At 40.1% G+C, this 144,179-nt stretch overlaps 1 protein-coding gene across 1 annotated transcript; it reads right to left on the reverse strand.

Moving 5' to 3' along the window:
- Positions 1 to 13,937: 13,937 nt before the first annotated feature.
- On the reverse strand, positions 13,938 to 101,509 carry LOC124775604. Its single transcript, XM_047250435.1, has 7 exons — positions 101,431 to 101,509; positions 88,606 to 88,704; positions 68,100 to 68,239; positions 35,894 to 35,945; positions 32,837 to 32,977; positions 14,136 to 14,375; positions 13,938 to 14,047 (listed from the first exon to the last, which is right to left on the reverse strand). Exons 3-7 carry the CDS (start codon positions 68,220 to 68,222, stop codon positions 13,938 to 13,940), a joined length of 666 nt encoding a protein of 221 aa, XP_047106391.1. The 5' UTR covers positions 68,223 to 68,239; positions 88,606 to 88,704; positions 101,431 to 101,509.
- Between the last annotated feature and the right edge of the window lie 42,670 nt (positions 101,510 to 144,179).

Below are 144,179 nucleotides of genomic sequence, written 5' to 3' on the forward strand. Positions count from 1 at the left end.
TATTCTACCCCTCATAACGTCATCAATATGTGTTCTTTGAGCCATTTTCAACACACAGTCACCATTAGCAAGTCTGAAAACGTCTGCACACTTACTCGCTGCACCATACTCTGACATGCACCAATACACCTCTGCGTACGTGGAATGCTGCCAGCGCCACCGTGCGCCGACTGCAAGTCAGATGCACCACATGGTCATATCTCAAGGTGATTTAAACCCGCAAACCACCCACCAGAGCATTGTTTCACCATGTATCAGCATTATCCTTAATTTATGAACATGAGTGTAGATAGTTAATTTTCCTTCACTCTAATTTCAAGTCGAACAGGGAAGGAATGACTATTAGTAGTAGAATGTACTGTTCACCACATACCGTATGGTAGCTTGTAGAGTATGTATGTAAATGTAGATGCAGAAATTATTTTTGCAGGCAGATTTTGAGCCAATCAGCCTCCAGAGCAGAATGTAGGCTCGCTGACAGTTTCCAAAGTTTGTTTCCCAATGGATATTAAGAAACACTGATCAGTGTTTCCTTTGGAAATCACTCAAACATTAAAGCCAGCCATGTAGGCTCTGGCCATGCCCCATTTAGGACTATTAAGGAAAGACTGGCCCATCACTTCCAGGATGGAGAACGTCTCCTTCCCCAAGATACTGACTCTGGTAGACACATATGCCACCTGATGAGCACACAAGCAGAGTCCAAAAATGATATATTACATATTGATTCTACTTCTTTCCCCAGTACTTCTGAATATAAAGTACACTATAGTAAAAAAAATGCTACACAAAATATTAACAAGTGTGAGATGTAGGCTGATTTGTGTGCAGAATTTTTGCTAATGAAAATGAAGTAAATTTGATGTGTTTGACTCAAAAGTGCTACCAAAATTTTGACTCAGACTTATTTAGTAATGAAAATGGTTATTTTACAAATAAGTTTAATAAAAACAATCTTTTTGGGAAACCTGAAGTAACAGAGTGAATTTGTGTAATTTCAAAATAACAGATAGTCTTGCTGGGTGCAATTTTATTGGGAATTGTATAAAAAAAGTCTTTTGTTTGCCAGTTTCATATTTTTGAAAGAGATTTTACAAACAAATACTTGTTAAAAACTTGAATTAGAAGTAGAAGCAGATGATGTTGAAAATAGTGATATTTGAAATGTGCCATAGTTTTTCGGCCCCATGGAGGGCATACCCTCATACAGGGCACAGAGCAATACAGCAATGTTTTTACCTTTCGATTTCTGTGCAGCATCCATTCATGATCTTTTCTGTCCATCTTTCCAAGCTGTCTCTTTCTGAAAATCTATTCTCTATTTATAGGGCACTGGTAATGAATGAGCTATTATGTGATGCATTTCACATTTATATGACTGCACATGTGCTAGGACCTTAATTATATTTACAGTACCCAATGAAAATTTTCACTAGTTCCTGAATTTCATTCCACAGCTTATGTTTTTCTTATAGATCGTGTTTGTACACAAAGTGATAAGCCCACTTAATTTGGATTGGGATTATGCTTTGTTATGGTTGACAGTACGTTATAGTAGTGATTTGAATTTCAGTTGAATATTTGCCATGTTGTGTTTATACAAGATTGCAATTATGTTAAAACTGTGAAATGAAAAAATGAGGAGTAAGGGTCATTTCTTCTTTTCATCTTGTATTTAAATAGTCACAGGGATTACCTTAATGAAGTACTTGAAACTTTCAGCACTGGGCAGGAGCATGTAGAGGACCTTTGGCCCAAGTTTACAAGAATAGTTGACCACATACCCAGTAGAACACTTCATAATGGGAGCAACCCTCCATGGTTTACAGTCACTGTAAAGAAACTTCTAAAGAAACAGAAGTTACTGCATAATAGGTGTAAACAAATCATAGTGCCATAGATAGAGAGCTGCTGAATGAAACACATTTGGCTGTCAAGAGAGCAATGGGTTGTGAATTCATTGACTACTGTAGCAGAATATTGTTAAGTGATCTTTCACAGAACCCAAAGAAATTCTGGTCATATGTAAAGGCTGTTGGTAGCACCAAAGTTAGTGTCCAGTTCCTGATGAATGAAGATAGTAACTGTTTTCGAAAGAACAGATACCATTGATGACTGTGCAGCTTCTCTAGAATAAATGATAATTAATTGAAACCCTCAGCTGCTGACAGGTGTTGTTGATATACCTCGATGGGGACAGCTGAAAATGTGTGCCCCGACCGGCGACTCAAACCCAGGATCTCCTGCTGTCCCCATCGAGGTATATCAACAACACCTGTCAGCAGCTCAGAGTTTCAATTAATTATCATTTATTCTAGAGAAGCTGCATGTTCATCAATGGTATCTGTTCTTTCAAGAACATTTACTATCTTCATATATATAGTTAAAGGCTATCCAGCCATTGATCTTTGTCTGTGCAAATGCACACAGGTTGCCCGAACTCTTACGAGAATCGTCACCTTAGTGTGCACACGTAATGAGTGGCTGGGCAAATATCTATTAGGTACATTATGTACGTAGATTGTGGACAGTTGGGAATGTGGGTCTCACGGGAAGTGTGCAAGGGATATGTCCCTGCAGTTGCACTATTCATCTATGTCCTCGGTGCCCCCTGCCATGTAAGCAGGAGATCCCAGGTTTGAGTCCCAGTTGGGGCACACATTTTCAGCTTTCCCCATCAAGGTATATCAACAACACCTGTCAGCAGCCGAGGGTTTCAATTAATTATCATTTATCCTAATGAAAGAGACAGGAACTGGAACTGAAGGTAGCAAAGCAAAAGCTGATATGGTTAACTCTATTTTCAAATGTTCCTTTGCAAAGGAAAACCCAGGAGAATTACTCCATGGTGTTGCAAAACAGCTGAAATCATTAAAATTGAATTAAGCTCCAGACCCTGATGGAATCCCTGGCATATTCTATACTGAATCTGTGGCTGAGTTAGCCCTGCTTCTAACTGTAATTTATTGTAGATCCCCTGAACAAAACACCATGCCCAGTTCTTGGAAAGAGGCGCAGGCCACACCCACCTGCAAGAAGAGTATTAGGAGTGGTCTACAAAAGTACTGTCCAGTATCTTTGCATCAATGTGTTGTAGAATCTTAGAACATATTTTGAACTGAAATATAATGAGGTATCTTGAAGAGAGTGACCTCCTCCATGCCAACCAGCATGGATTCCAAAAATATTGACCATGTGAAACCCAATTCGCACTTTTCTCACATGACATACTAAAAGCTTTGGGTCAGGGCAATCAAGTAGATGCTGTATTTCTTGATTTTGCTCAGTACCACACCTATGCTTATTGTCAAATATATGATCATATGGGGTATCAAGTGAAATTTGTGACAGAACAGAGAACTTTTTAGCATGGAGGAGACAGCAAGTTATCTTTTATGGAGAGTCATTGTTAGATGTAGAAGCTTCCTTCAGATATGCCTCAGGAAAGTATGTTGGGACACCTGCTGTTCAAGTTGTATATTAATGACCTTGAGAGTAATATTAATAGTAAAATCAGTCTTTTTGCAGATGATGCAGTTATCTACAATGAAGTACTGTGTGAAAGAAGCTGCATAAATATTCAGTCAGATCTTGATAAGATTTCAAAGTAGTGCAGAGATTGGCAGTTTACTTTAAGTGTTCAGAAATGTAAAATGTTGCACTTCACAAAACAAAAAAATGTAGTATCTGATGACCACAATATCAATGAGTCCCTGCTGGAATCAACCAACTCATACAAATACCTGGGTGTAACACTTTGTAGGGATATGGAATGGAATGACCACATACATGCAGTCGTGGGAAAAGCAGGTGGTTGATTTCAATATATTGACAGAATACTGAGTGAGTGCAATCAGTCTGCAAAAGGAAATTGCTTACAAATCACTCATGTGACCCATTGTAGAATATTGTTCAAGTGTGTGGGACTCATACCAGATAGAACTAACAGGGGAAACTGAATGTATACAGAGAAGGGCAGTATGAATAGTCACAGGTTTGTTTAATCCCTGTGAGAGTGCCACAGAGATAATGAAGGAACTGAATTGGAAAACTCTTGAAGATAGACATAAACTACCCTGAGAAAGTCTATTTACAAAATTTCAAGAACCAGCTTTAAATGATTACTCTAGGAATATACTACAACTCCCTATGTATCACTCACATAGGGATTGTGAGGGTAAGATTAGAATAATTACTGCACACATTCAAACAATTATTATTCCCGCACTCCATACAAGATTGGAACAGGAAGAAATCATAATAACTGGGACAATGGGATGTACCCCAGCCATGCACCTCATGGTGATTTGCAGAGTATAGATGTTGATGTGGACATAAAAGAACTTCACCAGATGTCAGATTTGTCCACTGCCACAGTGACCCCATTCCAGAAATCCAACAGGATATCTAGTCTCTCCTCAAATTCCCAGGCCCAGGACCTTTCCCCTGAGGCTGTCTCTCTCCTCACTCCTGCCACTCCCCACACAGCTACATTATAACTGTTTCGTAAAGTCCATAAACCCATCCACCCAGGGCACTCCAAGGTGGCTGGTTATTGTGTCTCCACTGAGAGAAGCTTTGTTCTCATGGACCAAAACCTTCAGCTCATAACTTGTAACCTACCCTCATGTATAAAAGAAATCAGCCATTTCCTCCACTGACTCTCCACAGTCCCTGCACCATCTTGATCCTTCCTACCAACACCAGCTTTTCTGAACTGCACAGGTGGGAAGTCTGCTGTAATCCCCCTGGTCTCAACCTTCACTATTCCCTGTCCTCCACACACCTACCCCATTCCCTGCTTCCACTCCGCACTACACAACCTTCTATTCCACCAAAGCATTCACTAGCCTTTTTCTCGTTCTCTACTTCTCTCCTTTTCCACCCCTGCCCCCCCCCCCCCCCAAAAAAAAGGTCAAACCTCCTGCTGTATCTAGCGACCCTACCCCACCCCCACCACATCCCTGTATGCTCCCAGAAGCAACACTACACCCTCCCTCACCCCGATCCTGTTACCCCTGCTTCTGCCATCAGCCACAGTCACTCCCAGGCCAACCCCGGTGGCCAGAGACAGTATTCATGTGTTTCTATGATATGTGCTTGCATGAAAGTGTGTGTGTTTCCTGCTTAAGAAGAAGACCTTTTTGCCAAAAGCTTAAATGATTTCATTGTAAATGAAACCATTTTGGTGCTTTTCAGATTTGATAAAGTTACATCTGCAGGCATACTTTTTCATTGCTTTCAAATATTATTTATTGTAAATTACAAATAATGTTGATAATGTTATGGTTCACACATTTAATGCCCATGATTAATTCTAAAATACTTTTCAGCTGTAGTTAGGTTGGATGGTTTTTGCACACTTGCCATTTAAGTTATCTATGGAGATGTCATGCATATTGACTCTTGCTGAAAGGGAAGATACGGTTTTATAATTACTGAAGTTATAAAGCAGTTTCTCCTAAAAAAATTGCAAAATTACCAGACAGCTCTTCAGAATGGTTCAGTGCATTTATTTGTTCTTATTTGAATCCTTTATTGCAGTCATGTAGTTAACATCATGTTAACTGAATTGTCCATCAGTTCTTAGTAGAACAACATTATAATGAATGAAAAGCACTAATTTGCATTTGTTCTACATTATCAATTCATTGTGTTAACCAGTTTTCAGCTTACAAGGCCATCATCAGACATTTACATTACATTACATTTATCATCAAAATATCCACGGGTGTGCTGCCGGTCTATAGTGTCCAACGGGCACAATATTTCGGCTATCATACATGTCGCCATCATCAGGTGAACTGACGGACTGAGCTCCTGTGAACGTCCCAGCACGGAGATCCGTACGCTATGGCTGCTCAGAGGGAACTGGGTTCGGTCGCGATGGTGGCAGATTTAAATACCCTCTGCCCGATGCGCGCTCCCTCCGCCGTCCGAGCCCCGCGCCACGGTCGCGCGATGGAACAGATTGCAACGGCGCCTGAGATGACGTCGGTGTGATGGCTCTGTCCGCCGTGGTCGTCACAACTATACGTTTGCTCGATTTACTCTTCATTAACCCGATCGCTGGCCCCCAAGCCTTGCTAAGATTATAGCCACAGTCACGGTTTATGAGGTCATCATTGGTGCGAATTTCGATGGCCTCTCTAACAACGCTGTCCCAGTATCTCAACGTCTGTACCAGAATCCTCGTGCGGTCATACTCCATGGCGTGATTTTCTGACAAACAATGTTCAGCGACCGCCGACTTGCTTGAATACATCAGTCGAGTGTGCCTCTGGTGTTCATGGCATCGATCCTCGACGGTATGCATCGTCTGACCAATATACGACTTGCCACATTGACAAGGAATCTGGTACATGCCGGCCTTCCTCAAACCGAGGTCATCTTCGGCGCTCCCCACCAGTGCACGAGTTTTATTTGGAGGACAAAACACAGTTCCGACCCGGTGTTTCTTCAGAATGCAGGCGATTTTCCCCGAGAGTGCGCCTGTGTATGGAATAAATGCAGTGCCTACCTCCTCCCCCGTGACTTCATCCATCTCAACAGGTTGTGCTGCAGTGGTTGGGTGGAGAGCACGTTGAATCTGCCACTCTGAGTACCCATTTTTTCGAAATACAGTTCTCAGATGTTCCAGTTCCTGGGGTAGACTATCTGTGTCAGAGATAGTGCGCGCCGTATGTCCTAGAGTTTTAAGTACCCCATTCCTCTGTGAAGGGTGGTGGCAGCTGTCTGCGTGTAAATACAGATCAGTGTGCGTAGTCTTCCGATACACCCCATGACCTAGGGTGCCGTCAGCCCTTCTCTTGACCAAGACGTCAAGGAAAGGTAATTTACCCTCCGTTTCAGTCTCCATACACCCCAACATCAAATTCACTATGGAGACTGAAACGGAGGGTAAATTACCTTCCCTTGACGTCTTGGTCAAGAGAAGGGCTGACGGCACCCTAGGTCATGGGGTGTATCGGAAGACTACGCACACTGATCTGTATTTGCACGCAGACAGCTGCCACCACCCTTCACAGAGGAATGGGGTACTTAAAACTCTAGTACATAGGGTGCGCACTATCTCTGACGCAGAGAGTCTACCCCAGGAGTTGGAACATCTGAGAACTGTATTTCGAAAAAATGGGTACTCAGAGTGGCAGATTCAACGTGCTCTCCGCCCAACCACTGCAGCACAACCTGTTGAGATGGATGAAGTCACGAGGGAGGAGGTAGGCACTGCATTTATTCCACACAGGCGCACTCTCAGGGAAAATCGCCTGCATTCTGAAGAAACACCGAGTTGGAACTGTGTTTTGTCCTCCAAATAAAACTCGTGCACTGGTGGGGAGTGCCAAAGATGACCTCGGTTTGAGGAAGGCCGGCGTGTACCAGATTCGTTGTCAATGTGGCAAGTCGTATATTGGTCAGACGATGCGTACCGTCGAGGATCTATGCCGTGAACACCAGAGGCACACTCGACTGATGTATCCAAGCAAGTCAGCGGTCACTGAACATTGTTTGTCAGAAAATCACGCCATGGAGAATGACCGCACGAGGATTCTGGTACAGACGTTGAGATACTGGGACAGCATTGTTAGAGAGGCCATCGAAATTCACACCAATGATGACCTCATAAACCGTGACTGTGGCTATAATCTTAGCAAGGCTTGGGAACCAGCGATCGGGTTAATCAAGAGTAAATTGAGCAAACGTATAGTTGTGACGACCATGGGGGACAGAGCCATCACACCGACGTCATCTCAAACGCCGTCGCAATCTGTTCCACTGCGCGACCGTGGCGTGGGGCGCAGACGGCGGAGGGAGCGCGCCGCAGGCGGAGGGTATTTAAATCTGCCGCCGCAGCGACCGAACCCAGTTCCCTCTGAGCAGCCATAGCGTACGGATCTCCGTGCCGGCACGTTCACAGGAGCTCAGTCCGTCAGTTCACCTGACGATGGTGACATGTATGATAGCCAAAATATTGTGCCCGTTGGACACTATAGACCGACAGCACACCCGTGGATATTTTGATTATCAAATACGCCGGGAGAAACTCAAGGATCGCATTACATTTATTGTTTTCCATGAATCCCTTGGAGAGGAGTCCCAGGGATGTGGAAAGAATCAAAGATAGTTTTCTTCCCCCTTACTCAGATTTATGGATATTGTACAATTCTAATGGAGATCGGGGGCTATGAGCTATAACCCTTGTGAAGATATTCATTGATGGAGCAGAAGGAGTTGGCCAACAGGAAGTTCTTTAATTCACTCTGAAACCGATCTTTATCACTTACAAGACCTTTGATATGCTCTGGTAAGTTATTGAATATATGAGTGCCCATGTATTTGACTCCTTTTTTTACTAATGTTAAGCTTTTATAGTTCTTATACAGATTGTTTTTGGTTCTGGTATTATAATCATGTTTTGCACTATTTTGTGTAAAAAGAGACATATTGGAAATGACAAAGTACATCAATGAGTATATGTACTGAGAAGAAGAAGTTAGAATACCAAGTTTCTTAAAGAGGTCTCTGCATGATGATCTAGGACTGACACCAGATATAATTCTAATGACTTATTTCTGAATTTTGAAAATGTTCTCTTTGTGAGAGGAGTTTCCCCAAAAGAAGATTCCATAACTCAGTGAATGAAAGTAGGCCAAATAAACTAACTTCCTCATTTTTAAATTTTTCTGCTATCATGCATACTGCAAATGTAGCTGAACTAAGGCATTTCATTAAGTCTAGAAAATGAGTTTTCCGATTTAGGTTGTGGTCAGTTTGTAGCCCTAAAAAATTGACAGTATCTACAGCATTAATTTCATTGTGTGAATGCATTATACTTATATGGTCAGGTATTCTTTGTGAGGTACTAAAGTGTATGTACTGGGTCTTGTCAAAATTCAGTGACAATCCATTTGCTGTGAACCACCCATTGACACTTACAAATGTTTCATTAGCTGATTGGTCAGTGAGATCACGCGTACCGTTTTTTATACCAATACTTGTATCATCTGCAAATAAGACAAAATTTGCATTTTGTGACACTGCATATGGAAGGTCATTAATACATAATAAGAACAACAAGGGACATAAAATAGAGCCCTGGGGAACCCCTTGTCTGATGGTTTCATATTTTGAATGACTATTGTTATGTGGTAAGCCTGATACAGACACACAGCCTGCTACTCCTGTTATCCCATAATATTTTAACTTTTGTATAGGGATATCACGCTTAACACAATCAAAAGCTTTAGCCAGATCACAGTATATTCCAAGTGGTAATAACTTCTGATTTATTGATTCTAATATATCATCTGTAAAAGTTAATATAGCTTGATCAGTTGACAATCCTTTCCGAAATCCAAACTGATTGTGAATGAGAATATTTTTCTGTACTAAGTGTTTATAAAGTCTATTATACATAACCCTTTCAAACACTTTTGAAAATATTGCCAATAATGAAATGAGATGGAAGTTTTCCACTGATGATTTGTCTCCTTTTTTGTGTAATGGTTTGACAATAGCATATTTAAGCCTACGTGAAAAAGTACCACTGTGTAGGGATTCACTACATAAATAACTCAGTATGTCACAAAGTTCTGAGGAGCAACATTTAATTATGGTAGTGCTGATTTCATTATAACCACTGGAACATTTGTTTTTAAGAGATCTAATAATATTAAAAATCTCTTTCGGTGAGGTAGGATATAGTTGAATTTTGTCAAACTTCTGCGGAAATATATTTTTAAAATATTTTAAGCTGTCTTTTGAGGAACTATGGAAAACTAAGTAGTCTGCTACTGAAAGGAAAAAGTTGTTGAAAGTGTCTGCAATTTTGGAGGTATCTCTAATCAACTCATTATTTACATTTAACATAATATCCTCATTTGCCTGATTAGTTTTTCCTGTTTCGCTTTTTACTATGTTCCATATAGTTTTTATCTTGTTATTAGAGGCATTTTTTTTTCTTGAAAATAAATACATTTTGAGGTTCTGATTACTTTGTTTAGAATTTTACAATATAATTTGTAATGTGATTTAGCTCTGCAGTCATCGGTTTTCCTTGACATTAAGTACAGTCTTCTTTTTGTTTTGCCAGATACTTTTATTCCATTCGTAATCCAAGGTTTTGAAACATTTACTCTATTTGCGTTGATTACTTTCTTAGGGCAGGAATTTTCAATGTGACCTATGACTGTATTAGAGAAAAAGTTATATTTTTCATTTACTGCAGGCGAACTGTATACATCTTTCCAGTCTGTATTCCTCAAACAGTTTTTTATACCTTCAATAAATGTTTCATTTATTATTCGTATAGTTTCCGCCTTCCTGTTATTAGTTGAATCAGACCCCACTATATTAAATGTAAGAAACTGGGCATCGTGATCTGCTATTAAATATTGGATTTATACTACAATTTGCTAGTGTGGTAGTATCTATGAAAATGTTATCAATAGCAGTGCTGCTGGTACCCATAACCCTGGTTGGAAACTGTACTAAGGGAATGAGATTATAAGAAGTGGTAAGAGACTCTAGTATGGATCTTGAGTAACTATCCTCCAGAAAATTTAAATTAGAATCTCCACTTAGTATGAGTTCATTATTTTTAGAAGTTAAGACATTTAATACTGCATCAAGCTGTTTAGTGAATAGCTGGAAATTACCAGTTGGAGCCCTGTATATTGTGACAATAATTATTTTTACTTTGTGTGTTTCTACTTGTGAGGCACATGTTTCAAAAATGCTGATCACTACAGTATTTAAGAATGTCAATGTTTTTATAATTGTGACCCTTTCTAATGTAAGTGGCAACTCCTCCTTTCTCCATCCCTTTTCTACAATACTTTGGAGCTAAGGTACACCCTTCCATATTAAGCATTTCAATTTCACTACTTAAATGATGTTCAGAAACACAAATAATATCAAAAGGATTTGTAGACTGTAACTCATCTAAACAGATCTGAAATTCATTAATTTTGTTTTTTAAATCTCTGATATTTTGATGGAATAAATTTAATGTTACTTTTTTTGTCTGCACAAGTACTATGCTCAACATTTTCAGATACATCTTGTTTCAATATCAAATGTGCCAAATAGCTTTCCATCCATCCCACTACCCAGTGCAGTTTCTCTTTGTTATTATTCTCTAACATTTTACTTTACTTAATGTCTGTCCTTTCCTTTCTCTTCTTTCCTATGTTTGATTGTCACCTTCCAATCTGCACATGAATTGACTTCCATGCCACCCAGTATAAACAATCTTAACCATGCGCAACACAAGGCTATGTGACCACATCAACTGTTGGTTAGCATCTCATGTCCCACATTCTTTCTGTTGATACAACTATTCCTGGGGCTTCAAATTGATCACGCTACCTCCCTTCACCCTCACAATTTTTGCATGTTTTTCTATACCTTCCTGGGCCACACAAACTTCGTTATATCCCTCATGTAAACACCCCTTCCCCCTGCTCCACCTTCCCTTATTCAAACACACACATCTTCACATAATATAATAGAATTATGCATGCTGCCACTTCTCTTCACACATATCCACCCACAGACCTGCATCCCACTATTATCATTTCTTTTGTTTATTTTTCTCTTTGATCCCTTGTTTTTCACATTGATTTCAGTTTGTTTTCATCTTGTACTAAAAGCCTTACTCCCTCAGGTTTCACCTTTTTCCACTATATGACTGTTTCACCCTTTTTGTGTTTTTTTCCATGTGTTTTTATACTTTTTGTATCCTCCACCATGGATCCTTGCTCCTTTCATTTGTGCTGATATAGAAAAGTTTCCTTGTCCCAGCTGGAAACCAGTTTCAAATACTGTTCCTGTATTGCTGCATAGCTCATGGAATCCACACCAACAAAAGGCCTTATCATCAAATTGTCCATTTCCAGCAGATACCCCTCATTCCACAATAACATCTACCTTTTCAAATTCCATCAGTCCATAGTCCTCACCAACCAAGTCCTGCAAAATCATATAAATGAGGCCCAAACCTCTTTGCAATACATCCTCTTCATCTATTAATTATCCAACTCTGCAATACAAAATTTCTGCATTGCATCTAGCAGACTGAAACAAATGCTTTACAGGAACTAGAGCAGCAAGCACAATGCTACCTCCAAAAACTCTCCAATTTGTTCATCTTAAACTCTCACCTTTGACTACCACTAATCACTACCCCTACTACAAAAGCCTCAATGAAACCTACCATCTTAGCTGCCAAGCCCTGCCTTGCAAACCTACCACACTGTCAGAAAGTTTGTCCAATAAAAAAAAAAAAAATTAAAAAAAAGGCAATCAGGCTCTAGTGCCCTGAGAGTGTGGCATATGTGTATGTTTTCTAATGCAGAAGCAAGGCTTTGTCCTCAGGCTAAAATATTTCAGCAGTCTTTTTCATTATTGTACCTGTCTATGACTCAACGCCTCTTCTATATGGTGAGAAGCGATCTAGCATTTCCATAATGTTCATGTGTTCCCATTTCTCATTCATAAGGAACTGATGGGTCTATATGCAAAACTAATATGTATGCTAGAGATGCTAAATGAAATGTTTAGACTGAGTACCCAATTATGCAAATCATGGTTCCAGAGAGAGAAAGGTAACTAAAACATCTGTCTGGAACATTTTTTTTAGTCTCTCATCACACTCTAGGATGTTTTAATATGCATACTCACATGAGGCATAATTGTTAAGCTTTAATCATCACCTTGAAAAATAGTTTACTTAATTTTTTTGTTTGTTTGTCGGTACATGTCTGTGGTGCTGGTAAACTTCAAGATCATCATGACACAATACCACATCACACTGCTAGAAGAGCCAGAACAAAATGGCACAGCTCACTGATACAGTGGAGTATCAGCCAGTAATTTGTTTTCTATATATAGAAGGGAACAATGCTGCAATGATTCATAATGAGTTTGTACAAGTATACAGCAACAATTCCCTGCCACATAACACAACAGTTGGTGAGGGGAGGGGGGAGGGGGGCAGCAGATGCTTCCAGTGTGGTCAGACAAGTCAACTGATCAAGAACAAAGAATCAGACCATCTCTATGTGAAGAACCAGCAATAGCATTGGAGTGGAGGGCCTTGCACTTGAATACCAGTCCATCACAATTTAGGTAATAGTGGAAAAGGTGAAAATTAGTCATGGATCAGTTTTCCATTTCTTGAACCTGACACTCGTATGTTGACACCAAAGACCACCAAACCAAGGCAGAAGCTGAAATGTTGCAGCTGTGTCAGTCTAAACCAGGTGACGTCTTTAGCTGCCTAATCACATCACATGTTAGTCACCTGCTTCAACAAACAATGCATCTAGCCTATTTTACTAAAATCCTCAACAGTTAAGAATGCAGAGGGCAGTGACTTTTTTCTTAACACAGAAAATGTGTGATACTCAATTGTGTTTCTGAAAATGTTCTGTTTCTGAACTTCTTTTTGTCAACCATGATCTAATTTCTCTCATTTCAGATACTGTTCAGTAGTTTTTTTTTCTTTTTTTTGTGGTGCCTCATTTTTGTGTATACTGTTGAGCGCCCATACCATCCAGAATCATTACCTTATTATTGTGTTCAGCAACCACCACCTTCAATGTGCATGTCTGCCCACATTAGACCACAAAAAATTATTGTATCTAGTGGTTCCAGATTTTTAAAGTAACATATTAAAAAAATTACATAGAGAACACAGATTTCTACAAAAGACCAGAGCACTGAATTTATACCGGCTCTTGGTTTATTTAGATAAAACGTTGATTCATGCACAAACTAATGTAAATAAATGTCACAAAATACTGGTGTGCATGGTATATTGTTGAATAAATGTTCTGATCACTGTGTAAACATTGCTAGAAATTTATCATGTGACAGTGCTATGCTTCAAAGAACAACAAAGCACTTGCTGTTGCAATGTTTAGTGCTCTCCTTCATGGGTATAAATATGAGTTTTTCATGTTGCTGGTAAGCACTTCCATTCTATTTCCTGTTAATACCCATTTAGCAGTGATGCATAGCATTACATCCATTTTAAATACTCCTGTCAAAACCGATTAACTGTCTATGTTTACAGGAGAACCAACCACCATACTTAAAATAAATGAAAAGTAAAATAAAATCATACATACGATTTCCTATCTCATTAAAGTGACACTGTGGAAGAATAAAGTGGAAACTTCCAAATTCCATAGTATCTCTGTTCTGGTCTTTCAGGAAGTAGTCTACTTTCATTTGTTCTCCATAAAGATCATTTTCATGCCATATGCAGTCATAAAACAACATAAAGTTGTCATTTATACTAGCATTATGGATAAATTGTACGCAGGAAACATAATTCTTCCCCTCAATTTTGAATCTAAAGGCAGCTTCTGAAAAGAAACATATGATAAGCGAGCTGAGTTCATTCAAATGTATTTCTCTTATAAAATTCAAAGATTGAAATTATTGGTACTCATCTGTTCACACAATTAAAAAAGTACACAGTCCTCAGCATAGATTTATAATATAGTACTGTTATAATTTTAATTAATAATGTCACTGAACAAAAACTTCAGATTTTGTTTATGAGCTTCAAATTACTGTAATTTGATTGAAAATAGTTATTTTGTTTAAAATTTTGCTAGGACTTCAAAAGTGGGAAGAGTGGCTGCTCAATGTTTTACTTATACGAAGTTATTGCTCATAAAATAATCATTAAATGCTACATCAATTAATCATGGTCTGTATTCAGAAATATATGGGTCAGCTTCATTTCATATTTTGAATTTACATTATAATGTATTGTAGATGTTAACAAAACAAAATAGTAGTTATGATGATATACCTTATGATAACTTATAATTATCAGTTTTATACAAATGCATAAACCATCAAGTGAGACGTTGGTCAATAATAAAGAAGTTAAAAATATACTTTGATGTTACTGAAGGGCTGATTCACTCATGAAACTTACACAGAATTGTTGCAACAGAAAAATCATTCTTAAGAGCAAACCAAAACAAACATCAGTTCAATGGAAAATCAGTCCAAAGTTGCAAATTTCACTTTTTTTATTCATTTGGTGACTGGGTTCGGGTCATACACATTTTCAAATCATCGTAACATAGTCAAAAATGGTATTTCAAAACACACAAAAACCACGTCAAAAATGTTCTTGGCTTTGGTATTTTCAGAAATATCATTTTTGACCATGTTATGGCAATTTGTAAATGGGGCCTGTGATCAAACTAGTCACTGAGTGAAAGTGAAATTTGTAACTTTGGACTGGTTTTTGTTGTACTGATTAACAGAAGTTGTTAACCCATAGCTGTTCCAGTATGCTGGAAGTGTGAATAAATAAACATATCAGAAATTAAAAACAAAACAAAAAATACTCTGTATTGTCAGGTATTTAATAACTGAATGAAAATAACCAATTTTTGAAAATAAATACCAGGTGTTGTAATTGTGACATAAAGTCATGCAGGAACAATGCAGCATTACTGCAAATTAATATGAGTGCTGCAAAATTGCTGAGTTGCTTGCTAAATGAAATGTCACTATAGTCAGATCCATGAATGATGGCAGTTTGCACATGTTGAGGCACGGACGAGGACTGCATTGTTGACAATTCCAAGTGACAATTGTGTTAGGTGCATGTGCTTGCTTTCCACTTGAAAAAACTATATATCCTACAAATTATGTCTCTCCCTTGCTTATGCAGAATGTATCACTTACCATCACCATCAGCAATAATAACTTGCAACAAATGGAATAAAAATTCACTAAACAATTCACTACAATCATGTTTAATGCTCACATTAGCTACAGCATTCAGAACAGAGTGCTCAAAACACTCCTGAATGCTCACTGGCTGTCAGAGAATGCATGACATAGTTGCGCAGAACACGCCGTTCGACAGCCACCTATTGTTGCGAGTTATTATTGCTGATGGTGATGGTAAGTGATACATTCTGCATAAGCAAGTGAGAGACATAATTTGTAGGATATATAGTTTTTTCAAGTGGGAAGCAAGCACATGCACCTAACACAATTGTCACTTGGTATTGTCAACAACCAACTATAGTTAAAAAAACCAGGGTTTGTATATCTTATGCATATTATTTTATAAGTCTATCCTACTGATGGCATTTTATACCAAAGTCAAAATTGTTTTACAGTGTGTTGTTTAACTTTCTTGCTTTGTATACCTTTCTGTGAGTTATAAAATCTACTCACCAAGTGATAGTAGAACGCACACATAAAAGACTGTTGTGGCTGGCAAGTTTTCAGAGCCAGTGGCTCCTCCTTCACACAGAAGGGTTGAAGGGGAAGGAAGAAGGGTGAAGGAAAAGAACTGAAGAAGTCTAGCAAAAGGGGTAGGTTTTGGGAAAATCACCTGGAACCACAGGTCAGGGTGAGAAGGAAGAGACTTCTTGGTATGAAACGGATGGCAGCTGTCAAAGTGGAGGTATTGCTGGTGGTTAGTAGGTTTGATATGGACAGAGATACTGGTATAGCCATCTTTGAGGTAGAGCTTAACATTTAGGAAGGTGGTTTGTTGGGTTGTGTAGGACCAGGTGAAGCAAATGGGGGAGAAATAGTTGAGATTCTGGAAGAAAGTGGATAGGGTGCCCTCACCCTCAATCCAGATGGCAACTAGGGAGGGGGTTGTTGGTTTGGAATCTGTCGGGCATCACCATGTCACCATGACCAACTGTATCCTCAATCTCCTCCCAGTCCCTCACCTCATGGCTCATATCCCTGTAATAGATGTGGACGCAAGACTTGTCCCATACATCCTTGCAACACCACCTACTCCAGTCCGGTCACAAACATCACCTATCCCATCAAAGGCAGGGCCACCTGTGAAATCAGTCATGTAATCTACAAGCTAAGCTGTAATCACTGTGCTGTATTCTATGTGAGCAAGACAACCAACAAGCTGTCTGTCCATATGAATGGCCACCGACAAGCTGTGGCCAAGAAACAACTGGACCACCCTAGTGCAGAGCATGCCACCCAATGCAACATTCTTAATTTCAACAACTGCTTCAAACTCTGTGTCATATGGATACTTCCCACCAACACCAGCTTTTCTGAGTTGTGCAGGTGGGAGCTCTCCCTGCAGTATATCCTACATTCCTGTAACCCTCCTGGCCTCAACCTTCATTAGTCATCACCCATCCAACCCCTTCCTTGTTCCCACTCCAGCACTACACAGCCCTCTATTCCACCAAAGCACCCAGTATTTTTACTTCTCTACTTTCCTGCTATCCCCCCTCACCCCCCACCTCTCCCCAGCCCTCCATCTAACCTCCTGTCTGCACCTAGCTGTCCTTCCCTCTCTCCACCTCATCCCTGCATGCTCCCCGGCAGCACTTCACCATCCCCCACCTCTACCCTGCTATCCCTCCCCCTCTTTGCCCCAGCCTCCTCCTCACCCCCAACCAGTTGCCTCTCCCATCATGCACTGCTGCTGCTGCTCACAGTGTGGCTTCAACTGCCGGAGACTGCAGTCGTGTGTGTGTGTGTGTGTGTGTGTGTGTGTGTGTGTGTGTGTGTGTGTGTCAGCTATTTTTGAGAAAGGTGTTGTTGGCCGAAAGTTTATTTTGTGACAGTCTTTTTGTTGTGCCTATCTGCAACTCAGCATCTCCACTATATGGTGAGTAGCAACTATCCTTTCCATCCTGGATTTTCCACCTTTTGACTTTCATGGTATATCTTCATATCTGCTGAATAGCCTCTTTCGCCTCCTTAAATGGTACATCATGCTTTAGTGTAAGTGCTATGGTTTGTGCTGCATGTTCACAAACATGTACAATGTTATACAATTCTTTGTGAGTGCTGCCAGGTAGACATGACATCAGGTCTGAACAGCAGGTGGAATTTGACAATTCCACACGCTCCCAGCCTCACTGTGTGGGCCTGCTGCACCCATCCTGCATGCCGTCAGTGCAATTCCAAGTGGCCTCTTCAGTACTGTGCATGTAAACCATATGTCACATGTGACCAGTATCAGTTACCTCTACTCTCTCTATAGTACCTCATGTCAGAGGCACCATGTTCCGCAACTGAGTGTTCCAGCGTTCTCTTGGTCACAATCTGGCACTGGATATTTGTACAGACAGACAGTCTTTTAGTTGTTGTAAAATGCAACACAGTGGTTGCAACTTATTTGGTAGATCACATGGCTGCTTTCGCAGATGGCCCTGTCTTGATGGAATAGGAGCCGCCTGTAACAGGACTGGAGTAGGAATATTCCTCTTGTGACACAGTAGCACTCATGAAGCTGAAATCGTTATAGGTACAGAAAGCTGGCTTAAGCCAGAGATAAATTCTGCCGAAATTTTTACAAAGGTACAGATGGTGTTTAGAAAGGATAGATTGCATGCAACCGGTGGTGGAGTGTTCGTCGCTGTTAGTAGTAGTTTATCCTGTAGTGAAGTAGAAGTGGATAGTTCCTGTGAATTATTATGGGTGGAGGTTACACTAAACAACCGAACTAGGTTAATAATTGGCTCCTTTTACCGACCTCCCGACTCAGCAGCATTAGTGGCAGAACAACTGAGAGAAAATTTGGAATACATTTCACATAAATTTTCTCAGCATGTTATAGTCTTAGGTGGAGATTTCAATTTACCAGATATAGACTGGGACACTCAGATGTTTAGGATGGGTGGTAGGGACAGAGCATCGAGTGACATTATACTGAGTGCACTATCCGAAAATTACCTCGAGCAATTAAACAGAGAACCGACTCGTGGAAATAACATCTTGGACCTACTGATAACAAACAGACCCGAACTTTTCGACTCTGTATGTACAGAACAGGGAATCAGTGATCATAAGGCCGTTGCAGCATCCCTGAATATGGAAGTTAATAGGAATATAAAAAAAGGGAGGAAGGTTTATCTGTTTAGCAAGAGTAATAGAAGGCAGATTTCAGACTACCTAACAGATCAAAACGAAAATTTCTGTTCCGACGCTGACAATGTTGAGTGTTTATGGAAAAAGTTCAAGGCAATCGTAAAATGCGTTTTAGACAGGTACGTGCCGAGTAAAACTTTGAGGGACGGGAAAAACCCACCGTGGTACAACAACAAAGTTAGGAAACTACTGCGAAAGCAAAGAGAGTTCCACTCCAAGTTTAAACGCAGCCAAAACCTCTCAGACAAACAGAAGCTAAACGATTTCAAAGTTAGCGTAAGGAGGGCTATGCGTGAAGCGTTCATTGAATTCGAAAGTAAAATTCTATGTACCGACTTGACAGAAAATCCTAGGAAGTTCTGGTCTTACATTAAATCAGTAAGTGGCTCGAAACAGCATATCCAGACACTATGGGATGATGATGGCATTGAAACAGAGGATGACTCGCGTAAAGCCGAAATACTAAACACCTTTTTCCAAAGCTGTTTCACAGAGGAAGACCGCACTGCAGTTCCTTCTCTAAATCCTCGCACAAACGAAAAAATGGCTGACATCGAAATAAGTGTCCAAGGAATAGAAAAGCAACTGGAATCACTCAATAGAGGAAAGTCCACTGGACCTGACGGGATACCAATTCGATTCTACACAGAGTACGCGAAAGAACTTGCCCCCCTTCTAACAGCTGTGTACCGCAAGTCTCTAGAGGAACGGAGGGTTCCAAACGATTGGAAAAGAGCGCAAATAGTCCCAGTCTTCAAGAAGGGTCGTTGAGCAGATGCGCAAAACTATAGACCTATATCTCTTACGTCGATCTCTTGTAGAATTTTAGAACATGTTTTTTGCTCGCGTATCATGTCATTTCTGGAAACCCAGAATCTACTATGTAGGAATCAACATGGATTCCGGAAACAGCGATCGTGTGAGACCCAACTCGCCTTATTTGTTCATGAGACCCAGAAAATATTAGATACAGGCTCCCAGGTAGATGCTATTTTTCTTGACTTCTGGAAGGCGTTCGATACAGTTCCGCACTGTCGCCTGATAAACAAAGTAAGAGCCTACGGAATATCAGACCAGCTGTGTGGCTGGATTGAAGAGTTTTTAGCAAACAGAACACAGCATGTTGTTATCAATGGAGAGACGTCTACAGACGTTAAAGTAACCTCTGGCGTGCCACAGGGGAGTGTTATGGGACCATTGCTTTTCACAATATATGTAAATGACTTAGTAGATAGTGTCGGAAGTTCCATGCGGCTTTTCGCGGATGATGCTGTAGTATACAGAGAAGTTGCAGCATTAGAAAATTGTAGCGAAATGCAGGAAGATCTGCAGTGGATAGGCACTTGGTGCAGGGAGTGGCAACTGACCCTTAACATAGACAAATGTAATGTATTGCGAATACATAGAAAGAAGGATCCTTTATTGTATGATTATATGATAGCGGAACAAACACTGGTAGCAGTTACTTCTGTAAAATATCTGGGAGTATGCGTGCGGAACGATTTGAAGTGGAATGATCATATAAAATTAATTGTTGGTAAGGCGGGTACCAGGTTGAGATTCATTGGGAGAGTGCTTAGAAAATGTAGTCCATCAACAAAGGAGGTGGCTTACAAAACACTCGTTCGACCTATACTTGAGTATTGCTCATCAGTGTGGGATCCGTACCAGATCGGTCTGACGGAGGAGATAGAGAAGATCCAAAGAAGAGCGGCGCGTTTCGTCACAGGGTTATTTGGTAACCGTGATAGCGTTACAGAGATGTTTAATAAACTCAAGTGGCAGACTCTGCAAGAGAGGCGCTCTGCATCGCGGTGTAGCTTGCTCGCCAGGTTTCGAAAGGGTGCGTTTCTGGATGAGGTATCGAATATATTGCTTCCCCCTACTTATACCTCCCGAGGAGATCACGAATGTAAAATTAGAGAGATTAGAGCACGCACGGAGGCTTTCAGACAGTCGTTTTTCCCACGAACCATACGCGACTGGAACAGGAAAGGGAGGTAATGACAGTGGCACGTAAAGTGCCCTCCGCCACACACCGTTGGGTGGCTTGCGGAGTATCAATGTAGATGTAGATGTAGATGATGGAGCAACTGAACCACACTCTTTGGTAGGGCTTTGGCACTCACAAAGGAGTGAGGTAAATGAAAATTGTGATGGATATCTTGCAGTACTGCACTGTTATAGCCAGTATCTAGTAAGATATGTTTTGAAAGTAGATGCACTGTCTTTGTAAGAAAGAGTGAAAGTTAATAATAGTGTTTTCTGCTGAAGCTGTAAGGACAGCTGAAAAGGCACTATGAATTTTGGTTAAATGTGGAAGGAGAATTATTTATTACAATGCCCAACAAGGAGGGGAGGAGGGTATGAAATGAAACTTTATGGTTTGAGCGGGTACATGCTGTTATTTCAGTGATTATGAAATTAAGTCACATTTACAAAGAACCTAGTAGTATGAGCCCACTTATCATTATGATGTTGCACCCCCTCTGGCCTGGCCACATGATCTTATCTTGTTGGGAAGGGAGTCATAAAGCTGTTCTATCCTCACTGCATTCTTAACTGTCATTGATATCCTGGATAATGGCACTAGAACTGTGTTGACATCTGAGGTGGTCCCACGTATGTTATGTCAGGGACAGATCTGGGGTTCTTGCCTGTCACAAGAATGTCTTAACTTTACACAGACAGCTCACATGTCATTATGCATTGTCCTTTTGAAAAATAGTCCCACAATACTGTTGCATAAGCCATCACATCAAAAGTAACACATGATGATGCAAGACATCCATGATGTACTGATTTCTTTGCTGTCTGAGTTCCTTCAATTACTACCAGCTGTGACCTGTCATCATACTTGGCTCTCCACACCATGATGCCTGCAGTAACAACACTGTGCGTCTCCAAAACGTTGGAAGACTGGGAACTATCCTCAGGTCACTGCCATACTTTTTGATGATGGTTATGCAGAACAGTCCAGAACCATGACTTATTGCTGAACATAATGCAATGCCATTCATCAGCAGTTCATGCTTCTTTGTCATGCCACTAAAGTGTTTGAGAATTTCTGCATAAATTCTAGAACCACTCAGCCTTCCACCATCTTGAACACATGATATTTTAGATGTGAGTGTGAGAAAGGAACGCTATCGACTGTGCATCACCTGTCTGTGTGTGCAGGTGTGAAATCAGTTGAGAGCAAAAGGTCAACACAGCAGTTGAATGGCACCAACAAGTACTTGTCAGGCAATCCTTGGGATTCATAGTGAAAGCACACAGAAGAACCAAGGACTTTCTGTGTTATTCGGTGCTGTTTGTAATTGTGACTATTGATAGTGACAAAAAAACAATTTAACTCTGAATTGTGAAAATAACTCGTATCTTGGACTTGCTGGAGGCAAGACATATTTTTACAATATGTTTGTAGTAGAGACATGGTTGTAAAGCCAACTCTTTTCTAAATGGACTTAAATCTGTTTCTAATGTGAGACGATACGAGTTACTTACGAGAAGTTAAATGTTTATGTGCGAAGTGTGAATTTTGATCTTATGAAGCTCAAATATATCAATAGTTATAGAAAAGTATTCTTTGAGTACCAAATTATTTTGCAAGTGGTGAGAGAGTATTTAAGGTTCCTGTAACTAGAGAAGAAGTTTATGAAGATTCCAAAAGCAGAGAAGAAGATCGGCTGTATACACCAAGTAAGCTGACTCGTGTAAGAGAAGTGGGAAGTTTGCACATACACTTCACACACTCTTAGTCATCAAAAATGTTAGAATGTGGCAACCATGACAGGACTTTAAAAACAGGAATTTTAAGACCAAAAACAAGAAAGGTGTATGTTGTATGTTGCCATAACAACCACACCAAATGCGATAAAGATTTTGCTCCCAGACTTCAGAACATGACTGAGTATTCAAAAGAGAAAAAAATCTAAATTGAGAAATAGTGAAGAAGATTCCAGTGTGTTTCTTTAAGAAGATATATGCTGAGGCCACTCTGATTAAGAAGATCCGGTGTAGAGAGTACACAACTGTCACAAGTAACACGGGGACGCAGACACTAAAACCAAAATCCAACGCCACCGGCTCCAGTTGCTGTTCACTGGTGCTGACCTGCTTCCACTTCCGCTCACCAACACCTATGTGGAAACCAACAACTGCCGTCATTGGCACCAGTTGCTGTTCACCAGTACTGATCACACATCCGCTCATTGATGCTGCCCAGATTCTATGCCATGTTAGTGTAAAACACAACTTTATTGTTTTAATACAATGTGGTATAAACCATTTAATGAACTTTATTAATGTAGTTATTATACTTAAAGTTAATTTAAAATGCTCACAAGGTCTAAAGCTTGTACAATTATGGATCACGTTCAGCAAGTTAGAGAGATGTCAGAACCGGCCATGGCTATGAGAATTGCTAAAGAAGGGCCTGACTGGTCTGAGTCAGTAAATCTAATTAAAGCTCAGAATCTTAAGACAGACTCATTACATTCTAACTAAAATGCTCAGAGGGAAGCTTTGAACACCCAGAGTCTTAAGTTCGACTCAGTAAATGCTCAATTAAATGAAGCTTTAAATGTTCAGAGTCTGCAGTTAAATTCTAAACTAGATGCACAGAGTGCGACTTTAAGTAGAGAACTAGACTCGGTGAAGTCCCAACTGAATGTCCAAACAATGGATTTAGGATTGTTAAATGTTAAAGTCGACTCACAGAGCAAAAAATTTGATAATCTATGCGAAGGCATGGATGCTTTAAAGACTGAATTCGACACCTTGAATAGTAAAGTAGAGGATTTGAAATTATAATTAAAGAAAGAATTAACCAATTCATTGGATATTCATGCAAATCAACTGTTCACTGACTTTAGTTAGAAACACAATGATCAATTAAATGTAATAAAGTAGAATCAGAAATCAGTGAAAAATTAGGATCTTTCGAAAATGTGTGTAAAGTTAAATTTGGTGCTGTAAAGTAGGGACTGAGTATTTTAAAAAAAAGTGTAGATAAGCAGAGTGAGTTAATTCCTATCATTCAATCACAAATTACATGTGTAAGTACATGAGTGGATAATGTAGAAAGAAGCTATAAAGAGAAAATAGCAAGCCCTGATATAAATGTAAGTAATTTGGAAGGACAATTTGAAGGGGTCATAGACTGAAAAGTTACCAGGAGAATAACATCTGGGAACGTGTCGCCTATGGCTTCTTCCAAACTTACTGATACCAGAAATGACATAGACAAACTCTGGAGAGAATTCAAACTTATACAGGATCAAGTAGAAAAACGAGTAACTTCACCTAATGTGGTGTTAACTAGTGAAGTAGTGACTGATTTGCAGTGGGGAGACTTTCAAAAGAACTTTAAAGAGAAGTACTGGTCTGCACTTGCTCAAGTGAAGTTAATGTCAGATCCATGGGATCCGGGTGGAGTCATCTAATCCCCCCAGGGATGTTAACATTCTGAGTTAACGGGCGGAGTGACAACTGTCGGATACCGAGTTGTTTTTGGTGTTTCTTCCCATATAGTTTTCCCGCACCAAATTCCTTTAAAATCTTAAACTATTCTGTAGTCTATTCTAAAATCTTAAACTATCCTGTAATCTTTACTGTACTCTATTCTAAAATCTTAAACTATCCTGTAATCTTTACTGTACTCTATTCCAAAATCTTAAACTATCCTGTAATCTTTACTTGGTAAACTGGATATGACAATAAAACAAATACAAATTTAGATGAAATAAATGGAATAAGAATATTATGTTTCTGAAAAATATAACATAATGTGATGAACTGAACAGCTGTTATATTGTAGTGTACAATTTTCTACTTTGTATAGAATTATTTCTACCTTTTAAAAGATGCGATGTAGATGGGAGGGTTTGTATAAAGTTTTAAAGGGGTGGGTAATATAGATGAAAGCATGATTTACCACAAACAGATAAATCATGGCTAACACAAAACACCCATCACACCTTTCAGACAACCCTCACAAATAAGTGTGCCTGATTTTTCACCATTTGCCGTTTCCATAGGGTCGCTAAGATTTCCTTCGGGGACCTCAAGGGTGAAGGTGGGAATGTCCATTCTGTAGGAGATGATTTAACACCAAACCTCCTCTGGTGTCTCACCCAAGTACCTGTGAGGTTGAGGTAGGGATCCTAGGGAAGCGGGGTGGGTAGGGTTTCCTGTCTTTGGAGCTATCTTGTTTCTCTTCATCAATCTTAGCAACCACACCTATATTTTTTTTTTTTTTTTTTTTTTTTACTTCTCATTTGAGGACCTATCTATTTTTCCAAGAACACACATCCGCATACACACAAGAAGACATACGTGCACACACATATATATATGAAAACTATGACAGTTCTACTTCACTTCATCACTTATACATATACATAAGTATCTAAAAAACTAGGACAATTCTAAATCGAGTATATATGAGAAGGAGGCATGAGCGAAGGAAAAGAATGCAAGCAAGAGTGGAATTGGTCATGGTAGTCATGTAAGAAAAGTCAGTATAATAAATACTCTGATAAAGTGACAAATTGTAGCATAGTGGGGCTCTAATAGCCTGAGTAAACATTTTATCTATTGAATAGTGTATACAGACATGGCATCTACTGGAAGAAAAAGTTGATAAGTATAGGAGGACTCTAGGGATTAGATGAAGTATTAAGAAGTATATGCAGAGTGTAGAGAAGATTTGTAACTTTACCAGAAAATACTTAATTTATAGTATGCATAGAAATGTATACTGGGGTAAAGAACCATGAGGCCGACTCAGACAGGATGAGGGAGCATACCTAACATTTGCTAAGTACACGGGGCAGGCATACCTACTTGGAGACAGGATGACCTATGGCCTGAAAAAACAGGAATGTTTGATAAAGGGGCATACTTTCCAGAATAGAAAGAGGAAGTGCTCTCATAAGGTCAACCCACAAGCATGGTATTGCTACTGATCCTAGGGAAAAGGGACAGTATCGTGACAAAAGTCACAAAATTTTGTAGAGATTATTCTGGAAAGTTTGAATTCTAGGCACAACGAGCATTATTACGTTTTATGTAAGTTCGCGAGTGTCAAAAAGAACACTTTCATTTTGCCCAGAGTTCCTCTAAACTACAACTGATAATGAAGCTAGTACATACTAAAGAAAAGGTAGTATAAAGGATAGAAATAATAGAATACTCAAGTGTCATGAACACCTGAAGTTTACAATTGGAAATAAGGAAAGAGTCCTCAAAATTCTTAAATATTATAAAAGATGACTAAAAACACAAAAAATGTTCAGGTCTTGATGTCAAGGTGAAATAAGAACAGAATAAAGGAACGCTCAGTTAAGATTGTTCTAGAGAAAAAAAAAGATTGTTGTTGAAGTGGAAGGTGTATGTAGAAACACGTATGAGAAAAGTATACTGCTATCATACGAAATGTTGTTGTGAGTGATGTTATGTACATAATGATTATGTATAAAATATCGTGTGTCCAATCTGAAGGGGGGGATATGCAGTGTTTCGAGAATTTCTGCATAAATTCTAAAACCACTTGGCCTTCCACCATCTCAAACACATGATATTTTAGACATGAGTGGGAGAAAGAAACCCTATCTACTGTGCATCACCTGTCTGTGTGTGCAAGTGAATCAGTTGTGGGCAAAACGTCGACGCGGTGGTTGAACGGCACCGGCAGGTACTTGGCAGGCGATCCATGGAAGTCGTAGTAAGAGCACACAGAAGAACCAAGGACCTTTTGTGTTATTCAGTGCTGTTTGTACTTGTGACTATTGTTAGTGACAAAAGAACAATTAAGATTCTGAATTTTGAAAATAACTCTTATCTTGGACTTGCTGGAGGCAAGACGTATTTTTACGATATGTTTGTAGTAGAGACATGGTTGTAAAGCCAACTCTTTTCTAAATGGACTTAAATCTGTTTCTAATGTAAGACATACAAGTTACTTACAAGAAGTTAAATGTTTATGTGTAAAGTGTGAACTCTGTTCTTAAGAAGCTCAAATATACCAATAGTTATTGAAAAGTATTCTTCGAGTACCGAATTATTTCACAAGTGGTGAGAGAGCCTTGAAGGTTCCTGTAACCAGCATCATTCTTCGGAGAAGAAGTTTAGAGAGATTCCAGAAGCTGGTTATCCAGAGAAGAAGATCGGCTGTATACACCAAGTAAGTAGACTCATATAAGAGAAGTGAGAAGTTTGCACATAGACTTCACACACTCTTAGTTGTCAAAAACGTTAGACCACCACTCCAAAAGCAGCTATTTTTGTTTTGGTGTCAACAGCAGCCTGCACATGGAATGGTAATTCCACAGTCCAGCTGCTACCACTCTCTAACCAATGGAGGTTGTTACAATGAATTTTGTAGAGAGGCCATTACTTGTTCTCACATAGCAGGTGTAGATGTGAATGTGTTATGATGTTCTTGGTGCACAATATGGCTGTCATCTTTAGTACAGCTCAGACATAGTTGACCAGAATAATAATGACAGGTATCCCTGCACAAGGCAATGTGTCACAGTGGTTAGATTACTGGACTCATTTTGGGGGGACAATACTTCAAATCCCCATCTGTCCATCCAAATTCAGGTTACTCCTGATTTCCCTAAATTGCCCCAGCAAGTGCTCGGATGGTTCCTATGAAAGGGATCAGCTGACTTTTTTTATCCTTCAAACATTCTGAACTTGTGCTCCATCTTTAATGACTTTGATGTTGATAGAACATTAAACCCTAACCTTCCTTTCTTCCTTTTGAGTATACTTGCCCTGATTTTGCCATGCTGACCAACATCAGACCACTGTCACAGCCAAATGCACCAAAAATCTGGAAACTCAGACCACTGTAACAGCCAAATGCACCACAAATTTGGAAGCTACACAATTCAATACTCCAGTCAAACAGAGACCAACACTGAGGCCCCTCTCAAACTATGTCAGGTGCTGAAAACACCTCAAATGCGCACACATTTTCTCCGTGTCCTTCATAGTGATCACTCAGCATCTGATGCTGTTCACGTATCTCACATATCCCACCAGGCATAGTAACAACACTAAACATGAACAGCACTAATACAATGTGAGGCCCATTCTATCTGCCATTGAGAATTGCAACTCTAATCATTTACATACCCACTGAAGTTACATTGACATCTGTACATGGCCTTCGGGTTTCTCACTTTTTTGACAGACAGTGTCATATGAGAACTATCATATCAGAATTAACAAAATAATAATTGAAGAATATGAAGGAATAGTATGTAATTTTTAATGTTAGGGTTCTGTTAGGTACCTTGTCAGTGGACAATCAGAAGATATAAGAATGTGGGGTTGTATTAAGTAAAAGTAAAGTGATATTTTTTAAAGTAATATATACTATGCATCACACAAACTGGTAAAACTAAGTAAACAACGCATGCTGTCACATAAACAAATTAACACACTAGGTCATTGGCACAATAGTCAGATTAGTACCCATTAAAAAAAGAAAAGCCTCAATATGTATGCTCCATCCACATTCACATTTTAGTGACTGTTCAAGTTAAAAATGAACTCCTCACAAAAAAGAATTGGATAAATATGCTAAGAAACATCAGATTGAAGCAAGGACATGGCAGAATGAGAGATCAGTAGATAAATCAAGAGAATAAAATGAATATAATGTATAGAAGTAAATATTTATAATGGCATGATTTTGGTTTGTGACTAATTTTCTTTCATTGAAATTACTAGTATGTATTCTCTTTCAGAATAATAGTACACCATGAACATAATCTTCCTTGTAACTTGGGTGATTTCTTTCTCTCTATGTGTATCTTATAAAGTATTTAAGACTTATTGTTATAAAATCATATGGGAAACTGAACTGAAAGAATGTAGACTGACATTAATATTGAATTTATATAATAGGCATTAAATGACATGAAAAGATTAATTAATTGCATTTTGAAGATAAGTTTTTATATAATATGAACAACTAACAAGCAACAGAAAATAATTAGCATGGTTTATATACAGGGTGATTCAAAAATGCATGTAAATATTTTAAGGGTGTATTTGTGAGGTAAATATAAGACAAAAATGTTCTATAAATGTTTTTCCATAAACGTTTAATTCCAGAGTTATCGTTAAATACGAAAGTCATGTCCGTATCAAAACGACGGCAGTGCAAGCAGCAGGATGCCATATTCTGGTATGTAATTCACATACGTATCTCCCAACAGTTGATTCGAAACTGCATGAATAGTGTTTGTTTTTGTTTGCACGTGATGTTTACTCCTACTGTACGGAAGATGGCGCTGATGTTGTTGGTAACGGAAACGTACGTCCTGTCGTTCATTCATCGTCGGAAGGCTAAAGGTTTCGTGCACATGATGTACTCAAACAGTGAGTATGCTGATATGCACCTTGTGTATGGTGCAGCAGATGGAAATGCACTTGCAGCAAGACGAAGGTACAGTGAGCTGTTTCCAGGAAGACGGTTACCAAGTCATCAGACGTTTGTATCTGTGGACAGACGTATGCGGGAGTATGGCATTCGTCCTGGGCCACATTCAGGTCGACCACTTGAGCATGCAGTGAACGTCGAGGAACATGTTTTGGACCTGGTAGACCAAGATCCATCTATCAGTACGAGACAAATTAGTGCAGCTGTACGACTTCCACAATCTACTGTATGGCGGCTGCTTCGGAGACAACAGTTGCATCCATTTCACCTGCAAAAAGTGCACGAATTGACACCTGAAGACTATCCTCGCCGTCAGCAATTCTGCCAGTGGTTACAAGAGCGTCATTTGAATGATCCAATGTTCATTCGGCGGATATTATTCACAGATGAGGCCATGTTTACTCGTGCGGGTGTAATCAATTCGCATAATATGCACCAGTGGGCTGTCGAGAATCCTGGCGTGAGAATTGTGCGTGGATATCAACATCAATTCTCCATAAACATTTGGTGTGGTATTGCGGGGAATTACTTACTCGGACCTCATGTTCTGCCTCCAAGGCAGAATGGGCACGCGTACTGCGAATTTTTGGAGGGAGAATTGCCTGGATTGTTACAGGATGTCCCTCTTGCAACACGAGCCACCATGTGGTTTATGCACAATGGTGCTCCCGCCCATTACAGCCGCAACGTAAGGGCGTACCTCAATTCTGCGTATCCACATCGATGGATAGGTCGCGGAGGACCAATTGCTTGGCCAGCCAGATCACCTGACCTGAACCCTTTAGACTTTTATTTATGGGGCCGACTAAAGACATTGGTGTATTCTTCTGCAGTACCGAACAGAGAAGTGCTACAACAAAGAATTGAAGGTGGTTGTGAAATTATTCGTGGAGAGTTGAACGGACTGTGTAATGTGCAGAGATCATTGATGCGACGAGCACGGGTCTGTCTGCAAGTTCAGGGACAGCATTTTGAACATGCATTGCATTAAGATTTGTGCAAATACAGTACAGTACAGTACAGTCTGTAAAATGCTTCAATTTTCCTTAGTTATTGTGCATTGCTGTAGTTCAATCAACAGGACCTAAATTAATACAGTGTTCGCGAGGAATTGTTTCAGTTTGTTACGTCACGTTTATTTATCAGTTTGCGTTGTTAGTCCAAATGCACTGTAATTAAACTGTGAACTCTGGGAATTAAATACCTTACGTTGTATTGAATGTATTATCCTATTTTGTTCATAACTCTGTAATACGCCAAGTATGGAAAAAATTGTATAGAACATTTTTGTCTTATATTTACCTCACAAATACACCCTTGAAATATTTACATGCATTTTTGAATCACCCTGTATATTTACAGATGTAGAATTCTTCTCTTTGTTTTTCCATGTCATTGAGGAAGTAGACACTGAATTGTGGTAGCAAAAAGGACTCAATCCAAGGACATATAAATGCTGGGCGACAACCTAAGAAATGGACTCAGAGAAGGAAACTAAACTAAGTATAGTTAGTGACAAGGATAGCAGAAATGGAGAATTAATGAAAAAAATTAAAAAAAGTGGCTTCATATAAAATACCAAGTTTTTGACACTTTTAAAAAAATTGCAGAAGTCCTCAAATGTTCAACACACAGATTATATGGATGCATCAAATTGTAATTGATAATTCTGCACTTTTTAACATTTTTAAAAAAATTTCATTTTGCATGACAATGATTAGCATGCCATATCTTGCAATATCTATGTGTAAACGTATGATATATGTAACGGTCAGTTGTAACCTGGCCAAAATTTCTGTATATTTAATGTTTTGTGACAACCTGTGGTTTGTTATGATTTGACTGAACTAAAAATTTATTGTGATTTTTAAAAAATTGGATTATCCAGTTAGCTATTTATAATGTCCATCTATATAATCCAATGTGTAGTGAGGAGATGCAGCAAACTGAAATAACTCCGTCTTGCTACAGTTCTGCTCCTTAAATACATAATTTTTTGTCCATTGCAAATGCAATACATATACCATGTGTACATATAGCAGCAAAATTTTTATTTATGCTGCTGTGACAGTGTATGTTTAAGTGTATGAATGTGTGTACATTTGCTGGAGAAAGAGCCACAGTTGGAAAGCTAGTAAATGTCATTTACTGTTAAATGTGCTTACACTTCACACAAAAGTCTGCTAAAGGTGAGTGGTTGCTTTTCCTTTATTTTATGTATTGTTCCATCCAAGAATTTCCAGTGTTGTTATTCAGTATTTCATAAGTTATTCATAGTCAACATTTCCATTTTCCAGGCTGTTCCAAACTTAAAATGTAATCACCTCAAAATTCTACTTTAATAGTTTTTTAGCTGCAATTACTCTGATTCCAAATATGAATAATTTCACTAAAATAATTTGTTAGTTAATAAAATATTCAAATTATAGAAATTGCCTTTCTACATTATTCTTTAAAGGCTTTGTAAATCCCAGTAGACATTAAAATTTCTACATCATGGTAAACAACACCTATATGTGATTAAATAGACCTTTCTGTGTAATAACTGATAATACTCTTCTGGAATATGCAGCCAGATAATGTAGTCATCTTGACTCAGTATTTCAATGGACCAACAGGCCACTATCTTCATATGAGTATGCTGATGCATAATCTCGCTGGAACTGTTTTTTACAAGAATTAACAGCAAGACTGTGCATCAGCACACTCACCTGAAGATGGTGGACAGTTTTTCTGTTGAAATATTGTATCAAGATGACTACATTATCCAGCTGCATACCCGAGAAAAGTATCAACAGTGCCTATAACTTTCCCAGTTTCAGATTCTACAGCTAATAGCTAATCAAGATAAATTCACCATCTACATTGTGTTTGTATGTTTTACTTTTGCTGTCTTTTCTGTTTATATCCAAATGTAACAGGTCTGTATTTTCATATTTTTTAATATTTATACCCCACTCATCTGAGATATAGGTATTGCGCACAAACCAACAATCAGTGGTGGGCAAGTATTCAAACAGTTCTGACACTATGTTATTTTTTTTAATCAGCCTGCAGTTAGTATTTAGTAAGTATGGTTCTAAGTCATGACTGAACAGTCAAGATGCATGTTTCTTATGTTAATCTTTCCCACAACTGAATTTGTGTGACCACTCATAATCAATGTAGCTTGCAAGTTTGATCCAGAAAATTGATGTTGATATATTACAATAAAGGTGATCATTGGAACCAAGTTTTGTGTCAATAAATGGGAAACAAAAGGAAATGGAAATTCTACAGTGCCATTTACATTTATTCAATAACTGTTCACCACATCAAATAATCACAGAAGGGGGAGTCAAAAAGAAATTCCTTAGACTTTTGAGGCATCAAAAAGGTCAGTAGCACTTCAGACCCTAATAATAAAAGAATATTAATTTAATGTCATGGTTATGCCCTACATGAGATTGCACAAACCTGTCCAACTTCCAGAGTTTATGGTAGCATTAAGGCCTGTTCGTTGATAAGCACCATTATTGTAGCAGTATGTTTTTAGCTTGAAATGTCTTCCATTGAAGGGTGGACTGTTCCATGAAGGAAAACTCATATCCCAGCATGCTGCAAAAAAACATTAGTTGAACTGATGTTCAGTTCTGTATTTACATTTTATAGAATGAAATATAGTTTTCAATAATTTAGAACAAAATAATGGTTGCACTCACATAAACTTTTAAGTGTTGTGTTGTGATGCAGGCACAGACACACACACACACACACACACACACACACACACACACACACACATACACACACACACAGACACTGAAGAGCCAAACAAACTGGTACACCTGCCTAATATCGTGTAGGACCCCCGTGAGCATGCAGAAGTGCCGCAACACAACGTGGCGTGGACTCAACTAACGTCTGAAGTAGTCATGGAGGGAGGGAATTGACACCATGAATCCTGCAGGGCTGTCCATAAATTCATAAGAGTATGAGGGGGTGGAGATCTATTCTGAAAAGCACGTTACGAGGCATCCCAGATGTAGTCAATAATGTTCATGTCTGGGGAGTTTAGTGGCCATTGGAAGTGTTTAAACTCAGAAGAGTGTCTCTGAAGCTACTCTGCAGCAATTCTTGATGTGTGGGGTGTTGCATTGTCCTGCTGGAATTGCCCAAATCCATCGGCATGCACAAAGGACATGAATGGATGCAGGTGATCATACAGGATGCTTACATATGTGTCACCTGTTAGAGTCATATCTACATGTATCAGGGGTCCCATATCACTCCAACTGCACACATTCCACTCCATTACAGAGCCTCAACCTGCTTGAACAGTCCCCTGCTGACATGCAGGGTCCATGGATTCATGAGGTTATCTCCATACCCATACACATCCGTCCACTCGATACAATTTGAAATGAGACTCGTCCAACCAGGCAACATGTTTCCAGTCATCAACAGTCCACTGCAGGTATTGACGGGCCCAGGCAACACATAAAGCTTTGTGTCATGCAGTCATCAAGGGCACAGCGCTGTCAGAGATTTGATGTTTTACCAGATTCCTGATACTCACGGTACATGGTGAAATGGCCGCATGGGAAAATCCCCACTTCATCACTACCTCAGGGATACTGTGTGCCATCACTCATGCGCTGGCTATAACACCACATTCAGACTCACTTAAATCTTGATAACCTGCCATTGTAGCAGCAGCAACGACTGCGACAGACACTTGTTGTCTAACATGAGCATTGCAGACCACTGCATGGTATTCTGCCTGTTTACTGATCTCTGTATTTGAATGCACATGCCTATACCAGTTTTTTGGCACTTCTGTGTATGTGTGTCTGTTATAGACACACACACACACACACACACACACACACACACACACACACACTGTTGGAGATTTTTAATGGCACGTATACTGTGAGTTCATATACCCTGACAAGCTGAATCAGGCCTCATCTGGAAAAATGAGAAACAGAGGATCCAAAAGTCTTGATTCCACTTCACTCAGAAACCACTTGCATAGTTAAATGGATGGAAGTTCATCTGCAGGGTTTAACTCATGCACAGCAGTAAATTTTTAAGAATAGCAGGTCCTTTTTAATAATATTTTGACAGGAAAATCTCTTAATAAAAGGCATTGGCATTCCATCAGATTTTGTTCCAGTATTTTCTGCACTTGAACAGTGTTATCTTGTGTTCAAATTTTTTTATTCACTACAAAGCCCATTTTACACCATTTTGCCACTAATATTTGTGTTCGAGGTTTTGTCGAAACACTTCCAGTCTTAAACTCTTGCATATACAGTATCATACACATTTCCTGTAACTGTGCTTTGTGTAATACCTGACAATGAACATGTGCTGTTTTATCATGAGTGCCATTTTGTGTTAACTTAACTGGTCAACAAACATGTCTGCTCCTCTCAGTCACTCAAACATAATGACACAGTGAAGTTCTTGGGACAGACTGTGCAGAAAATGCATGTGCAAAGACAAAAGACAGCATCCAATTTCCAGCATTTTCCCTGACAGGCAGTTCTCCTGTTCATTAACATGTATCAATTTCTCACAGTCTTATAAATATTTTCTGGGACAGATTTATTTTGCTCACACAGTATTATTTACAGGTCCATATCTTAAACATGACTTACCAATAAATTCTGGTACGAGCAGCTGGAGTTGGCGATAATGTGTGGGTAAGGTGTGCTTGTTTGTGTGAATGAATGGTGTGTGTTTCTCTTTCTTTTTCTGATGAAGGCTGAAAGCTAATGTGTACATGTCTTTTAATTAGGCCTGTCTACAACTTAAGGTGTCATCTTTATGGTAATAGTACTCTATCTTTTCCTACGTTGTTGATATTTCAACCTGAAATTTCTATTGTTTTATTTTACCAATAAAAATAAATTACTTCAAGTATTTCATTGTCTAATCTAAGGGAGAAATAAAAAGCATGAGGCAGGCAAGATGTTATCAATCATCTTCCAGTCAACCAAACAACCTGCATTTATTTTAAAATATTCAAACACAAAATGAAGGTGCTGAAACTCAAGATTTAAGCCTACATGATGCTGGAAATCCTACATGTATTACAATGCAACAGGTAAAGGTAACCACTAACTACATATCTGAACTGGTGAGCTTCAATAAGCATATAAACAAGGACTGGAAGATTCTAGTTCAGCTTGCATACTTCTGAGCTTCAATAATTGAACAACATAGTTGAGTTTGCATCTGTATCTTTAGGTGTGCTGAACAACTGCAAGCACTTATGAGGTTTTTACTATGTTCCAGCTACTGAGTATGTGACTAAATATCACTCAGTGTCTCCACTACACATACTATGATTATTTTCACTCAACACATTATGCAAACATCTAGATCAAAAGATGACTACCTACAACATGACATTACAAACAATGACAGGTTATCTCCAGTTTTCATTCTATCAGCCTCATCCAGTTTTTTTCTGTTCTGACAATCTCTAGGCTTTTGAAGTACATAGTATTTGTTATTTACCTGTATTGTTTCTTTCAATTACAGCACTGCATCCACCTTGACTTATGCCCATCTGAAATAAAAGACAGACCTCATAATCAAATGACACAGTACACTCAATTATCATAATTATATCTAATAATAATAAGAATAATAATAATAATAACATTCTGTCACATTAAGGCAACACATATATATATATAAACACAGATGATGTGACTTACCGAACGAAAGTGCTGGCAGGTCGATAGACACACAAACAAACACAAACATACACATAAAATTCAAGCTTTCGCAACAAACTGTTGCCTCATCAGGAAAGAGGGAAGGAGAGGGAAAGACGAAAGGATGTAGGTTTTAAGGGAGAGGGTAAGGAGTCATTCCAATCCCTGGGATATATATATATAAATGTCTGCTTGTGTCTGTGTATGTGCGGATGGATATGTGTGTGTGTGTGTGTGTGTGTGTGTGTGTGTGTGTGTGTGTGTGTGTGTGTGCGCGAGTGTATACCTGTCCTTTTTTCCTCCTAAGGTAAACTCTTTGCCTTTACAAATGTCTGCTTGTGTCTGTGTATGTGTGGATGGATATGTGTGTGTGTGCGAGTGTATACCTGTCCTTTTTTCCCCCTAAGGTAAGTCTTTCCGCTCCCGGGATTGGAATGACTCCTTACCCTCTCCCTTAAAACCCATATCCTTTTGTCTTTCCTTCTCCTTCCCTCTTTCCTGACAAGGCAACCATTGGTTGCGAAAGCTAGAATTTTGTGTGTATGTTTGTGTTTGTTAGTGTGTCTATCGACCTGCCAGCGCTTTTGTTTGGTAAGTTTCATCATCTTTCTTTTTAGATATATTTTTCCCACGTGGAATGTTTCCCTCTATTATATTCATATATATATATATATATATATATATATATATATATATATATATATATATATATATATATATATATATATATATATATATATATATATATATAAGGATCTGGCAACTAACAGAGTTAGAGAATACACATTCTTTAGTTACTGTCCTACATTAACATTCACCATTAAAATCTTATGGTTATATCTACCACCAATTATCAGTTTCAATAATTCTTCAAGATTATGAAAATTTATTAATGAACAGGGAAGTGCATCAGACTAATAAGTAATAAATTAAGTATTGCCCACGAACCACAGACTTTACCAAAATGGAGTGGTTGTGCACCTCACTGATACAGTTAGCCATACTGTAGATGCCTTGCTGTGGTGATACTATGAATGACTGAAAACAAGTGCATGTAGCTCTATTGTATGGTTAAATGATGATGGCATCTTCTTGGCAAAATATTCCAGAAGTTAACAGTCCCCCATTTGGGTCTCTGGACAAGAGCTATCAGGTGAATGTCATCATCAGGAGTAACAAAACTATCATTCTACAGATTGGAGCATGGAATTTTAGATCACTTAATCTGGTAAGTAGATTGGAAAATTTAAAAATGGAAGTGGATATGTTGAAGTTTGATATAGTGGGAATTAATGAAGTTTGGTGGTAGGATGAACATGACTTCTGATCAGGTGAGTAAAGTGTTATAAATACAAAATCAGACAGGAGTAATGCAGGAGTAGGTCTAACAAAGAATAAGAAAATAGGAATATGTGTAAGCTACTATGAACAGTATAATGAATTCATTATAACAGCCAAGGCAGAAATCTACACCAGCAATGCAAATTCGTATGCCTACAGGCTCCATGAATGAAGAAAGGATTCGTGGAATGTATGGGATAAAGGAAATTATTCAGATAGGAAAACTCAGTTGTGATGGGGGACTAAAATTCAATAACAGTAAAAGGAAGAGAAGAATATAATATAGAATATTGTGCTGTGGGACTAAAATTCAATAACAGTAAAAGGAAGAGATGAATAGAACATAGAATGTACTTATTGAATTAATGTTACTACAATTATTGTATTTTAGTTGCAGATCTCAACTGAATTTTCCTACCTGAATAATTTCCTTTATCCCATATATTCTTTCAAAAATTGTGGGAGGATACAAGCTTTAGGAAAGGAATGCCAGAGGAGTCCACTTAGTAGAATATTTCACAAAGCATAAGTTACTCAACACAAACATATGGTTTGAGAATCATGGAAGAAGACTGCATATGAGAAGTGACCAGGAGACACTGGATGGTTTATAATGATAACATAGCAATTTTGGAACATGTTTTAACCTGTAAAATATTTACAAGAGCAAATGTAAACTCTGACCATAAATTACAATTAAACTGAAGAAACTGCAAAAAGGTAACGAATTTTGGAGATTAGACCTGGCTAAGTCAAAGGAACCAGAGGTTGTTGAGAGTTTCAAAGGGAGCATTAGCCAAGAATTGACTGATACAGTCAAAAGGAATACAGCAGAAGATAGATGAGCTGCTTTGAAACATGAAGTAGTGAAGGCAGCAGATTATGAAACAGGTAACATGGCAAGACCAAGCATAAATGGCTAGAGGGCAAATGCAAGGCTACAGAAGTATGTATAACTAGGGGAAAATAGATTCACCTATAGGAAAATTAAAGAGACCTCTGGAGAAAGAAAAAGCAGCTGTATATAAATCAAAAGTTCAGATGCAAACAAGTACTAAACAAAGAAGGGGAAGTTGAGAGGTGGAAGAAATATACAAGATGAGTCACCTAAGAATTGCACCGCAGATATTACGGAAATGGAAATCGCTATTACTGTGCAGTTTTCACACAATGGATTGATAGGATCTCATATTGTTAGCCAAAAACAGATTGTAATAATACTTAGAAAGTGTATTTTTGGTGCAAACATACACTTTTTAAATGAAACAACGCCTATTAACATTAACAAAATAAAAGTAGGGTAAATTAGAATGTCAGAGGTGCTCATTGCAGATCCTATTGCGGGTCATTTATGAAATATCACATTTTGAAAAGTTTCCAAGGGACACTTGTTTCTGCCATTCAACCTGTGTAGTTGCTAGGTATGATTTTGTTAGGTTTGCTTACAGTATGCCATGAAATCATCGAGAATTTGGCAACAGCTGTAAGACTCAGTGTTATATATCACTCCAGAAGTATATCACTGTGCATTCTTACCAACAAATGATACTTACAAATGAAAAATTATAAAACGAATTATTATAGAGGACAGCACAACTATTGCACAGTTTTATTCTTTCATTTGCATGTGGAGAACAAAGCCAAGGGACAACATGTTTCTTCAGAGTAGGACAATGACTGCAGTAACTTTGTGAGAGTAAGTACTTGCACAGGTGGAATATCAGAAGTCCCTGAATCTCTGGTCTACATTGCAGAAGCGTATTGTCCACACAATAAGTGTGTGTGTGTGTGTGTGTGTGTGTGTGTGTGTGTGTGTGCGTGCGTAAAAGAATCTATGTTGTTTACAGAGAAATACTGATAAAGACACTAACTTTAGCTCTATAATGCAGCTGTCCACTGCAGTGGACACCTGTCATTGTCACTTCTTTGGCATTCTTCATCAATCCTGAGGCTGCAGATGCATGCAGTCTGCTACAGTGGATACTCTCTACTAGCACTGCACCCTGTGTGTATTTGCAAACACAGGATTGATTAAAAACACCAAAGAAGCAACACTTTCTGCTGCCCACTGAAGTGTGCAAGCTCAGGGCTGATTAAAAATGCCAAAGAAGCAACATTAAGTGCTGTCCACTAAAGTGGACAACTCCACCACATGGCTAAAGTTCTACAACACAATGTACAAAATGCTTTAAAACAACTGGGAGAAAGTGATGTGTTATTACTAACGAAAATACCATGGCTTTTATAATAATAGGCCACAGACTAAAGGAAAACAAAATATTGTCTAAAATACTAAAAAATAGCAAATTATTATACACTCCTGGAAATTGAAATAAGAACACCGTGAATTCATTGTCCCAGGAAGGGGAAACTTTATTGACACATTCATGGGGTCAGATACATCACATGATCACACTGACAGAACCACAGGCACATAGACACAGGCAACAGAGCATGCACAATGTCGGCACTAGTACAATGTATATCCACCTTTCGCAGCAATGCAGGCTGCTATTCTCCCATGGAGACGATCGTAGAGATGCTGGATGTAGTCCTGTGGAACGGCTTGCCATGCCATTTCCACCTGGCGCCTCAGTTGGACCAGCGTTCGTGCTGGACGTGCAGACCGCGTGAGACGACGCTTCATCCAGTCCCAAACATGCTCAATGGGGGACAGATCCGGAGATCTTGCTGGCCAGGGTAGTTGACTTACACCTTCTGGAGCACGTTGGGTGGCACGGGATACATGCGGACGTGCATTGTCCTGTTGGAACAGCAAGTTCCCTTGTCGGTCTAGGAATGGTAGAACGATGGGTTCGATGACGGTTTGGATGTACTGTGCACTATTCAGTGTCCCCTCGACGATCACCAGTGGTGTACAGCCAGTGTAGGAGATCGCTCCCCACACCATGATGCCGGGTGTTGGCCCTGTGTGCCTCGGTCGTATGCAGTCCTGATTGTGGCGCTCACCTGCACGGCGCCAAACACGCATACGACCATCATTGGCACCAAGGCAGAAGCGACTCTCATCGCTGAAGACGACACGTCTCCATTCGTCCCTCCATTCACGCCTGTCGCGACACCACTGGAGGCGGGCTGCACGATGTTGGGGCGTGAGCGGAAGACGGCCTAACGGTGTGCGGGACCGTAGCCCAGCTTCATGGAGACGGTTGCGAATGGTCCTCGCCGATACCCCAGGAGCAACAGTGTCCCTAATTTGCTGGGAAGTGGCGGTGCGGTCCCCTACGGCACTGCGTAGGATCCTACGGTCTTGGCGTGCATCCGTGCGTCGCTGTGGTCCGGTCCCAGGTCGACGGGCACGTGCACCTTCCGCCGACCACTGGCGACAACATCGATGTACTGTGGAGACCTCACGCCCCACGTGTTGAGCAATTCGGCGGTACGTCCACCCGGCCTCCCGCATGCCCACTATACGCCCTCGCTCAAAGTCCGTCAACTGCACATACGGTTCACGTCCACGCTGTCGCGGCATGCTACCAGTGTTAAAGACTGCGATGGAGCTCCGTATGCCACGGCAAACTGGCTGACACTGACGACGGCGGTGCACAAATGCTGCGCAGCTAGCGCCATTCGACGGCCAACACCGCTGTTCCTGGTGTGTCCGCTGTGCCGTGCGTGTGATCATTGCTTGTACAGCCCTCTCGCAGTGTCCGGAGCAAGTATGGTGGGTCTGACACACCGGTGTCAATGTGTTCTTTTTCCATTTTCAGGAGTGTATAAGTGTATGTTGTTGTTGTTGGGGTCTTCAGTCCTGAGACTGGTTGGATGCAGCTCTCCATGCTAATCTATCCTGTGCAAGCTTCTTCATCTCCCAGTACCTACTGCAACCTACATCCTTCTGAATCTGCTTGGTGTATTCATCTCTTGGTCTCCCTCTACGATTTTTACCCTCCACGGTGCCCTCCAACGCTAAATTTGTGATCCCTTGATGCCTCAAAACATGTCCTACCAACCGATCCCTTCTTCTAGTCAAGTTGTGCCATAAACTTCTCTTCTCCCCAATCCTATTCAATACCTCCTCATTAGTTACGTGACCTACCCACCTTATCTTCAACATTCTTCTGTTGCACCACATTTCGAAAGCTTCTATTCTCTTCTTGTCCAAACTAGTTCTCGTCCATGTTTCACTTCCATACATGGCTACACTCCATACAAATACTTTCAGAAACGACTTCCTGACACTTAAATCTATACTTGATGTTAACAAATTTCTCTTCTTGAGAAACGCTTTCCTTGCCATTGCCAGTCTACATTTTATATCCTCTCTACTTCGACCATCATCAGTTATTTTACTCCCTAAATAGCAAAACTCCTTTACTACTTTAAGTGTCTCATTTCCTAATCTAATTCCCTCAGCATCACCTGACTTAATTTTGCTTTTGTTGATGTTCATCTTATATCCTCCTTTCAAGACACTGTCCATTCCGACTTAATTTGACTACATTCCATTATCCTCGTCTTGCTTTTGTTGATGTTCATCTTATATCCTCCTTTCAAGACACTGTCCATTCCGTTCAACTGCTCTTCCAAGTCCTTTGCTGTCTCTGACAGAATTACAATGTCATCGGCGAACCTCAAAGTTTTTACTTCTTCTCCATGAATTTCAATACCTACTCCGAATTTTTCATTTGTTTCCTTTACTGCTTGCTCAATATACAGATTGAATAACATCGGGGAGAGGCTACAACCCTGTCTCACTCCTTTCTCAACCACTGCTTCCCTTTCATGCCCCTCAACTCTTATAACTGCCATCTGGTTTCTGTACAAATTGTAAATAGCCTTTCGCTCCCTGTATTTTACCCCTGCCACCTTCAGAATTTGAAACAGAGTATTCTAGTTAACATTGTCAAAAGCTTTCTCTAAGTCTACAAATGCTAGAAACGTAGGTTTGCCTTTTCTTAATCTTTCTTCTAAGATAAGTCGTAAGGTCAGTATTGCCTCACGTGTTCCAACATTTCTATGGAATCCAAACTGATCTTCCCCGAGGTCGGCTTCTACCAGTTTTTCCATTCGTCTGTAAAGAATTCGCGTTAGTATTTTGCAGCTGTGACTTATTAAACTGATAGTTCGGTAATTTTCACATCTGTCAACACCTGCTTTCTTTGGGATTGGAATTATCATATTCTTCTTGAAGTCTGAGGGTATTTCGCCTGTCTCATACATCGTGCTCACCAGATGGTTGAGTTTTGTCATGACTGGCTCTCCCGAGGCCATCAGTAGTTCTAATGGAATGGGGCCTTGTTTCGACTCAGGTCTTTCAGTGCTCTGTCAAACTCTTCACGCAGTATCTTATCTCCCATTTCGTCTTCATCTACATCCTCTTCCATTTCCATAATATTGTCCTCAAGTACATTGCCCTTGTATAGACCCTCTATATACTCCTTCCACCTTTCTGCCTTCCCTTCTTTGCTTAGAACTGGGTTGCCATCTGAGCTCTTGATATTCATACAAGTGGTTCTCTTTTCTCCAAAGGTCTCTTTAATTTTCCTGTAGGCAGTATCTATCTTACCCCTAGTGAGACAAGCCTCTACATCCTTACATTTGTCCTCTAGACATCCCTGCTTAGCCATTTTGCACTTCCTGTCGATCTCATTTTGGAGACGTTTGTATTCCTTTTTGCCTGCTTCATTTACTGCATTTTTATATTTTCTCCTTTCATCAATTAAATTCAATATACCTTCTGTTATCCAAGGATTTCTATTAGGGCTCATCTTTTTACCTACTTGATCATCTGCTGCCTTCACTACTTCATCCCTCAGAGCTACCCATTCTTCTTCTAATGTATTTCTTTCCCCCATTCCTGCCAATTGTTCCCTTATGCTCTCCCTGAAACTCTCTACAACCTCTGGTTCTTTCAGTTTATCCAGGTCCCATCTCCTTAAATTCCCACCTTTTTGCAGTTTCTTCAGTTTCAATCTGCAGTTCATAACCAATAGATTGTGGTCAGAATCCACATCTGCCCCAGGAAATGTCTTACAATTTAAAACCTGGTTCCTAAATCTCTGTCTTACCATTATATAATCTATCTGATACCTTTTAGTATCTCCAGGATTCTTCCAGGTATATAACCTTCTTTTATGATTCTTGAACCAAGTGTTAGCTATGATTAAGTTATGCTCTGTGCAAAATTCTACAAGGCGGCTTCCTATTTCATTCCTTCCCCCCAATCCATATTCACCTATTATGTTTCCTTCTCTCCCTTTTCCTACTACCGAATTCCAGTCACCCATGGCTATTAAATTTTCGTCTCCCTTCACTACCTGAATAATTTCTTTTATCTCGTCATACATTTCATCTATTTCTTCATCATCTGCAGAGCTAGTTGGCATATAAACTTGTACTACTGTAGTAGGCATGGGCTTTGTGTCTACCTTGACCACAATAATGCGTTCACTATGCTGTTTGTAGTAGCTAACCCGCACTCCTATTTTTTTATTCATTATTAAACCTACTCCTGCATTACCCCTATTTGATTTTGTATTTATAACCCTGTAATCACCTGACCAAAAGTCTTGTTCCTCCTGCCACCGAACTTCACTAATTCCCACTATATCTAACTTTAACCTATCCATTTCCCTTTTTAAATTTTCTAACCTACCTGCCCGATTAAGGGATCTGACATTCCACGCTCCGATCCGTAGAACGCCAGTTTTCTTTCTCCTGATAACGACGTCCTCCTGAGTAGTCCCCGCCCGGAGATATATAAGCGTATATAAAAAGATAATGCTCAGTTTCTTTAATAGATGTAGTGTTATCTTCTAAGACTTGTTTTCCTGGCTATCTTTCAACAACATTTCACATAGATTTCATTTCGTTGTCTGATCTCACACATGCTTTAATACCTATAGAAATTACTCTCTTCAGAAAAATGCTTTCAAAAATGGTTGCAAACTTATTTTTAAAAAAGGTTGAATTTATAATTGGCATTAGGTACACTTTACAATTCACCCTAGTGAACATTTTTAAGCCTACCTTAAAACTTTCCACTGTTTTGTCGTTAATCATTCTCATTGTTTACATTAAGTGTTTCTAGGCTGTACTTGTAATGAAGTTATGTAATGTGATTAACAATGTATTGTGATCTGTCATTCTATTTATAACTAGGTAAGCATGTTATTGTTTAACTTTGCTTTTTGTACAAATACATTATCTTCCAATGTATAATGGCCATTCAATAAGTAATGCAACACATTTTTCTTCTCAGCCAATTTCAGTTGAAAAAACGCAGAATTTGTTGTGAGACATGATGCAATATTCCCACTTCAGCTCCTACAGTCTCATGAAGCTCTAATAGGTGACAGTGCTATATGTAGCCTCCAAAATGGAGTCTATAACAAAGGTTCATTCAAAGCAGAGAGCTGTCATTGAGTTTCTTTTGGAGGAAAACCAGAGCATTACAGATATTCATAGGTGCTTGCAGAAAGTCTACAGAGCCTGTCAGTGAACAAAACCATGGTGAGTCATTGAGTGAGGTGTCTGTCATCATTGCAACCAGGTTGAGCAAACCTGTCTGATCTCCCAGATGCTGGCCAGCTGTGCACAGCTGTGACTTCTGCAATGTTGGAATGTGTGGACAGTCTCATTTAAGGTGATCGACTGATTACGATTAAACATTTCATTGCTCATCTGAACATCTCTGTTGGTGGTGCTTATGTACTTGTCCACCAGCTGGGTATTCAAAGGTGTGTATCCACTACATTCCTTGCTGCCTAGCAGAAGACCATAAAATGCAAGAAAGGACCGTCTGTGCAGAATTGCTTGTGCATTACAAGGCTGACTGTGACAATTTTTTGTCACACATCATCACAGGTTATGAAAATGGGTTCACCATTTCGAACCGGAAGGAAAATGGTAATCCATAGGGTGGTGTCACACTACCTCTCCTCCAAAGAAAAAGTTCAAAGCTGCAACCTCAGCCAGTAAAGTCATGGTGATGGTCTTCTAGGAATCTGAAGGGGTTATTTTGTTTGATGTCCTCCCTCATGGTGCAGTGATAAACTTTGAAAGGCATTGTGCTACCCTCAAGAAATTGAAGAAATGACTTCAACATGTCTGTCATCACAAAAATGCAAATGAAGTTCTCCTTCTCCCTGACAATGCAAGACCCCACACAAGTCTGCACACTGAAGAGGAACTTACAAAACTTCATAGGACTGTTCTTCCTCATCCACCCTACAGCTCATACCTTGCACCTTCAGACTTTCATCTGTTTGCCCCAATGAAGGATGCACTCCATGGGAAGCAGAACATGGATGATGGGGACATTAGTGGTGCAGCAAGGTGTTGGCACCAGCATTGACCATTAGAGGGGTATCAAGCAGACATAGAGACCCTCCCAGTAAGTTGGTCTAAGGCCATCACATTGAATAGAGATTTGTTGAAAAATAGGGTTTTGTGGCCAAAAGAACAAGGAATAGCAGATGCCACAGCACCCCAAATAAAATCAACCAGCTTTCATACTACTTCCTTGATTTTTCATGAAAGGAAATTTATAGTTGACACTAAACCACATGTGCCCAGGAACCTATCTAAAGTACATTTTCTGTGAGATTATTTTAATAAATTTACAACGAAGTTGCCACAAACAAATAATCTGTTTTTTCATTCTGAAAGACAGCACAATAAAACATCAAATGCCATCATGAAAATTTCCCAATTACCCAGTGAAGATTTAGAACAACAAAAACGATTACACTGCCCATTATTATCCCATAGAAAATTTACTGATTTCTGTATTTTTGAATTTATATTCACTTTTCATGAAAGTGAAACTCCTACTTTATCAATCAATGCAGTTAATTTGTAACCATTTATTACAAGATTGAACCCCCATTGGTTATATGATGTTCAGACAGACAAGTGACATCAGTTTCTTTCCAACTACTATCTTTCAAACAAACTAACAACTCATTTACTTTATTTTTTATACACCTAATATTCTGATGAAACAATTTCATTCCCTCTGCTCTTATGTGATGAAATGAGAGTCACTGTAACTTTAATTTCCTTTAATACTTTTTGTGTGAATCTTTAATTTAACCGAAAATGTTCATCTCACCTGGCCCCAATCACCACAGGGATTTGCCTTTGTATGCTCTTAGACCCCCTCATGCTTTTTTATGATAGATCTTATAACTTGTCATTACCTTTTGTATTCTGGTGTGGGCCATGATGAGTTATCCCAATCTCCTCACAGCACCCACAGGAACAGCACCTACATGAGGTCTCATATCCGCTCTAAGGAGAATTCCCACATATGTTTTTACTCACTTCACATGAGAGTTAATCTAAGATTGGTCATGGCATGACCTAACCTTTTAAAAAACTTACATTTGCGTGAACAGTAGCTGCTCAATTTTTTCAGGGCAGCCCTAGTACTGTAAGATTCAACAAAGATTATGTGAAAGAACTTTGCTCCTCTTGTAGTAGCAGTTTACCATAGTTCACTGGAGAAATAAAATGTACCTGGCAACTGGGAAAAAGCACATGTCATTCCCATTTCCGAGAAGAGTCTTAGGACTGATGCACATAATTGTAGGATTATATCATTGACATAAGAAAGATCATAGAACAGATGCACATAATTATGGGCCTATATCATTGACATCAATCTGTTGTAGTTATGGAACATGTTTCATGCTCAAGAATTGGATGACAAAAATCTCCTCTATAAAAATCAACATGGATTTTGCATACAGAGCTTTGTGAAACTCAACTTGCTCCGCACTCAGATTCATGCCATGTTCCTTCACTTCAGGAAGGAATCTGACACCATTCCACACAGCCATCTAATGAAGAAAATGAGCTGACAAAGTACCAGACCAGTTTGTGACTGGGTCACTCCACACAGCTCACAAAGTATCAGACCAATTTGTGACTGGGTTCAGGACTTCCTTGCAGACAGAACTCAGCATGTCACTCTTAACGGAACAAAGTCTACAGATGTAAAGGGAATTTCTGGGATACCAAAGGGAAGTGTGATAATACTGTTACTAATTACAAAGTATATAAATGATCAAGTAGAAAGTGTTGGAAGCTCTTTAAGATTCTTTGCAGATGATACAGTTTTCCATAAGAAAGTAGCAATCCCAGTAGACAGTATTGATTTGAAAAATGACCTACAGAAGACTGATGAATGTTGCAGTTTCTGGCAGTTGACGCTCTACATAAATAAATGTAAGATATTGTGGACATATAGTAAAGGAAATCCACTACTGCACAATTACACTACTGATGATAAATTGCTGGAAACCATATATGAAGTAAAATGTCTAGGAGTAACCATCCAAAGTGATCTTAAGTGGAATGACCACATAAAACAAATAGTAGGAAAAGCAGGTGACAGCCTGAGATGCATAGGAAGAATCTTAAGCAAATTTAACTCAACCACTAAAGAAGTGGCTTATAAGGCACTTTTTCAACTGACTCTTGAGTACTGTTTAGAAATCTGAGATTCTTACCAGGTACGAATGTTAGAAAATATAGAGAAGATCCAACAAAAAGCAGTGCATTTCAACATGGGATTATTAAGTCACTGCAAGAGCCTTACAGAAATGCACAACAGACTTCAGTGGCAGATGCTACAAGAGAGGCATTGTGCATCACAGAGAGGATTACTACTGAAATTTTGAATGAGCAGTTTCCAGGAAGACTCATACAACACATTACTTCCTCCCACATACATCTCATGAAATGAACGTGAGAAAACAATTCAGGAAACTAGAGATAATACAGACACTTACAGACAATCATTCAATCCATGTGGCATTCATGAGTGGACCAGGGAAGGAAGGATCAATTAATGGTACCAGAAGACCCTCCACCACACACCATCAGGTGGGTTGCAGATTATGGAAGTGGATATAGAGGTTTCCAGCCTGAGTGTTTCTGGCTCCCCCACATATCAATACCAAATTATCTTTGGTTAAACCTCTACAGATTTTTTTCTATGTTTCCTGTACCTAGGATTAGCACTAGGTTTCACAATACTCACCACCTGGTATCCTGAACCTAATGTTTCCTGTAGCTGCCAGACTACATCTCTCAAATGGCCACCAAAACAGAACTCTTCTTTTCCTAATTTCTCTCTCTTTACCCCAACTCTTCTGAAAGATTCCCAGTACTGTTTTTCAGCACCATGCACCATACATTCATCTTTATCTGTATAAGGTTTACTAAATTCTAAATTTGCTAACAAAGTTTCCATTCCCCCACCCTTCTAATTCTTTGTGAAAGGTATAAATGTTTTCCTTCTCTCCTGTGTTTTTCTGATCTTTCTGACATAATCTACAGTCCCATGGAAGATACTTATTGAGTATTTCATTATCCTCCCCATTGCATGCCCAGTGAAACCACAATTTAAAACATTCTGAAAACACTCCTAGTTTAATTAACCTGTAACAACATCCACATCTGTCACACCTGGCTGATAGTTTTTATAAAACTTTAACATAAGATTTCATCGCATGAAAAGAGTAGATTTAGTGAAATAAAAAATTATATGACAGTTTACAAACATTTCTCATGAGTCATACTGGGTCCAGAAATCTATATGCTGACATGAGAAGAAATGTGCACTTTTTGCACCATTTCACTTTATTTAAACAAATGCTTACACATTAAATAATGCAACTACACTTAAATTATATTTATGCCAATAAGAAATGTCTGAAGGTAGTAAATCCCTTACTTATCACAGCAACCTAATTTCCCTTCAAAGGAAACACAAATTAAAATCTGTTAACTACTACTGCAACCCCAAACTTGTGTTTCCTCTTTATTAATACTCTGATGCACATTCAACTATACTTGTTCTTCTACATGAAGATTAAGACTTTTTCCCCATGCATCTTATTTTGCTCCTCCCAGAATACAATAGATTGCTCTTTACTACACTATTCATTGCAGCAGTATTAATACCTTCCAGTTGAAACCATTGTATCCAGCCTAGCAATAGTTCTTCTATTATCTGCCAACAAATTACTTCAAATGGCACTGTCCTTGTGATGAAATGAGGTACTGTAAGTCATTTAAAATTAGCTCAAACTCTTGGACCATTTGCACAGACTTAAAATGGTTATTCACACAGTGTGTATGGTATAGCCAATCAAGTTCCTTCATTCCGTACTCTGGTAGTTTCATCTGAAGATAGGATCTTGATATTAAAATGTAGCTTACGTGTCACAAAAGTAAAAAATCTTGGCAATTACCCAGAGTATATTGTTGTCTAGTTTTATATTTCCCAGTATGTAAATCAATGGAAAGACAACCACTCACCAGAACAGATCGATGTGTGGAGCATAGTAACATATAACATAAAGCAGCATTCACACTAGTTTTCCAGCAGCAGCTTGTCTCCAGCAACAGCACATACATTCAGATACACAACCACACAGACATTCAAATGTACATTCCCATAGCCACAGCAACATTAATTATTGATACTTGATTACTAAAAGCAGTTTTCTGATCTGAGGAAGGAGGGGGGGGGGGGGAGGGGATGGTAGAGAAGGATGGAAGGAGGGGCTGGTGGGAAAGAGGCAGGTCTTTGGACAGATGATATTGCAGTTATATAACAATATAAAAAAAAGTACAGAGGGTACAACAAAAAGAGATGAGGGAAGAGGGAGAGGGGGGAAACAGGGGAAAAGATGGGAGGGCAGGGTGAAAGAAGACAGATGGGTAAAGATGAGAAGGGAGAAAGGGAGGAGAGAGAAGGGAGAGGGGTTGAAAAAGGGGGCAGGAGAGAGGGAGGGGGGAGAAAGGAAGGGAGACAGAGGGAGAATGCCCACAAGGGGGAAGGGAGAGAAGGAGGAGTGGTGGGAGAGAGCAGAGCATGACATGGGCAGAGAAGGTGTGGTACAGATAAAAGAGGGGAAGGAAAAGGCAAGGTAAGGCAGTGGGAACATGTTAGCAGAGATTTAGCCTAAGGGGATTGTGACAGTGTAGGATTTGTTGGAGAAACAATAGCCATCTGCATAGTTCAGAGAAATTTGTGCTGGAAGGGAGTATCCAAATGGCATACTTAGTGATGCAGCTGTTGAAGTATTTTGCACTGTGGTGTACAGCATGTTCGGCAACTGGATGGTTAAGTTTGCAATTTGACACAGTTTGGTGGTGGACGTTCATTGCAAGTACATGTGTGCATAGGATGCTGTAGAGTAATTGCAGTTACATAACATGTGATCCTGCCTTTTATTGGGTAGGAAATGCCTGTAACTTGACAGCAGCAGGAGGTGTTGGCTGGGTGTATGGGACAGGTCTTGCACCTTGGCAAGCCACAAGGGAATGACCCATCTGGTGCAGGATTGGGAATACAATTGGAATAGGGATGGGCAACGATATTCTGTAGGTTGGATAGGTGGCAGAACACTACTCTGGGAGATCTTGGTAGGATTTTGAGTAGGATAATCTCATCTCAGAGCACAAAGTGAGGTAGTCAAAGTCCTGATGGCAGATGTGGTTGAGATTTTCAAGGTCATGGTGATTCTCAGTGATCAGAAGAGTGCTAGCTGGTAGTTGATTAACAGATTTACTGGTATCAATTCCTGATTTCCGCTGAAGATGGGGGAATCAGGGATTGTGAGGCTGTAAGGAAGATACTTTCTGACATGGAATGAGTGACAGCTGTCAAAGAGGAAGCTCTGTTGGTGGTTAGTGCACATCATATGGATCAGTTTTGGCAAACTAGTCACTTCATAAAAATCCAATTATAGCAAGTGTTGTAGTCTTATGCAAGGCATATAAATAAAATAAAATTAAATCATTAATTCTGACAACAAAAGTATTTAAAATAGCACCTCTGCTACTATGGAGAAGCCCACAGAAATCTTCAGCTACAATGTCTCATAGTACATATGGTAAAATATTAAACAATTTGAGATGCTGAGCAATCAAACAAACATTGACAACTTATTTAGTTCAAGCGTATGATTGAATAAAATTATCTATTGGTAAGAATACACATTTTAGCTCTACAGCATGCTAATCTGAAAGAATATAGCATAAAGTTGTGTCTAATTATTCTTGTAAATAAGTACTGGCATCCATATTCCTCTATCCTGCACTTTTAAAAAGAAAATTATCTCTTGACAATGGCTCCTTTGAAGCCTTTTGATTTCAAGCTCATGATAATTTCATCTTTCCCTTATGTGGCCTCTTATACACTCCTGGAAATGGAAAAAAGAACACATTGACACCGGTGTGTCAGACCCACAATACTTGCTCCGGACACTGCGAGAGGGCTGTACAAGCAATGATCACACGCACGGCACAGCGGACACACCAGGAACAGCGGTGTTGGCCGTCGAATGGCGCTAGCTGCGCAGCATTTGTGCACCGCCGCCGTCAGTGTCAGCCAGTTTGCCGTGGCATACGGAGCTCCATCGCAGTCTTTAACACTGGTAGCATGCCGCGACAGCGTGGACGTGAACCGTATGTGCAGTTGACGGACTTTGAGCGAGGGCGTATAGTGGGCATGCGGGAGGCCGGGTGGACGTACCGCCGAATTGCTCAACACGTGGGGCGTGAGGTCTCCACAGTACATCGATGTTGTCGCCAGTGGTCGGCGGAAGGTGCACGTGCCCGTCGACCTGGGACCGGACCGCAGCGATGCACAGATGCACGCCAAGACCGTAGGATCCTACACAGTGCCGTAGGGGACCGCACCGCCACTTCCCAGCAAATTAGGGACACTGTTGCTCCTGGGGTATCGGCGAGGACCATTCGCAACCGTCTCCATGAAGCTGGGCTACGGTCCCGCACACCGTTAGGCCGTCTTCCGCTCACGCCCCAACATTGTGCAGCCCGCCTCCAGTGGTGTCGCGACAGGCGTGAATGGAGGGACGAATGGAGACGTGTCGTCTTCGGCGATGAGAGTCGCTTCTGCCTTGGTGCCAATGATGGTCGTATGCGTGTTTGGCACCGTGCAGGTGAGCGCCACAATCAGGACTGCATACGACCGAGGCACAAAGGGCCAACACCCGGCATCATGGTGTGGGGAGCGATCTCCTACACTGGCCGTACACCACTGGTGATCGTCGAGGGGACACTGAATAGTGCACGGTACATCCAAACCGTCATCGAACCCCTCGTTCTACCATTCCTAGACCGGCAAGGGAACTTGCTGTTCCAACAGGACAATGCACGTCCGCATGTATCCCGTGCCACCCAACGTGCTCTAGAAGGTGTAAGTCAACTACCCTGGCCACCAAGATCTCCGGATCTGTCCCCCATTGAGCATGTTTGGGACTGGATGAAGCGTCGTCTCACGCGGTCTGCACGTCCAGCACGAACGCTGGTCCAACTGAGGCGCCAGGTGGAAATGGCATGGCAAGCCATTCCACAGGACTACATCCAGCATCTCTACGATCGTCTCCATGGGAGAATAGCAGCCTGCATTGCTGCGAAAGGTGGATATACACTGTACTAGTGCCGACATTGTGCATGCTCTGTTGCCTGTGTCTATGTGCCTGTGGTTCTGTCAGTGTGATCATGTGATGTATCTGACCCCAGGAATGTGTCAATAAAGTTTCCCCTTCCTGGGACAATGAATTCATGGTGTTCTTATTTCAATTTCCAGGAGTGTAGAAAATGTGTATGAACTTGGGTATTTGCTTCTAACTCAAAATCTTTCTAGCTAATTCCCACAGACAGCTTAGAGACAACAACAGATGAATGTTTTGGTCTCCCTAGAGAGCACTGATTTCACAATCTCTTGGAGAAATATGGCCCATACTATTTAGTATCTTACTCTACACCAAAAAAGTAAAAGCCTTCAAACAAAAACTTGAATTTCTTAAATGCCCGCATTACAAATAAAGATTTAATCAGCAATTGGAAAGATCACAGTATCACAGTATTTTCAGTAAACATCACAGAACAATTTTAGTTTATGTATGGTAGCACTGAACTTTACTCTAGCAGTAGACATTAGAGAAAATAGACTTGCTTAATATTGCTTTTAGTCAGTGATTACAAAAATTACACTGTGCTCTCCATACACTGAACATCCAAGGAAAACTTATTTAAGTTTCAAAAGTATAGAATATTTGTATGCTTTTGGGTGAGCATAAGCTTTATTGAACTAAAGACTAAGCTGTGTGTCTGTGGAAGATTATATAAACATGCACAGAAACACTCAGTACTAAGTTAATTTATATCTTATCATCTTGGATGTAGTTCAATTTGAACAAAGGGTATACTGTAGGGATGTGTTATCAATCGTGGATTAATGATGAGCTAATATTGGCTGCTTGTTGCCCCATCAGCTGATGGATAAATGAAGAACTGGCTATCACTACAACTTCATTATTAAAGATGCAGCACTCTAAAGACAGTCTGTCTCCTGCCCACTTTGGCCTATCATGTGATGCAGGTCCCAGAACTATTTATTTTTAATTGCTTTCTCGAAATCTTTTAGTTTCTTATCATCTTCCAGCACACCTTACGGGACAACTGTACAATTTAAATGATTCATTGTAAACTGAATTATCCAATCATCCTATTATGTCACTGAAGCTTATTGGAATGGTTTTATAAATTTTGTTGGAAATAAACTACAAAAATATTTAAACATTTAAATATTTAACCAACCTCCTCTCTTCCTGAATTTAAATTCCAGCCATTTTCCATAGGGCTTTTCATTTATTTTTATGGCCTATAAAGCATTCCTATTCAGATAATATTTGAACCACCTCTCTCCAGGGCTTATCAAATTGTCTGATCTTTCATCATGTGCTATGTCACAAACAATTTTACAGGATTTCTTATCACACTATCACTGATTACACTATCGTAATTTTAGGGTTTCTGATTTACTGCCATCTGACATCACAAAAATTTGGTCATATGTTAATTACTAAGCACAATGAAAGTTTTCTTGTTACAGGCCAAAAGGCCCTTCACCTGAGCTATGGCTCTTCCACGGACACTTGTGGCTATTCCACTTTCCTGTTATGCCATGTATATGCTACTAATTAAAACACTTCTCTCTGAATGAAAGATATTTACTTATGGACATCAGAAAGTAAGTTACACATGGTATCCCATGCAAAGAACATTGTGCAACAAGAATGACACATAGCCAGAAGAGAGTATATGTCTTGGTTTCCTGTGGATATTGTTCTGCTATGGTATGGACAATATGTTCATCACAGTGGGGCAGCGGAAAAAAAAAAAAAAAAAAAAAAAAAAAAAAAAAAAAAAAAAAAAAAAAAAAAAAAAAAAAAAAAAACAACAAAGAGAAAACACTCCAAGCTGAAGTATGTGAAAGAGTAAAATTCTTGTGGGCAAAATGCCTAAATTGTAGCGAGCAAGTGACAGCTTTACTGGACCTGTTGCATTAAGAGATGGACAGTGTACAGTACACAGATGTGCTGAAGGACGCTGGGAGAGTCGGAACAGATGACAGAACTGAAAAGCCTGTGTCTCCAGATGTACTGTGTGGCCTGATACAGAGCAAAGAGCTCCGCAGTAAATACTGAGCAGTGTTTGGCCTGATACAGAGCAAAGAGCTCCGCAGTAAATACTGAGCAGTGTTCTGGAAGTTGGTACCAAAAAATGTTGGTGGCAGTGATGAAGGCACACCCAGCACCATGGTCAGTCCGAGAGCCATTAGTGTGGATAAAGGTACTACCATGAAGTTCTATGTGAAGGTCGAGAAAATTATGGGGATAGACCAAGGCTCAGAAAGTATTGTTACAAAGAGAATGAAGGCCAAGATGGACACAGGCTGCCGCATGAAGCCAAGATGGTGAAGGGTTCACACCCACTGGGAAAGTGGCAGGCAGCATGAAGTTAAGCTGTTGGAGCAATAGCTGAAAGCAAACTCCAGGAGGTAATAGAGAAGAGGGATGTGTCCCTTACTGGCAATCATAAGAGTCATCAAAGAAGAAGGTGTAGAATGGGTGGCTAGGCAAAAGTATTGGCTGATGAGAAAATCACGGTGGTATGACAGTGGTTCGAGAGCTTCTGCATACACTCTCAACTGGGCTAGTGTAAAAGACACCAGTGGCCAAATGGATGCCACAATGGTGGATAGTATTGAGACAGCATAAGAAGGACAGATGTGCAGATGCATAAACGAAACACCTTTAGACTAGTTTCAAACAGACAAGTGACCAGTGCAAGTGGAGGAGGGTAGTCCAATCCGCCCTCCAGGAAGTACTACTGAGGACACATAGGGCATTGAGGAACCAGGCACAGTGGGCAGCCAGGTAAGACACCTGGGAGGACCAAGAAAGTTTCCTATTGAGCATGAGCCCCAGAAAGTTACTAGTTTCAACTAGCAGAAGACAACAGGTCCAAGATGTAAAGAAGAAACTAATTGTGCCACCAGAAATTCATGCAAAAGGTTTTGTCAGTGGAAAAGTGAAAGTGATTGTTGATACTTCATGAGTAAAGACAACTGAGACAATGCTGAAGACACCACTCATGGAGAAAAGTCTGTGGAGAACTCAATAAATGGCAAAATCATCAACGAGAAGGGAGCCGGAGATGCCAGGCAGGAGACAGGCAATTATAGGGTTAATGGTGATAGCAAAGAAGACGATACTCAGGACGGAACCCTGAGGCACACTGTTTTCCTGGATAAAGGTGTCCAACAAGGCAGAATCTACACATACCTTTAAAACTTGGTCTTTTAAAAATTACTGAAGGAAATGGGGCACACAGCTACAGAAGCGCCATGTCCAGAGAGTACAGAGGATACCAGTCCTCCATCAGGTGTTGTAGGCTTTCTCTGAATTGAAAAATATGGCCACACTCTGGGATTTCTGCAGAAAACGATTCATGACTTGGATTGAAAAAGTGGCAAGATGGTCAACTGCATAACGGCATGCTCAAAATCCACACTGTGCAATGGTTAGTAAACTGCAAGACTCAAGCCACCGTACCTACTAGACATGAATCATATGTTGCATCACTTTGCAAACACAGCTGGTGAGAGAAACAAGGTGATAATTAGAAGGAAGGTGTTTGTCCATACCAGGCTTATGTATGGGTATGACAGTGGCTTCACGCCAATGTCTAGGAAATGTGCCATCTGGCCACATGCGATTGTACATATGAAGCAGAAAGTGCTTGCCCGAAAGAGAAAGGTATCTGAACGTGAACATTGTCTGGCCCTGAGGCAAGGGATTAGGATGAAGTAAGAGCATGATCCAGCTCCCTCATAGTAAAGGCTGTATTGTAGCACTCATAATTCTGACAAGAAAAGGGTATTGCCTGAGCCTGCTCCACTCGTTTCTGGTGGAGGAAGGCAGAGTGATAGTGCATGGAGCTCAAAATCTCCACAAAATAGTGGCCCAAGGTGTTGGAGGTAGCAATAGGGTTCCTATGTCATCATCTGCAATGGTCAGATGGGGTATGGACCTTAGTCCCAGAGAGCTGTCAGAGGTTGGCCCACATGACAGAACAGGGAGTGGACCTATTAAAAGAAGTAGTAAATGAAATACAGCTAGCTTTTTTGCTATCGTGAAGAATGCAACAACACTGTGCACACAACTGCTAATAACGAATGCAGTCTGCCATTGTAAGGTGATTGTTAAAAATGCAGAGAGCATGTCCCCATGTGCAAACTGCATTGTGGCATGCTTCAGTTCACCACAGGATCAGAACATGGTGCAGCAAAGACAAAGTGCGAGGAATGGAAAATTCTGCAGCAGTAAGGATAACATTAGTAAGATATTCTACCTTGTCATCCAACTGGAGAAGTGTTGTTCATCGAAGGTCATCTTGGGGGAGTAAAGCCTTCAGTCGGCCTTGGAAGGCTGCCATTTGCATGTGCACATAGGTGGGGTAGGAGTCAGCAAACAGATAGCAAACAGGAAATGGTCACTTGAGTATGTGACAGAGAGAATGGAGCTCTTGAGATGATGGGCAAGTTGGACAGTGCAGAAGGAGAAGTTCCAATGGGAATAGGTATGCATGGAGTCTGAAAAGAAAGTGGGTGCACCCATGTTAAGTCAGATGAGGTTAAGGTGATTCAGAAGGTCAAACAAGAGGGCACTTCTCTGATGGGATCTGGGTGAACCCCAAAGGGGATGGTATGCATTAAAGTCAGCGAGCAACAGAAAGAGGTGAGGGAGTTGCCCAATCAGCTGGAGGACACCTGTCCTGGTGACACCGAATGACAGAGGGATGTAAACAGTACAAAGTGAAAAGGTGAAGAGAGGAAGGAAAATGTGGACTACAACAGCTTGAAGATGGGTAGTCAAGGAGATGGTTTGACTATGAATGTCATCCCGGGTGAGCAGTGTGGCTCCCCCATGAGATGGAATGCAGTCCTCAGGGGGGAAGGTCAAAGCTGACTGGAAAGATATGTGAGAGCTTTAAGGGGTCATGAGGATGCAATTTTGTTTCCTGGAGGCAGAGAACAAGAGCAATTCCAATAGCAGCCATAAGTCCCCTTTGTTGGATCAAAGGCTGTGAACATTCCATTGGAGGAGAATCATGACAAAGAAAGGTGAGGAGAGAAAAAATGAAGGGGTGTCACCTCAGCAGTTGCTGAGTGCCAGCCTTCAAAGACTGACTGCTACAGGCTGCAGAGGTTGAAGGATCCTGCTCCATGAGATCTGCAGTTTGGGAAGGTAGCAGCTCAGGCAATCACTTCTCCCTGAGCCTGGCTTGTACCAAGGGGTACGTGCAAACCCTACCTGTCAACCTGGAGCTGGGAATTACATGTTACCCAGTCACCTGTTATGCATCAGACACATGGGCCAGCCTTCAGGAGTGGACAGGGAGGAAAAAGAGAAAGAAGAACCTCAAAAACCAAAGCAGAGGAAGGATAAGAAAAGGGGTAGAAAGAAAGAAAAAAGGAACAAAAAACAATGGAGAGACTGTTCTGATGTTGGCTACTGCGAACGCAGAACACATTCTCAGAAACATCCCAGATATGTAGCCCAAGGGAGGGGAAAAAGAATAGCAAGAGGATAGACATGCAGCACAGGAGGGGAAAGATGCTGCAAAGTTTGGGGCTCTGTGGTAGCCAAGCACAAACATGCCAAAGAGCAGCGAGCCCCCTGGGAGGATAAGATAATGTGGGAAATCAAATGCATCGAAACTGGAGACAAGATAATAGGGGATATAGAGATGAAAACTTAAGATTGCCTCAATGAGGGTCCACAGTTTTGGGGCAAACAGATCAAGTAATTAAAGGACTCTTAATTTTAACTGGAGTAAAAGAGGGAAGTTGAATAACAGCAAATGGGACAGAACAACCAATCAACCTGCCATATGAATAAATTAAAGTTTGACAAAATGTTTTGGTTGATTATTTAAAAAATAAATGTGATCATATAAATGTAAGAGAAAGAAAGATTGACACTGAGACTATGTCTTAATTTTATACATGGGCAAAAAGTGAGTACAAAATATACAAGAAGGAATTAATGAACATAATAGTTCTGAACTGGGGAGATTATTTGAAGAGAAGGAAGGTGACTAGATGAATGTCAGTACTGGGCTGCAACAACCTGTTGATATGATGCTAAGGGAGAACAAATTGAGAATGATGATGCTCAGAGCAGTTATGACTAAATTAATGAAGATAATTTTAATGGTGATGAGGAAAATAATGTTGAAGACTGTGAAGTCAAAGATAAAGATTATACTGAAGTTAATGTGTATGAGCTATGGAAGTTAAGTGATAGTGAGGTTTCTGTTAATGTAGTAGTGGGGATTGAGATTGGTAGTGAGGAAGTACTGGGTGGTTATAAGTAAAGTGCAGCTACTCCCAGAGGTCCAGTGTGGGCTGTAATTATTGTATAGCATTAAAACATGGTAGATATTGTAATGTGTCAATGCAGAACCAATTTATGCTGGGAAAAGATTTGTTTCAATTTTAGCCACAACATATAAATCTGGCACTATGAATGCAAGAAAAATGTATAGAAATGTTAGTATACGTGATGGATTAGGACTTGGGCATGAGCAGAAAAGGTCAAGCAACAGAGAAAGGCATAATATTGAATTTATTATTAACCACAGCTTACACAATTTGTTCAATAAGAGCACCGGAGATGTTGATAAAATGTTGCATCCATAAAACAATGTGATCAACAGTTGCTCACAGCAGTTCAGGTGAAATTTTAGCAATGTGTTACTGTATCTTGCCTCCGGATCAAGTAGACACTGGACATGACCCTAGTAAATGCATTCTTTTAGATATCCCCAGAGCTAAAAGTTGCATGGGTTCAGATCAGGTGACCTTGCAGGCCATACATATGGAAAACCTCTGGAGACAAAATGTTCATGGAAGATTGCATTAAACAGATCTTTCACTGTGTGAGTGACATGAATTGTTAACCGCTCTTGCGGTAAAAACAGTGGTATTCACACAGTTGCACTCGTCCACAGCAAGGATCACATGCTGTTACAAGGAGGTTGTGATAACATGCAGACATCATGGCATACTTGATAGACCCTCTTGGTTTATTCTCTTCAAAGAAAAATGGACTGAGGATAAAGATTTTTGTCAGTCCACAACACAAAGTCACATACAGTGTGTGCAATGGCTTTTCATGCACAATATGCAGTTTAACAGTACCCCAAATTGAGCAAGTTTGTGTTAACTGCTGAATGCAGCAATGTAAAATGTACCTCATCATTCCTTGGAATATTGCCCAGCCACAGGTCATCAATTTCAGTCCATGCCAGAAACTGAAGAGCAAATTAAGAAAATTGCTACAGATCATGTTTCAGTTGTTGTGCTATCTGGATATTGTAATATCACTGTAAAACAGACCACACAACTTTCCATACTGTTGACCATGGGATGGACAATTGTCATGACACTGCACCAGCACTAACATTACGTGGGGCATGTGCTGCATGGTCCATCACAACAATAGAAACCATGTCAATAACTTAAATTGGGATAGAATGCCTTCTTCCTCCAGAAACCACACAAAGCCCACTCGTGTTTTTGAATTTCATTAGCATCTTCTTTAAACCATTTAATGACATCAGGTCTCTGCTCAGATCTTTCAGTCAGTGATACTCTCTCAGTGCAACACTATAACTGTTGTTGTTAATATAACACTGTTTCATTAACAGCACATGGTCTCTCTCTTCTTGATACCCATTCTGTTCTCTAATGTTATGGCTTGTCAAATTATGGTATGAATGTCATACCATCATACAGACAATATAAAGTTCCAGATTTGCACCTAGTGACCACAACTGGAACCAATTTGTTTTCCAGCACACAATGGTACCGCATTAATGCAGTAGCATGTCTACCAAGTATCAGTGCCATACAATAATTACATCACACAATGGGCCTCTGTGAATAGCTGCACTTTAATTATAAGCACTCAGTATCAGAGAAACAGCTGTTGTCTACCACTACTTGTCAACCATTAGTCATTGAAGGATTGGGAAAAGAAAATAGGGCAAATTTGGATCAGGTAAATTTAAGCATCAATTTAGAAGGGAAAGGAGAAAATTTTTTAAGATTAATGTGAAATGATTATGGGAACAGCAGTGATAAAGAAAAATTCTGGGAAATGCCTATTCTTCAAACTAGTGCAAGAAACAGAAAAACTGATTAAATAAAAAGTTGGAAACAGGCAGTAGATGTTATAATTGCAAAGGCTTCCATGGGCAGAGTCAGTTGACATAAAAGTTTCCTGAGAATCTCATTGCATCGTAATATAATAAACTTTTGTTGTTCATATTATGAATTAATTACCTATCAGATAATATTACTAGTAGCCTCTGAATAACTTGACAAGCTTTCAAATTAGTACAAAGATTAGCAACATATTAGAAATGGATAGATAAAAAAATCTACTCATGAAGTGGTGGCACGGGGACACAAACACAAAAAGATTTTAACTTTTACAAGCTTTCAGAGCAAGTGGCACCTTCTGGCAGAAGTTTTGAAGGGGAAAGAAGAGGGGTAAAGTAAAAGGAGTGGCGAGGTGTGGGGAAAGGAGTACAGTTCAGAAAATTCACCCAGGAGCCCGGGTTAGGGGAGACTTATCAAATGGGATGAGAAGGAAATTCTGATTATTGGGGACTGCACCAGATGAGATTTGAAAATCTGAGAGCTTAAAGGTGGAAGACAAGGTAATATCCAAAACAGAGATTACTACCAAAACATTGTGCATGACTTATTAAGAATGAAAAGCGAAGTGCATTGTATGTAACAGAGGTGGGAGGCATGGGGATGAAAAATAAACAAGTCAGAAAAGGAAAGATGTAGAAAACTAAAACGGAGTGAAGAAAGGAGTAGTTCCAGTGAATAAATGCTAAAATGGAACGAATTAATGTAAATTAGGGCCAGGTGGGCGGCAAGAACCAAGGACATGTTGTAGTGCTAGTTCCCACCTGCAGAGTTCTGAGAAACTGGTGTCTGGGGAAAGAATCCAGATGGCATGTGTAGTGAAACAGGCACTGATGTCATGACTGCCATGCAACAGGATATTGTGTGTTGCTGTATACAGCCACTTCCTATGTCCATTCTTCCTGACTGAAACCATTGTTAGTAAATGTCTCCTAAGCACTGGAACATATTGACTTACTTGAATCAGCAATGGAACTTGTGGATGTATGCTCAATTGCCAACATGACATTAAATCCATATGTCCTTATTACAGCTTTACTCGCAATAACATTAGTATATTTACAGTTCATGGAATTCAAAATACCTTAACTAGCTCTAGACTTTATACCTTCAATCTGCTTAACTTTTACAAGCTTTCAGAGCAAGTGGCACCTTCTGGCAGAAGTGTTGAAGGGGAAAGAAGAGGGGTAAAGTAAAAGGAGTGGCGAGGTGTGGGGAAAGGAGTACAGTTCAGAAAATTCACCCAGGAGCCCGGGTTAGGGGAGACTTATCAAATGGGATGAGAAGGAAATTCTGATTATTGGGGACTGCACCAGACGAGATTTGAAAATCTGAGAGCTTAAAGGTGGAAGACAAGGTAATATCCAAAACAGAGATTACTACCAAAACATTGTGCTAATTCCCATCTGTGGAGTTCCAAGAAACTGGTGTCTGGGTGAAGAATCCATATGGCGCGTGTGGTGAAAGAGGCACCACAGTCATGACTGCCATGTTGAACAGCATGCTCTGTAACAGGATGTTGTGTGTTACCTATATACACCCTCTGCCTAAGCTGATTCATCCGCACGTCTCATGTGTTGAGATTTCGTCATTGTCTGAAGATATAACCATAGCCATTTGGCGAGCCGTATCTGTCGACATTCTCATTGCCTTGTTCATATGATCAATTATGGTCCTATTAAGCCAAAGAGTGTTGCAAAAATTTAGATTTGAACTTAATGTATCTCTTGAATTTGAATATGGTCATAGTGCAGAGGATAATAATTTTAAGTAGATTGAAGGTATAAAGTCTAGAGCTAGTTAAGGTATTTTGAATTCCATGAACTGTAAATATACTAATGTTATTGCGAGTAAAGCTGTAATAAGGACATATGGATTTAATGTCATGTTGGCAATTGAGCATACATCCACAAGTTCCATTGCTGATTCAAGTAAGTCAATATGTTCCAGTGCTTAGGAGACATTTACTAACAATGGTTTCAGTCAGGAAGAATGGACATAGGAAGTGGCTGTATACAGCAACACACAATATCCTGTTGCCTGGCAGTCATGACATCAGTGCCTGTTTCACTACACATGCCATCTGGATTCTTTCCCCAGACACCAGTTTCTCAGAATTCTGCAGGTGGGAACTAGCACTACAACATATCGTTGGTTCTTGCCACCCACCTGCCCTTAATTTACATTAATTCCTTCCAACCCAGCATTTATTCACAGGAACTACTCCTTTCTTCACTCCATTTTAGTTTTCTACTTCTTTCACTTTCTGCCTTGTCTATTTTTCACTATCCACCCTCCCACCTCTGTTACGAACAATGCATTTAGCTTTTCACTCTTATTAAGTCATGCACAATGTTTTAGTAGTAATCTCTGTCTTGGGTATTACCTTGTCTTCCACCTTTAAGCTCTCAGATTTTCCAATCTTGTCTGGTCAAGTCCCCAACAATCAGTGTTTCCTTCTCATCCCATCCAATAAGCCTTCCCTAACCTGGGGTTCTGGGTGAATTTTCTGAACTTTACACCTTTCTCTAAGCCTCTCCAGTCCTTTTCATTCATGTTCTTAATATATATTAATGACTTGCCATTCTATATTCACGAAGATGCAAAGCTGGTACTTTTTGCCGATGATACAAGTATAGCTATCACACTCAACAGTCAAGAATTAACTGGTGAAATTGTAAATGATTTTCAGAAAATCAATAAGTGGTTCTCTGCAAATGGGCTCTCATTAAACTTTGACAAAACGCAGTATATACAGTTCCACACAGTAAATGGAATGACACCATTAATAAATATAGACTTTGATCAGAAATTGGTAGCTAAGGTAGAATATTCAAAATTTCTAGGTGTATGCATTGATGAAGGGTTGAACTGGAAAAAACACACTGAGAATCTGCTGAAACATTTGAGTTCATCTACTTATGCTATTAGGGTCATTGAAAGTTTTGGTGATATACATCTGAGTAAATTAGCTTACCACACCTATTTTCATTCTCTGCTTTCGCATGGCATCATATTCTGTGGTAACTCATCATAGAGTAAAACAGTGTTCATTGCACAAAAGCGTGTAATCAGAATAATTGCTGGAGCTCATCCAAGATCATCCTGCAGACACTTATTTAAAGAGCTAGAAATCTTCACTGTAGCCTCACAATACATATATTCCCTTACGAAATCTGTTGTTAACAGTCCGAACGAATTCAAAAGTAATAGCAGTGTACATGGCTACAACACTGGGAGAAAGGATGATCTTCACTACTCAAGGTTAAATCTAACTTTAGCTCAGAAGGGGGTAAATTATGCTGCCACAAAAGTCTTTGGTCACTTACCTAATAGCATCAAAAGTCTGACAAATAGCCATATAGCATTTAAAAGGAAATTAAAAGAATTTCTTAATGGCAACTCCTTCTACTCATTAGATGAATTTTTGAATATAGTAAGTGGGTAATTTCCCAACCTCCACAAAAAAATTAAAAATATTGAGTGTCATGTAATATTTTGTGTAATGTAATGTCTTGTATAGACACCTTTTATTAACCTGACATGTTCCACATCATTACAAAGTGTCGTATTCATGATCTATGGCACAAGTACTAATCTAATATAATCTAATCTCTAACCCCTCTCCTTTCCCCTTCAATGCTTCTGCCAGAAGGAGCCACTTGCTCTGAAAGCTTGTAAAAATTAACTCTTTTGTGTGTGGGTTCCCCTCCAGCTGCTTGGTGAGTAGATTTTTTTATCCATCCATTTACATTATATTGTCAATAACTGATTATTTTTATTGTTATTTTATCAATCAACAGTTAGAGCAAAACTCTATTTGTTCAAAAAATCATAATTTTTCTTTAAATCTCCTTAATGTTTCAAGCAAAATTGGTATTTCAATGACAAATATTTCCACTCACATTACATTATCACAATGAAATGGTTTTCCATATTCAAATCCCATCCAGAAAGTTCACAAATAGATAAGTTGTTTTTTAAAAAGAACTAGTTTTCATGCCTATTCACAAAGTCACACATCTTGTACAGATTTTATGTGCAACATTGTGTGAGGGGGATTTTGTGATAAATAGAAACTTGATGTATTTACTTTTAATTATGGAAATCTATGATACTACTTGACTATTTTTGGATCACAAATTTAGCATTGGAGGGCAGCATGGAGGGTAAAAATCGTAGTGGGAGACCAAGAGATGAATACACTAAGCAGATTCAGAAGGATGTAGGTTGCAGTAAGTACTGGGAGATGAAGAAGCTTGCACAGGATAGAGTAGCATGGAGAGCTGCATCAAACCAGTCTCAGGACTGAAGACGACAACAACATCTTGACTATTAGCTATGTCTGAACTTATTTTTATTTATAAAGTAACTAATTCATGATTTTTACATGTTTATGAAGTTTGATAGTACTTGGGCGAAACTTTGATTCATATACATTTGAAATTTTGCAAGTTTGCATTTATGTTGTCAAAAATCTGTATAATCAGGTGATAGTAAAGTAGAAACGAATGTAAACAACTGCAACATGCATAATAGTAGACAAAAATGTTCTTTTATACACACATTCCGACAACTGGTTCAAAATGGCTCTGAGCACTATGGGACTTAACTTCTAAGGCCATTAGTCCCCTAGAACGTCAAACTACTTAAACCTAACTAACCTACGGACATCACACACATCCATGCTTGAGGCAGAATTTGAACCTGCGACTGTAGCGGTATTCCGACAACTGATAATGCCCTCAGTATGGGGTGTGGACACCTCTGGCAGCAATACAGACCCAACAAACCACAGAGCATGCTGTGAATGATGTCATCAATCCCCATGTTCAGGAAATAATACCCATTCTACCTGCAGCACTACTCGCAAGTATTGGAGAGTGGTTGGTGCGTGCTGACATGATGCAGACGTGCTCTATGGGATTCAAATTAGGAGAGTGAGCAAGCCAGGTCATTTGTGCAATATCTTCCATTTCCAAGAACATATCTATCACGCATGCTCTATGAAGTCGAGCATTATTGTCCACCAATACAAAGTCTGGGCCCGCAGCATCTCACAATAATTGCACATGAGGTCGCAAGATCTCATCATGATACCTGACAGCAGTTAAACCTTGCTGATTTAACTGTGTAATTTTATAACACCATAAGGGATCATCCTCAATACAAGTCTCTTTTCACAATGGTTGGGTCCCAAAATCATGTTCCATATTCCCTCCAGATGTGAATCAGTTGAGAATCACTGTCCAGACCAAATCCGGACTCATCTCTGAAAGGAACATTGGCCCATTGTTCGACCGTCCAGGTGGCATATTGACGGCTCCACCCTAGACATTCCCTTCTCTGAAGACGCTTCAGAGGTACTCATACAGCAGGTCTCCTACAATAAAGGCCACTCTGCCAAAGCCTTCTGTACACTGTTTACCTTGCTACAACACATCCAGTGGATGTAGCGAGGTCAGATGCCAGTTTTTGTGCAGTACTAACACAGTACCATCGTGCCCTTACAGCCAATTAACAGTTCTCTCTTTCTGATGTTACATGTGGTGAGTCCTGCCCTGGTCTTTGGAATACAGTTTCAATCTCTATAAACTGTCACAGCATCCAAAAACAACAGAACAATTCACATTAAGCCTTTGGGTCACATCAGTTTGCATCTGTCCTGCTTACATTCTCCCCATGGCCCTCCACCACAGAGAGCCTGGTAGGCATCTTCTCTGTACCAAACTGCACTGTCTGTGACTGTGGAAACAGTGACTTTGGATGTGAAACTACCCGAGATCACTGCCATGTTTGTCCGCTGACCAGAATGCCATCTTCCACACAGGACATGATTGTACAGACATCTGTTAACAGCTTGTACAATTACATCGTGAATTAGACACAGGAAGGGGGAAATAGTGGTTTGTTGCTTTAATTTTTGACACCAGTGTATTTCCGTCTTCATGTCAATAGTCACACATGCTACAATTTTATATTATGAAACACACTTAAAATATGAGCTCATAATTTATTTTTACTTTGTAAAGTCATTCGATGCTGTCCAAGACAAATGTATGTATTTATATGTTTTTGATTTAACAATCAATATCAAATCAAATTAAGAATGTAAAATAAAGTCAGTCACTTTAAAGATACTTACTTTATTTTGATGTCTCTGTCAATGTTTGTCATATTCACAATTACTGAAAATAATCTGCATGTGTGAATTATATCCACCTAATTTCAAACTATGTTAAAAATAAAAAAGCAAAACATTCTAGTTAATAATTTGATTTATCAAACTGTCTGGAAGCTTCTAGAGCAAAATGCAATCCATATACTATCTGTTTTTTGGCGACATGAGCATCACTCTCATTTTGTGCCTCTCACCAATAACAGTGTGTTAGGGTCTTTGGCATGTATCACTATGCAGTACATTTGTTCGCAAAATGTTTTGTGGTATATTATGAAAATGAATAGTGCTTTTGACTTTGTGGCATGTGACATTAATATGAAATAATTTACCAGTGGAAACAAGTTACAAAATTTCAGCCTTGTCTGTTCAACAAATATGGTTCTGATAATTTTTATTAAGACTATGCAGCCATCACAACCCCTACATGCTGACACAATTTGCAAGTTCAGCACACGATTAAAAGTATGTGTAAAGATTCTTTTTTAAACATTGTCTACCTTTATTGCATGTATTGTGGTTAACACTTCAAAACAATGCTATTTAAAACTGAAATTTGCAATACTGAAAATTAAGAGAGGATTTTTATAGGGAAGAAAGAGATTTTCCAACAATGAGGACACTCATACAACAGTTCTTAAATGGCTCCAAGACCAAGGAGCAGATTTCTATTTTTGAGGAACTGAATGACTGGTAGGCCACTGTGACCATTGTCTACAGAGAATTGGTGAATATGTTGAAAAATAATGTCATGCATATGTGTCATTCTAAAGTGTAGTGCAGCATTCAGTAAAATTTACTTGGCCTGCCATAGTAATTTGTAGGTTACTTTATAAAGTTCCACTGTATTTATAATAAACAGATAATCAAATCAAAATATAAATATCACTGTACCTGATGAGCACAGTCTAAAGTATAAGAGCGTCGAGGTCTACATAAATTGCTTCTACTCTCAAGACTGTTCGTCTTACCCATCCATATTACAAAGAAACAGGCTCCTACGAATTTCCATTCCATCTTTCCAATGGGAATACCTGGAACATATGTATAAGAGAAGTCAATGAATGTTAAACACAGTAATAAATTTTCTTGTTACAGTAAAAACAGAAAAAGTTATCTCAATCTAGGCTGTGTCAAACCCAGTTCTCCACATTAGCTTTCTGAGAAAGACTAGGTTCATGTTTGATTCCTGGTTGAGTACACAGTTTTAATCTGCCTGAAAGTTTCAAAACGGTCCACACTTGCTCTGGAGTGATAAATTCATTCTGATCCGGAATTGCACACTCCTAAAATCAAACGAAGTACTAAAAATTATACTTTATTTTTAATCATTCATCCGCATTCTCACCTTCCTTTTTATCATTCTCATTGTTTCAGTGTAATAAACTAGGTTTGATGACTCTCTGTATCTGTAAAACAACATATGCAGCTTAATGATGTGTGGGTATTCTGTTTTGCTGATCTTGCGCTGATAGTCTATGAAACACAAAAGCTCTCTGTATTTTCCTGCTCTGGTGGATGTGATGGCCAGTGAGATTTTAATAAATTGTGCCGGACCCCAAGCACCATTTAAATTGAAAACTATGTCCCTATTCACTACGTTTACTGACATCTTTATTTCAATTGATTCATTAACTATACTATACCAGAAAATTGGCATTTGCACCACGATACTGGTCTCATCATATTTCGTTTCATGATTACATTCAAGACAGTGCTTGCCAACAACTTATTTGCTTGGTTGTTTTAGTCAAGTGTGTCATTGATGTTTCTTGCATCTCTCCTAAATTGTCCTGATAGAGTGCCCAACACAAGACATGCCATATTTGCATGAATGTGATACACACCCAGTTTTCAGAGACACGGATCACCTTTACTATTGCAAAGAATACTTTTTATCTTAGCTGAAAAGAGTGAAATACACTGGATGCTGTATTTCCATAGGAGACTGCTGGCATTTTCAGAAATTGGGGCAGCAGAAGATAGATAAGCAATTTTTACCTTCTCTTCCTCTGTCTCAATCTCAGGTTCTCTCTCAGACATTCTTGATTTTGATTTCATCATCCATTCAGTTTGATGATCTGAGTACCCATTCCTTCAGAACTCTATTTGTAGGTGTTGTTATTCTTTGTCAAGGCTATCCTTGTCTGAAAGTGTTCAAGCTCTACAGCCTAGAGTTTTCCGCACTGAATTTCTTTGTGATGTGTAGTGATGCCTCAATGCATGGAGACAGAGATTTTTATGCATAGGTTTTCTATATACATTTTGTGACACAGGGATCTGTCTGCTGCTCTATTAAGTAACACATTATGGAAAGGTAGTTGGTTCTGTTTTTCAAGTTCCCTTGTGATGGATAGAGTTTAAATGTTCCAGGAACACTCCCTGTGGCCACACCACAACCATGCTGTCCACATAGCAATAGAAACATTGGCTTCAATTTGGCAGGTTCTAATACCTTTGCTTCAAAGTGTATCATGTATAGTTTTTCCACAAAAGGTGATAACGGAACACCTATTGACACACAATCAGTTTGTTAATAATATTTTCTGTTGAATAGGAAATAAGTTGATGTCAGAACATGCCTATCATCAAACTAAATGGGTAATGAAATCAAAATCAAAACACCTGAGAAAGAAGTTGAGACTGTGAGTGAGGAAGAAAAGCTACAAAACCACTTTTCTACTATCTGCTGGCCCTACATCCAGGAAGATAGGCAGACTCCTACAGAAACATAGCATCCAGTGTATTTCACTCCCTTTGACTAAGGCAAAAATATTCTTTGTAATCTTAAAGATGATCTAGGTCTCCAAAATCAGGTTGTTTATTGCATTCCCTGTGAATGTGGTATGTCTTTATGTGAGGCAGTCCTTTGGAACAGTCAAGGAGAGATGCAAGGAACATCAGTGATACATGTGACTAAAACAGTCAGATAAATCATCTGGCATTGAGCACTGCTATCAATATAATTATGAAATTAAATACGATGAGATCAGTATCATGATGCAAATGACAAGTTTCTGGGACAGCATAATTAGGAGTCTATCAAAATAAAGACATCAGTGAATTAGTAAACAGGGACAGAAGTTTCTACTTAAATGACATTTAGGGTCCAGCACTCAATTTACTAAACTTTCACCAGCCATCAGATCCACCACAGCAGAAAACACTGTGAGGATTATTGTTTCACATATTATCAGTCTGAGCTCTGAAAAACAAAGAGCATCAAAACACACAGAGAGTGTGGGAAATCAAACATGGCTATAAACAGTGGCACAAGACCAACAATAATTCACAGTCTCTCTAGAGATCTGGCAGCAGTTAGACATAACAGCAGAACTTGCAGCATTTGAAGAAGATGTCTGGGTGAGTCATAAAAATATTGTGTACAGAATGGAAAAAATAAATTGTCAAAATACATGGAAGCACACAGTTAATCTGTCATGCTAAGGAAACCTGAGAGATTACATAAGCAACTGCTTGCAGCATCTGAAGTTCGGTGAACTAGTCCGGATGCATTACAGCAGAACACACAGCACAGGCAAGGCTGGTGCTGTGTTTGGTACTGAATTTGATTAAATAATGACAGACTTCAATAGGCAGAAGTTAATTAATCCAGTGAACAATATTAAGTTGCCACAAAAGAAAGGTAAATTAACTTTATACACTGGTCAATGAAAACACTGGTTAATGAAAATATAGTAGGAGTGAAATATGGACCATTTGCAAGCATATTACACGATAACATCATGCAAAAATACTATGATGACTTAACAGAAATACATACTGACACATCTGAGAGGAATAATGACTGACACTGGACAAGAAATAGCACTTTGATGTGTATATAGAGTTTCAAAATTCCAAAATGCCATATACAACAAGTGAAGAAACTACAAGTCATGAATATAGGACTTCAACTTCAAAGCAAGTGTGCTACAGAATATAGATGATCAAACATTGTGACAATCCATTGTTTGATTATCTATATTTGCCAGAAAAAATGTTAGTATACCTGGACAGATGACATTGATTTTGAACTGATGACAGCATAAGCCATCAAGGGTACAGTAGTGTTCTGACAGTGGTTTCAACAGCACCCACCAACAGAAGGCACAGTGGCATAGCTACCACAGTGCCATCTGTGTGTACCCTGTAATACTGAACACTCACAGACAGAAGACTCAGTATGATGCAAACATGTTAAGCAAGCAGGCAACCATGCCACAGAGATGTATTCATGCATCCTACAGCCAAATGAGGAGGTTTGAAAGGCATCAAATTGTGGCCTTCAGGGATTTGTCAAACAAGTTGGATCTAGAATGAGATTTTCACTCTGCAGCGGAGTGTGTGCTGATATGAAACTTCCTGACAGATTAAAACTGTGTGCCGGGCCAAGACATGACCTCAGGATCTTCGCCTTTCGTGGGCAAGTGCTCTACCATCTGAGCTACCCAAGCACAATTCACGACCCGCCTTCAAAGCTTCAATTCCGCCAGTATTTCATCTCCTACCTTCCAAATCTCACAGAAGCTCTTCTGTGAGGTTTGGAAGGTAGGAAACGAGGTACTGGCAGAATTGAAGCTGTGAAAGTGGGTCATGAGTCGTGCTTGGATAGCTCAGTTGGTAGGGCACTTGCTCGCGAAAGGCAAAGTCCTGAGTTCGAGTCTCGGTCCGGTACAAAGTTTTAATCTGTCAGGAAGTTTCAAGTTGGATCTGTTGCATCAGTTGTGCAATGATGCTGGTGTCAGTGGTCATGTTGTAATAAAACTGGTTATAGTGAGATAAATGTACTAACCAATCTTGGATCGTATGAAATTACCAATTCCCAAGTTGAAGACTCAAAACCTAGAAATCCACTACTGTATAGATATACAAAAGTGTATAAACGTCAACATGTATTGAATTTATGGTGATGTAGCTATGTGGGGAGAAATAGAACTAGAGATACAGGGGAGATTAGATGAACGAGTAAGAGTACCAGCTGACAATAAGCAAAAGCAAAACTATAGCAATGATTATGAGCAAGACACCAGCCCAGATGGAGAGAGAACTGAATGTGAGGAAGCTTCCAATTACCTGGGAAGTACAATACCAAGGAATGGAGCTGCCAAACTATAAGTACAGATCAGACTAATAAAGGGATCTAAATTCTTTTATCTAGTGCAGACATCTTGTGTGTGGCAGGGGAGTTCTGGTGAGAACCAAACAGTCCACATTTAAGCACATTTCCTGCTGGTTACAACATATAGCTTGGAGTGCAGTGTGATTAACATGACTGGTTTGAGCAAGTTGCAAACATGTAAAGTGAAATTTCTGTGATCAGCCTTGCAAAGGACTAGATGAGATTAAATTAGGAATGAAGACATCACAGGAAATATACAAGTGGATCTTTCAATACGAGAGGGACTGAGTACTGCACAGCTCAAGTCGTTTGGATATTTGAAGGTGATGAAGGATAACTGCCTACCAAAGCAATACTTGGATAGAAATATGCAGGAAAAATATCAATAGGACAAATCAGAAAAATATGGCTGGATCAGATGAAGGAAGATCTGAAGACTAGAGGTGAAAACTAGGAAACAATATTAAACGAGAAATATATCAAGACAGAGGAAAATGGAGGCAAACAGTTTGTAAACACCCTAGCTGGCTCGTGGAAAGGGTATGAAGATACAACAAAGGGTGGCATGAATGGTCACTGGTTTGTTCGACTCACTGGAAAGCATCACAAAAACCCAAATCTTGAATTGCCAGTCATCCCTGTAAGACAACTTACCAAAGGTGAAGAACAAATATTTGAGATATCTTTCAGCCCCCTATATATAGTTCTTCAAAAGATTTAAGAAACCTGAACTTTCCACAAGACCAATGCTTACTTCAGGGAACAAAGGCACTACTATATGTTTTCCTGGCAGGCAACACTTTGTCATTACAGGAAAACATTATAAAGCAATACCAAGGAAGACATCCTCAAGGATCAAAAGAAAGATTTTTTAATTACTCATTGTTAAGAACATAAAAAATTGTGTTCATTTATATGTAATTTCATTGTTATTTTTTGTCAATTTAATGTTTATTTTTTCAGATCTATTGTTATGTCTGGCAGTTTTCATTTTAGTTTCTGAGGCCTAATTTTAAAGTGCAGTATTTTCTTTATTTTTGTACTTTTTACATTGTTTTAGAGTCATGCCATTCTGAATGGGGAATGGGATATTATGAGAAACCATTCATCTTAGACCATAGATAACTATAGTCAACGTGCCTGTTGTACAAACATGTGGAATATATGGTACTACAGACTGAGGGGGGTGAATGCATCTCCACAGAAATTACTAAAGGAGCTAGCAGTTACAGTGGAGTAATAATGACCAAGCCAAGTTTTATAAGAGGTATTCTTAAAGAAATTACCACTGCTAATTCTAGGTACTATTGTAAATTTTCTACACTGTTGAGAGGTAGAAGAATAGGAAAAGTGTTGTTCAAATGTTTTAAAACATTTAACAATGAAAAAACTGGGATGGAATAATGACAATATTATGAAAAGGATAGTTACCATTCACTATATAATGGAGATGCTGAATAGCAGATAGGGCCAACAAAAAGACTGACAAATAAAGCTTTTGGCCAAATAAGCCTTCATCAGAATAGTCTACATAGTCAACACACACACACACACACACACACACACACACACACACACACACATTCTCTCTCTCTCTCTCTCTCTCTCTCTCTCTCTCTCTCTCTCTCCCACACAAATAACAAGTCTCACCTTGGCAGCCAGAGACTGTGGTCATTTGTGTGTGAGTTTTGTTTGCATATGTGTGTGTGTGTGTGTGTGTGTGTGTGTGTGTGTGTGTGTGTGTGTATGTGTTGTCTATTCTGATGAAGGCCTATTTGGCCAAAAGCTTTGTTTGACAGTCTTTTTGTTCTGCCTATCTGCAAATCAGCATCTCCTTTTAAACATTAACATTTATTTGCTCAAGAAAGTATGTACATCATACAAATGCATCAACAATATTTAGTAGGAAGTACACCACACTGTTTTACTTTATACTTCGCCTTCTGTTTTCGTGTACAAAATAAATGTAGCATACAGCTGCAGCATATTTGAGGAGCCTGGCTACCAGAGGCAATAACAGGTGTCTTGTTGTTACAGTGACATGAACCTACAATGTGGTATGTGGTAGCGATGTTCTGTTTTTCTACAGATGCACTGCCTAATCCCGAAGTATCTGTCCCATAGTAATCATATGTTCTAGAGTGTGTTCTAGAACGTGTTTATTATTGATTGTGTATCCACAAACAGAACACAATTCAATTTTATTTATTTATTTATTTATTTATTTACGGCCTGAATCTTTGAGGTACATATACCATACCTTAGATGTTGGACAAAATGACATTACATTAATATACTGTTACATTGATTGTATACTTTACATTTATAAATTGTTACATTTTTATATTGCTATACTGTTACATTACATTTTTATATTGTTACAACCGAAATTAACTTATTTTTCAAGATACTGTGTTACTGAGTAATGTTATAACCTTTAATCACCAATAATTGCATGGATATTCAAACACACACTCTTAGAAACAATAGCTGGTCACATGATAACAACTCAGCATCTCTTATTCGACTGCTGTGCCGTGACATGCGGCCAGTGCCGTTCATAGCTATGTGGCGCTCCCGCGCTCAGCCGAGTTGCGGAGCGCCTCTATCGCCGTTTGCGCGTACTGTCGTGGCGGCACTGTTAAATGTCGTAGCACTGTCACAACGCTTTCCCCCCCTTGAAAAAAAAACACTCACTTCCTTGGAGACATGGACAGTGCGGAGACATCCATGTCCTCTTGTGAGGCCCCGAGAAGATCCCGCGGAGAGACACGAGAGTATGGTCGAAAATGTCCAGGACGGAAACTCGTGCGTGGAACGTGCCTCCTGGACGAGATGATGGGTGAAAACTCTGGAGCAGCATCCATAGGTGTCGTGGACCTGGGGGTGTGCTCCAGCGAGATAGGTCCCGGAGCAGGTGGCATCGCGACTGGGGCCGGTTCCGGCATACTCGGAAGCGGTAGCGACGTCGGTTGCATCAACACATACGGTAGATCGACAACAGCGACAGGACTGGCTTCTCGGGCTGGTGGAGGCGAAGGAAGGGGCGGTGGCACTGGCGTGGCCACCACTCATGGGTGCATCTGGTCGTAATGGCGAACAACCATGCCGTCGTCCGTACGTATTTCACAAAGCCGGCGGCCGCGAAGAGCCTTGACCAGCCCTGGAATCCATTTAGGGCAAGATCCATACCCTCGTGCCCACACATCGGCGCCCACCGAGTATTTTCCTGCACTAGGGGACACAGCACAAGGCCTGACAGGGTGAAGCAGGTGCAGTAGAGTGCGCGGTTGGTGGCCATGCAAGAGTTCAGCAGAGTTGCGATTACCCAGAGGCGTGAAGCGATAAGAACTCAGAAATTGCAGCAGAGCATCATCTGTGGAAAAATCACTAAGGAATTTTTTCATCTGGCTTTTGAAAGTGCGGACAAGACGCTCAACCTCCCCATCAGATTGCGGATGGAAGGGCGGTGCTGTAACATGATGAATCCCTTGTCCAGTACAAAAATCACGGAAGGCCTGCGAAGAGAACTGAGGGCCATTGTCCGTAACGATCGTGGATGGAAGACCTTCTAGCGCAAAGATTTTGGACAAAGCCAGCGTCATCGCCGCAGTGATGGGTGACAGACATGGAACAACAAACGGAAACTTCGAGAAGGCGTCAATCAACAGTAGCCAATAAGTACCGAGGAAGGGGCCGGCAAAGTCAGCGTGCACCCGTTCCCATGGCTACACCGGATCAGGCCACGGAGAGAGCATTGTATGAGGTGCAGCCAGTTGTTGAACACACTGACCACACGCAGCAACCATGTGGGCGATGTACGAATCAATACCGGGCCAATAAACGTGCCTGCGGGCCAGGGACTTAGTCCGAGAAATACCCCAATGGCCTTCATGCAACAGTTTGAGTACATCTTTGCGAAGAGAGGCTGGCACCACGACCCGTGGAGATGCGCTATCCATGGCCAGAAGAACAACACCATCACGAACAGACAGACGAAGGCACAAGGCATGGTAGTTGTGAAGGGGATCCGATGCACGGCCCTTGGTCCTGTCCGGCCAACCCCGTTGAACAAAACCGATCACCTGACGCGGGACCGGGTCCCGCGCAGTAGCTGACGCGACCTGCGAACCTGTAAGTGGAAAACCCTCGACCGCACGACGTTCTTCCTCATCAATGTGGAAACAGAGTAGTTGATCACGACTGAAAACCGGATCGGGGCCCATCGGCAATCGCGACAATGCATCAGCGTTGGCGTGCTGGGCCGTGGGGCGATAGCGAATCTCATAGTGAAAACGAGACAAGTATAAGGGCCAATGTTTGCAGGCGGTGAGCTACCTTATCCAGAAGCGACGCCGATGGGCTGAACAGAGAGACCAGTGGCTTGTGGTCGGTGATGAGGTGAAACTTAGAACCATACAAAAAACGCTGAACTTATTTAGAGCATAAATGATAACGAGCGCCTCCTTTTCGATTTGAGAGTAATGCCGTTGCGCATCGTTGAGGGTCTTGGAAGCATAGGCGATGGGTCGTTCCGACCCATCCTCATACCGATGGCGAGAACAGCCCCTAGGACATACTGTGGAGAGTCAGTCGCCAGAACCAAGTGCTGACCTGGACGGAATGTGGCAAGACAAGGTGCCGACTGCAAATGAGCCTTCAGGCAGACAAAAGCCTGCTCACACTCGTCGAACCAACAGAAAGGGACGTTTTTGCATAACAGCTGATGCAGAGGATGAGCTACCTCCGCCACGGATGGAATGAATTTGTGATAATAAGCAATCTTGCCTAGAAACGCCTGAAGATCTTTGACCATAGACGGCCGGGGTAGAGCGTTAATGGCCACAACGTGCTGACGTAGAGGACTTATACCCTCATGGGACAAGTGGAAACCAAGATACACAATGGAGGGTTGGGAGAACTGTGACTTGTCCAGATTGCACCTCAACCCAGCCGAATGCAAAACCCGAAACAGAACACAAATTGCAAAGGTGCTCCTCAGTGGAGGCCGCTGTGACAACAATGTCATCCAGATAGTTTATGCAGCCAGGAACGGAAGCTGTTCCAAAAACCACTGAAAAATGGCCGGCGCGTTAGCGACGCCAAATGGTAACCGCTGGTACTGATACAACCCACAAGGAGTGTTGATGACGAGAAATTCCTTGGAAGAAGCATCCAACGGCAACTGATGGTATGCCTCCGATAAGTCAAGTTTGGAAAAGAACTGGCCCCCAGCGAGCTTGGTAAATAACTCCTCAGGACGGGGAAGAGGATAAGTGTCAATGAGGCTCTGAGCGTTGACAGTGGCTTTAAAATCACCACACAATCGCAGATTCCCGTTTGGTTTAGAAACCACCACGATTGGCGATGCCCATTCGCTGGAGGTAACAGGAAGGAGAATCCCTGAAGCTGTTAACCTGTCTATCTCAGCCTTGACAGGTGCATGCAACGCCACCGGAATAGGGCATGCCCGGAAAAACTTAGGGCGAGTTGTAGGTTTAAGAGTAATGTGGGCTTCAAAATCCTTGGCACAACCCAGACCAGCAGAGAACACAGACGAAAATTCAGAACACAATCCATCCAGCTTTTGATACAGAATATCCTCAGATATGAGGTGCACATCATCATCAATGGAGAACCCAAACAACTGGAAAGCATCATAACCGAACAGGTTTTTAGTGCACGCATGATCCACCACATAAAACGTAAGGGGCCTAACAACAGACTTGTAGGCAGTGGAAGCATCAAACAGGCCAATGATAGGAATTTTCTGTTTATTATAAGTTCTCAGAGTTCGCGTAACTGGAGACAAGGGAGGGGAGCCCAACTCCAAATACGTGCAAGAATTAGTGAGAGTTACTGCAGAGCCAATGTCCACTTGCATGCGAATGTCTTTATCCAGAACACGAACAGTAACAAACAACCTATTTGGTTGAGAAAGCACACAGTTAACATCCATGTCCGATGCCTCGTCCTCGTCGACAGGAACTTTAGGGGACTGACACACAGAAGCATTGTGGCCTTTTTTCCTACATGAATTACAAGTGGCCCAACGTTTTGGACATGCGACCCTGTCATGCTGTACGAAACAACGTGGACACAAAGGAAGTGTGGAACGAACCTGCTTTGCTGGTTGCTGTTTTCGCTGCGAGCATTGTGGCCCAATGCGACGTTGTTTACGCGAGTGAACGGCCACCACATCTTCGTTCTCCTGTGAAACAGGCAAATCGTCCGAGTCGAAAGTTGACTGTACAGCGCCTACATCACACCACGCGTCTATTTGCACGCCAGCAGCATGAGACACTTCAAAGGATTGAGCGATGCTTAGAACTTCCGACAATGATGGGTTTGGCAGTTGTAGGGCACGTTACCAAACTTCTTTATCAGGAGCAAGCCGTAGAATAGCATCACTAACCATTGAATCAGCATAAGACTCATGATGAGTGTCCGTGATGAACTGACATTTCTTACTCAGACCGTGTAGTTCCGCTGCCCAAGCCCGGTAAGATTGATGGGGCTGTTTACGACACCGGTAGAAAGCCACGCGGGCGGCAACGACGTGGGTGTTTTTTCGGTAATAGTTAGACAATAAGTCACACATTTCTTGGAAGGACAGAGAGGCAGGTTCCCGCAGAGGGGCTAACTGAGATAGCAGCTGATAGATCCGTGGGGAAATCCAAGACAGAAATAACGACTTACACATAGGAGCGTTGACAACGCCAAAAGCCAAGAAGTGTTGCTGCAAACGCTTCTCGTAATCCTCCCAGTCTTCAGCGGCCTTGTCATAAGGAGGGAATGGAGGCAGAGAAGAGGAAGACAGACAGTGAGTAAGCAACGTCAACAACGCCTGAATAGCAGCCGTCAGCTGTGTTTGTTGTTCAATGAGCGCTTGCATAAGCTGTTCCATGTCTGCCCCATCACTAACACACAAATCCACAACGCAGTGAAAATATCCGACCTCGTCGCCAAAAAGTGTTATAACCTTTAATCACCAATAATTGCGTGGATATTCAAACACACTCACTTAGAAACAATAGCTGCTCACATGATAACAACTCAGTATCTCTTATTCGACTGCCATGCCGTGACATGCGGCCGGTGCCATTCGTAGCTAGGTGGCGCTCCCGTGCTCAGCCGAGTTGCGGAGTGCCTCTATCACCGTTTGCGCGTACTGTCGTGGCGGCACTGTTAAATGTCGTGGCACTGTCAACAAGTAAAAACAGTTTTCCAAGAGATATGATGTTACAGATTTTTTAAAGCTGTGGATTTTGTTTATAGCCTTTAGGTTACTTGGCAGCTTATTAAAAAAAAGTGAACCTGAGTGATATACACCTTTCTTGCACAGTGTGGTATAACAATGATGTCTGTGTATGTCACTATTTGCCCTTGTATGGTGTTCATGTACAGATTTATTTTGAATAAATACATTTCCATTTTTTAGCATGCTTTTTTTTAGGAACATTACAACTTCTAGTATATAGATACATGGTAGGGGTAGAATCCCCAGTTCTTTAAAGAATGGTTTGCATGATTTTTGGCTGCTAGCATTTTTCATTATCCTCACAATCTTTTTTTGTTTCTGGAATGTGGTTATGCTATGAGGCGAATTTCCCCAGAATATGATGCCATATCTCAATAGGAAGTGTATGCAAGCGTAATACACCGCTCTAACTGTTTCAGGACTTGTGTTGTTCCAAATAATCCTCATTGCATAAGTCATTTTGGATAGTTTAGAATTTAATGAAGTGATGTGGGAATTCCATTTAAGATTGTCTGGTAAGTAGATGCCAAGAAATTTTGTTTCAGTGACACTGTTAATTCTTTGGTTTTCCATGGACATGTTTGGTTTTAATGGGTTTTTATTTTGTCGTGTATGGAAGTGTAAGAGGACTGTTTTTTGAGGGTTTATCAGTAATTTATTCCTCATAAACCACTCTGTGACGTTTTCACTTGTGACTTTAGCATTTAAACTTAGAGCCATTTCATTTTCACCTTCAATTAATATGCTTGTGTCATCTGCAAATATCACTGGTTCGGAGTGATGAACGTGTAGGGGGAAGTCGTTTATGAAAATTAAGAAGAGAAAGGGACCTAAAATTGAGCCTTGTGCTACACCATGGGTTAATGTGGAAGGTTTCGATTGATAAGCTTGGAGTTTGTTTTTTCCCATGTGTTTTACCTCTGTTATCTGAGAGCGATTTTCTAGGTAGGATTTCAGCCACTCGTGTGGCAGGCCTCTTACACCATACCACTCTAACTTTCTTAGGAGAATTTCATGGTCTATTAGATCAAATGCTTTTGTTAAATCCAGGAAAATCCCTGAAAAATTTTTGTGATTATCCACTGAATTTAAAATACAATTTATGAGGCTAAAAGTGGCTGTTTCAGTACTGCACTGAGGCCTGAAGCCATGCTGACATCCTGAAATCATTTTTTTTTGTGTGTTAAAGAAATCAGTTAGTTGTAGCAGAACTAGTTTTTCAATGATTTTTGAAAAACCTGATAGGAGTGACACAGGCCTATAGTTGACCATCTGCTGCCGATCGCCCTTTTTGTAAAGGGGTACAAGTTTTGCAGTATTTAACTGTTGTGGGAAAATACCACTTGATAGTGAAGAATTGCATATATCTAGCAGTGGTGTGAGTATCTGTTCAGCTGATACTTTTATAATATAGTCTGGCACATCGTCGACTCCGGCTGAATATTTATTTTTTAATGACTTAATGCTGTTTAACAGTTCTTCCCTACTTATTGGTTTCTTTCAGTGCCATTTCCTTCTCAGGAACTAAAAAAATAACAATAAAATAAAATACCTAATGCTTCAAAATATATTCCTCATGAAAATCTAACACAAACAATGCTGTGGCTGCAATGAGGAGCTTCATGGGTTCATCTGATGTGTGATGCAAGCATGTCAAAACATGAAACTCTTTCAACATTCACCACACTTACTTACAAAATATATTTCTGAATATTACTGCTGTGGAAGATCACGATATCATGAACAGGCTGCTAAGATATACATAAAGCAACCACAGGTTGTCAATCACAGAAACATCTACCCATTCATTATCGATGATCCTTTGATTAGTCCAGGGTCTTGTGAATGCTGCTGCTTGAAACCTATCCAAATAACATCAATCAATCAATGTGTTTTTCTTCTCCAATGAAGCTAACTTCATCATCTTAATAAAATATTTTTTAATCAAAATTGTTTCATGCAGGAGAAATAACCTAGTCCTATTGCACCCTTTCTAATGTCACACATGAATGAAGCAAATATTAAAATAAAGATTAGGAGAATACAAAACGCAGTATAACATGAAGTAATACATTTAGAATAGACACCACTGTCCATTTACATATTTAGTAAGCAAGATCATTAGAGATATAAGAATCAAAGTAGAAGTAAGAAGCAGAAATGCCCAAGCAAAAAGTGCCTTCAGTAAAAAGAAGAAGCTATTAAGCACAAAAATTAACAGCCCCAAAAATGAGGAAAAGGCTTCTGAAAATATATTTTTGGAATGTGGAGCCATGTGGCCATGAAACTTGAAATCTGGGGACTGAGGAAGGAAAAGACAGAATTCCTTTAAGAAGTGATGTTACAAGTACATCCTGAAAATCACACGAACTGATAAGATGATGAATGATAGAGTTCTCAACACATTCCAGTCAGCCCACAGTGACTGTTGCATCTCTCCAGAAGTTGTAAACTTTTTCAACCTCTTTGTGTGACTCCTGCTTATAAGATAAAAGAAAAAAGCAGATTACAATCCATTTCATAAATATGGTCATCAATGTTAAAACCATCATCACCAATCTCAAAACTGGATTTTCAAGCAGTCACAGAATTTCTTCATAAGTCAACCTGCCCCCACTTTATGACACACTTTTGCAAACAAAACAACCAAAGAAGCATACTGCAACAACAAATATGCAGGAACTGATCTTACATGTTAATATGTTTTTCGAGTCATGTAGCACCTTGTGGAAGCAGGAACATCCACTAGTGGCTCTCTGAAGTAGTACAAGACTGAGCAACTAACTTCAAGCCATAACTGCTCAGAAGCAATGCATTGTGAAGTAACTATAAGGAAAGCCACACTTGGACATTCTTCGAGTGCTGACTGGTAGGGAAACACAAAGCACATGTAATTTCTATGGACGATCACTGGAATGTGTTAAAAGAGTAGAAAAGAGAAGTTTATGGAAAACTATTAAAAATGAAAAATCGAAATTACTGGAGGGGAGACCCTGAAAATAACAATAGAATTGTAAGTCAATGTGGAAAAAAGTGAAGGCACTAGAAGAAGGTTATGACGGAAATACATACATCAAATTACAAAAGGTGTCAGCTATAATTTCTACAAAGTACTGAAGAAAAGGACAGGAATGAAGTTTGCTGTTATCAGTGCTGTTGCCAATGACACTTCTAGCAACCAGTTCTCAGATTAAGCATAAGGAAGGAAGGGAAAGACAAATTATAAGGTTTCCTACAACACATAAATTCAATTCATCACAACTTTGTTTTCATGAAAGAAGTGATAATGGAAAGGAAGCCACCATTTTTTCATGGTGTTGGTTTGGAAGAAAGCAGTTAGTACCAAGGGACAAAATGTTTACCACCAATCCTTTCATACAGAGCTGTCTCTGTATGGTGATAGTCACCACAGCAGTTATAGTGTGTGTGTATATATATATATATATATATATATATATATATAAAAACTGCTAGTCTTTATGATCCAATATTTCAATTGCATCATACAGACCCGCCAGATTAACCGAGAGCACTAATGTACTGCTTCCTGGATTCGGGTAGGCGCACCGGCCCCATATCGAATCCACCCAGCCGATTAACGATGAGGGCTGGCGTGCTGGCCAGCCTGTGGTTTTTAGGCAATTTTCGACAATCCACTAGGTGAATACTGGGCTGGTCCCCATGTCCTGCCTCAGTTACACGACTCGCACACATTTGAAAAATGTTCGCACTATTTCATGGCTTACACTAGACACTGACTGCTGGGGTACACTACTTTCATCCCAGGGGGTATGGGGTGGCAACAAGAAGGGCATCCAGCCACCCTCTGACACTAACACTGCCAGCTCCTTGGTAACTGGGCCGACCCCACGTTGAAGTGGGACAAAAGCCCAAGCAAATGGTGATGATGATTTCAAGTGCAATATACTATTCTTAAATTTTATTATTGTTTCACTTTATGAGTGAGTGTTAAGTGCAATATAACCTTTACTGATTTAGTATTGCTATTTGATTTGATTCATTTAGACACAGAGTGAATTGGCATTAACAACATTTTCGTGAACAACATGAAATACATTTACCATGACAAACTGAAATACTTAGATGTAATGCATTCAGACCACTATATTTGTAATATTTTGAGCATGTACTGTAACCTTTGAATATACGTCTGGAAGATACTAATCCAAAAACTCCTCTCTTAGAATAAAAACTTGAAATATTATAGTGTTTGTAAACTTTGTAATAATTTATGTCACATTATGTACAGGCATGGATGAGTGTGTGGCATTTTTGGAAATTTATTTCTTTTTCATTTCCCTGGGATGAGATGCATACCACAGTGGGTTAAATATTAGTATAGAGGGTTGCTGGGTTCGAATTATGTAAAATTTTGGGCAGAATTTAATGTAATTGGACAAACCTTTTTTCCAAAAGTTCCCAATTTTTGATAGGTTTCAGTTGAGGGATGTAACAAAACAGTGTCTGTCACTCAACTGCTCTTTGATTCTAATACAGCTGCACATTGCTCTAGTGCTCAACACAATTTTCCAACCTAAGGGATTTTTTTTAGGTCGTCAAAAATGCCTTGCTGGAATGATTGCATAGGAAAGGAATCTCACAGAAGTGGTCAAACTGTATGGACATATCATTGGCGGTAAGGGCACATATAAGTGATTTACTTATGAAGGGTGAATTTACTGAGGAACCTCATCACTGAAAGAATATGAGATATGCTGATCTTGTAAGAGGCAAAATTTATTTGAATGATTCATCAATGTTTCAGTAACAAGCACAACCAAGAAACATCTGATCATTATTGGACGTGTCTTAACACATGATACAGATTATTTGCAAAGGTAACTGTGCTATCATTTATTTGAGAAAGAGAGTACTAGTTAAACCAGTGGATTATTCAGAACTGCTTTATGGAAACTGTGAACATATGGAGATAAACGAGACTAGAATTTGATAAAAGCATATTAATTATCTTAGGAAGTAATAAATGCATTGTACGCAGATGACATGTCCTCATTTACTTCCTTCAGAAATAAGGTGACCAACTTTTCTGTATTTTCTGGGATCTCCCATATTACAGCAATTTATTTTTTTAATCTTCCTGGCTCCCTTGTTCCCTGTCAGTTTGTCGAGTATATTTCATCAGTGATCTCTGCTATGAATATTAATTTCATGTTGATTGCTTTTATTCCTAGTCTTGATAGTGTGTACTGTACTACTGGTTGGAAAAAAGAGACATGTTGCTTACAACAAATACCCTGAGAAGCAGTAGGTAGTATATCCAGTTCTCTGAACACGTTTCAGCATGCTGTTGTTTCCACCACGAATGAGTCTTATTACATACTTAAGCACTCTACAAATTTTCTCTTGGTTTGTGGCGTTACACCAGAATATGATAATGTATGACATGATAAAAATGAGAAACATATGCCAATGTTTTTTGTAAGAAAGCATGATGTAGCGGTGTAGATGAAATTTATTGTGACTAACTCTCCTTTAAACCTTTAAAATCATGGTTAGGTGTTCATAATCTCCCTATAAACCAGGATGTTGTTTACCCTATACAGAAATAATGTGAAAATTTAGGTGCACTTTATTATAGACATGTTTCCGGAGTAAGTTAGATGCACAGTATATTTTGTTTATTAAATATAGAATGAGACTTGATTGTAAACTTTCCCTTCCTCCACCTTTCTTCCTCTTAACACAACTGAGGCATTTGTTAAATAACTGATCACATACTAAAAATTAAAAAGAGGGTAAAATTACAGCCCAATAACTTTTTATTTAATATCTATACATGTGGTAGCAGCTGCAAATTGTTTGCGTGAAGACTGTTCATTAGTAAGTCTCCACAAAATATGCACAGGAAGAAACAATTTATTTGTGGTCTCTTCTAGGATCATATATTTCAAAATTTTAATGGTGAACTGCATCGAAATGCAGAATGCCCCTCTCTTAATCTCAGCCGCTTAAGTTGAGTGAGCATTTTTGTTACACGTTTGTACTTACTAAACAAACCTGTGACAAAATATGATGACCTTATTTGAATATTCTCTATTTCATCACTCCATCCTATCTGGTAAGGATCCAGTAATTATGAGCAATACTCAAGTACTGGACGAAAAGGTGTTTTGTAATCTACATCTTTCATGGACGGACTATGCTTCAAAATGTTCAAATATGTGTGAATTCCTAAGGGACCAAACTGCTGAGGTCATCAGTCCCTAGGCTTACACAGTACTTAAACTAACTTATGCTAAGAACAACACACACACCCATGCCTGAGGGAGGCCTCAAACCTCTGGCGGGAGGGGCCATGCAATCCGTGACATGGCGCCTCAAATCCTGCAGCTACTCCGCACGGCTGCTATGCTTCCTAAGTGCTGCCGTAATGAATCTCAGTCTGGCATCAGCCTTTTCTGTGATAGTTTTATGCTGTCCTTTCACTTGCAATTGTCACATATTGCATACTCCTAGGCATTTAACGACTGCTTCCAAAGACTGTCCAACAATCACGTAATCATCCAATAGTCAGTATTTCCACCTGTTTATTTGCAATATGTTATATTTGCTTGTGTTTAGGGTTGGCTGCAATTCCATGAGCCAAGTGTTGATCCTCTGCAGGTCTTCCTGCATTTTTCAACAACTTCGTAGCGTTGTGACATCTCTATACATAACAGTGTCACCAATGAACAATCATATGGAGCCTCTGATATAATCTATTAGTGCACTAGCTTCTGATGTAATCTATTAGTGGAATAGTTATGGTCCCATAACACATCCTTTTCTATTTTCATGGAACTCTTCAATCTAATCACAAAGCTCGTCCCATATTCCACACTAAGCACAATTTTTTTCATTGGGTAACTGTGCAGTTACCTTCTCCAAGTTGAGGTACATGACATCAAGCACCACTATCTACACCTTCCGGTTCTGGGTATTGTGTACAAACAGAGTGAGCTGTGCTCAACATGATCACTGTTTTAGGACTCCATATTGATTACAACAGAAGAGATTTTCAGTCAGCACAAAGTCACAATACACAAGCATTAGACATGGTCTAAAATTCTGCAATGGACTGGTGTCAATGGTATAAGCCAATATTTGTCTGTATGTGTGTGTGTGTCTCTGATAACAGGAATAGCATGTGGATTTTTGAAATCACTTAGAACACCCATTCCTCTAGTGACTTATGACAGACAGACGCTACAAGAGTTGTAATTTGTTTTGCATATTCTATATAAAACCATATACATATTTTGACAGGCCAAAATGCCTTTCCTTTGTTAAGATGAATTAGTTGATTTTCTAGTCCATGGTCACTTATTTTGACATATTTTATTTTGGCCTTTGTGTGATAATTTAAAGGAGGAAGCTCAGTATCATCTTCCTCAATGAAACAATTCTGGAAAAAGGAACTTTGTATTGTGGCCTTCTCTCTATCATCCTCCATTTCAGTGCCAGTATGGTCACTGTGAGTCTCCATAGATCTCTTTGATCCATTTACTGATTCAATATAACACCAAAATTTCTTAGGATTTTCTGTCAGACTGGTGACAGAATTTAACTTTCAAATTTGTTGGATGTTAATTTTTGCTAAATTCAGTTTTTGTTTATCAATGAGGCTTTAGCTGCATTTAAATCTGTAGAGAAGCTCTCTTTGTTTTTGGTGCAGTTTTCTAACATCGCTGTCAAATGACAGTGGGTACTTTCCATCCCTTTGCTCAGTACATACTTCTCTAAAGTGTAACAACATTATGAGAAGGAAAGTTGCTACTCACCACATAGCAGAGATGCTGAGTCACAGATAAGCACACCAAAAAGATTCTCACAATTGAAGCTTTTGGCTATTAAGCCTTTCTCAACAATAGGCGCACGGACGCATGCGCGCGCACACACACACACACACACACACACACACACACACACACACAAACACACACACACAAATGCAACTAACACACACAGCTGTAGTCTCAGATAACTGAAACCACACTGCATTTGCATGAGTGTGCGTGTCTATTGTTGACTAAGGCCTTAATGGCTGAAAGCTTTAATTGTGAGAGTCCTTTTGTTGTGCCTATCTGTAATTCAGCCTCTCTGCTATATGGTGAGTAGCAACTTTCCTTCTCATAATATTGTTACATTCTATCCTGGATTTTCCATTGTCTAAAGTGCATCATACAACAATCTTGAAATTCGTTCATTTACACTCAACTTTTTCAGCCTCACTCACAGATGTATGCTTAATGTTGACTGCTCTAGCGGTTTTCAATCTGATTCTTGTTGCACTTACTAAGCATAATATCATCCAATTTTTCTTTCCATTCATAAAGACACACATGTAGCCAGTGATGATATAATGGCCTTATGATTAATGGTTCTGTGCTCTACACTAACTGAGTCAAATATTTCAAACCTTTTGTAATGAAGATATCTGAGATGTTACCCTAATGAGTCAGTTCTCTGAATAACTGCTGAAGCGAATCAACAGATGAAGGTTGAGAACAAGTTCGCGATTCCTTGTCCCTACTATCTGCCATAATCACTCAAGTCTCCCAGTCTACACTGGCAAGTTTAAAATCTTACCCTAATACTATAAAATGACCAGAAAATGTATACCCAAGCTTCTTCAGGTTTTCCCTGAAATGTTATGCCACTATTCTCCCCAAGGGAGTTGTATACCAGTATGGATACAGTACCCTTTACACAATATTTTGAAAGGTAACATATGTAAGCACCCTATAAATTCTATATACAAGAACTATAACATGGATTTTACAGATTATCAAAAAATATCTTCAATGAAGGCTTACAACCAAACTTGCAACTAAACAATTATTGAGAAACATAAATTCTGTAACAGACACAATGCACATTACATGTAAACAAACCTCTGAGCAATAAATCATGGGAATAGCCATGTTAATTTCCATAACAAAACAAAAGATAAAAGTTACAAACTGTGTTAAATGTTACATTATTGATTAAATTACCTTTGGAACTTTATGTCTCATCTGAAAACTTAGGAGACAGAGACACTGAAATGCTTCCTAGTTTTGGTCAGTTCTATCCCAACCAGAAAACAGCCAGATCTGAAATATGAAAATTGCATTGTAATTTTGAATTCGAAAGCATAGGTGGTTCACAAAATTGTTCACAACAGAATTTCTTTTATTACTTGTAAATTCTTATACAGAACATAAAACAGATGTAACCTATTCGTAGTAAAGCACAAAACTGCAAAACACCTGTTTGACAATCAGAATGGAAAAAGATGCTGAAATCAAATTAAGTAGACCATTGTCAACATGATATAAGCATCATATTGCCATAAATAAATATCGATAGTTACTGTGAGCTTTATTCTCAATCTGTGTGTTTCACATTTTTCTAGTTTTTGTAATGGTATTAACCTGCTTCAAAAGTGTGTAAACTAAAACCAGAATAACTACTCCAGCCTGAACCAGGGGGTTTTACGAGGTCTTTGACATAATGGTGCAGATGACGCAGTTGGTTGTCAGGGATGCTAAAGTGTTGATGATCACACTAAAAACTGTTGCCATCATTAATATATGTGAATATCCTAATCAATTGCAAAAGTGTATCATAATCTGGAATTAAACCATCTGGTGGAAAATGACATCATGGCCAAGACTATTTATTTAAAGGCAAATGTCAAACATAAACCTGCTACCAGACCCATGTTACAAGTTTGCACATGAAGAAGAAGCAGCAGCCTGGGCGATTACTGTCAAAACTTTGACATCGTAAAGCAAAGTACAGTTAATTCAGCTACTCCTTCTTCACTTTGTCCAAATTTAGATACACTAAGGTAGAAGACTAGTGCTAAAATTTGGTCATAACCAAAAGGTATTAGAACAGGTAAATGAAACAATGTTAGAGGTGATCTATAAAAGCATTCAATTATCATTTTTTAATCCACCTTCAAAACTTGTCTTCAACAAAATTATTTCACATTTGAGCTCCATACTAACCTCACTAGGCATTAAACAAGATGTGTCTGAAAACTTTGGTGAATGGTCCCATATGTTAAAAAATGCAGTTGTTAAGATGAGGCACCCATTGAGAGCTATGTCAGCAAGTGTGCAAATCACCAAAGCAAAGCAGTAGCTTCGTTACTAATAGAGTCATTGTAATTACTAAGGTCACTGAAAAATGGAGTGCAAAATGGAGCAACACATTGACACAGATTTTGGGTTCAAGTTAAGGAAAATGGTGATGGAGACTCATGAAATATTAGTGCAAGTGTACAGTGTCGATGCTTTGAGCAGAAGTGTGTGTCTGAGTGGTTTATACACTTTAGATATGGAAAAGAAGTTGTCGAAGATGAGCCACATTTGGGTCAACAATCAACAAGCACAATCTCAGACAGCATTGAACAGACTTGATGGATGTTTGTTGATGATGGGCAGCAATCTTTGAGAATGATAGCAGAAGAATTGAAGATAAGGAAATACAGTGCAAGCACTATTGTTCAGGAAGATCTAAAAAGGTGGAATATTTGTGCCCAGTTTGTACCACACATGCTGACAGATGAGCTGAAACAAACCCAAATGGAAACATCTGGAGATTTCATCAACATGCATGACTATAATCCACAGTTTACAAATATCATCATTATAGGAGATGAGACCTGATGCAACCAATACAATTTGGAGACCAAGCAACAGCCAATTGCATGGTGATCACCATCTTCCCTGCCCCCAAAAAATAGGTCGACTGATAAAATCCAACGTTAAGATGATGTTGATCACATTTTTTGAGAGAAAAGGGCTTGATCCATCATGAATTTCTACCTGGGAGTCAAACTATCAACACAGAAGCTTATGAGGGATTTTTTAAATGGCTGTTGCAATGCATCTGGTAGTTTTGACAGGATCTGAGCAGGAGTGTACAGTGGAATTTCCTCCACGGAAACACTCATTCCCACAGTGCAATCCATGTGGTCTACTTTCTCACTCAATGTGACTGTTCTTGTACAACCTCCTTATTCTCCAGATTTGGCATCAGCAGACTTGTTTTTGTTTCTTCACCTTAAATTAGCCCTGAAAAGCTTACACCTCGCAGACATTGTAGATATCCAACAACAATTGGCCAAAGAGCTTCAAGCAATTCCACAAGAAGCATATGCTGACCATTTATGACAGCTTTGAAACTAATGTCATGAGTGTCCAACCTACGTTTGCAATATACATTCCACTTAGAATTCAGAACTTCATTGCTATTAATATTCATGATATAATGTGAGAAAAACTGAAGACTCACACCTGCTACAACTGTGTAAAGGAGATGTGCTACATCCTGAAAAAACTTGATGAATTACACCACAAGAAATAATGACTGCTTAATACTCTCTCCTTTCTCCTGATGTGCTGTGGTAAACAAGTTGTACCATATACCAATCTTTGCATCGGAAACACACATTAAAACACAAACAGCAGACAGAATTAAGCACCCTGGCCAGCAGACTCAGTCCCTGTGCATGGGAGTGGGTGGACAGCACTGCATGGTCTAGAGCTAAGTCCATCAGGAATACAGCCACAGCATAAAAATCTCTTGAATACTGGCCACCAGGCAACTCAAAGAATCATGCAGGGATGGTCATCAACTTAGCCACCGAAGAACCACATACCAACTCCCTGTCAGTTCCCAGCAATAAAATCACATGAGCTGTGGCTAGACATTCTCCTAAAGCAGCTAAAAAACTCATACATGTATGCTTAACTGACAAAGAGCAGCATCTCAAGAAACAGAGGATGCAGCCTTGAGAGATTTGAGGAAAGACAATGTATGATAATTCCTCCAGAAAACCAGTGCTATGAGCCCATATTGCTACCAAAAGAGCTCTACATGGAAAAGATGAAAAACTTTATAACCAACCCTATCAAAGGCACATCAAAGTAAGATCTCACTAAGAATGTCTTTAAGAGAATGTTGACAGTTTTTCAGGTGCCTGATCTGCTGAAAGAGGCAACCTGGAAGTTATGTCTTTAAGGACTTATACCTCAAAGAACACATAGGTATTTTCAAACTCATAAAGAATGTGTACTCCTTTGTACCATAATCAGCAACGTTGGGGCTCCACATATGGTCTTTCAAAGTACTTGAAGGACATTCTCATTATGTATGTTCCCAATCCAAACCCCATATCCATAGCTCACAGGTGTTTCTACTGTGGCTTAGTCAATTTACCTTCATGACACTGATACACCAACATTTGATATGGTCCTAATTGCCTGGCACACCAGATGAATCTGTAAAGCTAATCATTAAAACAATTCACGACAGACCTCTTTAGGCATGTTCTTAGCCATGTCTATTTTCTCTTTGATGGTGAATGCTACTTTATAAAAAGACCAATAGAGTAACATCTTATCCATGACATAACAAGCAGATGGAGCATTTTAAAAATGAAGCAATGAAATCAGTCATTTGGAAGACAGGTTGCCCTTTTTCTATTTACAATTTGGTCACACAAAGAGACAAATTAGAAATTTTCTACACTGTCTAAATTCAGTACATTATAACATAACTCTTACCCAATCAGCCACATTATAGAGAAGTTCAGCCATTGAGCAAGCATGCCATTTTTCATAACATTAGTAGGTGCACAGCATATATTGTACACATGTAAAGAATAGCTGTCTTTATGTTACCAAGGTAAACATGTATAAGCAAAATTACCATTTAATCTTAGTTTAACTAAACAATGATAAAATAAACTAATACAATATGAGATAAAGCACTGTTTAACTAAACAGTAATGAAACAAACTTTCATTTATACCATTCTGTTGCCAAGGACAGATGTTCCCCACAGTAACGGCCCATTCAAAACATTAAACAGCACAGTTGTATCAGAAGCCAGTCAACTACTTATTTGATTACCAATTATCTTATAGACAATTGCCTTATTGTGGGCTTGTGCCGCTAGCTTGTATTCTGGGTCATTTTTTTGCACACAACATAAATTTTTTCTCATCTAGCCTACTTTTCTTTATATTACTGCTGACCACCTCCATGTATGACGACTCAGTTTATCACTTTGTTAGCTGAAACAATGTTGAAGGAATAGGTATGGGCTCATAATTGTGAAACAACAATGGAACAGTGCAAAGCAATTTCATTTGCAGTTGACGTCCTTTATACATATGTTTGCCCACTCGAGGCTTAAGGGGTGTTGCATATTCCACTTACCTAGCAATATTATAACTCTCCATTTAGTATGTAAATGTCATTTTGGATTAAAAGTTAAATTTCCTTACAAATACAAGTTAGTTGAAAAACTAACATAGTCATGCTGAAGATTATAACATTAAAAACATTATAGGAACCCTCAGGCGAAAACAAATAATGGCAGAAGTAAAGGCAAAAATCATCATATAACTGAGTCATAGACAGGCGCACAAATAGGCACATCCTACCCAAGATCTTTCCCACCCCTCCTAAAGTGGTATTCCACTGCCTATCCAACCTACACAATTTTCTGGTCCATCCGCATACCACTCCCATTCCCAACCCCGTGCCACAGGGATCATACACTTCTGGAAGACCGAGGTACATGTGCACAGTTCACTCTCCCAACACTTTCTACTCCAGTCTGGTCACAGGCTTTTCCTATCCCATCAGAGGCAGAGCCACCTGTGAAAGGAGCATCCCTGCTGCAGTCACTGTACAGCTTTTTGTGTCAGCATGACAACCAGCCAGCTGTCCGTCAGAACAAATGGCCACAGGCAAATTGTGTCCAAGAACAAAGTTGACCATCCAATGGCACAACATGCTTGAATCCAATGGCTGCTTCACAATGCTTGCCATCTCGATTCTTCCCTCAAACACCAGTTTTTCTGAATTATGAAGAGAGAAAGAGAGAGAAAGGGGGAGGGAGGGAGGGTGAATGTATATATGTGAGAATGTATGTGTCTGTGTATGTACGTGTGTTTATGTATATATATATTTATGAAGGTTGTTGAGATTGTGGAGGAATGCAGATAGAATGTCCTCATCCTTGATCCAGATTGCAAAGATGTCATCAATGAATCTGAACCAGGTGAGGAGTTACGGATTCTGGGCGGTTGGGAATGATTCCTCTAGATGGCCCATGAATAGGTTGCCACAGGGTGATGCCATATGGGTGCCCACTGCCGTAACCTGGATTTGTTTGTAGGTGATGCCTTCAAAGGAGAAGTACTTGTGGGTGAGGATACAGTTGGTCATAGTAACCAGGAAAGAGGTGGTAGGTTTGGAATTTATCAGGTATTGGGAAAGGTAGTGTTCGATAGTGCCAAAGCCATGGTCTTTAGGAATGTTAGTCCAAAGGAAGGTGGCATCAACAGTGACACGCAGAGCACCAAGTCATAAAGGAACAGGAACTGTGCAGAGTCAGTGGAGGAAATGGTTGGTATCTTTTGCAGATGAAAGGCTGAAGCTGTTGCTCTATGAAAGCAGAAATTTTCTCGGTGAAGGCAAGTAACCAGCCACAATGGGGCATCGTGGGTGATTGCGTTTGTGGACTTAGGAAGCATATAGATAGTAGGAGTGGAGAGAGTGGTAGGGGTGAGGGGAGAGATGGACTCTAGGGAGAGGTTCTAGGATGGGCCTAAGGATTTGAGAAGAGACTGGAGTTCCTGCTGGATTTCTGAAGTGGGATTACTGTGACAGGATTTGTAGGTGGATGAATCTGGGAGCTGGTAGAGTCCTTCTGCGAGGTAATCCTTGTGGTTCAAAACAACAGTTGTGGAGCCTCTGTCAGCAGGTACGTTTATAAGCCTCTTTAGGTGGTGGACTGTGGTTCTTTCTGTGAATGTAAGGTTAGCCTGCATGTTGAGAGATTTGAGGAATGATGGTGAGACCAGGTTCGAGGTTAAGAAACTCTGGAAAGTCAACAGGAGTAATTTGGGGGCAGCGGGAGTGGATCTTGTATGGATAGAGGGGTGAGCTGAGTTGCGCAGGGTTCAACATTGGACTGTGGTTGAGTCTGTTTGGTAGCATTGGTGTTTCCATTGCACTGATCAGGAGAAGGAGAGAAGGTCTTCAACAAGTTCAGCTTGATTGAATTTGGGAGTGGGACAAAATGTGAGGCCTTTGGAATGGACTGATACTTCTGTGGGCTAAGGCTTTTGAAGGAAAGGTTCATGACTGTGTTCTTGGTCTGCTTAGACTCTGGATTCTGTATGGAGGCAGTTTTTGAGGGTGGGATAACTATAGTACGTTTGCAAGGCAGGATTTGTCAGTTTTGGCGGGATGTGGGCAGGTTTAGAGGTTGTTGTAGAGATGGTGGATAGTGATAGTCCAATGTGGGAGTAGAAGGTGAACAGGTTAGAGAGTTTTTTGACATGGTGTTGTGCATGGTGCTCTAGTTTCTGGAGAGCAAGTGTTTCCATGTGTGATAGAGGATCCAGGAATTAGGGATTACATAGCAGCAGAATTTTATGGATGGAGAGGAGGTATTGTAATGAGGTTTTGGCCTGATTGACATGCTTTTGCAGGACTATGTTGCTGAGGGTTAAGGACTGGCAGAATCTTAACAGATGGAGGTCATTGTGAAAGGAGGAGCTACAGCTGGAAAGGGGTAATTTAGTGATAAGGCCATTTTGGGGGATTTCAAGAGCCAAGCAACAATGCAGGAATAGTACATGGACTGGGTTTTGGCTGGGGATAAGGAAACATCTCTGTACTGGTGCAGATGGAAGGAGCAAGGATCCACGGTGGAGGATAAAAATGCAAAAAAATACGTATATAACGTAGAAATACATGCGAAAAAATTCGAGAAAATACACCAAAATACATAGGTAAAATCAGGAGCAGAGCAGAATGGATGAAGTACGGGGAAATAAGATGAACCTGAGGGACGGGCCGATGGAAAAAGAAAAAAAAAAGAAAAAAAAAGAAAACTGAAAACAGTAGTGGTATAAGGATGGAATAAAATCCATTAGGCAAAATCAAACACTGGAAAATACAACAAGGAATGATGACAGTATTATGAAAAGGATGGATTACTACTCACCATATAGCAGAGATGCTGAGTCACAGATAGGGAAGACAAAAATTCTGTCAAACAATAGGCTTTCGGCCAAAAGGGTTTAGAGGTTGTTGTAGAGATGGTGGATAGTGATAGTCCAATGTGGGAGTAGAAGGTGAACAGGTTAGAGAGTTTTTTGACATGGTGTTGTGCATGGTGCTCTAGTTTCTGGAGAGCAAGTGTTTCCATGTGTGATAGAGGATCCAGGAATTAGGGATTACATAGCAGCAGAATTTTATGGATGGAGAGGAGGTATTGTAATGAGGTTTTGGCCTGATTGACATGCTTTTGCAGGACTATGTTGCTGAGGGTTAAGGACTGGCAGAATCTTAACAGATGGAGGTCATTGTGAAAGGAGGAGCTACAGCTGGAAAGGGGTAATTTAGTGATAAGGCCATTTTGGGGGATTTCAAGAGCCAAGCAACAATGCAGGAATAGTACATGGACTGGGTTTTGGCTGGGGATAAGGAAACATCTCTGTACTGGTGCAAATGGAAGGAGCAAGGATCCACGGTGGAGGATAAAAATGCAAAAAAATACGTATATAACGTAGAAATACATGCGAAAAAATTCGAGAAAATACACCAAAATACATAGGTAAAATCAGGAGCAGAGCAGAATGGATGAAGTACGGGGAAATAAGATGAACCTGAGGGACGGGCCGATGGAAAAAGAAAAAAAAAGAAAACTGAAAACAGTAGTGGTATCAGGCTGGAATAAAATCCATTAGGCAAAATCAAACACTGGAAAATACAACAAGGAATGATGACAGTATTATGAAAAGGATGGATTACTACTCACCATATAGCAGAGATGCTGAGTCACAGATAGGGAAGACAAAAATTCCGTCAAACAATAGGCTTTCGGCCAAAAGGGACTTCATCCAAATTAGACAACATACATATGCACACACTTGCAAATGCAACTTATATACACATGACCAGGGTCTCTAGCTGCCAGGGCCAGACTGCTAGCGGCAGAACGTGACAGGAGAAGCAATTTGGGTGGTGGGGGTAAAGAGGAGGCTGGGGTGAGGAGGGAGAGGAAGGCAGGGTGAGGTGGGGGACAGTAAAGTGCTGCTTGTGGGAGCATGCAGGGATGAGGTGGAAAGAAGGTACAGCAGCTAGGGAGGTTAAACTGAGGGCGGATGGAGGGAGAGGGGGGTGGAGGGAAGAAAGCACAGCAGAAAAGGAGAGAAGTAAGAAGACTGTGGGTGTGTTCGTGAAGACAGACAGCTTGTTGGCTGTTAAGCCCACATAGAATGCAACACAGTGGTTGCACCTTAGCTTGTAGATCATGTGACTGATTTCACATGGTAGCCCTGCCTTTGATGGGATAGGTGATGGTTGTGACCGGAATGGAGTAGGTGGTGGTGGGAGGATGTATGGGACTGGTCTTTCATCTGTGTCTGTTACAGAGACATAAGCCATGAGACAAGAGGTCGGGAACAGGGATTGTGTAGGGATGTGCAAAGATATTGTGTAGGTTCTGTGGGCAGCAGAAAACCACTGTGGGAGGGGTGGGAAAGATAGTGGATGGGACATTTCTCATTTCAGGGCATGACAAGAGGTATCAAAACCTTGAGATTCAGTTGCACCAGTCCTGGGTGGTACTGAGTCACAAGGGGAATGCTCCTCTGTGGCTGGACAATGTGAATTTGAGGGGTGGAGGATGACTGGAGAGATAAGGCATGGAAGATCTGTTTCTCTACGAGGTTGGGAGGGCAATTACAATTTGTGAAGGCCTTAGAGAGACTCTTGGTATGTTTCAAGGGGGACTGCTCGTCACTACAGATACAACAGCTACAGGTGGCTAGGCTGTAAGCAAGGGACTTCTTGGGATGGTATGGGTGGCAGCTGTCAAAGTAAATGTATTCCTGGTGGTTGGTAGATTTGACATGGACGATGAAACTGATGCAGCCATCTTTGAGCTGGATATCAATATCAAGGAACATGACTTGTTGGGTAGGGGTGGACCAGATGAAGTGAATGGGGCAGAAGGTGTTGGCCAGTTACTGTGCCCTCACTGAGAGAACCTCTGCTTTCTGTAACTTACCCTCTTACACAGAAGATAGCAACCATTTCCTCCACTGACTCTGCAGGGTCCCTTTCCTTTACCACCCAGTGCCCTGCTCATCACTACTGATGCCACCTCCCTTTACACTAACTTTCCTAATGCCTATGGCCTTGCCACTATTGAACACAACTTTCTCCAACACCTGATGAATTTCAAACCTACAGCCTCCTTCCTGATCACCATTCCCAACTGTATCCTCACCCACACTTACTTCTCCTTTGAAGGCATCACCTACAAACAAATCTGGGGTATGGCAATGGGCACCCTAATGGCACCATACTCTGCCAAACTATTTATGGGCCATACAGAAGAATCCTTTCTAACCACATAGAATCCCAAACCCCTCGCCTGGTCATATTCATTGATGACATGTTCATGATCTGAATTGAGTGAGAGAAAACCCTATCCACATTCCTCCAGAGCCTCAACACCTTCTCCCCCATTCATTTCACCTGTTCCTCCTCAACCCAATGAGTCAGCTTTCTTGATGTGGAGATTCACCTCAAAGGTACCTCCATCCATATCAAAGCTGCCAACCATCAGAAACACCTCCACTTTGACAGCTGCTATGCATTCCATATCAAGAAACCCCCTCTACACAGATTAGCAACCCATGGCCACCATGTCTGCAGTGACAAGTGATCCCTCTCCAAATATGCCAAGAGTCTCTTTGAGGCCTTCACAGATCATTATTACCTTCCCAAACTTTCCTCTTGTGACTCAGTACAACCCAGGACTGGAGCAACTCAGTCACATTTTCTGCCATGGGTTTGACTACCTCTCATCATGCTCTGTAATGAGGAATGTCCCACTCCTTATCGCTCCCACCCTTCCCACAGTGGTTTTCCACTGCCAACCAAACCTACACAATATCATCATCCATCCTTACACAATCCCTGCTCCCAATCCCATGCCTCATGTCTCATGTTCCTGTAACACACCTAGATGCAAGACCTGTCCCATACATCCTCCCACCACCACTACTCTGGTACGGTCACTAGCATCATCTATCACATCAAGAACAGGGCTACCTTGAATCCAGTCATGTGACTTACAAGCTAACCAGCAACCATTGTGCTGTGATTTACATTGGCATTACAACCAACAGGCTGTCTGCCCACACGAATGGCCATTGACAAACTGTGACCAAGAAACAGTTGGACCTCCCAATTGCTGAGCACATTGCCCAACACAACAATCATTATTTTAATCACTGCTCCACGGCCTTTGCCATCTGGATCCTCACTACCAACACCGGCTTTTCTGAATTGTGCAGGTGGGTACTATCCCTGTAATACATCATTTGTTCCAGCAACCTTCCTGGCCTCAACCTTCATTAGTCATTGTCGTACACTCACCTATTGCTTTCCCTGTTCTCACTCCATCATTGCGCAGCCCTCTATTCCACCAACACAGCCAGTCTTTTTACTTCTTTCCTTCTCTGCTGCCCTTCTCCCTATCCGCCGCCATCTTTGTAGCCTCCCAACTGCGCCAAGCTGCCCTACCCTCTCTCCACCTCATTACTGCATGCTCCCTCAAGCAGCATTTTATCGTCCCCCACCCCTACTCTGCTATCCCTCCCCCTCCTCACCCCATACTCCTTAGCCCCACCACCCAAATTGCTTCTCCCATTATGCGCTGCTGCTGGCAGTTTGGCCTCAGCAGTCGGAGACTGTGGTCTTGGGTATCTGAGTTGTGTTTGCAAGGGTTTGCATGTGTATGTTGTCTCATTCATATGAAGGCCTTTTTGGCTGAAAGCTTACTTGTCTGACAGTATATTTGTTGTGCCTATCTGCAACTCAATATCTCCAGTATACAGTGAGTAACAACTTATTCTTTTCATAATGTTAATCTTCATATACACTGCTTAATTAACAAGGTCTATCATTTTTAAATGCAATAACATCATACATCTTTACACAGTTTATATCTACCATATGGTGTACCTACACACATTTTGTTTCTGTTTCATCATACATATGAACACATTTATTGATTAACTAATTAGGTTTTTTTCCATAGTTTCGCCTGTAATTTAATTTCCATCACAGCTACACAAATTTCAATGACAACAGCAGAAAGATCAGCTCATTTTCTATAAGGATGATGTACCACTTGTATGAGGGAATGCTGAACAATAATGTCTCTGAACTTTATATGTGAAAACTCTGAAAGGTTTTCAGATAAAACAGAAGTTGTTAATGTTCTATAACTTTTTTCTTCATGTATACACCAGAAGGCATGACACACCAAATTAAAGAGTTCAATGAAATGATTACTTTGTTATATAGGTCACTCAAGAAGTGAAGTATTTAGTTAGTTAATGAGTATAAAAGAAACCTGTAATGGTATTAGTATAGTATAAATCTTGTTACAGTTACAATAAAAAGTTGTTGCTGGTTCTTTTCCACTCATTAACTAATTAAAAACTGGCACTTCACTTTCATAGTCCATTTATATCAAAATAATTGTCTCACTGAACTCTCTAATTTGGTGTGCCATGCTCTTTTGTATGTTTAGTAATTTGTGCTCCATTTGAAAAAATGTGTACCACAATGATAGCCTTTGCGCCAACTGCTAATGCCACTCATGGTGTCATGTCCAGATGCTGAGTAGCCTATCAGATAGACGTGTGTCTGCCACAACCACATTGCTCCAGCTATCTGCCACCAAAGGGCTCCAAACTGCAGCATGTAACATGGAATGTGCAACATAACCGTCAGTGTGTCACAGACAGCACTCTGTAATCAAGTATCGAATTTGAAGAGTTCATGCACATCTTGAGCACCCTCTCCTTCTGCAAGGCAATCCCAGACCACACATGTGTGATGAGACATCTTTAACGATCTAATGCCTTCGTTTCACTGTCATCGATCATCCTCCATACCTTCAACGCTTGGCCTCATCCGACTTTAATCTGTTTCCAAAACTTAAAGAACACTTACAAGGACTTCATTTTGACAATGATGAAGCACTGCAAGCAGAGGGCAGGTCGGGCTCCACCAACAAAGTCAAACATTCTCCAGTGACGGTGCCAACAAATTGATCTCTCATTGGGAAAAATATGTTCATCATCAGGGTGACTATGTATTGAAATAGATATGTAGACATGAAGAATAAAGATGTAGACTGTTAAAAACATTTGTGTTCTTTTAAAAGCTTTAAGAGTTTTCACATAAAAACTCTGGAGGCATTACTTATCGGCATGCTCTCATATGTATGCTGTACATTTTCAAGGCACAATTACTGTGTGAAAATTGCTTTGACTTTAATTACAACTGCGGATGAACTATCCACCCAAAAATTTATTATAAAATATCATTTTAATCAACACAACAGCGAACATCTTGTGGTATCTCTTAAGTTTTATGATACCAGTAGCACGTAAAAATAGAAAGCTGTTCATAAGACAGGTGAATGATCTTACCAGTTGCTCATCGCAATTAAGGGAAAACCCCAGTATTCAAGGGTGGCCATACCTGTGGGCATGGGGAAGCCGTGCCCCTCCCGCAACCCACCCCCTCCAAACGGCTAGATCCCGGTGAAAGGAAAACATATAGTGTAATCGGGTGTTTTTCTTTCAAGAAATGACTTATAATTCGTTATTGTGCAGGTTTTTAAGAGTCAGAACTGAAACTTTTTTTATATGGCTACTTACAAGTTGTCATTCATCTTCCAAAATATTAAAAATACTGCATACTCACAGGTCTAGGCCCCCCTACAAACTATCCTATGGGAGCCCTTGCCGGTACTGTCAATAACAGAGGACTGCCATCTTCTCCTGCTAACTGGAGTCAGTCTCCTGGGCATGTTTGAAGAGGCAAGACGTCTCACTTCAAATTGTGATTTAGCTGCTTGTTTCCTGACCTTATTTTGCTGTGACTCGGGACTGTAACTCCAGCACAGCTATGAACAGATACAAGCGGTATTTATTTAAATTTGTAGTAATTTTCAGAGCTTGAGTCATATTTAGATCGAAATAACAATAGGAACTAGACCTTCAGCAGTCCACGATTGAATGTGTGAAACTGACTAATGGACAGAAACAAGTTTTGATTGATAATCTCGTGACTGGGCGACATTATTTATAAGCCATACCTATACATATAACCAATGCACATTAAAGTTCGCTTTCTGCTCACAAGGATTTCACAGTGACGTTTCTCTAATGCTCTTTTCTCATTTAACAGACCACATACATTTTCTCGTGGTGGAAGTGGAATAAACAATACACCCATTTTGTTTGCATTGGACGGTCCATGTACGTTTTTCATCTGAAGTGAGGAGTATAACATGGTTCTCTTTTCAGACCACTCTTCCTCCTCTGGATAACATTTGCAGCTGTAGGCCTATACTCTGCATCCTTACTTTTCGTCTCGCATCTTCCACAGTCTCACAAAACGCAGCTTCGTTGGAGACCATCTGATTCCTACAATAGGTCATTTTCGTTCCACCAGCGCTACTTTAAAACGGTAAGATCGTGCACTCAACTTCCGTTCTACGTCACGATTAGCCTAAAGGCCCCGTAAATGATCCAACGTGCTTGACAAAATCGCTCTTATCTAGCCACGTTCTATCAATGTTTGTCAGTTTAGCTTCTCAAACAGACGCTGTTAGTGTTCATGAGTATTTTGACAGTAGTGAGAACGGTCACAAATACAGACAAAGCAGTCCTGGCATTGATTTTGGCACTGTGTTTGAAGAAGAAAACATGACCCTTGTCCAGGGAATGATTAAAATGAGAGATTTACCCACGGAAATCTGCCAAAGGAAATATTACTCTCAGAACCCAATAATTACATCAACTTTCTTTGAATGGACAAAGCAACATTTAAAACTTGTTAAGGCCGTCCTGGAAGGGCAAACTTGTCTCTCAAGTTCGCTCTTACCTAGCTGCGGATGTGTCAAAACAAGCCTGTACATATAGCAAGAATGCTTATCAATTTAACCTTGCTTTGGAAGCAAACGATTTTCGTGTATGCTATGTTTGGGCACTAGTGGGGAATGGCTAGAAATGCAGATAAAGCATTTCTAGTAGCACCACAGTCATAGCACGGAGAGCTGTATCAATCCAGCCCTCGGACTGAAGACCGCAACAACAACATTGACTCAGGCATAGTGTTCAAAAGAAGCAAATACGACGTTGGTCCAGCGAATGGTTTAAAATAATAGAGAAATATACAACTGAAAACCTATTAATGGAAATGTTACACTCAGAACCTGATGATTACATCAACTTTCTGCAGATGGACAGTGAAACGCTTATTAACTTGTTTAGCGTTACTGAGCATTCACATTGAAAAAAGAAGACACAACCATACGAAAATCTATTCTCTTCAACTCGGTCGCTAATGAGAGTTCATTAAAATACAACTTGGGAACATATAGCCCACATCGTCCGTGGAAGAACCGTAAAATTTCGATATATTTTCATTCCACTCCCATGACCGATTACCCTACTGTTTGGTCCCCTCCCCACATTATCCAATCCACTCCCGCTTGTATGTTACTGTTTGCGTAAAATGCTTATTTTATTCTATAACCTCTTCTTGCGTGATACATGGCTGGAAAAGCTGCGATACCTCTACAAATTTTGGTCACTGTCAGTGCCATTTTGTACTTGATCGTAGTTTCCACGGTTGCGGAAACTCACGATACGACATAAATTCTAATAAATCAAATTTCCACTAAATATATACGGTGAAACAAAGACACAGACAACGCCCGCTATCTAGTCAAACTTTTCGTCAATCGGAGTTCCTCACAAACGCGTCATAAGATCTATGATTGACAAACAAGTCAAACACCACCATATTCGGTCAAATATTTGGCAAGCATGACCAAATTTGACAAATTGTTTGATCGTTTACTGGGGCCTTAACACTGTCGACGAGTAGGAAGCAACTACTGCGTTACCATTACTCGTCATACTAAATTGAAAATAGATTTGTACGGCCAGTACAGCACTTAATGTAAAAGCGCCGACTTGATTTCTAACGTATGCTACCCCTGAGATCGGACTGGTATTCGCTGCATTTCTGATCTCTAATAATTACAGCCTACACTTCAGTGATTTGAGAAGTTGGAGTATTGCCACACGCTACATGTCTGTATGCGCCACAGAAAGAGGTGCCCATTTAAGACAACAGAAACAGTACGTAACAGTATACCTTAATTTAGCTGCTAACGAGTCTTCACTGGCAGTACCCGTCAAAACCACAGTTAACCTATCTTCTCTGGTTATGTAGTTTTCATAGCTGTGAATATTGATTCGTCGCGAATTATTTTGCCGATGCTTTGCTTGAATCTATTCCGAGTGATTTTGTTATATTTTTAGTTCCCTTGCTCGTCAAAGTATTTCTTCTCCAATACTTATCACACATCATTTTTATGTGTGAGACGGTCTTGATCCATATTATTCTTCGTATGCTTCAATTATTCTTGACGAGGTCGTGGTGTAACGACTGTAGATTTTGGTTAGTAATGTCGAGGTCCTGGGTTCAATTCCCAGTACCCACTTTACTTTTTTATCTGGTGGAAAGATCTGGAAGTGGGTTCCTTCTGCCTTGAGAAACCAACAGAAAAGCTACTTGAATATAAAAGGAGCAAAGCTGACGCGCGAATCGCTGACGTAACGGTTTACGTCGAAAGGCTTGCTTCAGGATAGGTGACACATTTGTTAACAGCAGAAGCACCTGCCTTTATTTTTTTCGGGTTAGTGAGCGAGATGTTCTATGCATTACAATTACAGATCTTACTCTTTCCAAGATTCCGGACCAGTTCTATAGAATTTAGTCGAAAATGTGTGGCGGAACTAGGAAGGGGACCTTTCCTTGCAAGATTTTTTCACTATAGTTGGGGTCAAGCCTGTTCTCGCATCTACGTCACGCATTCTCCGACAACCAATATCAACGCCACCTTCTAGGTGGCCAATATGCGCTCAGTACTGTTCTCAGATCTCTGCTGAGAAAGTGGGTGCCAACGTGAGCATTAAACGCACCGTAGCGAGTTATTTAGTGAATTTTTATTCCATTTCTTGCGAGTTGTCATGGTCGATGGTAGAGATAAGTAACAAATTCCACACAGGCAAGTGAGAATCATAATTTGCAGTAAACACGCTTTTTTCTAGTCGGAGCACGTGTATGCGCGTACGGCAATCTCGAGCTGCGCGAACAGCCATCATTCATAGATTATAGAATAAGCTGGAGTTGGAATTTCTTTGTCGCTCCGTATTGTTTTTATTTGTCTCTCCACATCTCCATGTACGTAGCATGTTGTTTTCCTGTTGCAGGCACAGTGAGGAAGAGAACACGAAATTAAATTCTGCATTTACAACAATGAAATGCTGACCCGCCACTCCTGTTTGTCAATAGTCTTCATACATGGTCACTTCGCAATGTTTATTCCCAGTGTAGCGTGTAAGAATCCATGGTTCACCTAAATAAACTACTGGATGCTTTAATTGCTATGCTACATTTTTCGTAAAGAAATCTGTGGGGTCACTGTGACAAAAATGGTCACTAGCTAAGCGTGGAATTATCTGTGACTGGGACAGGTAGCTCACTTTAGAACATGTTACAAGGTGTACACAGTGTGTTGTTTAATGTTCTAGTACCGCATACAGTGTATTACTGGTATTGGTGCGTTCCCTTGTCGTATACGAGGGAAACTTTATACATTGGTGACCCTGACTACTGTGAACATAGTGAAATTTCGTCCACAGATGCCATATTGTATATTAAAAAGGCAGCCATGGGACATGAAACCTGTTTCGTTAGCTGGCGCACTCGGCTTTACTGATCCTTTTTCATAATCATCGTTCAGTGTTCTCATTATCTTCAACAGCAGACAGTGTGAAGAACTGACTAGGATGCTAGTGCATATGTGATTCGCAAGACATGGTGAGCATAATACAGCAGTGGGCATCAACGAAGCCATTATTAGTGAACTTATACTTCGAATCTACTCTGGCAAGATTCAGTGGTACTCTGCATTCAGTATTCGTTTAGACAGATATTGCACAACCACATCTTCTGCACTTACCGCTTCACGATTGTTGTCATCTGATGCAATCTCTTCACAAGCACAACAGTTGTGCAATGTCAACACCATGTTTGGTGCTACAACCACATAGCAGTTGGTGGCACGGGTCACACCCTACTATTTGGCATACGTCACCAGACTACAGCACAGTGCCAATCTACACCTCAACCCAAACATCTGCTTTTCCGTCTCAATCAAGTAGTGTGTGTCTTTTCTTTTTTGGGCGTAATGGAGGACAATTCGAAGTTTGTTGTGCTGATCTGCCGTACTGCCAAATATTCTGAACTAATTAGTGACACCATACTCATCCCTTGCAGTAGTAACAAGTACGATGCTGTGAGGCAGCCTTGCTACAACAGGTTGCTCGCACCCCAGAACAACATATATGCCAAGTGATCTATGAACAATTTTCCAGGGGGAGTCTCCTTCTCACTGGTGTCACCGACTACATTCCCTGGTGAAGCCTGCTTTGACGCCAGACTTAACATTCTGGATGCTGTAGACCATCAAATTCCCAACTCACCAACAGTTAGCAGTGAGCACGCATGAGGGGTGAAAATTGTTGGACAAGAAACTCACCTTAGCAGACAGATTGTTTATGGTTATGTAGCACAGGCAGCGTATCAGTGTGAGTGGTCCTGCTCCCGCCACCCTACTGGCTGGCACACACGCTGAACAAACCTGGCACCACCCAATTTCACACAAAGCAGACTCACAGATCCCATACCGAGTGCTGTACCACAGAATGCACACAGCACCCCACTGTTAGCAGACAATACCATGTCAGCTGGTTCCACCACCTTGTGGCCACACCACTGTTGATATCACTTGCAGTTTAGCACCACTGCTCACACTTCCGCCAGCCCTGCTCACTCCCAAACAACAAACGTGGGTCACAGTAGGCGTGATGGCTTATGGCATAACATCAGGTTTCCTCTCCTCCATAATGTTGACATCCGCCGAAGAATGTCTATGTATTCATGATCAATTTACAAACATGTACTTCCTTACTGACACAGGTCCAGATGTGTGCACAGAGCCCTCACAGATGTTCAAACCACACTCTGAAGCCCTTGGTTTGCAGCTCCATGCAGCTAACTACACTAGTACACATCATAGGACTCACAGGCAAATTACACTGCCATTGGACTTACTTCATCATTGATGCTTTCCACAGATTTCATCTCTGTACCAATCCCAACCAGGCTGCCTTATTCCACAATGCAACACACAAGTCCATCCCAGGGCTTTTTGCTGTATGTCTGTGAGCAGCTCTGATGCCTTTCACATGCTACCTTGGACAATGTAAACATGGCCGCAATATTTGCCCACACCCCTTTGTCCTGGCCAGATGAAACCATACCACATGACCTGCTGTGATGACACACACCACAGATTAGTACAATGCTTTGCTCGTCATCCCGCCCAGTTCAGAAAATGCATTCCAATCTCCCGCATGAAACCTTCCAGGTTAGGCTCTGTCAGTGTGCTATCAGGAACAGTATGACACATTGCATCAATATGACCTGAGGTCCACTATTTGTCACAAGGTATGGTATCTTGTATCTGCTCTCTTCCATGCAGCTAAGGTAGCGGTAGACAAACTATTGCACTCGAGTATCATTTGTCCTTCAGACAGTGCTTGGGCCTCTCCTATGAAGCTGGCCCCTACGAAAAACAGTTGTGGTGCTTACAGGACTCACACTACTCAAGATGGCTTCACCAAGATAGCTTCACCATGCTGAACATCCAAGACACACACATTCTCCCCTTTCGGGGATAACATGTTTAGTTTGATAGATTGACATAAGGCCTATTATCAAATCCCCATGCACACAGACAATGTCACCAAGACTGCTATCATCACGTCCGTTGGCCTGTTTGAGATCCTTATCATGTCCTATGGACCAAAGACCACAGCTCAAAAGCAGCAACAATTTATTGACATAATGCTTTTCAAGCGCAATTGTGTTGTAGCAACAACACAACAACTATTGTTACATGTACCTCTACCATATCTTAATTTTCTCTGCCGACTCTCAAAGCCATGAATAACACCTTGAACTCATTCTCACAGCCTTCAGTGATGCAGGGGTGATGATCAGTGAGGAAAAACGGAATTGCAGAAGCGACAAGCAACATTTCTTGGAACACCCTCAATGCTACTGAGATCAAATCAACACCAGACCACACTGAACTCTGTCAACAGTTGCAACTGCTGGTTCCTCAGAATCCTCACTTTCTATAATCAACACTTAACACACACTGTCAGGTTTGAGCACCTCTGACCAATGACCTTGTAGGGCCACACACACAAGGGAAATGGAAACTTGTCTGGACTGTGGAGATGCAAACAGTGTTCAACCACTTTAAGGAATGTCTCACAATGGCTGTTCCTACTTCTAGCTTACCATCACCATGGACATGAGTGCTTCAGCCAATGGGGTGGTCCTCCAGCAACAGGTAGCATGCAACATGCACAAACCTCCGTTTCTTCTCCAAGAAACTTATAGGCTCTCAAACAAAATGGTCTGCATTCGACCAAGAGTCGCTTGCTGTATACAGCGTTGTGTGCTACTTCTGAAAGCACATTGTGCATCACCATGTCATCATCTACACTGACCACAAACCACTGAGAGCTGCGGTACATCAATCCACCACATTTTTGTGATCTCAATCTTGTTGCCCAGTATTCCACTGACTTTTGTCTTCTTCATGGAGTGGACAGCATTGTCACCAATTAGCTCTAACACATACACATGATCTCTCACATTCACAAATACAGATGACTGTCCGAGGAACAAGAATGAGACCCAACAATTTCTGTGTCTTCAGGAATTCTTCCAGTTTCAATATTAAACGTCAATCAATTACTGGTTCGGATGCCACCATTCTCTGCACTGTATCGCAGCACATGTTTCAACCACCTCTCCCCACATAGGATGGCCAGTCTTTCATCATCTCTACAACCTCACTCATCTGGAAATTTGACCGATGATCTCGCTTGTCACCGACTGCTTCGTTTGGCCTGTCATTAGGAGTGACTTCCATCACATAAACTTGGATCTCATTGGACCCCTGCCAGAGTCAATGGGGCATAGGTATCTAATCTCTTTGACTGATTATGTTTCATGCTAATTGGAAGCTGTGCCGGTCACATACATCATGACATGGCTCAAGTTTTATGGTGGCATGGATATCCCATGACAGTTGACCAGATACTGTCAGAACTGCTCGGGTTCATCACTTTGAATCTTCGCTCTTCAGTGCCCTCTATAACTTTGGTGGCATCTCCAGCCATCATACCATGGGACAGATATGTGCTATGGCCCTTCCATGGGTGCTCCTCGATGTCTGTACTGTGTTTAAAGGTGACTTACATTCCTTGCTCTTAGAAATATTCTGTAATGAGAATGTTGCCAGCAGAATTTGTTCAACTGACTTCTACATCTGACTCAACAATCTCCCCACATTAGTGCAACATGTCAAAAACTATTCGCTAATGTCTCCTCCACCACTGCACACACAGCCTCAAAGCCATCCATTCACAAGAAGCTTGCAAACTGTGCACTCGTTATGCTTCGGGATGATGCTATACAGTTAGCCTCACAGTTGCCATATATTCGGCCATTGCGAGTATTAAAAGGCTGACACCTGTGTGGATCCTCTCCACCTTGGATGACACAAGTGCTCTTCAGGACAACGAATCTCCCCTACCAGGCTCACGACCTGGTGAGCCAGCAACTGTTACAGTCAACATCCACAACTTTTGACCAGACAAAGTTGTGGTAAAACTGGCTGACACAGAGCTTTTGCTTGTAGGTAATCATGTGGTTCTGAACTTTGTGTCTACACTGATCACTACCCAACACACCCATACCTTCTGCCTGCCACCAATTAGATTTTGGTGCCGTGTCCTTCCAGCCATCTCCAGCAGGCAAGCTTACTCTCACCATCACTCTGCTGGCTAACTGTCCACATCTCTCACTGTCACAGCTTCACCAAAGCTACCACCACTGCCCACATGATTCACCACTACCAATGTCAGGTGCTGTCTCCTTCAGCTCTCAGTACCTCACACTACCTCCATTGCCTCCCACCACATCTCACAGCATATCTTCTAGATTCAGGCAACAGCAATCAACAAGTGCCAGCAGTGCTTGCCATTCAACATGGTTGACTTCACAACACACCTTCCCGTGTTCCACAATCTGTGCCTGTGTGTGGGAAAGGGGTAGGGTGTATGTATGTAGATGTAGACACCATGACAATAGGATCACTGACTAGTGTTCCACATGGAAGTGTGGAATGTCTGTGACTGAGACAGGCAATTTGCCATAGAGCATGTTACTTGTTGTACATAATGTATTGTGTCATGTTCTAATAAAAGCATTATACCTGCATATCATGGCAGGTGTATTATTGGTATGTTCCCCTATCCTACATTCTGGCACCTTTAAAATCAAATCCAATAGAATGAAAACTTTTCCTCCGAGTTTCTTCACTAGCCTAGAAGTCCAGCTCTGTGTGATAAAAGCTGTGAGTATCGTATGTCTTTGTATTGTTCATAATATCACAGAAATTGCTGTCTAATAATACATTTATCTATAACTTCAATGAAATGTTTATTGTGTGCATTTTGCTTATTCTCCTTTGAATCAGATATCTGAATTCTGCTCCACTCATCATAATGTTGCTCTTTCTGTAATTTGCACACCATTGACTTGATGGTACTTTTGCTTGTTAACATTTGTTCGAATCTTCCATCACCTTTTCTATTGGCACCATCACACCTTTCTTCTTCTCATCACCAGTAAAATTAATGACATTAACAACAAGTTGTCGCCATTTTCCATGAAGGTATTTCCACTGACCACTTTCTGAGCTGACACTGAGCGGTAACAAAGCATACTGCTTTGAACTGGAACATGACTGTATCTCATCATGTTACCAAGTTAGTTCCAGCATTGGCATTTCAGCTTTTTATAGTGTACTCACCCCTTTTTAATACCATTTGCCTGGCAATTGAGTTATTTAGCTGGCATCAAGAGGCGTGGCATTTCTCAGTAAAATATGACATATTTTATGGCTTTTTTTACTACAGCAAAGTATTAAAATCTATACTGATGCATGGAAATCATTTGCTTTGATTTTAGAGTTGAAAACACGCTTTAATATCCCATAAAAATATTTTATTAGACTGAATTAAGTAGCACAACAAAGCAAAGTAAAGCTGTGTTGGTGCGTGTTCTGGGTTCATCAGCTTACACATATCACAAAACCAAAAATATGACTACAAAATACAAACAGTTAAGAGCGTTACTGGAAATGCTGTTTTATCAAGGCGAACACCAGAAAAGTATTCAGACTTCATAATCTGTTCTAAGCAAAGTAGACTTTGATTTATGGTGGATAAATCAGAAGCCATATGCTTCACAGTTGCAATAAATAATGTGCCAGTGACTTAAATGAGGAGAGCAACAGTAAACTTCTATTCGGTGCCATAGCTTGTAAGTACACTCCTGGAAATTGAAATAAGAACACCGTGAATTCATTGTCCCAGGAAGGGGAAACTTTATTGACACATTCCTGGGGTCAGATACATCACATGATCACACTGACAGAACCACAGGCACATAGACACAGGCAACAGAGCATGCACAATGTCGGCACTAGTACAGTGTATATCCACCTTTCGCAGCAATGCAGGCTGCTATTCTCCCATGGAGACGATCGTAGAGATGCTGGATGTAGTCCTGTGGAATGGCTTGCCATGCCATTTCCACCTGGCGCCTCAGTTGGACCAGCGTTCGTGCTGGACGTGCAGACCGCGTGAGACGACGCTTCATCCAGTCCCAAACATGCTCAATGGGGGACAGATCCGGAGATCTTGCTGGCCAGGGTAGTTGACTTACACCTTCTAGAGCACGTTGGGTGGCACGGGATACATGCGGACGTGCATTGTCCTGTTGGAACAGCAAGTTCCCTTGCCGGTCTAGGAATGGTAGAACGATGGGTTCGATGACGGTTTGGATGTACCGTGCACTATTCAGTGTCCCCTCGACGATCACCAGTGGTGTACGGCCAGTGTAGGAGATCGCTCCCCACACCATGATGCCGGGTGTTGGCCCTGTGTGCCTCGGTCGTATGCAGTCCTGATTGTGGCGCTCACCTGCACGGCGCCAAACACGCATACGACCATCAGTGGCACCAAGGCAGAAGCGACTCTCATCGCTGAAGACGACACGTCTCCATTCGTCCCTCCATTCACGCCTGTCGCGACACCACTGGAGGCGGGCTGCACGATGTTGGGGCGTGAGCGGAAGATGGCCTAACGGTGTGCGGGACCGTAGCCCAGCTTCATGGAGACGGTTGCGAATGGTCCTCGCCGATACCCCAGGAGCAACAGTGTCCCTAATTTGCTGGGAAGTGGCGGTGCGGTCCCCTACGGCACTGCGTAGGATCCTACGGTCTTGGCGTGCATCCGTGCGTCACTGTGGTCCGGTCCCAGGTCGACGGGCACGTGCACCTTCCGCCGACCACTGGCGACAACATCGATGTACTGTGGAGAACTCACACCCCACGTGTTGAGCAATTCGGCGGTACGTCCACCCGGCCTCCCGCATGCCCACTATACGCCCTCGCTCAAAGTCCGTCAACTGCACATACGGTTCACGTCCACGCTGTTGCGGCATGCTACCAGTGTTAAAGACTGCGATGGAGCTCCATATGCCACGGCAAACTGGCTGACACTGACGGCGGCGGTGCACAAATGCTGCGCAGCTAGCGCCATTCGACGGCCAACACCGCGGTTCCTGGTGTGTCCGCTGTGCCGTGCGTGTGATCATTGCTTGTACAGCCCTCTCGCAGTATCCGGAGCAAGTATGGTGGGTCTGACACACCGGCGTCAATGTGTTCTTTTTTCCATTTCCAGGAGTGTATATTACTGTGCAGATACTGTTAACAGGAGAAAGAAAACTGGCATTCTACGGATCAGAATGTCAGATCTCTTAATCGGGCAGGTAGGTTATAAAATTTAAAAATGGAAATGGATAGGTTAAAGTTATAGTGGGACTTAGTGAAGTTCGGTGGCAGGAGGAACAAGACTTTTGGTCAGGTGAATACAGGGTTATAAATACAAAATCAAATAGGGGTAATGCAGGAGTAGGTTTAATAATGAATAAAAAAATAGGATTGCGGGTAAGCTACTACAAACAGCATAGTGAATGCATTATTGTGGCCAAGGTAGATACGAAGCCCACACCTACCACACTAGTACAAGTTTATATGCCAACTAGCTCTGCAGATGACGAAGAGATTTATGAAATTTATGATGAGATAAAAGAAATTATTCATATAGTGAAGGGAGGCAAAATTTAATAGTCATGGGTGGCTGGAATCGATAGCACGAAGAGAGAGAGAAGAAAACGTAGTAGGTGAATATGGATTGGGGGGAAGAAATGAAAGAGGAAGCCAACTGGTAGAATTTTGCATAGAGCATAACTTTATCATATCTAACAATTGGTTCAAGAATCATGAAAGAAGGTTGTATACATGGAAGAACCCTGGAGATACTAAAAGGTTTCAGATAGATTATATAATGGTAAGACAGAGATTTATGAACCAGGTTTTAAATTGTAAGACATTTCCAGGGGCATATGTGGACTCTGACCACAATCTATTGGTTATGAACAGTAGATTAAAACTGAAGAAACTGCAAAAAGGTGGGAATTTGAGGAGATGAGACCTGGATAAACTGAAAGAACCAGAGGTTGTACAGAGTTTCAGGGAGAGCATAAGGGAACGATTGACCAGAATGGAGGAAAGAAATACAGTAGAAGAAGAATGGGTGGCTCTGAGGGATGAAGTAGTGAAGGCTGCAGAGGATCAAGTAGGTAAAAAGATGAGCACTAAAAGAAATCCCTGGATAACAGAAGGTATATTGAATTTAATTGATGAAAGGAGAAAATATAAAAATGCAGTAAATGAAGCAGGCAAAAAGGAATACAAACGTCTCCAAAATGAGATCGACAGGAAGTGCAAAATGGCTAAGCAGGGATGGCTAGAGGACAAATGTAAGGATGTAGAGGCTTATCTCACTAGGGGTAAGATAGATTGTGCCTACAGGAAAATTAAAGAGACCTTTGGAGAAAAGAGAACCACTTGCATGAATATCAGGAGCTCAGATGGAAACCCAGTTCTAAGCAAGGAAGGGAAAGCAGAAAGGTGGAAGGAGTATATAGAGGGTATATACAAGGGCAATGTTCTTGAGGACAATATTATAGAATTGGAAGAGAATGTAGATGAAGATGAAATGGGACATACGATACTGCGTGAAGAGTTTGATAGACACATCTTCAACTTTTGTGGTCCTGTCCTCAGTTGCGCAACCTGCCACTGATGATGCCTTGCAGAAAATAAAGGCGAAACACGTATGGCACTAAAATTGTGTTTTATTCAGTTGCTGTCAGATGGTCCATAAGTGAAAATTATCAATATACTGTAGTTTGATAGAGCACTGAAAGACCTAAGTCGAGTGGTGAGCAAGATGTATGAGACAGGCGAAATACCATCAGACTTCAGGAAGAATATAATAATTCCAATCCCTAAGAAAGCAGGTGTCGACCGATGTGAAAATTACGGAACTATTAGTTTAATAAACCACTACTGCGAAATATTAACACGAAATCTTTACAGATGAATGGAAAAACTGGTAGAAGCCAACCTCGGGGAAGATCAGTTTGGATCCCGTAGAAATGTTGGAACACGTGAGGCAATACTGACCCTACGCCTTATCTTAGAAAATAGATTAAGGAAAGGCAAACCTATGTTTCTAGCATTTGTAGACTTGGAGAAAGCTTTTGACAATGTTGACTGGAATACTCTGTTTCAAATTCTGAAGGTGGCAGGGGTGAAATACAGGGAGCAAAAGGCTATTTACAGTTTGTACAGAAACCAGATGGCAGTTATAAGAGTCGAGGGACATGAAAGGGAAGCAGTGGTTGGGAAGGGAGTGAGACAAGGTTGCAGCCTATCCCCAATGTTATTCAATCTGTATATTGAGCAAGCAGTAAAGGAAACAAAAGAAAAATTTGTAGTAGGAATTAAAATCCAAGGAGAAGAAATAAAAACTTTGAGGTTCGCCGATGACATTGTAATTCTTTCAGAGACAGCAAAGGACCTGGAAGAGCAGTTGACCAGAATGGACATGGTCTTGAAAGGAGGATATAAGATGAACATCAACAAAAGCAAAATGAGAATAATGGAATGTTGTTGAATTAAATGGGGTGATGCTGCGGGAATTAGATTAGGAAATAAGACGCTTAAAGTAGTAAAGGAGTTTTGCTATTTGGGGAGCAAAATAACTGATGATGCTCGAAGTAGAGAAGATATAAAATGTAGACTGGAAATGGCAAGGAAAGTGTTTCTGAAGAAGAGAAATTTTTTAACTTCGAGTATAGATTTAAGTGTCAGGAAGTCATTTCTGAAAGTATTTGTATGGAGGTAGCCATGTATGGAAGTGAAACATGGATGATAAATAGTTTGGACAAGAAGAGAATAGAAGCTTTTGAAATGTGGTGCTACAGAAGAATGCTTAAGATTAGATGGGTAGATCACATAACTAATGAGGAGGTATAGAATAGAATTGGAGAGAAGAGAAATTTGTGGCACAACTTGACTAGAAGAAGGCATTGGTTGGTAGGGCATATTCTGAGGCATCAAGGGATCACCAATTTAGTATTGGAGGGCAGCGTGGAGGGTAAAAATCACAGAGAGAGACCAAGAGATGAATACACTAAACAGGTTCAGAAGGTTGTAGGTTGCAGTTGGTACTGTGAGATGAAGAATCTTGCACAGGATAGAGTAGCATGTAGAGCTGCATCAAACCAGTCTCTGGACTGAAGACCACAACCACAACAACAACTATTGTGAAGCTTGTCCTGTAAGTACCTATCAAAAACATTATTCACATTTTTATTGTGAGAAAAAGAAAGCTGTGCGCCATAGAAAGTGAAATGAAGTATTTTACTTAAATACATTCTTGCATCAAAATATCAAGGTTTAAAAAATGGGATGATTTATTATATGCATATTGTAGAAATAAAATCTCAAATTGTTATATATGCATTCTGTGTAAAAGTGCATTCAGAAACTATTTCCTAATGAGATGCATAAAGCTCACTTCTAAATTTTTATGCTTTTGCACTTCCTGGAAGGTTTGGCTTTTTGAGTATCTATATATTTTCTTGCTGGCTGTTAAAACCAATAAAATGAAAGGTCATAGCTTAGAGAGGCACAAGTTTAAGATTAGCTTGATGAAGTTATGAATGACACAACAAATGGTTACTGCTGTGAACCTGTAGCAAAAAGATGTGCTCCTCAGAACCATGCTAAAACAAAAAAGCGTTGTGGTGCTATGATACCATTCTCAGTAGCTCACAAAGGAAACAAGAATACCAGCCCATTATTAATAATGAGAAAACAAGCCATGCTGAGGGTATTCTTGCACTGTTCATGTGCACACATACTCCTGTAACAGCAATTGATCATGGTGATAAAATTTGCTGTTCAAAATTCCCAAACAGTAACACAGCCAAACAGATTCATATGCACCACACTAAATGTAGTGCTATTATTTGGAAGTCATTTCACTCAGGATCTCACAAAGATATAGGTTATAGGCACTTCAGTTTGCTTATTGATGAGTCAATAGACATTGGCATAAGCAAATATTTGTACTACAGTAAGAACTATGGGATGATTTTTTTGTTGTTGTTTTTTTAACTTTCTGGTATTGAAAAAGGCATGTTATTTTTTATGTATTTTGCATTACGAACGGTCTAACTAAATACAATCTTAAACTGTTTAATCTACAAGCACTTGGAGTCCAGAATGGTAGTGTAAATGTAGGTATTGTGAATGGAGTATATGAGAAGTTGACACAATATGTGCCAAATTTAATTTTAGTGAAGTGTATATGCCACTCATTACAGCTAGCATTATCAGCCACATTTGCAAATAAGCTTCCACACTATCTTGTCAATGAAATTTATACAGAGATTTATGGTTTAATTAATGGTGACAATAGCGTACTGAGATTCTTTAAAGCATGTACAATAGGGTCAGCTATGGTGTCGACCAAACTTCACGTGTATAGTGTATGCGAGGCGTTTGCGGGCCAAGGCCCAGCCTGTCACTCAGCTTTGCTCTGCCTTCTCGGAAGTACTCGGAACAGTGTGACATTTTGTTTAGCATTGCAGTGCAGGATTTTTTGATCAGCACAACTCTCTGAGTTTGGCTGAAGCATGATGTCAGTGCTGTTTACCCTTCACTATTTGTTTGTGGTATGAAGGACGTTCACAGGTCCGATGGCTGTTTGCAAAAAAAGAGGCTGTTCAGCAATCTGTCATCACAATCCTTCAAAATGAATGGGAATGACTGAAGAGAGGGATGAGAATTTTGAATTTGTATAAGCAACATGTACTGCATATTTGCTATGAAACAACATCACAATACTGTGGAGAAAGAATTTAGAGATTTAGCTGACGATGAAAAAGCAAAAAATTACAACAATTGACAGAAGGGATATCATTGTTCTGTACATCAAGAAGCACTTTGTGCTAAATTTGCAGGCATGGAGCACTTGAAGAAATTAGTAGTATGAATAGGGAAACCTCTGATGTTGCACAAGTTATTTCATTATAAGTTGAAACAGGTTTCAATAGGATTGAACAAAGAGCATGGAGACTTAATATATTACTGCAAAGAATGTTGGCTGAGTCATGGGGTATGCCTGGAATGTTCTTTCAATATGAAGCTCGCTATTATGAAGGAAAAAGCAGTGCAAGAACGAAAATTAGAACATCCAGAATGAATTGTAGACCTTGTATTGTATTTTAAGTGCTCTTGGCTGCACACTCCCACAGTTCACATTGGAAGGTAACTTCTCTCCAATTTGATGGGGATCCATTTAAAAAGAAAATCATGTTGTAGAAGGAACATGCTGTGACAAAGACAGTCCAGTTCCCTAAGCTCACTGGTGTAAAAGAAAACATAAGGTTTCAAGAATTCATTGTGGCCTTGAAAGAATTACAAGGATAGTTTTATAAAGTTTTGAGAACACTGTCAGTCTTAGATCTGTTTTTGAGCTGTTTGCAAGACCATTTACTGTTTCAGTTGAAAGCAACCCTATGCAAGTGCAGATGTAACTGACTGACCTGCAGGATAACTCCAGTTTTAATGAAAAATCTTTTTATGTTAAAACTGCCCAGGACATCTACTTTGCATTCCTCAAACAGAAATTCCAAGACCCCATAATGAGGTTGTAAAAGTGCTACAGTATTTTGATTGACATATTCGTGTGAAAGACAACAGAACTAAAAACTAACATGGAGGCTCAGCAGAGCAATAAGAGTCCAAAGATGATGTTGATCGTGGTCGATATGACCTATCGATGCCACAATTGGAACAAACCAAGCGGCATGATAATAGCTGTCTTTGGAATGTCTTCCAGTGCTACGGGAATCTGATGATAGGCATGTTTACAGTCAATAACACTGAAGATTGTGGCACCCGATAACATATGAGTGAAATCATTTATGTTCGGCACTGGGTAATTTTTCATGATGGTGCGAGCATTTAAGCCTCTGTAGTTGCTGCACATTCAGAAATAACAGTCGTGTTTGGTGATGAGGTGAATTGGTGAAGACCAGTTGCTGTCTGACGGTTGCAGGATACCTGCCTCCAAAAGTTCGTTAATTTGCTGCCGGGCCACGCGCAACACAATGGGGTTGAGGCGTCTAACCTTGTGCCTAATATGAGGGGTGGCAGTGGTAACTATCTTGTGTGTCGTTCCGTCAGTGACAGAAGAAACTGAGAACAACACTCAAGACTGAGCAACGTTCTGATGTGAAGTTTTTGGACGAGTGGGGTGCAACGAGGCATAACCATTCGTGTGAGTGGGAAAAGGCAGCACGGAAGTCACATGCCTATTATGTGAGCACGGCATGCGCTTGTTTGGAGAGGTTAGGAGGTGCAGCGACTCTCTGTTGTCAGCCTTGCCTTGGGTAACCAGAGTGGGCAAGAGAGGCATTGGCATCACACAGGGGAACAGCGATGGCCGCCAAGTCACATGGCTTTTACAAATAGGTGACAGCACATATTCTACTGCACATTGACTGTTAGACAGATATTTCTTTCAATTTTTATTTGTGCTCTGATTAGACATGTTTCTAATAAGGACCATTCATCATTTCAGGGAATTGCTAATAGTTTATTCCACAAGATTCTTGACGGAATCTGTGAGAAATGGGACACTCAATGGTGACACTTTCTGTTCATGAATGGAGGACATGGTTGCAAGGCTAACTGAAGAGACAGGATGTCTATGAGAGTTTTATAAGAAAAGAAATTGCACATTAGAGTATTGTAAAATGAGAAATACAGTAACTAATACTTGAAAATTTATACAAAACTATACTATTCAAAGGTTTATTTCAACTTCCTGAATGTAGATTATGAAGAATCATATTGTATATACTGCAATATGAACACAATTTAAAATTTGTTGAATAATTCTATCAAAACCTCTTACCGATACTAATTAATGTATTTGTGTCTTTGCTTCACTATGTTCATACACAATTTGTGTATACCATTGAGTACTTACATATTTAGCAAAATTAATGTGTTACATAATGAAACCACTCTCTGTGACTTCATCTAAATTTGTAACAAGCAATGGACAGTCCACATTGGAATATCAACAATATTGTGAATATTGATTGCTACTCACTGTAAAGGTGACACATTGAGTTCCAGTCAGGCACAATGAAAAGACTATTATGTATAAGCTTTTGACCAAAGCCTTCTTCAGAATGGAAAAACAGCATACACATTGACATAACCAAGTACACCTGACACATACATGACCACTGTCTCCAGCCAGAATGCAACTTAAATCTGTGGAATGGGAGAAACAGTATGAAGTTGGACAGAGAAAGGGGAGGTATAGCAGGGTAGGGTAGGAGAAGAGGAACATAACAGTGAGGCAAGTTAAACTGTGTGGAGGTGACAGGACATAGAGGGTGGAAACAGTTACATCAGAGGTGTGGGGACAGTAATTTACCAAAGATTTAGACGAAAATGCTTTTAGGATTGGAGAATATGTTGTAGGGACAACTCCCACCTGCATAATTCAGAAAAGCTGGTGGTAGATGGAGGGTTCAGATGGCCCAGGCAGTGAAACAGCCATTCAAATCAAACACGTGTTCAGCTCCATATTGTGCTGAAGGGTGGACCACTTTGCAATTGGCCATAGCTTGGCAGTGGCTATTCATCCTGGTGGACAGCTGGTTGGTAGTCATACCAAGATATAAAAAGTGAGCAATAATTGCAGCATATCTGGTGTATGACATGAAAGCTTTTGCAAGTCGTTCAGCCTCTGATAGGACTGGAATAGCAAGTATCAGGTAGTGTATTGGGCAGGTCTTGCACCTGGTCCTCCATAGGGATATGATCCCTGCTACAAGGAGTTGGGATTGGCAGTAGCATAGGGATGGACTAGCATGTTGTGGAGAAAGAGTGGGTGATGTGACACCACTTTAGGAGGGATTTTGGATACCTCATTTCAAGGCATGGTAATAGATAATCAAAACCCTGACTAAGGATGTGGTTCAGTTGTTCCAGTCTGGGATGGTACTGGGTGATGAAGGGGGTGCTCCTTTGTAACTAGTTGTTCGGGGTGGTGGGAGGATTTGGGATGTGTGGGGATATGGCACAGGAAATCTGTTTGTGCACTAGGCCTGTGATATAGTTCCTGTCTGTGAAGGCTTTGGTAAGACCATCAATATATTGTACAATGGAACCCCTGACACTGGAGATACACTGTACCTTGGTGGCCAGTCTGTATTGGAGGGATTTTTTGATGTGGAAGGGATGGCAGCAGTCAAAATGCAGATGTTATTGGTGGTTGGTGGGTTTAATTTGGACAGAGGTGTGGATGGAACCATCAGAGAGAAGGAGGTCAACATCCAGGGAGGTCATATGCTGGGTTGAGGAGGACCAAGTAAAATGTATGGGAGAAAAGGATTACAGGTTGTGATGGAATGAGAATAGTGTGTACTGGCCCTAAGTCCAGATCATTACAATATCATCAATGAACCAGTGCTGGACCAGATGTTTTGGGGTTACAGGAGGCAAGAAGGTTTCCTGTAGACGGCCCATAAAGAAGTTGACACAGAAGGCTGCCATGTGGGTGCCCACAGCTGCTCAAATGTGTGTGAAATCTTATGGGACTTAACTGCTAAGGTCATCAGTCCCTAAGCTTACACACTAGTTAACCTAAATTATCCTAAGGACAAACACACACACCCATGCCGAGGGAGGACTCGAACCTCTGCCGGGACCAGCCGCACAGTCCATGACTGCAGCGCCTTAGACCGCTTGGCTAATCCTGCGTGGCCCCACAGCTCTGTTGCTGATTTGTTTGAATAATTTCCCTTCAAGGGAGAAACAGTTGTGTGTTGGGTTATGGTTAGTAAGGTATATGAGGAATGAAGCTGTGGGTCTAGAGTGTGAAGGTCATTGGGAGATGTAGCATTCAAAAGTGGCAATAGCATGGGCATGAGGGATGTTAGCGTATAGGGAAGGGATGTTAACAGTGCTGAGTAGGGATCCTGGAGGTAAAGGGTTGGGGACAGTAGAGAATTGGTGAAGGAAGGGGTTGGCATCTTTGATGTGGGAGTCTAGATTTCAGGTAGAAGGTTGGAGGTGTTGTTGGTGCTCCCACTGAATGAATTTTTGGGAAGGGACCAAGGCTTTAAGCAGGGACTAGCAGTTATGTTGGACTTCTGGGAGGAAATCACTCTGGCAGAGTTTATAGGTGGAGAAGTGAGACAATTGGTGGGAGCCTTCCACCAGGTAGTCACTGCAATTCATAATGAATGACTGTTATGAAACTTGCAGGACTAGAAATCCTGCAAGAAAGGATACTGTGGAGACATGGCTTAGCCTCAGCATGGAGGATGTTTTAGAAACTTCCACTACGCTGCAGTTAACCCATATCCCCACGTATCTCTTCTTCCAGGAGTGCTAGTCCTGCAAATTTTACACAACAGATCTTGTGAAGTTTGGAAAGCGGGAGATGAGGTACTGGTGGAAGTCAAACATAAAATATCATAAGTAAAATCAACAGCTTTTGTAACAAACTGCTTTTAGATCTAGAAAGCAAGCCAACTTGTAAATATGTTTCATTGCAGGCCACTGATGGTTTGGTGACAAAGATATGCATTTTTTTGTAGTTGTAAAGATGAATTTAAAATACCTCCAATAATTTCAGAAAAGAACTCAGAAATGTCAAGCATTTTTCAAAGAGGTAGAAAAGGGGGTGGGAGGGGAGGGGGCAATGAGTGGCATACAGAAACAGTGTGGTGAATGTCATTAACAATTTACTTATAATGTGTTCATTATTGTGCTAATCATAACTGTGTTTTTTGTTATGTTCATTATTTTACAGGCATTATAAATTACTGCACTGATACTTTACAAAGAATCAAGAGTGCCATCACCTTAACATATCAAACACCCACAATCTTCAGAGGAATGGCCATGATTCTGAACCAGTTCCATATGTCTGGAATGTTGCCTTTTGGCAACCGATTTTCTTATCCAATTTGGGGAACTTTTCTTTCAAGAAATATATGAGTGGAGAGCATATATATTGCCAGCAACTAACACAGTTTTCATCCTACTATCAGCCATGCTAACTTCCTGTGGAAATTGTAAATGAGTTTCAAAATCCAAAAATATACTATAATAAACCCTAAGAGTATTGCACTGTACAACATACTTTCAGCTAGACACAGTCACAACTTCTGAAATCCATTGCCGGTAGCTTCTGGCCCCCCAGTCCTGGGTTTGCAGATAAATCATGAAAATCCACTGATTTATTCCACACATGAACAAACCCTGCCTCCGGATGGATTTGAGAGTCTAGATCCAATAGGTGGTGCCTGCCCATCAGTAGAAAATGATGGGCTTGATACTGGCAGTCCAGAAGCACCAAAAATGTCCATGGTCCTGGCCCACAGTTGTTCCCAATTGCAGAAATCTCTTCTTCTGTGGTCTGCTAGTAGACCCAAGGGACTAGATCCAACAGACAGGGACTGCATGTTAGTGGGAAAAGATGGGCCTGAGATCAGCAGGACAGATTCATCAAAAATATCTGCAGACCTGGCCCAAAGTCCTGACTCATCACAGAAAACACCTCATATCTAGCCAACTAATAGACCCAGCCTCCAGGCAGGTCTGAGATACAAGACCTGATGAGCCAGGCCTACACATTGGTGACGCCTGAGATGGGCGGGCCAAATCTGTCAAAAATATCCACAGAACTGGCCCACTGTTCTGGTCTGGCACAGAAGTCCACTTGTGTGTTGCCAGCTTTGGTGGATGGCCTATTTTAGCAGTTACACTACCGATGCAGACCAGTTCAACTGACTATGCATTTGCATTTATTTCCCCCTGCTCATGCTAACATGCAGAACATTACGTAGCCAAATATGGGGATACAATGAACATAAACTCTTAAATCTGTAACACCTTCCTCATTTGTACCAAATTTGCTAATACTATTGCAAATGGGTGTCTCACTGATATAATTATGCAAACCATTTTTATTTGTAGTGTTACAGAATGAGTGAATGAAGTTAAGAACTCAGTGGTTGCTAATGACTAACATCAACAGACTAAATCTAAAGTCTTCTAAAATGTTTGTGGAATGGTTTTGGATGTTCAAAGTCACCTGAAAGTTTTTTAGGATTAACTCTGAGTAAGCTTCCCATTAGAAGATGCAATAGTTCTTCAGTCCAATATGTGTCTACACAAAGTTTTGGGACTGAAAACTTTTGGAAGAGACAACATTTTTTTAAATACAAAATAGAGTTCATATTGCAGCTCACTGGCAACTTTGCTTTCAAAACAGTGTCATCAGATGTTGGAAAACTTTTTTCATCTTTCTACACCAACCATAACTATAGCATTTACAAGTAAATAGTTCACCTGTATTGCTCTCCGAGGCCACAGGAGGCTTACAAAAAACTAAAGACATATAATAGCCAAAAATATATCAAAGAAAATGTAGAAAGTAAATTAATTTTGAATGTGCTACAGGAGGTGGAGCTAACATGGAATCACAATGAAGTTATCTGCCAATATCTACAGCAGAATTGATTTCTCAGTTTTTGCTAAACAACATTGTGATTTGGAAGTCTTATATCATTATACTGAAATAAAGAAAATTTTAGGAGACATAACACACAAGTATCCTATTTGAAGATGGTAAATCTTCAGACAGCAAACAAACTTTCTGATGAGATGTTTGAATATAATAACAGTTCTGACAACTAATTTAAGAACAACAAAATGTATATTTGTTTAATAAATGATGAATAGCTGAAGCAATAAATGTAAACGGATTTCAAATGTACCTATCATTTGTAATTCCTTTTGTTTGCAGATGATGAATAAACATTTTCATTTGTGTAAATGAATAATGTTTAGAAAAAAAATTTTATTTCCTATTCATGAATAATGAATAATAATTTTATCTGTATCCATTATTCATCATTCAAATATCTGCCTCGATATCTGAATCGCGCCAGCATGATAGCTCAGTATGTTTGGTCAAAGAGCAGGTTGGTCTCTGTAATAAAAGAATTGAGTGAAGTGATCAACAGTGACCTTCAACGGAGGTCACGTGACATCCGCTACGACCAAAAACAATGAACAATGCAGGGAAAAAAAAAGTGTAATGAGTAGCGTTTGGGAGTCCTCGGTGATCTAGTGGTCAGAGGGTCTGGGTGTTCCAGCTCCTCGGCTGGGGCTATTCGCCCCCCGGGCCGAGGTTCTGTCCCTGGCTGGCGCTGGAATTTTCATATTTCTCTGCACTAGCCTAGGACATGTGGAGCATGCTGGGAACCCCCATGGGGTCCATGCTTTGATCCCATGTGGCATTCACACTGAAACTACAAACTACAGCTACAAACTACAGCTACCGGCATGGTAGCTCAGCATGTTCGATCAGAGGGTTAGCTGCCCTCTGTAATAAAAAAACTGAGTCAACAGCTCAACAATGACCTTGACAGGTGTCATCAGACATCAGCACCGAACATACTAGAACAAAATGAGAACAATTTAAAAAAAAAAAAAAATTGTCAGTGTGACGGACTGCCGTCCTAAGGGGCCTGGGTTCGATTCCTGGCTGGGTCCGAGATTTTCTCCGCTCAGGGACTGGGTGTTGTATTGTCTTCATCATCATTTCATCCCCATCTGGCACACAGGTCGCCCAATGTGGCGTCAAATGCCACCAAGGTGGCCAGACCTGCCCCCTAAGGGGCCTCCTGGCCGATGGCGCCAAACGCTCATTTCCATTTTCCATCATTCAAATAAATTTTGCCCAACTCTGGTGGCAGTGGAAGAACACCATATATGTGAACACTGTAGATTCACAGCCTATCAACAATGAATGCAAGTGCATGTTATCTGTATGCCTGTAGACAAGCATGTGATGTCCACATAGCTGTAGACAAATGTTCACCCACTTCTGTAATTAGGCAAGGCAGCATCAGTCATCTTCAGAAACTTCTGCTAATCTTTACAAAGTTATTCTTGCTCTCTCTCAAACACCTTCTTACATTTAATACTTGTACCCTGTTTGGGGACATTTCTGACCCAACATTAATAGGAAAGTTAATGGATGTATTCAATTCTGTTTATCTTGTGTGTAATTGCTAGTCTCCCATTGGGTGCCTCCCCAGGTGACAGATAGGGGAATGCTCACCAGATATGGTGGGTATCGTGGAAATAAAATACCCATGGTGGAACAAAACTTGCAGCTGCTGTCTTGTAGCATGATAATGGCTTATCAAAGTCTAAAGGAAGAAAACCTCGAGAATAAATTACCTGGTCCCCCAGGCTGGGAGTTGTGCAGTGGGCCAGCTCCTCACTCAGTGAAAAAATTAACATGCTAAAAAACCTAATAATATGCCTCAGTAAAACTGGAATCTTGGATGACAAACTGGCAAAGAAAAAAGGAAAATGACATTTGGATGCTGGATGTGCATGATATCTCCACAAAATTGAATATATTACTGACAGAATTTGACAGTTTCGAAATGGATGTTGTTGTACTCTCTGAGACCTAGTGGAAATGCAAAGAAGAAGAACATGGTAATTATGAACATACCTGAAGTGGGGTGTCCAAGGTGGTAAGAGCCATAGCAGGAGTCTCCATTATGATAAATAAAGCATGGAAAAAGAGAATCACTAATTGGAAATTTATTAATGAACATATTATTGTGGCAGAAATGATTCTATTTGCCAGGAAAGTTGTAATTATTTGTGTGTATGCACCCACAAATGATGCAAGAGACCAGGAGAAAGATACTTTCTGGACAATCCGTAGGGAGACTATAGAAAACATCCCAAGGAGGGAGGAACTGACTATCATGGGGAATGAGTGGAGGAGTAGGAATTAGAGAATCATGTCCCGACAGTGGGGAAGCATGGAGAGAGAGAATATAATGACAATGGAGAATGATTGATTGAAATTTGTGAACAGTTTGATCTGAAAATCACTAACACATTTTTAAACACAAGAATATTCACAAATATAATTGGCAATAGAATACTAGAGAACTTTGTCCAATAATAGATTATTTTATCCTTAGACAGACCAGCAGTTTCAAGGCAGCTGATGTTAGATCTTATAGAGGAGACCAGTGTGGCTCAGACCATTATTTAGTACAAATGAAGAGTTTTAGGCCATCAAAGAATGATTCAAACGACATTAAAACGAATTGTGCTGAGAAAGTCCAAAATCTAAACTTCAATATTGACAGCCTACAAAATGAAAGTATACAAACATTCTTTGCTGCCAGAATGGGAAAAAAACATTGGAAGAATCATTTGAAGGAAGTACATAGAAAGTATATGAATACATAAAATCCAGTGTTATAAGCATAGCAACAGAGGTGCTGGGCATAAGGGGAAATAACCATAGCCATACAGCAGAACGGCGCTCAGAGGAGAGGTGGCAGTGAAAGAAAAGAGGAACACATTCAACCAGTAGTTGAATGATAAATCAAAAGTAACAAGAACAATCTACAAGAAAAAGAAGAATAAAGTGATAAAAGAATGAAACAAGGGAAAGGATATGTTCCAATGTCAATAACAACTAGGATTTGGGAGAGCGAAAGAAGCATAGTCAGTATTAAAAGAATTTCGACAAGAGATGGAAGTCAAAATCAGTCTTCGATTGATAACACCAAAAGAATGGCAAGAATATTTCCAGAAATTATTAATCGGGAATAGAGAAGAGTATCTGGAGAAAGTAACAGTGGAAGAAAAGGAACAGGAAGGAGAGGAGATCCAAGTTTTAGAAAATGAGGTGAGTAAGGTATTAAGAACAGAAAAAAAATGGTAAATCACCTGGACCAGGCCGCATCAATCTGGAGCTCTTAAAAGTTGGTGGTGACAGAATTGTGAAACTAATAACATGGTTATCCAATAAAATGATACATGGAGATTCAGTACCCAAGGGAATGAACATGGATTATATTAATACTATATTTAAGAAAGTGGATTGCAAAAGCTGCTCCAACTATTGAGGAAATTGTGTTAGAAACACATTAATGAGAATTTTTGAGAAAATAATTAAAAATAAGCTGAACATAAATTTTAAAACCCAGGAAGAGCAATATGGCTTCACAGCTGGTAGATCAGGCGTAGACCATATTTTCACATTACGACATATCTTAGAGAAACATGCTGAAAAATCAAATAACATACAATTAATATTCATAGATTTAGATAAAGCATATGATACTGCCCTGAGAAAACTACTCTGGAGAGCATTACATATGGCAAACGTAAGGCGTCATTTAGTTAAAATAATACAAGAAATAAATAAAGATAACATGTGTCATGTGAAAATCGGTAGTACACTTTCACAGAAATTTAGAACAAGCGAAGGTCTGTTACCAGGCTGTCCTATGTCACCAACATTGCTTAAAATCTATATGGACATCAATCTTAAGACATGGTCTCATAAATGCAATGGGATGGGACTAGAAAATAAAGACGGAGTTAATTTACATCACCCACTATTTGCTGATGAGCAAGTAGTTATAGCACAAGATGGGGAGAGTGTTCATTATGTATGTAACCAATTAGGAATGGAATACAGAAACTGGGCATTGAAAATTAATTACCAGAAAACAGAATACCTCACTAATGGTCCAGATGACTTATACAGGGTGGTCCATTGATAGTGACTGGGCCAAATATCTCATGAAATAAGCGTCAAATAAAAAAACTACAAAGAACAAAACTTGTCTAGCTTGAAGGGGGAAACCAGATGCCGCTATGGTTGGCCCACTAGATGGCACTGCCATAGGTCAAACGGATGTCAACTGCGTTTTTTAAAATAGGAACCCCCATTTTTTATTACATATTCATGTAGTATGTAAAGAAATATGAATGTTTTAGTTGGAACACTTTTTTCACTTTGTGATATATGGCACTGTAATAGTTACAAACATATAGCTCATAATTTTAGACGAACAGTTGGTAACAGGTAGGTTTTTTAAATTAAAATACAGAACATAGGTACATTTGAACATTTTATTTTGGTTGTTCCAATGTGATACATGTACCTTTGTGAGATTATCATTTCTGATAACACATGCTGTTACAGCGTGATTACCTGTAAATACCACATTAATGCAATAAATGCTCAAAATGATGTCCATCAGCCTCAATGCATTTGGCAATACGTGAAACGACATTCCTCTCAACAGCGGGTAGTTCGCCTTCCGTAATGTTTGCACATGCATTGACAATGTGCTGACGCATGTTGTCGGTCATTGTCGGTGGATCATGATAGCAAATATCCTTCAACTTTCCCCACAGAAAGAAATCCAGGGATATCAGATTCAGTAAACGTGTGGGCCATGGTATGGTGCTTCAATGACCAATCCACCTGTCATGAAATATGCTATTCAATATCGCTTCAATTGCATGTGAGCTATGTGTTGGACATCCAGCATGTTGGAAGTACATCGCCATTCTGTCTGCAGTGAAGCATCTTTTAGTAACACCAGTAGAACATTACATAGGAAATCAGCATACATTGCACCATTTAGATTGCCATCAATAAAATGGGGGCCAATTATCCTTTCTCCCATAATGCCACACCATACATTAACCCGCCAAGGTCGCTGATGTTCCACTCGTCACAGCCATCGTGGATTTTCCGTTGCCAAATAGTGCATATTATGCCAGTTTACATTACTGCTGTTGGTGAATGACACTTCGTCGCTAAATAGAACATGTGCAAAATATCTGTCATCGTCCCGTAATTTGTCTTGTGCCCAGTGGCAGAACTGTACACAATATTCAAAGTCGTTGCCATGCAATTTCTGGTGCATAGAAATATGGTATGGTTGCCATCGATGTTGATGTAGCATTCTCAACACCGACGTTTTTGAGATTCCCGATTCTCGCACAATTTGTCTGCTACTGATGTGCGGATTAGCCACAACAGCAGCTAAAACACCTACTTGGGCATCATCATTTGTTGCAGGTCATGGTTGACATTTCACATGTGGCTGAACACTTCCTATTTCCTTAAATAATGTAACTATCCAGCGAACGGTCCGGATACTTGGATGATGTCATCCAGGATACTGAGCAGCATACATAGCACACACCCGTTGGTCATTTTGATCACAATACAATAGCCATACATCAACATGATATCAACCTTTTCCGCAATTGGTAAATGGTCCATTGTAACACGGGTAATGTATCACGAAGCAAATACCATCCTCACTGGCGGAATGTTACGTGATACCACATACTTATATGTTTGTGACTATTACAGCGCCATCTATCACAAAGCGGAAAAAGTGGTCTAACTAAAACATTCATATTTCTTTACATACTACACAAATATGTAATAAAAAAAATGGGGGTTCCTATTTTTTAAAAAAAAAAAAAAAAAAAAAAAAAAAAAAAAAAAAAAAAAGAAACAGTTAATATCTGTCTGACCTATGGCAGCACGCCATCTAGTGGCCCAACCATAGCACCATCTGGTTTCCCCTTCAAGCTAGACGAGTTTCGATCTTTGTAGTTTTTTCGTTTGAAACTTATTTTGTGAGATATTTGACCTGGTGGTACACCTTGTATATAGAGGCAAAGAAAATTAAGGAGGTCAGTACTTTCTGCTATATGCGACCCATTTTAGGGACGGAGAGAAAATCAGAGGTAGAAATTAATGAGAAAATACGCAGTGGAAGGAAGGTCACTGGGTTGCTCAACTCAGCCTTATGGAGCAAAACTGTAATAAACTGAACAAAAAAAAAAATCACATATAAATTGATACGAGAGAGCATAGTTTTCTAGAGAATGGAGACATGGACTGCTAATCTGAAACACATAAAGAAACTGCAAGCAGTAAAATGGACTTCTGGAGAAGATCAGCAAGAACTTCTAGAAAAGAAAAAGTAAGAAACAATGAAATAATAAAGAAAATGGAAGTAATAGAAGGAATACATAACAAGATGGATAGAAGGAAGTTACAATGGTATTCGCATGTAAGAAGAATGGAAAAAGCCACAATTCTGAAAATGATCCTGGAATGGGAAACGGAGAGAAAGAAGAGAAGAGGACACTCTATGACCACCTGGCTCCAAAATGTATAATTAACAATGAGAAAACTTGGCACAGAGGAAGAAGGTATGTAAGACCAAAAGACCTGGAGGGACATCCTGATGGGATAAATTAAGATCTTATGTAACAGATTTAATAATTTCCAGGTATTTGTTATGTTGGAGAAAAAGCCTTGTATAGAGGAAACTCTCAATAAATAAAAAATAACTCTATTTATAAAATCTTCACATTAGAGAAATGCCCTTCTGGAAACATTTTACATGCTGTACGTGAATAAATCATTCTAAACATTGAAATTATGTTCACTCACAAAATTTAATGAGACTGTGGCCATAAAGTATCCCTTACAGGAATTACAATATTTTTATTTCTTAGTGTATTTTATTTTACCAATTCTGCTGTTATTGTTGGCATGACTATTGCATTCAAATTTATTAACAGGAAGCAGAATAAATTGTTGATTACATTCAGTTCCTGTATTTTCTCCTTACAAATATTGTTGTTAGATATGGTGAATTTTTACTGATAAATGATATATAGAAGATTCAGAAATAGAAATGAGGAATTTACAAAGAGTGCTGCATAGGGTGACCACATTGAAATACAGGAAGAAGTCTATGATGTTACCAATGCTGAAAATAAGTGTGAGTGGTTTGAAATTTTAGACATGTCACTTGCAGTAAAAATGGTGAAATATACAGTACTATTCATCCAAAAGTAAGAAACAGTGTTCCAGAAACATTCCTAGGCAGAGTGCTTCAGTGCTTCTAAGAATAAGAGAAATAATTACATCAGAGAAGATTTTTTGTTATGATTTTTTGCTGTGGAGATGAGAAGAATTAATGTGATAATACCAATAACTGTGAAAAAGAGCTGAAGGCAAAACATTCTTATCTTGAAATATGGCAAGAGAAAGATGACACAGAATTGGCAGCTTTTCTCAGCCTTCTGATCATGTACCGCGTACAGAAAGACAATGGTAGGCTTCTTCCATGAGTTTTGGTCTCCTGAATATGAACTCTCTTTATTTGGGGATTACTACCATGTCTGAAATTGATGATAAAGATGCATGCAGCACAAGAAAAGAAATCTCACAAAATAAAGAAGAGTCTTTATGAGCCATATTTGAGATGTTTGTTGGAGCTTGTATTTCATCACACATACCAGGGACTAATACTACATTGGATGAGCATTTGTGCACGTTTAGAGGAAGGTGTGGCTTCAAAGTGTATACACCATCAAAACCAGGAAAACATGGTATCAAAATAGAGGCTCCTGTAGCCTGTGAGGCACAGTACATAATAAATGCACAAATGTACACAGGTCATGTAGGCAACGTTGGAGAGATCCAGCAGGGCAACAGAGTTGTAAACAACTTGATAGATCACTTGAGAGGCAGTGGAAGAAATATCATGACTGATAATTTTTTCACTAGCTATGAACTTGGTCAAGATGGATAAATGCCAGAAGAAATGTTACCATCCAGGGCTAGAGAAGAATTTCCCAGTATCTTTTGGATTGCCAGGAATACACTGGTGGTGTCATATGTTCCAAGGAAAAATAAAGCTATCATTCAACTGTCTACACTGCATGAAAAATTCAACACCACTTCAAATTAGCAAAAGCCAAGGGTTATTTTATTCTACAACAGCACAAAGTCCGGAGTAGACACCATTGACATGATCGCAAGGCAGTATTCAACTAAGCACAGGGAATGGCCTCCTGAAGTTTTTTTTATGACATGATAGATATGGCAGGCATCAGTGGCCATATTCTGTACATGAGCATAATCCCTACACATGGAAAAAAGGGCAGAGCAAGGAGACAATTTCTAATAGACCTTGCTAATGAAATAGCAGCACCCAAAATAAGAACAAGGTTACAGAACCCACAGAAAAGAACCAAGGCCATAACAGATGCAATAAACATAAGTGGATTTCATCATTTGATAGGATCTGAAGCAAGAATTCTCAGAGAGAAGAGAATGGGGAAGAAGAGATCTAGATGTGTCTCATGCCCACATGAGAAATATAGGAAAACGAATCAAATATGTGATAACTGTGATGACTTTGTATGTAATGATCATTTAATCAAAAAAATACTTTGTAATAAATATACTGATCATTCTGTGAACTAGGATTGTGAGCAGTTGAAATGAACACTAGAATGAGAAAGTGGTTAATGTTCCCTGTAATATTTATCCTATAATTGTTCCACAATTTCTTTCACTGTGGGATGGTGTTTCCTGCAAAGTTCTTTTCATGATTCATGTAAGTATGCAGCTAAAAATTCCTGGACTTCATGTAATAATCAAGTGATTTTGCTTATCAACTTATTAATTATTTTATTACAACAAACACAGGAAATAACAATAAAATAAAAACAACTAAATAAATAAAATACATTCATTTTTTTAAGAACATAATACATGTAGAAATTGCTGGTGTCACACATGACCCCAAATGGAATTTATATGATTATGGAAGAAACTGGGTGTAACGGTTAAATAAAGTGTTCCACAGTAAGCAATTTACATTTAATTAACTACAAGAACTCTGCTTAGATGTACAATAGAGAGATGAGGCCATACATTCACAGACAGTCGTTCTTCCCGCGAACCTTACACGACTGGAACAGGAAAGGGAGGTAATGACAGTGGCACGTAAAGTGCCCTCCGCCACACACCGTTGGGTGGCTTGCGGAGTATAAATGTAGATGTAGATGTAGATGTAGAATGGTTTATCAACCCTTTTCACTCCTCCTGTTAATTTATAGGATAATTGATGCACCAGCAGATGACCCAATCTTTTGAATATTGTAATGTAATCTGTGCTGCGCAGTATGGCTTTAGATCTTCCCTTTCTACTGCAAAAGCAGTTTTTGACTACATTATAACAAATATATATAACTGCTTTGTGGATACGTCACTAAACGGTGTGATACTGCTGGATCTAAGGAAGCCTTTGATACAGTGTCCCACATCATCCTAATATGAAAGCTACAGTATTATGGAATAGGGGAGAACACTGTCCTCCTACTGCAGTCATACCTAAGCAATAGGAAACAGTTAGTGTTAGTAAATAATAAAATATCAGATTCTTTACCTCTTGGAAAAGGTGTGTCACAAGGCTCCTTTCTTACACTCTTTCTGTTTATCAGTCATTACAAGATCACACTAATTACTTAGAATACCACCTGAATGAGTTAAACAGAATGTAGCAATAGCAATAGATAGGTGTATGTCATGGTTTCAGGCTAATACACATAAATAATAGCTAACAGGAAAAAAAATACTTTTAATTTAAATGCCCCACAATTGAATTGTGTACCAGATGCTCATATGTGATTTATCTGCTGCAAAATCCGAGAAGCCATGTTAGTAGAACAATTTCTGTATGCATATTTTGCTTTCTTCAGTTTCCATCTACCATGTGGAATTATGTTATGGAGAAACTGGGCTGGATCAAAGACGGTACTTAAATAGCAAAAAGAGACTATCAGATGCATAGTAGGACCAACAACATGAGAATAATGTAGATATTACTTTGAGAAAATGAATTCTATGACAGTTCCAAGTATTTATGTGTATGGCTGCCTAGTATACGCTAAAGAAAACCTGGATAACTTTGATCTTAGGATGTCAATGCAGCACTGCAAAACAAAAAATGGACATGCAACTGACAAGCCAATTCAAAAACATAATAACCAAATGGATGAAAGGTACAGCAATTTATGCAGTGAGAGATTTGAAAAATTACTTGAAATTTTGATCCGAAGTATCAGTATGAAATTATAATTGTTATAGTTTATAAAGTTTGTGATATGATGATTTACCATGGCACCCTGTATTAGATTTGTGAACATTAGATCTGTAAAAAATGGTCAGTTTGTATAACAAGGTACATTGCTAAAGTAATAACTATGGTTAATGCCATCTTGTAACGTAATTATAACTTAATTCCACAAGGAGCCATAGAAGGAACATATTGTAACTATAGATGTATATAAACTGCATATGACAACACCGATTACAAGTGAACATGTTTAAAGGTGAATAATTAGTTTACTCTACATCTAAATCTATACTCTGCAAACCACTGTGAGGTGCAGGGCAGAGATACATCCTTTTGTACCAGTTATTAGGGTTTCTTCCCATTCCATGCATGTGTGGATAGCAGGACGAATGATTGTTTGAATGCCTCTGAGTGCAGAAATTATTCTAATCTTACCCTTGTAATTCCTATGTGAGCAATACATAGGGGATTGTAGTATATTCCTAGAGTTGTCATTTAAAGCTGGTTTTTAAGAAGTTGATAGTAGACTTTGTCAAGGTAGTTTGCATCTGTCTTCAAGAGTCTTCCAGTTCAGTTCCCTCAGTATCTCCATAACAATCTCCCATGAATTAAACAAAATGTGACTGTTCATGCTGCCATTCTCTGTATACATTCAACATCTCCTGTTAGTCCTATTTGGTACAGGTCCCACATAAATGAGCAACATTCTAGGGCAGGTTGTACTAGAGATTTTTAAGCAATCTCCTTTGTAGACTGATTGCACTTCCCCAGTATTCTACGAATAAACCAAAGTCTACCACCTGCTTTACCCATGACTGGGCCTATGCGATCAGCCCATTTCATATCCCTATAGAGTGTTACACCCATGGATTTGTATGAGTTGGCCAATTCCAAAAGTGACTCACTGATATTATACTCATAGGATTCTACATTTTTTATTTATTTATTTTTTTTTCCATTTTGTGAAGAGCAAAATGTTACATTTCTGAAAACTTAAAGCAAGTTGCCAGTCTTTGCACCACTTTGAAATCTTATCAAGAGCTGACTGAATATTTATGCAGCTTCTTTCAGACAGTACTTCATTATAGATAACTGCATCATCTGCATAAAGTCTGAGGTTACTATTAATATTGTCTACAAGGTCATTAGTATACAACATGAACTCCAAGGGTCCCAACACACTTATCTGGGGTACACCCATAGTTACTTCTCTATCTGACAATGACTCTCTATTCAAGATAACATGCTGCATCCTCTCTACCAAAAAGTCCTCAATCCAAACAAAAATTTCTGTTGATACCTCATATGATCATAGTTTTGACAATAAGTGTAGTTACTCAGTTCTATTCTATGGAGATATGTAAGATGTTCATTTCTATACTATTTCTTATACCTGAAATCTGATGGTTTCACAAACATATTGTCTTTTGCATGTCTATAAAAAATTCACCTTCTTCCCTGCAGGTAAGAAAATATCCATCATTAAGTCCTTGCAATAACGATGAAATCCAGTCATGCACATTCATAACAAACACAGTGAGAATTTTGCTGCAAGTCACTAGCGGGCATTTTATTAGTGTAATACAGGAAAGTGGTTATGGCAGATGGGTGTGGCCGCTCCATATTTCTTGTCAAAAGTCTCAGGGGATGCCACATAGGCGTTTATCTAGATCTCACTACACTGCCAGCCTTTGGGGGGAACAAGCTGTTTATTGCTGTTGTGCACATCATATTCTCCTCCAATGTAGAAAACAGACAGGAAGATGATACAAAGAATATTTCTTTTGAGGATATCATCATTCTCATTAAAGCTTCTAAATGAAAAAAAATTAAATTTTCCATAAATTGAGTAAAAGTACTGCTTGCAGTGATTTTTAAGCCATAAATGAGATTATCTGTTGTTTGAGTGTGCAATTTGGTTGCAACTGACATCATAATATCATTTGTGAGGTCAAATATAGCTTTGTCTATCAATAAGCATTTTGAGAGGGATAGGGCATACAAATATTTTGGGGGTGCAACCTTTTCATAAATGGACATAAAACAACTTACATGAGAATACAAGCAAATAGAGCTGTCAAAGCAGATGATCTTGATATTATGCTCGAGGATTCCAGCATTTCAAAAGTTCATTGCAGCAAATTTCTGGTACTAATGGTGGACAGTCTCATGACATAGAAGACTCATATAGATAAAAGATGCTCAACAATTAGCACAAATATATTTCTCATGAGAAAATTGTCACATATTGATCATTACACTTTGCTAAAAACGTATTATGCTCTGAGTTATCCACATATCTTTATTGTATACTTGTATGGGGTATTATAGCTAATATATACATAAGCACATTACTTAAACTCTGAAAGAAAGTGATTAGGCACATTGGAAACCTGTCACCAAGAATGTACTGCAGAAATAAATTAAAAGAACTGCAAATATTGACAGTGCCTGCTCTGTATATATATGAAACAATTACATACCTAGAAATAAACTCTACAGTTTTGATGAACAAAATTATACATGACTACAGTACTAGATGTAATGATAATTACCACATGTGTTCAAACTTCCAAACAGTATCAAAAACTTATAAAACAGTACCTGTTTTCAAGCAAATACCAGAAGACCATCTGGTCTCAGTTCATTGTCACAATGTAAATGAGTTCTTAGATGGAAGCATAACAGTGTAAAGGAGTTTCTTAGATGCAAGAGCACAAAATTCTTAAATAATAGTCTTCTGCATACTCCATGTAACTAATATAAAGACATTGTTCTGTCACTGTAATTAGCACAACTGTATGTATTCTTTTTAACTCTGTCTGATATGTGTAATATTATTTGTATGTTGTAAACTCTTAATATCTTTAGAAATGTCTCAAAACACTGTATACAGGGTGTTTCAAAAAGGTACGGCCAAACTTTCAGGAAACATTCCACACACACAAATAAAGAAAAGATGTTATGTGGACATTTGTCCGGAAACGTTTAATTTCCATGTTAGAGCTCATTTTAGTTTCGTCAGTATGTTCTTCCACCTATGCTCAATGGAGCACGTTATCATGATTTCATATGGGATACTCTACCTGTGCTGCCAGAACATGTGCCTTTACAAGTACGACACAACATGTGGTTCTTGCATGATGGAGCTCCTGCACATTTCAGTTGAAGTGTTCGTACGCTTCTCGACAACAGATTTGGTGACCGATGGATTGATAGAGGTGGACCATTCCATGGCCTCCATGCTCTCCTGACCTTAACCCTCTTGACTTTCCTTTGTGGGGGCATTTGAAAGCTCTTGTCTACGCAACCCCGGTACCAAATGTAGAGACTCTTTGTGCTCGTATTGTGGACGGCTGTGATTCAATACGTCATTCTCCAGGGCAGCATCAGCGCATCAGGGATCCACGCGACAGAGGGTAGATGCATGTATCCTCACTAACGAAGGACATTTTGAACATTTCCTGTAACAAAGTGTTTGAAGTCACGCTGGTACGTTCTGTTGCTGTGTGTTTCCATTCCATGATTAACGTGATTTGAAGAGAAGTAATAAAATGAGCTCTAACATGGAAAGTAAGCGTTTCCGGACACATGTCCAGATAACATATTTTCTTTCATTGTGTGTGAGGAATGTTTCCTGAAAGTTTGGGCATACCTTTTTGTAACACCCTGTATATCATTGCTTTTATGCACTTACCAAATTCTTTGTAACATAACCAAGTATATCCTGATGTATCCAATAGCACTACCAAAAGTGATCCAAGGATGAAAAATAAATAAATAAAAATGAGAGCTAACTAAAGTCACTGTTTGGAAAATGGGAATGTTGGCATATTCCATAATAGCTCATTTTTTTCAAATCTGGAGGAAAATCTCAAAGTCATGAAATGGGACGGTAAGTGGAAATTTTATGCTTATTTCCAGTTTTACAAGTCAGCACTATTATTGTACATTTCAGCCTTTCAACAAATATGTCAGAGGAAAGAGACTCATTCCATTGATAGCTCAAGGTGTGAACTTCCAAGTCATTATAAGATTTCTTTTTCTGTACTGGATATGCTCATCATTTTCTACAATTGAATGACTTTTGAAATGTCTTTGTGGATATGAAGAGTGGAAATGTGACACATTCTAGGTGTCATTTTTTGCAGTGCCACTGTGTTCACGGCATTCTGCTCGATGTACCCTAGACTTGTTCCAAGTGTCAAATCATGGAGCAAATGTTTCAAACATTCATCACTAGAAGATGCCGGGTCATTGCACCAAGCAGTACTTCCCTCAGGAATTCCATCAGCTAAAGCTATGAAATCATTCCATGTAATTCCAATGCATGCAACTGTCTTTGACTTTAAAGATGCTACTGAAACATTGTTTTTAATGCAAGCAGGGACACAATTCTGACTGGGGAGAAATCACATATGGGGTTCCCCAAGGCTCAAATTTAGGTCCACTACTGTTTCTCTACATCTAATGTACAACAAATGGAATCAGTTCTTTTTGCAGATGACACCAGTATTGTAATCACTCCCAGTATACAAACAGAAATGGAAGAAATGGTGAACTAAGTTCTCAAAAGTATCATTGACTGTTTTTCTGCAAATAGTCTCACCCTCAATTTCACAAAGACACACCATATTCAGTTCTGTACCTCTGCACCAGTTATAAGTGTAACACATGGTGATGAAATAATATGCTGAGTGGTCAGTGCAACAGAATGTCAATCCTAAAGGCCCGGGTTTGATTTCTGGCTGGGTCGGAGATTTTCTCTGCTCAGGGACTGGGTGTTGTGTTGTCCTAATCATCATCATTTCATCCTCATCAATGCACAAGTCACCAAAGTGGCGGCAAATCAAAAGACTTGCATCCCGCGAATGGTCTACCCAACAGGAGGCCCTAGTCACGTGGCATCATAGGGTGGAAACTACAAAATTATTAGGTGTTCATATTGATGAGAATTTAAATTGGAAAAAACACATTTTGAAACTCCTACAACAACTTAGTTCTGCCGCATTTGCACTAGAATCATAACAAATTTTGGGGAGAGAGAAATCAGTAAGTTGACATATTTTGCTTATTTTCATTCAGTAATGTCATATGGAATAATGTTCTGGAGTAACTCATCTTTAAGATAGAAGGTCTTCATTGACCAAAAACATGTTATAAGAATAATATGTGGTGCTCACTTGCGATCACCTTGTAGACATCTGTTTACGGAGCTGGGCAATCTGACTACTGCTTCACTGTATATTTATTCCCTCATGAAGTTTGTTGTATATAATCCACTATAGTTCAAAAGGAACAATGAGATACATAATTAGAATACTAGAAGAAAAAATGGCATTCATTACTCAGCATTAAGGTTGTCTTTAGCACAGAAAGGGGTGCACAATGCTGCAACAAAAATTTTTGACCAGTTACTCAGTGATATAAAATGTCTAAAAGACAGCATGGTCAAATTTGAAAATAAATTGAAAAAGTTTCTCCTTGAGAACTCCTTCTATTCCACAGAAGAATTTCTGTGTTTGTAATGTATAAAATGTGGTGGGTAGGAATTCCTAACTCAATCTGTATTTCTTTTTTTCTATTTCAGGGGGAAAAAAAATAATAGTTACATGGTGATGTTTAGAGTACAAATAGATGTACTAATTAATTTGCAATATGAATGTAAAATGACTCATTCAACATCATGATGACTTATCATGCAAAATGATCCATGGAACATGAAAGTAACTAACTAACCAACATAGATTAAAAGTCTACTCCCAAACTCCTCATTACATGGCTATGAAACTTTATAATAAATTAAAAATGAATAACTTTCATAGTCTGGAACTAGGTTTACTAAAGATAAGATAACATGTCATCCAAGTGCAAAAATGTTGTTATTCATTCGTGAAATTTATAAAAGGTTATGAAAATTTCTTTGTTGAATAATAAACAAATTTTATATGATTTTTGTAAATTGGATTGTTTTTGTTCTTTGTTTGACACACTGTATGTATCTCTGGTACATCAACAATGCAGGGAAAGGCAGATTGCTACTTACCATAAAGAAGACACATCAAGTTGCAGACAGGCACAATTAAAAGAAACTTACATAAAGATATCAGCCACAGCCTTCATCAGTAAAAGAGAGACACACACCATTCATACACACAAGCAAGCACTTCTCACGCGCACAAGACTGCCAACTGCAGCATCTCAGGCCAGAAATGCTGGAGTTGGCAGCTTTGTGTGCATGAGGTGTGTTTGGTTGTGTATGTGAATGGTGTGCGTCCCTCTTCTATTGATGAAGGCTGTGGCTGATAGCTTTATGTAAGTTTCTTTTAATTGTGCCTGTCTGCAACTTGATGTGTCTTCTTTATGGTAAGTAGCAATCTGCCTTTCTCTACATGGTTGGTATTCCTCTCTCCACACATTATCTATATTAGCTAGTCTCCTGTACTTTAAATGAATGATTCATGTAAGTACATCATGGGACAATGACATTCTAATACTGATCCTGATTCTGAAGCAAATAATATCTTTCTGTCACAGAAGACGCTCATCAGAAATATGTTGTTACAGAAATTTATTCAAACAGCAGGGGATCCTCACCGTGTCATTCAAGTACATTTTTTCCACTTATGTGATTTCTTAATAAGAATCATACAATTTACAAAATAAACATGTTATATCTTTATCATGATAGAAGATGTAAACATGACTTTCACAAAGATATTTTAAAAAATCAGAGCATGGTACAGAAAGAAATACCTTATTCAAGCATAAAGATATACATTAAATTTTCAGTTCATTTCAAATCAATCACTGAGTAACTGCTTAATTCAAAAAACAGCTAAAACTTTGTCTTTTGGATCATGCTTTCCATTCTGCACAGGAATGTTTTTGAAGTGTGTTTAATTTTAAGCACTGCTATATGAACTTAGTATGTAGCATAATATCTCACGTACAGACAGAAAGTTTAATACAATTATTAGAATGTAAGTCTTATACGAGGGGCAGTCAAATGAAAAAAAAATATCCGTCACAATAGGACCACGAAATGGCTACATTCAAAAGTTATCACCAATCATGTTCAGATATTTATCCCACTGAGAGACATCACAGTCAATTCCTGGTTAAAGGAGAATGTGGTTGGTCACTGATGGACCCACAACCGCATCCACTCTTGCACTTTCTCATTTGACTGAAACCAATGTCCATACTTTTCTTTCTTCAGGCCACCTCAGAATTGAAAATCACATGGTGAAAAGATCCAGGCTGTATGGAGGATATTGCACTGTTTCCCAACCAAATCACTGATGTGTAGCCTTTGTCTAGTTGGCAGTGTGAGGGCAGATGTTATCATGCAACAGAATGATTCCATCCAACAGCCCGAGGGAAATGGCAAAGTCATCAGTGGAAATATCCCACATCTATCCCCCCCCCCTCCCCCCCAAAAAAAACTACTTGCACAAGTTCTAGTGAGGTCACTATGACCTTCTTGTCCACCTGCAGGGGCCCTCTGCTCATTCCTATGTTCCTCGAACATAGTTGAAGGCTATGCTTCAGTGATCTGGTTGGCAAACAGCATTTGGCCAAAAGGTCTTCTTCTAAATTACACACATTCACACAAGCACAATTCATAAACACATGACCACTGTCTCTGACTGCCAATGCTGGGCTGCGAGAAGCTGTGTATAATGGAAGAAGCAGTTCAAATGGTTCAAATGGCTCTGAGCACTATGGGACTTAACATCTGAGGTCATCAGTCCCCTAGAACTTAGAACTCCTTAAACCTAACTAACCTAAGGATATCACACACATCCATGCCCGAGGCCGGATTCGAACCTGCGACCGTAGCGGTCACGCGGTTCCAGACTGAAGCGCCTAGAACCACACGGCCACACCGGCCGGCCGAAGAAGCAGTCTGGGTGGTGGGGGTAAGAAGGAGACTGGGGCAGTGAGGTGGCAGGATAGGAGGGTAGGGTGGATGACAGTAAAATGCTACTTGTGTCTAATTCAGAAGAAGGTCTTAAGGTGTTTTGGCAAAAAACTTACTTGTTTAACATCTTCTGTTGTGCTTCAACATCTGATGAGTAGCATCCTTTCTTTTACATAATCTTGTCATTACTTCATCCTGGAGTTTCCATTCTTTGAAATTTTACTTATTGTGTATATACATAATACCCTGAAGACTATGTTATTAAATTGATAGGTGATTTACATATATACAGAATGTGAAATTTAGAACACAGAGCTCCACATTAGCAGCAACAATGACTGTAACCCAGCTGGGCATCGAGAACTGCTGACAGATGCAGGTACATCATCCCATCCTGCTTCAACTCTGTTCCAGAGTCCATTAAATGTAATGATTGGGAGGCAACTGCTGGTCTACAAATCCATCAGCAAGACCATAACCAAATGTTTTCAATAGGTGAAAGATCTGCGAACGTTCTGGTCAGTGAACACACACAAACACCTTCAGCATCAAAACAGGTCAGTACAGCACTCACAGTATGTGGTCTTGTATTACCTTGTTGGAAGACAGTAAAGTGCTACTTGTGGGAGCATACAGCGATGTGATAGGGATAGGGTGGGGCAGTTAGAAGGTTAGACAGGGGGTGGGTGGAAGGGAGAGGGGAGTTTCAAAAGGGAGTGGAAAAGGAAAGAAGTAAAAAGACAGTCTATGCATTGGTGGAATAGACAGTTGTGTAGTGCTGGAATGGGAGCAGGAAAGGGGATAGGTGAGTGAAGGATAGTGACTAATGAAAGTTGAGGCCATGAGGGTTACAGGAAGATAGGATATATTGCAGGGAGACTTCCCATTTTCCACTTGCGCAGTTCAAAATAGCTGGTGTTGGTAAGAAGGGTCCAGATGGCACAGGCTGTGAAACAGTCATTAAAATGAAGAATGTTGTGTTGAGCAGCGTGCTCAGCAACTGGGTGTACCTGCTGTTTCAGCCAGTTTGCTGGTAGCCATTCATGAGGACAGACAGCTTGGTTGTCATGCCCGCATAGAATGCAGCACTGTGGTTGCAGCGTAGCTTGTTGATCTCTTGACTACTTTCACAGGTAGCCCTGCCTTTGATGGGGTAGGTGATGTTTGTGATCAGACTGGAGTAGGTGGTGGTGGGAGGAAGTATGGGACAGGTCTTGCACCTATGAAGTGGAATCCAAAGTTTTTGGGACTGGTGCTGCTATCTGGACAGTAGTAGTAGTAGTAGTAGATCTTTGCACCACTAGGTGGTGAGAGCTGCATACTTGATGAGTCAGTGTGTGGAGTGGCATTCAGCTTGGAGGACATGTTGTGTGTCCACAGTGATTTCTGTAATACTCTGTGTTTGGTGTGTGGCGATTTTACGATGGATCTGTGAAAAGAACAGCATGCGTGTATCAAATTCTGTGTGAATCTCGAGAAAAATGCTTGGGGGACTGAGCACGAGCCATACATGTGTGTTTGAGTGGCATGCCTGGTTCAGGGCCGGCCATACAGATGTCAAAGATGATGCTCACACTGGAAGGCCTGTTAGCCGCACAACGCCAGACATTGTTGCCAAACTTCAACAATTGGTTCGTGCAGATCAATGTCGAACCATTCAAGACCTTGCAGATGAAGTGGATATTGTTTATGGGACATGTCAACGAATGTTGACTGATGAATTTGGCATGCATCGTGTCACCGCAAAATTTGTGCCAAGGATCTCGACTGCCGATCAGAAGGCACAGCATGTTGAAATGTGCACGGACCTTCGTCAGACCACATCTTATGATCCAACCTTCTTGTCACAGGTTATCACCGGCAACGAGAGCTGGATTTACGGTTATGAGCCAGATACAAAGCAACAATCGTTCCAGTGGAAGAGCCTGGGCTCTCCAAGACCCAAAGAAGCAAGACA

The sequence above is a fragment of the Schistocerca piceifrons genome, chromosome 2 (genome assembly GCF_021461385.2).
Source record: "Schistocerca piceifrons isolate TAMUIC-IGC-003096 chromosome 2, iqSchPice1.1, whole genome shotgun sequence".
NCBI classification, from domain to species: Eukaryota; Metazoa; Arthropoda; class Insecta; order Orthoptera; family Acrididae; genus Schistocerca; species Schistocerca piceifrons.

Bases quoted from the DNA above. Each gene is read 5' to 3' on its own strand.
- LOC124775604 (XM_047250435.1), bottom strand. From the start codon at position 68,222: ATGGAATGGAAATTCGTAGGAGCCTGTTTCTTTGTAATATGGATGGGT. The intron at 35,946-68,099 runs GTACAGTGATAT...CTTTTATTTCAG, and splicing joins CTTTAGACTGTGCTCATCAG to ATGGGCATAAGTCAAGGTGG. The intron at 32,978-35,893 runs GTAAATAACAAA...GTTTTTTTGCAG, and splicing joins AATTGAAAGAAACAATACAG to CATGCTGGGATATGAGTTTT.